Source organism: Panthera onca, chromosome B1 (assembly GCF_046562875.1).
Source record: "Panthera onca isolate mPanOnc1 chromosome B1, mPanOnc1 haplotype 2, whole genome shotgun sequence".
NCBI classification, from domain to species: Eukaryota; Metazoa; Chordata; class Mammalia; order Carnivora; family Felidae; genus Panthera; species Panthera onca.
In genome coordinates, this window is record NC_138342.1 from 170,238,297 (window position 1) to 170,381,993 (window position 143,697).

At 45.3% G+C, this 143,697-nt stretch overlaps 1 protein-coding gene and 1 pseudogene across 9 annotated transcripts; one reads left to right on the plus strand and one right to left on the minus strand.

Moving 5' to 3' along the window:
• The first annotated feature begins 2,570 nt into the window (after window positions 1-2,570).
• SLC25A37 (solute carrier family 25 member 37) lies at window positions 2,571-42,140 on the plus strand. 9 transcript variants are annotated; one of them, XM_060653245.2, is made up of 6 exons: window positions 2,804-2,912; window positions 9,381-9,501; window positions 10,940-11,078; window positions 36,546-36,774; window positions 38,820-38,876; window positions 40,955-42,140. In XM_060653245.2, the coding sequence occupies exons 4-6, from the start codon at window positions 36,552-36,554 to the stop codon at window positions 41,473-41,475; spliced, it is 801 nt and encodes a 266-aa protein (XP_060509228.1). In that variant the 5' UTR covers window positions 2,804-2,912; window positions 9,381-9,501; window positions 10,940-11,078; window positions 36,546-36,551; the 3' UTR covers window positions 41,476-42,140. The 9 variants fall into 9 exon arrangements, with proteins under 9 accessions (XP_060509225.1, XP_060509228.1, XP_060509229.1 ...); XM_060653246.2 differs by lacking the exon at window positions 10,940-11,078; XM_060653248.2 differs by lacking the exons at window positions 9,381-9,501; window positions 10,940-11,078 and adding an exon at window positions 27,493-27,618 and having other exon boundaries at window positions 2,809-2,912.
• Window positions 42,141-60,063: 17,923 nt separating this feature from the next.
• LOC132692925 (proteasome maturation protein pseudogene) lies at window positions 60,064-67,852 on the minus strand (annotated as a pseudogene).
• Between the last annotated feature and the right edge of the window lie 75,845 nt (window positions 67,853-143,697).

Here is a 143,697-nt window from a genome sequence, read left to right on the forward strand (position 1 = left end):
AATAAAAAATAGGGGCACCTGGGTGGCTCAGTCGGTTGAGCGTCCAGCTTCGGCTCAGGTCATGATCTCGCGGTCCGTGAGTTTGAGCTCAGAGCCTGGAGCCTGTTTCGGATTCTGTGTCTCCCTCTCTCTCTCTGCTCCTCCCCCGCTTGTGCTCTGTCTCTCTCTCTCTCTCTCTCTCTCTCTCTCAAAAATAAATAAAACATTTGAAAAAATTTAATAAAATAAAATAAAATTAAAAATAAAATTTAAAAAAAGTTCAAAGAAAAAAAAGTCTGGTGTCTCTGAAAACTATGGGCATGTCCACATTTGCCAAGATTCCTCTTAATCATCCAGAGGGTGGCTTCTCTCCACCAGCATCACCATTGCCAAGTTCAGAAGGCTTCTCATCCATTAGGAGACTGTCTCCTAAAAAAGAGTGATCTAGTTTCATTCTTTCCACTTTTTAAGTTATAGAGATAATAAAAAGTACTATTTAAGTCTGAAAAATACAGTAAAAATACCTATAATCCTACGTCACTATCACAATGACCACTTCACTCAGTCCATGTGCATATTTACATCTTTGTAAATGTCATCTTTATATAATTTTGTTTTGTTTCTTCACTCAACATTGTATCATAATCACTTCTCATCTTATGGTGTAATGTAACCACAATTTTTAATGGTCCCATAATAGTCCACTAAGATACAAATTATAGTTTACTCATCCATTCCTCTCTAGTGGAACATTTCAGTTGTTTCCAATTATTTAGTACTATAAATAATGTTTTGAAGGGGAGCTTACGCATATTAAAACTTCTGTGGCACATTGCCAGAAAGGACAATGGGTCAAAAATATGTATTGGTTAAAAAGTATCATTTAAAATTCTTTTAAAAAATTAATTAATTTTATTTCAGAGAGAGAACGAGAGAACATGAGCAGGGGAGAGGAGCAGAGAGAAAGAATCTTAAGCAGGCTCCACACTCAGCGCAGAGCCCGACATGGGGCTCGATCCCCGGACCCTGGGATCATGACCTGAGCGGAAATCAAGAGTCGGTCATTCAACAGACTGAGCCACCCAGGCGTCCCCAAAGTATCATTTTTAAATGAGTATCAACAGCTTTTGATTAACGTTTCTTAAAAATCACCTACAGTAAACACAATTTTTTCTCTGGCGATCACTAAACAAAGAGCTTGCTTCTTCTACCTATGACATCCTTAGCACTCATCTTGGGGACTACTACTGGCTGCTAACCAAAATGGGAAACTGGTGCCCTTGCCTTGAAGTCTTAATTGACAATGCTCAGTCTTAATTGACAATGCTCACATCGCTGTACCTAAAACCCCTGGGGGGGGGGGGGCTGGGTTGCTGTGACCTGAATCTTGGAATCAGGGTGAGGTCAGAGTCGGTGCAGATCTTCAGGATCTCCCCCACCCTTTCCTATCTCTCAAGGCACAGCTTTCCTGACCAGAAGGCTTCCCGGGATAAGGTGTCTGGTGCTTTACAAGTGCCAGGTCTTAAGCCCCAGAATGAGCACATTTAGATATGCAGATGCCATGCTTTCATGGAGGCTTCCAAAGACAGGTCATTCTCCTACTCTCTGATTCCTCCCCTTCCCCCAGACAGAGCAAGACAACATGGTTTAGGTTGAAATAAAGCAGCCTGGTTACACTTGAAGGAGTCCGTTTCGGATGAGTTTAAGAACCAGGAGAGCAGAATCTTAAAAGGCAGACGCGATGCTGCAAGATATTACTCGGGGCCACTCTGCACCCCACCCAGAGATCAGCCTCTAAAGACCTTCCAGGCCTGTCAGTCTTGAGGAAAACGTGCTGAAAGGCGTTCTGATGACTACCCATGCCTTGATCAGTCCAGGGCAAGGTGGCGTTAGCCTCTTCGTGAGAATTAAGAGGAGAACACATTTACCTCTATATTACGTGTTTCAGTGAGAGAAAAATTTTTGATTAAATGGGCGCTCTCCTCAACAAAGAAGCTTAGCACAGGCTCTTGAGTCTAAACTCTGTCACCTCCACGGTATATGCCCTCGTGTTGCACAAAAGGAGGTGGTGCTCCAGTGACACCACGCAGTGCGTCCTCCCTCATTTCTAGAACTTCACTCCACACACACACACCCGCCCCGGGTGCCCCCCTCCCCCATCCAGCCATCGTAACTGCTCCATAGATGGCATCCATAGGAACTGCCCCCACTCCAGGCCTTAGGAATGCCAACGCGTGCTGAGTAACACTGTTTGCAAAACTCCGGGCTCTGGGGGAAGATTACCCGTTGTTCCTGATCTCCCTTCAGCCCTGGGCACGTCCCTCTTGCGGTCCGGCTGACGCTGCCCAGTGACCACCCGCCCCCCTCCGCCCCGCCCGCCCCAAGGGCAGCAGCAGCAGCACCCTGGAGGTAGTACAACTTCCCGGGACACCCCCATGTCTTCTCTCGCCCCCGTCCGGTTGCTTGGAAATTTGCACTGGACAGTGACGTCACACAGGAAGGCGGGTCCCCACTATCCCGCACACCAATGGCGGGGCCGCGGCTGGCCTCTTCTTTTCCAGCGATTGGTGTCTGGGGCCCCTTTGCTCCACCCCAGCCCGCCATGGCGTCAGGCGCCGCAAAACCGGGGAGGTGGTTCCCACTTTAAGAAGTGAAGTTTTTCGCCCCCTCCCCCTCCCTGCCCACCTCCTGCAGCCTCCCGCGCCCCGCGGAGCTGGCGGATGGAGCTGCGCCGCGGCGGCGTAGGGAGCCAGGCTGTGGGGCGCAGGATGGATGGGGACAGCCGAGATGGCGGCGGCGGCGGCTGCAAGGACGGCGGGTCGGAGGACTATGAGAACCTGCCGACCAGCGCCTCCTTATCCACCCACATGACAGCCGGAGCGATGGCCGGGATCCTGGAGCACTCGGTCATGTACCCGGTAGACTCAGTGAAGGTGAGGCGCGAGAAGACTGTAGGCACGGAGGGCGCAAAGAGGGGAGCGTGCGCGCGTGCGTTTGCATCCCGCGCAAGAGCAGCCTGGGGGAGCGCCCCGAAAACACCTCTCCTCCGGGCTGTGGCGGGCGTGGGCCCGGCGCCCCGGCTCTCGCGGCGAGCGCGCCACTCCTTCCGCCTCGCGCCGGGGCCCCGGGGGGCGCCCCTCTGCCCACGGGGGTGCTCACTCCGGCGCCCCGCACCGCTGCCTCCGCCGCCTTCCCGACGCGGGCTGCTCGCGGCGCTGCGGCGGGGGGAACTGGCGAGCGCCCCTGCTCTCGGCGGCGGCGGCGGCGGCGGCGGAGTGCCCGAGGAAGCGATCGCTGCAGCTCTGCACAGTCTTACCACGTCTGCCCACGCGACCGTAGGGCTCGGTGGGTCCCAGCTCTTCGTGGCTCCCGCCGGCGCGCCCCCTGTCCGAGCCGCGGCGAGAGGTGTCCTCTGGTCCGTGCAGGGTGGCCAAGGCTGCCCACACGTGCGCAGTTTCCGAGGGAGCTCGCCGCCGGGAAGCGCTAACCACGCTGGCGCGGAGAAACGTGGCCCTGGCTCGGCCGCGCGCCCTCTGGCCCGAGTGTGCTTCTGCTCCTGCTCCTGCTCCCCGGGTTTCTGGGGAGGCGTAGGAGTGGTAGGGGTTCTCTTGGTTCTTAGCAGCTCTCTTGGAGATACCGGTTCAGCGACGCCCTTAGGTGATCCCCTTCTCACGGGGTTTCTGCACCTCTTCCCCAGGAGTTCGGGCAGCTGAGCAGCCTAGAGGCAGCGAGCCCTGCGTTGACATTTGCCTTCTCTTTTTTTGTTGCAGGGAGGCGGGCAGGCAAGGAGAGCGTGAGCTCTACCACTCTTACTGTGGGTTGTGTAATAGACACTCGGTTTGCCCGTCACTTCCCCAGGTAGTTTTACATGCATTTCTGCAAAGAGGCAGCGTTAGCCAGGAGTTTTCCTGTTAGACCGAGAGCTGCCTTCTGTCCGCCTATCCAGGACACCGAGTGGCAGGAAGGTAATGCGGGTATTGACACCTTGCACTTTTGTAAGCATAACTCCACTAATTCATCCAGCAACCCAGGGATTGACAGATGAAGAAACTGAGGCAAAGAGATAGCAAACTGATTAACCTGCCAGGCTGATACTCCACCTGCCTCCTCGGACTCCAGCCCCAGTGTGCTTTGGTGGCACTTATCTTGAAAGGCAGGGCTCACAGCGCTCCCTCACTGCAGCTGTTATCTTCTTGCTGATGCTGGCCCCACACTGGAGGTGTGAGGACCAGAATGTCTGACTTAGAGGGTTTTCCCTGCACTGGACAGCTCTCCTAGAGCTAGCCGTCAGTGGACAGATAGACACCAATCCAGTGAGAGAAAGCGTGAGCCTTTGAGGAAAGGTGAGGTCCAAGCCTGTAACTATGCCGCTGAGCCTGAGCCATCACACCTTTGGCTTGTCCAGCATGCCAGCAGGGAATGAAGGGAATGATCCTTGCTACCAGGGTTATGGAGGGCAGCGGGGAGATCTTGCCTCTTAGGCTTTCAAAGCTTCTCCAGGGAAGACCCTGGACAGATACCAGGTGGCATTTGTATAGCAAAGAATCCCTCACATGTAATAAAATTTCCCATATTTGAAGCTGTTGTCTCCAGTGCCTTTGGACAGAGTATCTAAAAAGTTAGGGGCAGGGAGGTGTTATTGGAGCAGGCACCAGACCCACAGCATCTCAGAGATGAACGTTCTATTGAGGAACTCTACCGTTTCAGAGATTTTGCAGAGTTCGCTTTAGCGCATCACTGTAGCTTATCTTTAGGATTGGAAATAATTAGTCATGCCTTTTCAACTCCCTTTTCAACACCCTAAAGAGACATTTGTCTTACATGTTTAAGTTGTGTGTTCTGTTTAGTTTTTTCCCTGCCCCTCCTCCTGCCCTGTAGACGTTGTCTGTTTGGCTACAGATGTCACTGTGTACTTAGTGTTACTTTACTTAGCAGTTTTCACCTGTGGATAGAGGTAACAGGGTGCATGCGGTAGCTGGAGCTGGTCTGGCTGTCCTAGATAAGTCACTCGCCTTACGGGGCTTGACTGTAAAATGAAGGCCTGGGTTAGCTAATCATTAAGGAGTTCTTCTGTTTTTAAGCATGCAGGTTTGCTTTTAGAGCACCTCGCTTTTCACCACCACTTTCCCAGAAGCGGGTAGCAAGGATTATTCTTTTCATATTTCAGCTGAGAAAAAAGGCACAGAGAAAGTTAAGTGGCATGGGTCATCGCATGAGCCCAGGGGGGGCTGCAGCAGAGTGCCAAGGTCTGCCAAGATCAGCAGAATTGTCCGTGCCCAGCATGACCTATCAGGGATGCGTCCATGCTTCAGTCATGGAAATGCTCCATTTGGGGAGACCTCGACTGTGTGCTTAAATGTTTTGGGTGATGGAGACTGTGAGTAATGGAGTCAGAAGCCCTAGGTCGGGTTCGCAGCCCTGCCCCTAACTTGCTTCATGACTTAGGCACTGTTCTGTGCCTTAGTTTTGTCATTGGAAAGTGGGGGCAGTGGACCAGTTCAGTATGTCTCCCCATCCTTAACCTGTTCCCCTTTGTATGTACACAGAACACTCATCGTCCTCCTTTATGATACTTGACATTCCTGATAATTATCACGGTTGAAGCCAAGTCAGTGTGAACTGTAGGTTGGAAGAAAACGTTTTCTTTAATTTTATAAGGCACACAGTTTGAACTTTGATCATGTGACGTTAAGTGAGAGTATCGAGTGGGCCTGCTTTTTCTAGTTTTTCTGTCCTAGATGGTGGGGATCATGGAAGCTGGTGCTGGCCGCTTTCACCACTGAGCCTGTCCTCCTTGCTTTTGTGGTCACAGGGGCAGAAGGCCAGCCTTACTAATGCCTTAAAGTATTATGTTCACTATGCCTTCCCATGAAGTCCCATCCCCCCACCCCCCGTGTCATTTTAATGACCTGCGTTTTTCAAACTGTGCGTTGTGACTCATTAATGGCATCAACATTTTAAGAAAGACAGATTGGTGAGAGTTCAGAATTTAAGTGCGTGTGGCATGCAGTAAGGAGAGTGTTGCTTAGTGAAATTGGTGTGTGTGTGTGTGTGTGTGTGTGTGTGTGTGTGTGTGTGTATTCCCTGGCTGGCTGTGCAAAACGCTCTTCCGACTGGGGTTTATGGCCCCAGAAAGTATGAAGAACACTGAACCTGATGGGCACTAATGCCTCTTGAGCTCCAGTCGCAACAGCCTGTGATTATTAAAGCATTATTTGGAAGACCTTCCGCAAACTTTCACTGCTTCTTCCTGTGCCTTCTTCTCTCAGTCCCCAGGGGTAGACTGTGAGTGCTTACTAACCCATGAAGGGTCCAGCCACCCTGCCCTGCCATCCGTTCTGAGCCCCTGCATCGTACCAAGGTAGGGAACACGAGGGTTCTGCAGGGCTTTTGCCAACTGGTAGCGATGACTCATTCCTTTCCAACTGGGACTTTTGCAGCAGGTTCCCCACGATTCTCTAGCCGGCGCTCCACAGTGGCAAGGGGCATGGTCACCTAGACCAGCACGTGGGGGTGGCGGTGAAAAGCCCTGGTCGGGAACGCTCGAGACCGTGGGGAGAATGCCAGGTGGGTGGAGGAGGAAATTCCATCCAGATTAGGCACACCACTCTAGACCATGCTGAGTCCCGTGGTGGTGAAAGCAGGGGCAAAAGGAAACAGGAAAGATTTGAAGCGAGGGAACTTCTGCTGACCCTTTCTCAGACCTTTGCTTGCTTTGCTAGTCAGGGAAATGCTGCCCTTCACTCTGCTGGGAGAAGGCCTCCTGCCCAGCCGGGCCCGTGGCGCTGATGGTGAGGGTGTGAGGCTCAGGCTTCTCTCTAGGAGCCTGTGGGTGCTGAGCCCGTTGGAAAGCTCAGTTGGCTTCGGGGAAGGGGGGGGGAGTGGTTGCATCGCTGGCCTTGCTGAGCTCTGAGCAGGAGTGAGCCAGGCAGGTGCCAGGAGGGCTCGGCATTCCTCACCCCGGAGTTTGCTCCACCAGGGCCTAGCTGTGCAGGCTGACTGGTAGGAAGGGTGCTCAGTCAGAGTCCCCTCCCACCCACGTCAGAGCTTTCAAAACCCAGTGCAGTTCAGTAGATGCCATTCAGCTTCAAAAGAGCGTGAAATCCCAAATTGCTCTAGTTCTTGCGAGAAAATTACAATGATTTTTCTGTCTCTCTTCTCCTGTCTTGTCTCCTTCGCGTCCCTCCCCTCCGTTCTTTTCTGTCCTTAAGTGGGAGGTGCTTTTCTAAAAGGTGCATTTGGGAGGGCCAGGGAGTCAAGAAAGGAGTGCCCTTGAACTCGGGTCCTGTTCTCTCCCTCGTGAGCACCCGTGCTGCTGCCCAGAGCCGGGATCTGCACCTTGCAGGCCTGCCGCTGGAGGAGGGGGCGGATCTGACCCAGCCCCGTCTGCCCGGAAGTGGGGGAGGGGTGGGCTGGGGCAGAGGGCTTGAGGGGGCGCCCCTGGGATTCTAGTGGGCAGAGAAGGCGCCTTCACCTCTAGAGAGGGGCAGTGGGGGCTTCATGGGGGATTTAACCGACTGGGTCCTTTAAAGCACTCAGGGGTGTGCACATGTCACAGGGGAAGAGAGGGCGTTGCTCTGTGGAGTGTTCTTCCCCTGCCTTTCCCTGGTTTTCATTTGGGCCTGTTTTCACCACCTTTGGCCATCTCATTCATGAGGACTTTTGTCCCATCTGCTCTTTGGAGCAATGACCAACTGTAGTCCCACTTTCCCTTTTTTTTTTTTAATGGGATTTTGACCCCCCCTTCCAACTCCAGTTGGGCTGCCCTTCCCCAACCCACTGGATGAACTGGCTTCTGTGTGTTGAATGAAGCCTTTGGCAGTCTCTCTTAAACTCCAGAACATTCTGGCTCTCTTCATATCTCTCCTAGTACCCAACATTTCCTTCTCAGAGAGTTTTCTTTTGCTTTTTTTAAACCTCAGTGAGCCCTCTGGCCTCATGGGTGCTGGCTGCAGACACATGGCTACAGTCATGCTGTTTTTTGCCGGGCGCTTCAGGAAGCACCGTGAGCCCTAAGCCGGCCCTTCCCCTCCCCACCTCCACCTGGGGTGTTCACGGCTGACATTTCTCATAGGGGAGAAGTATCTCATCCCTTTGTCTTTAACTATATAAGCCTTCCCTCCATCTCTTTCTGAGCCGGATGTCTCACCCTCAGAGAACTATCCTGGGGAGATTCAGAGCCCAGTCTTTGACTTACTGGTTGGGGCAGGACACTTAGCTTCTCTGAGGTGTCATTTCTTTGTAAAATGCAGACACTAACTTTCTTGCTGCTTTCTCTCTCCTGACCCAGCTGTCCATTGCTTTCTTCTTCCCTCGTTATCGGTCAGACCCTACGGAAGTGCCTTGTAACAAGCTCCCTCATAGCCTCACCCTGTGCTCCTTCTGCCTGCCTGAGCTGAGAGAAATTCAGCTCTTCTCCTGAGGCCGCTCCTTCCTGGAGGATTCCCATCAGCTCAAACCCAGGCACCGTTATCCACTAGCCTCTTATCAGCCTCTCCTCCTTTGATGCTCCTCTCCTCCCTCTTCTCTCCTGTCGCCTGCTCGCCTCCGCCTCCAGCCTGACTTACGCTGAGGGGCAGGAGGCGGACTCGTGAGGAGCAGGGACCCTTGAGCCAGACTGTGTGGACTGGGCCCTGGCTCCCCTTAGTGTGGCCTTGGGCAAGTCCCTTCTTTCTGTGCTGTGTTCCCTGTTTGTGAAAAGGAGGCAGGCGGTACTGCTGCCTGTGAGTGACTGTGAGGGTTAAGTCCCTAAAGCACCGAGGACAGTAGCTGCTGTGCAGTGAGTGCTCCCCGGGGGTCATGGGCACCAACGTGGTTTTGCAGCCCCTTCCCCCCCACCCCCGGGGCTTTGGCGTCTGGCTCACAGACTGCTCCCACCGCGAATGAATGCTGTCATCACCCGAGAATGTCCCCTCCTGGCCACTGCCCGACGAACATCCAAATCCCTGCGTTCTTTATGCCCCTCAGGCTGATGGCGTCTACCTCCATGGGGCCTTGTCCTAACCCCCACCTTTTCCACCTGGAGGTCTTGAGTCCAGATGTCTCAGCCAGGCCACACTGGGCTAGGTCTCAGCCTCTTCTCTTCCCTCTCAGCCTGTCCCTGTCGCCTTCATCCAGACTGGGGCCTATGACCCACTCCGTGCATCCACTCCCGGGGCCTCTCGTTTCCTGCCTTCGGTTCTTCCCGCACCTGCCTGCCCACACCCCGGTCTTGGATGACCCATCGACCCACGGGGCAGCCGAGCCCTTCCGGAGAAAAGCCCCATATTGCCTCCTTTGGCGCCGTGTATGCCCACGCCTCCGGGGCCCGTAGCCTGTCCTGCTGTGGGTTCTGGTCAGTCTCAACAGCCGTTCCAGACCATGCTCTTGCTTCTCAAACTCCCATCCCTCTGCTTTTTCAGCCTCTGCGCGGCATCTTGCTTGCTCTAGTTCATAGAGAAACCAGGACCCCAGTCAAGCTCACCTTCCCGTCACTGTCCTTCCAACCAGTGTGCCGTTCCCCACCTTCCTACTGTCGTTAAGGTAAGAGGGCCCTTCCTCTGTCAAAGATGAACCAGCGGGCCTAGGGAAAGGGGGTGTGTGGGGACCTCCCACATACACCTGCATTTCAATCCTGGCTCTGCACCTGGGGCACATTAGGGGCCTGTCTCAGCTCAGTCTCCTTGTTGGCAGAGTGGGGAGGTTAATGCCGAGGCCTACCCGGACAGAAGGCTGGGACAGACTTAAACGAGGCAGTGCAGATAAAGCACCAGTGCTCTCTGAACGGTCATGATGGGAGTCGTTTCGGTCATCTCCTGAGTAACTCAGTTTCGGTATCTTTTGCCCTCCCCCCGACCAGCGATTCCCTCCTAAAAGCATCGGTACAGCCCAGACTTGTCCCGTCTTAAATAACAGACAGACCCCAGACATCTCACCTTGACCCCATGTGCCCCGAGGGTTTTTCTCCGTAAAATAACAAGTGTTGTGAGAGGAACGTGGGCACTCGGCCTCTCCTTCCTCACCTGTCCACCCCTCCCCCCACCCCCCACTGGCCAGGCCTTTGGCTCTGTGCCCACCACTCTGCTGCACCCTCACGGAAGCTGCTGGTGATCTCCTTGCTAATAAATCCAGTCGTCGTTTTCCTGGCCCCTCTGATGTGGGGCAGCCGCCTGGTCTTCCTTGGAAGCCACTCTCTTTTCTTCCCTCAGGACACGTGTCTCCGTTTCTGCCTGGGTCCTGATAACTCGTAGATGGCGGACTGGTGTCTCCGGTCCCGTCTTCCCCGGAGCCGGCTGTCCTGTTGCCTCACAGCCATGTCGCACACTTGGCTGTCTCGGTGTCCATGATGGCCACGCTCCCGCCTGGGCCCCCTCCCTCAGGAACGTGGCGACTGTGGTCAGCTTTCCTCTCGCCTCTGCCCACTCTCCCCCCTCCCCCTGTATGTTTCCAAGACCCTTCCGTTTCTGCATCTGTGATAGCTCTTTGATTTGTTCTTCTCCTTCCCGTTGGGGCCGCCTTGGGGCCTTCAGGGGACTCACTGTCTCCTTTGCAGTGATGGCTTCCCTGACCACCCGAGTCACGACTGAGTATGCCCTCCCTCTCCTCGCCCCCACTTCCCCGTTGCCGGGCTCTGCTGTTTTTCTCCACCGCGTGTGTTACCTTCTAACACACAGTGCCCTTTACTTTTATTTATCGTTTGTGTTCTTTGTACGTTTATTTATATGTTATTTATGGTTCGTCTCCCCTTATTTGAATGTAAGCTCCCAGTGGGCGGGAATCTTTTAGCTCTTTTGTTCTCTCGTTTGTTCCCATTGCCGGAAACCACACCCGGCACATAGTAGGTGCTCAGTTAAGGATTTGTTGAATGAATTACTGTCAATCACTCCTGGTCATCCTCACCTCTGAGGCCTCCAGCTTCTAGGCAGGCTGCAGTTTTCTTAAGCAGGGAAGAGTCACAGTGCCCGTCCTGCCCACCTTTCAGGTCCAGTTACTGCCTCTAAGAAGAAAATGCAGCCAGATTTGCAGTGAACCGCGCTTAAACAATGAACACAATTTAAAAAGTATAAAGCTCTCTGCAGGTGCCAGGGCATGACATTATCAACCTGGGATCCTGTTAAAAGGTAAGGTTAGCTGATTGGAATGGAAAATCCAGCCTGTTCTTCAAGTGCCGCAGAGCCCACAAGGGGGGCTGAGGCCCAGCCCCATCGGCTGCCTCTCATGTCACATGGTGTCTCTCTCCGCCCACTCCCCCAGCTGTCCTAGTTGCTTTCAGAATAAAGCCTGAACCTTGGGTAGTGTGAGATACCCAGAGCCTCTCCTGCTCTGACGTGTTGGCCAGAGCAAGACAGATAAAGGTATTCTGTTCTGTGAATACCGGTTGAATGGATGCAGACACGGTTGTTTTACAGAGACGTGGGGACGAAAGTGCTTTGAAATATGCTATTAAAAAATGCTAGTTTTAATTTTATTTGTGTGTGTGTATGTGTGGTTTTTGAATCCATGTGGATCTTACCCACAGAAAGACTTTCTCAGCCCTTTTGTATTTTTTTTTTTTTTTTTTGCAGTAGAACTCGCAAGTCTCAGTGTTTCCCCCAGTGAGGCTGTTAATTCATCTGGCCACCCACTTCATTCCCCACTTACTGAGCTCCTTCCCTGCCAGGCTCGGTGCTAGACATCAGGCAACAAAAATAAGTCCCGGCCCCTGTTCCCGGGGCATTGCTCCCTATAATTAGACCTTGAGCTAAGGTGGCAGGACTGGCTCTCTCTGAAAAGAAGAATGGCCCAACTTGGTATTTGCTTTCAAATAGGCACAAGGTCTGGGGTGTCTGGACTCTGGACTCAGGCTGCCATCTTGCAGGTCTGGAGCCTGCCGGGAAGCATTGTTTTGGGCTTCTTTGCTGAGCAATCTTGAATTGGCTCCTTCCCCTGGAGGAGACAGTGGCCCTCAGTTGTACCACCCGCCCCCCGCCCCCCCCCCCCCCCCCCCCAGTCCTCTTCCTTGCTCCTGAGGTCATTAGTCATTCTGGAAGCTGAAATCGGCTCCCAGAAGGTAACTCTGAAAACATCCTCCACCCTACCAGTAATCCCAGACGGTCGGGAAGGGCCGTTGTCTGGTCACTAAGAGGTGTTATGGTTTCACATTCATGCTTTCTCTCTGAAGAGAAAACAAAACGTGTTGAAATAGAGATCCCAGCAGCAGCTTGGTTGAAGCAAGAATTGCATAACAGCTTTAGAAATGTCTGGCCCTTGTTGGGTCAAGTTGAGGGGCTGCAGCTTTGTGTCACTTGAGGGGACTTTCTCTGGGGCTTCTGGATCCATGGGACGCATCGGGCGAGAGACACAGAGCAGTGGCACCCGAGGTCTGGCTGACAAAAGCCCTGCTCTGATCTCTCATAGTGACCGCTTTTTTGTTCCCTGGTCTGGCTATAAGGGCTACATTTGAGATGCTCCTTTGGGCAGGGGTGTGTGTGTGTTCAGGCTTGTGCTGGCCTTGAGGCCCCTAGAAAGGGCACCCAATTGGGGCAGGGTAGGCCCTAGGAAGTTAAGTCCTGGTCCTGCCATTGGCCAGCTTTGAAACTTTGGCCAAGTTACTTCTCTAGGCTAGTGCCTCCTTGTCTAATAGACTAATACTAGCCTTTTCTTTTTATGTTTTATTTCATTTTATTTATCTAAGAAATTAAAAAAATTTTTTTAAATACTTATTTTTGAGAGAGAGAGAGAGACATAATGTGAACAGGGGAGGGGCAAAGAGAGAGAGAGGCACAGAATCTGAAGCAGGCTCCAGGCTCTGAGCTGTCAGCACAGAGTCCAACGTGGGGCTTGAACCCATGAACCATGAGATCATGACCTGAGCCAACATTGGATGCTTAACTGACTGAGCCACCCAGGTGCCCCTCCCCCCCCCAGTTTTTTTTAATGTTTATTTATTTTTGAGAGAGAGACAGAGTGTGAGCGGGGAAGGGGCGGAGAGAGAGGGAGACACAGAATCCAAAGCAGGCTCCAGGCTCTGAGCTATCAGCACGGAGTCGACACGGGTCTCAAACTCACGGACCATGAGATCATGACCTCAGCTGAAGTCGGATGCTTAACCAACTGAGCCACCCAGGTGCCCCTATTTTTTATTTTAAATGTTTAGTTATTTTGAGAGAGCGTGCATGTGCAAGTGGGGGAGGGGCATTGAGAGAGAGAGAGAGAGAGAGAGAGGGAAGGAGAGAGAGAGGGAATCCCAAGTAGGTTCCAAGCTCTCAGCGCAGAGCTGGACACAGGGCTCAATCTCAGGAACTGTAAGATCATGACCTGAGCCAAAATCAAGAATTGGAGGGTCAGCCAACTGACTGAGCCACCCAGACTCCCCTAATATTAGTCTTAGACTAACATTGCTGTTTCCTTATTTGACGGGGCTGGGATCAGGTGGGATCCCATTTGTGAGCAGCTTTTCTAAACCCTGACCTGCCCAGATAATGACAGATCGTATCAGAGGCAATACACTTAATGATTGAGAGCAGCTCAGGTTAACAGCGCAGGGTCTGGGGCCAGACTGCCTGGGGACAGTGCCCAGACAAACCTCTTTGTGCCTAATTTTTCTCATCTGTAATAACAGGGATAATAAGAGGACCCACCTCAGTGTTGCTATGAGAATTATGATATTGAATTATGACATACCTAGAGTGTTAAGAATAGCGTCGGTACCTGTTAAGCACTCAGTTCGTTTTAGCTCCTATATTGTTTCTAAAAGCGTTATTACTTGAAGGCCTGCCTATGCCTGTATGTCGTTTCTGCACTTGTATATTGCAGTATTTTTGTATTGTTTCGATCTGCATTCTGTCTTTTGATTCTCTTAGCTCTCCTTTGAAGGTGGGAAAGGCATGTACTGTTTCACGTTTCACAGATGAGAAAACTCAGCTTCAGAAAAATAGCATTTTCTGCTACACCAGAGCTAAGGGGGGAGAATGTGGAAGGGAGCAGGTGAGAGCAACAAGTGAGGTGGGGAGTAGACTCACATGTTAATGGCCGCAGAGCCCCTGGGCTGGGTTCTGAGAGGAGCAGATGATGCGGCCCCAGCCACGTTATTGGGAGGGAGGGATTGGAATTAAGGGAGAGCCAGCAGGGAAAGTATGGTGTGGAATGCAGGGCTCCAACATATACGTAGGAGTTCTTTGGTCAGAAAGTATGGTGTGGAATGCAGGGCTCCAACACATACATAGGAGTTCTTTGGTCAGATACTCCAGTACAGAGGGCAAGGGGATGATGACAAATGGTTGTTGCTGTAGGTAAGTCGTGGCTTCACTCTCTGGAGTGAATTGCAGAGGCACCTTCTCTTTTCAGCAGGGAGTTGAAAAGTTGGGCTCAGTATAGTGATTTGAATTTGGACTGGCCTGAGAATCGTTTTGCAAATCATGGTATAAAGATGGCCTGTTGGGATGAGCTCTACATCAGAGTTCCTTGATCTAGGGCAGCAGTTTTCTTATCTTACACGGGGAAGGGTAGCGATGCCTGACTTACCTTCCTGGTAGGTCTACTTAGTGCATCCAGGAAGAAAGGATGGCCAGGCTTGCAGCGAACGAGCCTTTCTGCTGCTGAAAAAGTATAAAGCTGTCTGCAGGTGCCAGGTCACGGTATTTACTATCAGACTGGGATCCTGTTAAAGGGGTAAGGTTTGCTCCCTGCAATGGAAAATACGGGCTCTTCTTCCAGCCGCTGTAGGATTCGCCGCAGCTGCGTGGCCGCGGGCACTTCACCTCTCTCCTTACACAGTCTCCCATCTGTTGAGGAAAGACCAGCAGGCGGGAGCCTGCTCCCGCCTCTTTCTCCGGGTAGTACTCCGAGCATGCTCAAAACAACACACCCAACACTGACTCTGTCGGGCTGGCATGGAGAGGAGCTGCGTGTGGCTCCTGAGATTGAGGCTAGTGAGTGACCAGGCCACGTGCAGGGGACGTCGGGCCCCGTTCATCTCGCGGGGGGGGGGGTTTGCATTTTATGTGCTCGCTTGTCCTTTTTTTAAGTGAGTCTGCCCCTTGCGTGCCAGGCAGATGGGGCTGGGGATTTTCCCATCTCGGTCCCTCGTGTCTCGGTTTTCCTTGTTTGTTCACGACTGCGGTCACAGGAAAGTAAGAGGGGAAGGAGGTAGGACACAGACGCCTTTGTCTCGAGGTCCTCCAGTCCTCGTCTCCTCGTGCTGCCCGCTTTGAGGGCAGTGCCGGCGCCTCGCTTGCCCGGGGCCTGGCCGTAGACACCGGCAGCCCGTGGGAAGCTTGCCAGCCAGGCCTGCTCGAGAGGGGGACGCGCCAGGCCTTGCCTCTGGCTTGCAGTGCTCCACTCCCCTGGAGCGGGGCATGTCCCAGGGATGTCCCAGGGCCGTCACGAGCCTGGACGAAAGGAGCTGACGAGCAGATCTAAGGAGTCCGACCAGAGCAGGGAAGCCTTCCCAAAGGAAAGACGTCGGTGTGTGTGTACATGTGTGGCAAACCCGGGGCGTGTCTTTAACTGAAGAACTGAGTCGGTCTCTTTCCTTAGTCACTGTCTCCACGGCTTATTTGCTAAATGTGGGCTTGCGTCAGCTCGGTTCGTAGAAACGTGGAAGAGCTGAAAGGCATTTGCAAAAATGTAACTTCGGCCCCTGGACTTCACTCGGTGACCAGATTAATTAAGGAGGGGGGCACATGGAGAGTGAGCATGGGTGCTGGGCATGAGGGAGCCAGAAGGCTCGAGACACCTCTGGGGTCTCTGCCCACGGAAGTCCCTATGTGGCCCAGAGGACAGACGTATGGATGAGTCGTTCCTGTAGGAGGTGTTGAGCCTGTACTCAGGGGCCCGGAACCTCATCCAGAAGGGTCAGGAAAGGGCCCCTTGGGGCAATGGCTCAGGATCCACATCTAGACCAAAGGAGACAGAGATACTCAAACAAAACCATGTGATTCTCTCCCCTAGGCTGTCACTTCCTGTCCCCGAGGTGCCTGGCCATAAGCAGGACACTCGCACCCCTCTGACACTCTGATCTTGGGGTTCTGTCCTGAGCCTCCTGACTGCAGAATCTGCAGAGAAAGTTTTTGTGGTTTGAGGTCACCACACTGGGGCCTCCACAGGGGACCTGCCCCCCCGCTCTGAAATTTTCTACCCCTGTTTTCTGAAATTTCTTCTTTTCCTCCCCCGTGTTCTGGGATTTTAATTCCGTTTGGCCACTCAGCGACTGCCTGGTGGCTTTTCCTCCCTGAGTAGGAACTTTTACCGCAGCGCTAAAGCCCCGAGGAGGGCGGAAACCAGGAGGAAGGGAGGAAAGCTGTCATGTCAAAGGCATTTCTGCTCATAATTGGTTCATAATTAATGGGTAGCATTAGTGGCAAATGCCAGCAGCAGCAGCAGCCAGAGAAGTGGCTAAAAATTAAATACAGTCACATGACTCGTGGAGGTTTAGGGTTTGCCTGAATGACCTTTACTGGCACAGGTCACAGTTTGTAGGGTTATGAGAGAAAGACTCGACAAACAGTGAGATTGATCTGGAGCCCCATGGCACCTGGACCTTTTCTTGAAACTCAGTTTCTCATGTCATTCCTTAGCACTTTTTAAAGGCAACTATGTAGCTGAACACTCTACCCTGTCCTCTCTTTCCTTTTTAGCCTCTCTGGCTCCGGTGGTGCTTCCTATAAAACGCAGAGTACAGTCCCTCGGCTGGTCCATCAGTCTCTGGCAGTTTTGATAAAGAGCCTGAAACTTGAGGAATGTTCCCCTGGTGTCTGTATGAAGCCAGGTTTAGACAGAAGCTCCTGGAACTCGCAGCTTCTGGAAACCGAGTCCTGTTTCTGTAAAAGGCCAGTCCGGTGACATGGACAAGAATCGGCTGACCCCGAGGCCAGCCCTCTGTTTCTGTGTCTGCGGATTCCCCTGGCACAGGAGGTCTTTGTTACCAAATCTATTTGCTGAGTGTTTTGAAGGAGGACGTGTGTGGGCCTTTTCAGTGTCGTTAGACAATGCTGAGCTGTTATCCAGAAGAAATGGTCGGGATAGAAGCCAAGATTTGATCTGGTTCAAGTTATACCATAGAAAGTGCCCGGTCGGGACAGGAGCCATCAGTGAAATGGTTAAAATCCTAAAAAGTACGTGAGACTAGAGAGCTCTCTTTTAATGTAATTGTGTTAATTTTTTTCCCCTGGAATCTTTGATAATAAACTTTTTCCTGGCTTCTCAGATAATAAACTGAATTAACGTACACATATTCACGCAGGCCAGGAAGGGTGAAGCGTTACGTGAACTTGCTTTGCAAATTACTGAATATTTATGGTTGGCACTTAGAGCTTTAAGAATATCAGCCTCAAAAGTGACTTTTCACTGTAAAAACAGTGTAATAACAACAAGGAGTATATTGACATGTTGGAAGACTCCTAGCTCCTTCGGTGCTTCTAGAAGAATCTTCCAAGTTTCCGAAGGAGGTGGAGGAGGGGCTGGAAGTGCGTGCAGTTTGTGGTGATGGCGATGTAGCCAGGATGGCCTCAGGTGGCAGCACCTTCCATTACTGTCCCTCCGCAGGCTGCTGAGCCCGCTGGTGGTGCTGCCCCTGACCCTGAGTTGGAAAGTCTCGTTTCAGACCTCCTGTGGGTGTCTCTTTCAGGGATCTTTTGTATTTTCTGATAATCCAGTCACAAGAAAGTTTCTGAAATTCTCTTGTAGACCCTAAGAACTGAAAGTCACTGCAAAGCTGGACTTTTACCAGGAACTGCTTTAAATTGAAAACAGATTTCTGATCTGTGAGCAGCCAGTTTAAGGGACAGGGAGAACTTTGTCAACTCAGGACTTGAGCTTGGAGGGCAGGGAACGAACTGAGAAAAAGGCAAGGCAAAAAAGCCTTTTCTTTGTGAACACAGGCACATGAAACATTTGTATTTTAGGGTGAATTGTAATTAGCTTAAGATAATCAGGGGCCCACCAGCTGAGTGACCTTGAGAAAAACATGTCACTTGTCCCAGTCTCAGTTTCTTCATCTGTAAAATGGCAAGATTCTAAATTTTTTCCACTCTTTTTTTTTTTTAATGTTTATTTATTTTTGAGAAAGAGAGACAGAGTGTGAGCGGGAAAGGGGCTGAGAGAGGGAGACCCAGAATCTGAAGCAGGCTCTAGGCTCTGAGCTGTTGGTACAGAGCCTGACGCAGGGCTCAAAACCACGAACTGTGAGATGATGACCTGAGCCGAAGTCGGACACTTCACCAACTGAGCCACCCAGGTGTCCCTCCACTCTTTATTTCCATGGGGCAGTATTACTTTTGGGCACCCCCTTTTGACTTGAAATGTATAGAGGGACAAGCACTTCTGTTTGTAGGAGGACACCGGAAGACCCCTGCCCTGGAATGCTAGGGGGCTGAGGAGCAGGGACCAGAGTCAGCTGCCAATATACCATTTGGGGTCCCTGCATCCTAGAGTGCCTGCCTAGAAATTATAGTCTGTTTGATTTACTTAAACCTCCAAGTACAATGCTTAAAGGCTGCAAACCATTCATTCAGGCAATTCCAGAAATGCTGAATGGTCACAGCCCCACCCTGGAATCAAGGGGAGACATGTAGCAGATGCTTCTGGAAGGCCCTGTTTATGACTCTGACTCCTTCCTGCTGGGGACCTTTTACAAGTTCACTACCAGGAAGCTGAGTCATTGAGGGGTCAGCTGGCATGGCCAAGGTCACACAGCATTGCCAGAAGCACAGATGAGTTAGCCCAGATGACCCGAGTGTTTGGGGGAAGCGTTGTGGTGAATGACAGGTTGGGGGGGGGTTCCTCACTTGGGAGGCTCTCAGGCGTGTCCCCTCCTGGTGACAGGAACACCTCTGCTCCTCATGGTTGGCATTCCTATTTGGATTTCACAATGAGAAACGTTCTCCTGTGTTCTTCACCTCCTTTCTTCCTCCTTTTCTGTTTGCAAATCCATGGCAGGAGGTCAGGACCGAACAGACTGAAGGATAAAATGATGTTTTCAGGACACCCGTGGGCTCTGTGTCCTTCTGTGCCTTTCTGGGCTCATCCCCTGGGAACTCAGCAGGCTGCCAGTGACACAGCCTTCTCAGGGCCTCTGGCCGCCCCCCACCTGCACTACCTGTGCCTCACGTAGCCCCTCTGTCCTGAGCTCCACTTGGCCTGACTCACCCAGCCTCAGTTCTTGGCTTCCAAGTCACTTCCAGGACCCCTCCCCACGTGTAAATTAGGTCTCATGCCTTTGCTGTCCTTTTGCTTTCCTTCAGGGTCCTTAGACTTTGCCATATTTTATTTGTGCGACTTTTGGTTTACTCTGCCTGTGCCTGCTAGACGACAGACTCTTTGCAGGCAAGGACCTGGTGCCCTGCACCACTCAGCCCCAGGACCCCTGTCGGCACACTGACGATGTTTATGGAGTGGGGAGAAAAACCCTGCTGTTTTACCACTTTCAGGCCATTCACTCGCGTCCCCCGTGCCAGTCTTGTGCTCTCACTTCTGGAAACCCTTCTCATCAGATGGCTTCGGCTTATATTTTTTTCATTTTTTTTAATGTTTGTTTATTTTTGAGAGAGAGAGAGAGACAGATTGAGAGTGGGGGAGGGGTAGAGAGAAAGGGAGACACCCGAAAGAGGCTCCAGGCTCCGTGCTCAAAGCACAGAGCCTGACACGGGGCTTGAACCCATGAACCGTGAGATCATGACCTGAGCCGAAGTCGGACGCTTAACCGACTGAGCCACCCAGGCGCCCCAAGATGGCTTCAGTTTAAATCGTACACCCAAGTTCTCTTTTCCAGGATGAGGGTTTAGTCGGCATGAAAGCTCACCCATGATTGTAGGTTCCTGCCCTTCCCTTCGGCATCCAGTAAAACTTAAATATGACTCCCCCAAAAGCTTATGAAACAGTTTGTACATGCAGACGTTTGTGCATGTGAGCGGGTTCCAGAGGCTGGAATATGAATCTTCAGGATGTTTCCTTCGGTGTCTTTCCCCTGAGACGCTTAGAACTTCAAGCCTGGTGTTTCTGGCGTTTGGCTTTCTTTCTCTGTTATTGGCTGGTGTGCAAGGTGTGTGAAGAGCATAGGAGACCATCGTCTCCGGCTATGACCTGACCCAACCCACCTGTAAATCAGCCAGCATTATGGAGATAATTTGATCTTAGCATTTGTGTGAAATCTGGCTTTCAGTAACATCTGGGAAGTTTCCCCTGAAGCCCTGCTGAGACCTCCAGCGTATGCTGAGGATACGCTCTGGAGCTCGGCTCTGATGGGGCTGCCCCTCTATGTGGCAGGCCCCAGAAGATGATGATGTGCATCGTGCTGCAGGACACAGCCCGGAGACAGCTGTCAGCGGGGTTTCAAGTGCCTACTTTGTATGTGCCTGCGGGTAAAAAATTTTGTGCACCTCTGAGTTCTCGACAATCGCGTATTGATTGTCTGTTGCATAAAGCACGCTGCCAGGACCCTGAGATCACAAATGCCATGAGGCTGTCCCCTCCTTCATGCCCTTAGACGTTAATGGAAGACAGGCATGCAGACACATCACCTGATGTAATTATAAGTAGTGAAATGAGCAAGAGAAGGCTGGCGACAGGGCTGCTTGGAAAAGTCTTTTCTTCCTGTGGTTAATAGGCTAATAGTGGGGCATGCTTTAGAAGGTGTGGCCTCTGTGAAGGGTGTGGAAGCTGCTGTTGCAGAAGCTGACAGGACCACACTTGACATGAGAACTGTATGCAGGGCTTCAAGGTGCCCGGCTCCCTGGGCCTGCGGGAGTGGATTCCAGGAGAGCCGTCACCCACGACGCTCAGGGGGTCCCCTGCACTCCCCGGCTCTGATGGCCTGCCATCGGTGTCGTCACCCGGTCCGTAACATACAAACACTTGGCTGGTTTTTGGCCTGAGCAGTTGGGGTACTGATTCCTGGGATACTATCTTTTGGGGTGGGCATGGGCCAGTGTCACAGGGAACCACTGCATCCTTGAGGCTGGGGGCCACCTCTGGGAAGGGATGGAGATTCAGATTCTACATCTTAACCATTTCTGCCTTCTGTCCAGGAGTCCCCGGGCTCACCTTCCGGGTGCTTCCTTCCAAGGCGGGCTCTGGAGCCGGAAATATTACTGTGTCTAGGGGATCACGCTGTGCCTTTGAGACCCCTGGTTTGCCTTTGGCAAAAACATGCAAGCAAGCAAACAAACCAAAAAACGCTATTTCAGGGGTTTAGAGGAAGGTTAAAGGTGTTAGAGGATTACGTGATTGTGACAGGATCTCAGACTGTGAACAGCATGTGGAATGAGCTATTGATTAGATTGAGGATTTCAAAGAGGTTGTGTTAAATACATATAACGTGAAATTTACATCTTAACAGTTTTTTTCTTCCTTTTCATTTTCATGAAGTTTTAAATTTTAATTCCAGTGACGTTAACGTATAGTGTTATGCTAGTTTCAGGTGTCTAATACACCCTAATGCCCTTAAGTGTGTCATTCAGTAATGTCCAATCCGTTCACACTGTTGTGCAACCAATCTCCAGAACCGTTTTGATCTTCTCAGAGTAAAACTGTCCCCTTGAAACAGCCACTCCCCATTCCCCACCCCACCGCAGCCCTTCGCAGCCCCCATCCCACTTTCTGTCTCTGGATTTGGCTATTCTAGGTGCCTCGTGTAAGTGAAATCATACAGTATTTGTCTTTTTGTGACTGGCTTGTCTCATAATGTCCTTAAGGTTCATCCATGTTGTAGCATGTGTGAGAAGTTCCTTCCTTTGTAAGGCTGAATGATAGTGTTGTACAAGATACCACATTTGTTCAGCCGTTCACCCACAGATGGACGTTTGGGTGGCTTCTACCTGTTGGCTGTTACAAATAATGTTGCTATGCACACGGGTGTGCAAATATGTCTTTGGGACCCTGCTTTAAATTTTTTTTTGTTATAAACCAGAAGTGGGATTGCTGGATCATATGGTAATTCTATTTTTAGTTTTTTTTTTTTTTTTTTGGAAACCACTGTACTGTTTCCATAGGGGCTGCACCATTTTACATTTCTACCCACAGTACACAAGGCTTGCAATTTCTCTTGCGTTTCATTTCATTTTTTGATTTCTTTTCCTTCCCTTTCCTCCCTCCCTTTTTCTTTCTTTCTTTCTTTCTTTCTTTCTTTCTTTCTCTTTCTTTTTTTCTTTCTTTCTTTCCTTTTTCTCTTTCTTTTTTCTTTCTTTCTTTCTTTCTTTCTTTCTTTCCTTTTTCTTTTTCTTTCTTTCTTTCTTTCTTTCTTTCTTTCCTTTTTCTCTCTTTCTTTTTTCTCTTTCTTTCTTTCTTTCTTTTTTTCTTTCTTTTTCTTTCTTTCCTTTTTCTCTTTCTTTTTTCTTTCTTTCATTCTTTCTTTCTCTCTTTCCTTTTTCTTTCTTTCCTTTTTCTCTTTCTTTCTTTCTTTCTTTCTTTCCCTTTCTTCCTTCCTTCCTTCCTTCCTTCCCCTTCCTTCCTTCCTTCCTTCCTTCCTTCCTTCCTTCCTTCCTTCCTTTTTCTTTCTTTCTTTCAAATACAGGTAAACGTTTTAACGCTGCAAGTAGGCCTGATGGCCAGTAAGGTAGATATATAGATTTATCTCCCTGCAAGTAAAACACACCCACACACGTTTGTTTTTCAAAGGATTCTTTTTCAGTTTCATAGATTTAGACTGTGTGAGCCAAAAAGGACATCCTTAGAGACATCACTATTAACTCCCGTTTATCCTTTTGACAGATAATTTGCAATTGGAATAGATCCGTGAACAAAACAGAGGAAATTTCTCACCGTTTCTGGTGTTTACCTTCTGGTGGAAACCTGTTTTGATACCCAGTTAGTTAGATTGCTCCCAGTTCCTCAGGGATTTGAGGGCAGGGCTGGGCAAGAGCCTAGGTCTTCTGACTCTTGGAACAGGGCTCTGTCCCTTCATGCTCACATTTAAATGCACGGTTTGGGAGGATTGCCCCTGTTTAGGAAAGTGAGACATCCTCGGTGGAGACATCTGTGCCCTGTAGCATCACGTGGATGTATCCTCCGGAATCCGGGAGACCTGAGCACCTGCCCACGCCCACGGTGGGGGCCCAAGTCCTGCAGGGTGACGGTGGACCACAGGAGAGGGGGCAGAGCCCACAGAGGGTTCTGTGGTTCCTCTTGGCCCCATCTGGCTGTTTCCCTGCAGTTCAGAGAAGAGCAAGTCCTTGAGCACAGGAGGGCCCTTTCCACAATGGTGACCTCCAGGAAATGGGCTGCAGCCAGCAGTGTCAGGGAACCTTGGGACTTAAGGCTCCTGCTCAGCCCAGCCCAGACTTTCACACTGGTTAAAGGTCTCCAGAACCGCCCTTGCTTCTGAGTAACCAGGCCAGGTGAGCGAGCCTCCCAAGGCACTGCCATCTTGGACCCTTGGCACCTCTGTAAACTGACACTGGTGATTTCCCCTCTCCCTTTCAGGCTGCCCAGGTTCCCTTTGTTACATAATCAGGATTAATGTAAGCAGCTGGGTCCCGTCTAGAAACCGAGAGCCAAGAAAGGTGAATGTGGAAGTGGGGTGGGAGGGACAGAGTCCCTTGTGCGTGCTGTGGGCAAGTCCCCTGGCTTTTCCGGGCCTCAGTTTCTCTTCAGTTAAGAGGGCAGCAGAACTGTAAGCTGCTCGGGCTGTCCGGATGATGACTCAGGTAATCTAGTCTAGTCGCAGTGTGCAGTCATTGTGGGGGGCGGGGGGTTGCTCCCGACCAGGGCCGATCTTGAGGGCACCCTGCTCCAAGGGAATGAGAATTTTAAGAAGGAATTAGAATAGAAGTTAGATCTTCCTAGGAATTTGCTGTTTCTCCAAAAACAAAACAAAACAAAACAAAACCCAAACAAAAAAACCATCCAAAAACCCAGACATGAATCAGAGCAGTAGCAGCTGTATGCCAGACCCCAGGCAAAGGGCTTTTCATTCATTCGTTACTTCCTTTAATCCTCACAGAGACGTTAGACATAGGTGCTATTATGATCTCCCATTCACAGATAAGGAAACAGGCTCAGAGAAATGAAATAATTTGCCAAAGGTGCAAAGGTACAAGGAGGAAGCAGCAGAATGGGGTTTAGACCCAGGTGGGGCCCTCGAGTCTGCGGTGCTGGCCTTGTAGGCCTGGACGCCGGTGGGAATGGGTAGCCCCCTTGCTTTTTCCAGCCTTTCTTTCTTTCTTTCTTTCTTTCTTTCTTTCTTTCTTTCTTCTTATTCATTTTATTTATTTTGAAAGAGAGAGAGAGTGAGAGAGAGAGAGAGAGAGAGAGAGAGAGGGAGAGAATTCCAAGCAGGCTGCATGCTGCCAGTACAGAGCCTGATGTGGGGCTCAAACTCATAAGCCCGTGAGATCATGACCTGAGCGGAAATGAGGAGTCAGATGCTTAACCGACTGAGCCACCCAGGCACCCCCACCCAGCCTCTTTCTGATCAGAGGGGCTGGGGGTTAGGTTTCACTCCTGTCCGTACCTTGTGTGGTCGTAGGCACTGTGGCCTAGTGTCCTCAACACCTGTGCCCTGTGGCTGGCAGCTTCCTTCTGGGACCTTGGGGTCTGTTGTGTGAGTGGTTTATAGCCTATCCTACTCTGTCATCTGATGTTCAGTTCAGACCTGCAATGAGATCCTTCATGCCAAACAGCCATTTGTCAGCAAGCAGGAGGAAGGAAAAGCCTCACACCTTCTTGGCAAGATTAGGTCAGTTTTTGGTGGTGGTTCTTATTAAGATTTCAAAGCCATTTGTGTTAACATAGGTGGTGGTTAAGGAATGTGCTGGAGCCCTTATAAAAATAATGACTAAGATGATAAACATTTATGGAGCACCTCCTGTACTGTGCTAGGTGATCTGTGCGCTGAAAAGTTTTCTCATGTATCCATTGCAGGAAGCACGTGACATCGGGGTTTTCACAGATGAGGGAACCGAAGTTCAGAGAAGTTGAGTAACTTCCTCGAAGTGCATACAGCTGAAAAATAGAATAAGACTTCGATTGTGAGGTGGTCGGGGACAGGGGACATCTTTGTGTCTTCGGGCGCTAATCACAGAGTCAGTCAGGCCTAGAGTAGAAGCCCAAAATGTCATTGTTGATTGAATGGATGAACTCCGCACCCCAAGAGACTATCCGAGCATCAGGCCGGCGGGTGGGTGAACAAGGTATTTTTGAGATTTCCACAGTTGGAATCTTCAGCAAAGTGTGGTTGCAGGGCTGGGTCTGGGAGTGTTGGCCAGTCCTGGCACAGTGCTGACCAGCTCTGGGAGCTTGGGCAAATCCCATAACTGTTTCCTAGTTAGGGAAAACTAAGTGGAGGTTGGGGGATAGGTGGGTGTTAGAACTCTGAAATCAAACAAAAGCCCACAGGGAGCCCCACCACGCAAGGCCACAATGGTGGAGCGGCCAGGGCTGAAGGAGCGAGCAGGGACCAGAATGGTCATGTGGAGAATCAGTGGCCACATCCTGTTCTTCTGCACCCAGGTCGTCCTGGTGCCATGGGGAGGCTTTGTGTTCTTCTAGGGTACTTCCATGTGGATTCTTGCATTAAATTTGTTCTTTGATGTGGCGTTAGGGTGCTTCAGCGAGTTTACCTCTATACGAGGAAAATAAAACACTTTTGAGAATGAGGCGTTCCTTCAGTTCTGCCTCTGACATCTTGTCCTTACTTGTAGGTGGGGTGTTTATAAGCCAATGACATAGACAAGGCTGCTGAGTCAGGGAGGCCCCGGGGAGGCCAGGGAATAGCAGTGAATTAAATTCTTCTCTGAAAACGGCCTGAACTTTGGAATATTCAGTCTTAGCCTTTGAATACTGAGAGAGTGCCAGGCTTTCATCCATCCAGATGCCCCTCCTGGCCACAACCTGGGCGGGCAAATGGTTCAAGCTCTTTTTGAGTGACAACAGGTTCGTATTGAACGAGCCCCTATTACCCTGTTCCCCTTGGAATCAGCGGCCAGGCTGATGGCCAGCGATGGGAAACAGGGAAGCTATGTGAACTCCATGTGATTGGGCTTGTGACTGTCTATAAGCTGGCAGGCTGGACACAGATCCCTAAGGAGCATCATGGTCTTAAGCAGTGAAGATTTAGGTGACTTTGACATAGTCAGGGTACTATTCCCTCTTCAAAGAGGTCGGACACATAAGGACTAGTATACATTTATGACTTAGCATGACAGGAGAAACAGAGCACATCAGAGACAGGAAGGTAGTTAGAGATCACCTGTGATCCCTACTGTCCACCCCCCAGGGAGAGGTCGTGTGGCCTCCTGGTTCAGAGCATGGCTTTGGAGCCAATCTGCCTGGCTTCCATTCCTGTGTGTACTCTGTGACCTTGGAGCAAGTTGCTTATCCCCTCTGTGCCTCAGTTTCCTTGTTTGTAAAATGGAGATAGTTGTTGGTATGACTTTTATTACTATAATTATCTTGTGAATAGAGGCTTGGGGGCTCAGAGAAGCCAGCTGACTTGTTGAAGGCCACCGTAGTCCTTAATATCAGGTGTAGGACTAGAACGCAGGACCCTGGGCCCCTGCTCGTCTTGCTAGGGTCACCAATCCCGTCTGTGAACTCCGAGCCCTGTTACCTGGAATCTTGGGAATTTTCCCACGTGTAGGGCAGAAATAATTTAATCCTTTGGGCTGGCCGCAAACTGGATGTTTTGAGTATTTCCTGGGTATATTGGGTCTGAGCCAGGCATGGATTCTCTCATCCCTGCCTCCATCTGCTGGAGAGTTTTCTAGAGAAGGGCAGGAGTGACCAGGGTCAGCTCCTAGGATGAAGGGATGTGGGAATGCGGTGCGCCGCTGCCAGTGGGTGTGAGGTGGCCTTGTGGTGGCCTTGCCTGTGGCCGTGGCTTTGGAGAGAGCGGAGAGAGGCCAGCCTGTGATGAGACCTGGTAGGGAGGGCTTCCGTTGCCTGGGTCTGATCCCTGCTCCGGCTGTGAGAGACCCCATCTGTACTGCTTACTGCGTGCCTCTCCGTAGCTGCCATCACGTGCAATACGTAACCGTGGAAAACACTTGACTGTAAAGTAGATTCCAAGCTCCTGAGCAAGCCGTTCCCATCGTCCAGTCCCAACCTGCCTTTCTCTCAGCAAACGTTTATTGATTGTCTAGCGCCCAGCCACCCTCCTGAGTCCAGAGCAACCTCTCCACCTGCACCTTACCTCTGCATTTACCCTTGAACATAGCCTTGGGCCATACCTTCCCGTTTCCCAGAGCCACCCGCACAGTCGCGTCCCCCGTGGGCAGAATTGTTCACTTCCTCTCCCTGCCCTGTTTGCCTTTTATTTTTCAATCAAAGTAGCACATGCACGAAGTCAAAAAGTCAAATCATAATACAAGGGATCGTAAAGACAGCTCCATTTTTTTTTTTTTTTAGCAGTTGAGGTACCGTTCTTCTCTCTAGGTACAGGTCCCATGGCCCCTCTTGGGCCACCCTTTCTGAGTTGGATGTGCTCTGGGGTCTGACTCCTCACTGTGGCCTGTTCTCAGGAGAAGTGCTGTGGCTCCTTCCCTGGAAGGCCAAGGAACTTGGTTTTGGTGGTCTTGGTGGAATTTGTATTTTCTACTGAATACTGAGTCATTTTATCCCTAGAAACAGCAGTGACCCCGAAGCACACCCCTCATGGGCCCTGAAGGTTTCAGGATTTCGTCTGGCGAGTATGAATGAGAGATGTCTCAAACGCTCCGCAGGCCAGGCTCCACACTTTAGAGGCAGTAGGTAACCAGGAACGTTGGCATGTGGCTGTTCTGAAAACGGGCCTCCTGTGGGGCATAAGCCAAAAGGAAGAGCGTCCGCCTTGCTGGTTTGTTGTCTTGTGTGTGTGTGTGTGTGTGTGTGTGAGAGAGAGAGAGAGAGAGAGAGAGAGAGAGAGAGCGCCTGCTCCCTCCCTGCCTCCCCTGAGCATCCGGGTGGCCTGGAGCTGAGGGGAGTCTGGACCTTCCCATAGGGGCGGCAGGGAAATGGATGCAGACGCGTGTTCCTACCCACTCTCATCTCTCCGCCTCGTCTTGGTACCGCTCTTCTGACCGATGGCACAATGAACTAGCCCTTTTTCTTGCTCTAAAATGCTGGTTCTCACCAGGGGCTTTTGGAAGGTATGTGCCTGGAACTCCCCATCACCACGCCACCACATGCTTCTTTCTCCTTCCCCCCTTCCCCCCTTTTATCTGGGGGGAAGGGAGAGGGAGGCAAGGACTTCTTTGAAGGAGTCATTTTTCTCCTGCTGGTTCCTAAACTTGAAGAAGATCAAGGGGACGGACGCCTGGGTGGCTCAGTCGGTTGGGCATCCGGCTTCGGCTCAGGTCATGATTTTGTGGTCCGTGGGTTCGAGCCCCGCGTGGGGCTGTGTGCTGACGGCTCAGAATCTGGAACCTGGTTCAGATGCTGTGTCTCCCTCTCTCTGTCTGCCCCTCCCCTGCTCATGCCCTGTCTCTTTCTCTCTCTCAAAAATGAAAAACGTTAAAAATTTTTTTAAGAGGATCAAGCTTTCCTTTTGATTAACAAAAGAGAGAGATAAGGTATATTCTCTTCGTGTGGACACCTTTGCCAGTTTGGGAGATTTAAAAAGACATGATTTGGAATCTTGAACTGGAGAATAAACTTCGATGTGCCTCTGCTTGTCACAAACAGCGTGGTTCTCTGTAAAGCATTTCCCACAGTGCTCTGTTCCTGGTTAGTGTGTGCGTGGGAATGGTACTGAGTGTCATCCTCATGTCTCATTTTTGTTACGATTTCGACTGTTTTTCAAAGGGCCGGGGCACAATCGTCCGTCTTCTGTGTCAAACAAGGAAGGACGACGTTCCGAGTTGGGACCCAGATTCTGAGTTGGAACGCCGGCAGTCTTGAACTCAAGAGTGCTGAAGGTTTTACTGTGTGTGCACGGTTCTCCTTGATGTGGTTTGGGTTTCTTCTCTGTTGTGCGTGCCTCCTAAGGATTCTGGCAGGTGAGGATAGGACTCTCTAGGCCCTTGATGAGGTCCGTGGCTTCATTCCGGAAGGCAGTTCTTTCCCGACAAAGCACTGTGCCAAAAAGGCCTCTCTCTCTCTCCCGGCTGCCCGCGGGGATCTGTGTGCCTGCATGGGAGGAGGCTCCTGGCCTGACACTCTCTGCCCTGTGTGGTTGTGGACGGGAAGCTGGAGTGGCATCAGCGGGCCCCAGTGCAGGGGGTACACAGTGCCATAGATGGGCAGGGGGTGCCAGTGGGAGAGATTTGGGCCTTGGGCCGGAGGGTGAGGCCGTGCACCTGTGGCAGGCTGGCTGTGCGGCTTGGAAGATAGGGAGGGGGCTGCAGTTGGGACCTGCAGTCTGGCCTAGGCATTTCCCTGTGTTCTACTTAGTGACTGTCCATGCAACTTGGGAAAAGTTGGCGCATGGGATAGAGTTAAATTTACGGGTTTGATTGCTGATTCTGCAACAGACACCGGGTGTCAGACGCTATTACTATTTGGCATTTTCCTGGCATTCAGTGGGTGCCTGAACTGAATTTCCTTTCTCTGGGAAAAGTCTGGAACAGAGACCCCTGCGTAGCCTTTTGGGGCGCAGCCCTGGTCTGGGCATTGTGCCCACCCGTTGTGCTGTGGTGTTCACACCATGAACTTGGGAGCCCCTCACATGCCCGTTGCTGCGGTGTCTCTGCACCTGCCTCAAAGTAGGAGCTTGGCAGACGCTTTTGAATGGATGATGGGTAGATTTCGCATTATCTTCTACTGATCCTGAAAGTGTATGTTTTTCGATGCAGGCGTTTTTTATATTATTACTTCTTTCTTCCTTTCTTCCTTTCTTCCTTTCTCTTTCTTCCTTCCTCCCTCCCTCCCTTCCTCTTTCTTTCTTTCTTTCTTTCTTTCTTTCTTTCTTTCTTTCTTTCTTGTTAAAGTAAGCTCTGTGCCCAGTGTGGGTCTTGAACCCAGGACCCTGAGATCAAGGGTCACATGCTCTACCACCTGAGCCCCCCAGGGGCCCCCCACTTGTTCTTTATTGTTGAGAAATACTGAGAAAGGAGGACTTGGAATCCAGGGCAGGTGGGAAGGAGGACTCGGAATCTGGGGCAGGTGGGAAGGAGGACTTGGAATCCGGGGCAGGTGGGAGGACAGTGGCCGAGTGATGCTACAGGTCCTTGGGTTGGGCCGTCCTCTGCAGGAAACCCAGGGAGGGCAGAGTTCTCCCTGCCAGGCCCAGCTTGCCCCCTTCGCTTTTCTTGCTGGGTGCCAGCTTCCTGTCTGAAAAGGCAGGTGCTGAGCTCCGTGTGCCCTCTGCCCAGGGCCCCTGCAGCTCCTGTCATATGATCCTGTGAGTTCACCTGGGGCAGAGCACACATTTTCCGCTCTCTCTCCACCTGCCTCCTCTCAAGAAGAGAACAGGCCAACAAGGCAGGCTCGTCCTGATTTGTCTTATTAGGGGGGTAGTTGGGGCAAGGGGCTTGACTCGCTCCATTCTGGCCTTTCCGGAAGCGTATGGAGCCGGTTTAATGCAAATACAGACTTTGTGTCATTGGTATGGAGTCTGATCTAGAATTGCCCTTCTAGGGCTCCGGGACGCTTGCTCAGGTCACACAGTGAGTGGCAGAACCAGGCCAGAGACCCAGGTCTCCTGATTTCTGGCTGGGGTGCTGGAGTAACAGGCCCAGAGGCTCATCGGACTCTTTTTCCTTGCTGCTCCCCTCTCAGGCCTGTCTTCCACCGTACTCCTGCCAGCCATTCTGGGCCTGGGCCCCCGGGGGTCCTGCCGACCCCCGGATCAGATCTCTGTGCTTCCTGCTTCCAGGGCCCCCGCCAGCTACAGCTGTTTTCTCAACGTGTGTTCCCCAAGATGGAACTGGTTATTCTGCGAGATAAGGTTTCTGTTGCCCAAGACAAACGTTTAAGAAGTGCCTTGCGGAACAGAATCCACTGGCCGCTTTCCTGAAGGACTTCCCAGAGCCTTTAATCTGCTCATATGCATTCTGAACTTCCAAGGGTGTGGAGAATTAAAATGCGCGGGATGGGGATTTATTATAAAGAAAGGGAGAGCCTCACAGCCAGGCCTGAGCAGGAACTGAAACCCGGGGCAGGAAAGGCAGTTGGTGAAATTCTCCGTCTCCGTCTTCTTGCTTTGTTTTGGTTGCGTTTTTTTAATCTCTGCCCTTTCTCTGTGGATCCTACAGCATTCATTTTCCTTCTCTCCACCCTCACACCCTGACTTAAGACAACATTGCGGTGAAACACATGTGACAGACAGTGAAAGTACCATCCTGACCATTTCTAAGCGTATACAGTTCACTGGCATTAAAGTACGTTCGCACAAGCGTGTACATCTTGCAAAAGTGAAACGCTGTGCCCGTTGAACAACCCCCTTCCCCTCCCCCCCCCCCCCCCCCGCCCCTGGCAACCACCATTCTACTTTCTGTTTCTATGGTTTTGACAAGTCCAGGTACCTCCTGTTATGTGGAATCATACAGTATTTTGTGTGTGTGTGTGTGTGTGTGTGTGTGTGTGTGTGTGTGTGAGAGAGAGAGAGAGAGAGAGAGAGAGAGAGAGAGAGACAGGCTTATTTCCCTCAGCATTAATGGAGCCAGTGTCAGGAATGTCCTTCCGTTTTAAGGCTGAGTCCTGTTCCGTTGTCTGTGTGGACCCCTTGTTTATCCATCCATCCATCGAGGGGCGCTTGGGTTGTCTCCACTCACCCCCAACTTCTCCTCTGGTCCCCAGGAAGCTAAAACAGTACCTGGCTCTCAGTTGTACATTTTACAAGTAGAGTCACTGAAGAAGAAAGAGAGTCTACACTGGTGGTCGCCCCCACTCTGGCCACTGCCTGGCCACCTTGGCTTCCGTCAGCCTCCCTTGTGAGGGGGCTCCGGAGACCATACTGGTGCACGCTGGCCACTCCTCCCTCTTCCCTGAGCTCCCTCGTGGCACCCGGACGGTCAGTATGGGTCATTCTCCCCTCATCTCCCACGTTCCTAGTTATTTTTTTTAAGTTTATTTTCGAGAGGGGTGGGGTGCACACGAGCGGGAGAAGGGGAGAGAGAGAGGGAGACACAGAATCCGAAGCAGGCTCCAGGCTCCGAGCTGTCAGCACAGAGCTCGACGCGGGGCTCAAACCTGCGAACCGTGAGATTGTGACCTGAGCCGAAGTCAGACGTTTAACCGACTGAGCCACCCCCAGGCGTCCCTTGCATTCTTTGTTATTGACTTCCCCGTCAGCTTTTCCTCTCTGCATCCTGGTGCCCGTCGAGGGTGGGCTCTCCCTGTGGGCAGGTTGAAGAAATGAAGGTGCCGTAGGACTGAGGTGGCCCTGGCCCGGAACTTGGCCACGGTGAGCCCAGAGAGGCCTTGACCGGGTCCCCCGCCATGCTCAGGGGCCACTTGTCTCTGTCCCAAGTATGTGTCATTAAACGTGGCCCTTTTGAGTAGACCCCTGGGCCCCGGGGACAGAGAAGTCTACTGCTTGAGCAGACATACCCAGTTGCCCTTTTCTTTTCCACAGGGGGTGGTGCATTTTGGTTCAGTACTGCTTCCTCAGCTGCCTCGCCCCCTTAAAAAGGGAGAGGGGAGAAATCAACCTCGAATTTCCCTTGTAAGTCTACGAGGGCTGGCCTCTGTGAGTGGCTTTGTAAGGAAGGAACCTTCCCGACATCATCGTGTATGGAAAGGGTGGATGGGAGAAGGGACGGTCACGGTTGCCTGCCAACCTGTCTTTCCCACAGTTACCTCACCCCGTCTGCCAACAGCTCCCTGGAGGATTATCCCACGCCCCAACATTAAGGAACCCGCTTGAGGTCCCAGAGCTGGAGTTCAGACCAACAACGTCACATTGGCTGGCCCTGAAGCTTCCTGCCTCTGCTCCCCTCTGTACACACTGCCTCCCCAGCCCCCCCCTCCTCACTTAACCCAAGTGCCTGCCTTTCCACCGAGGCGGGACACAGAATGTTTCTAGAAAGTGCTGGGGTTGAGCGGGCCCTTTATTTAGTGGTTCTCCAAACTGAGTGATGATCAGAATCATCTGGGGAGTTAAAAAAAAAAAAGTTTTGCATCAGTGTATTGGAGTGGTGCCCGGAAAGACATTTTAAAACATTTCCTGGTGATTCTGGTAATCAGTCACTATTCTGACCCTGTCCTGCATTTTCCAGTTGAGGACACTGAGGACCAGAAGATGAGATGCCATAGCCAAGGCCACTTGGCCCCATTGGAGCCCGTGTCAAACCCAGAATCCAGCCTCTCAGCTCCTCCCTCTGGGTCCTGTGTGTTTCTCACACTGCCACCCCCGCTTATAAGGAAGGGGCTACCCACTAGGATCCAAGGAGCTTCACCATAGGCTAGCCTTGCTGCCCAAGGCCAGAAATTAGGAGTGGTGGTGGGGGAAGGGGGAGAATGGACTTCTAGAGTCCATGCCCAAGGACCTCTCCTCTGGGTGTGGGAGTGACAGGAGCCACCCTTTATTGACAGGCCCCTGGGACTGGCTGCTTCTGGTCTGCCTGTGGCTCAACAGATCACACCTGGGCTTGAGAAATGCAGCAAAATGAGGGCTTGTTATCAATAGGGAAAGGATGGGAGCACCTGGGTGGCTCAGTCGGTTGAGTGTCTGACTCTTGATTTTGACTCAATTCAGGATTTCAGGGTTCATGGGATCGAGCCATGTGTTGGGCTCCACGCTGAGTGTGGCGCTTGCTTGGGATTCATTCTCTCTTTCTCTTTCTCTCTGTCCTCCCTCTGCCCCTCTCCCCAACTTGTGCTGCCCGCCCCCCCCCCATCTAAAATTAAAAAAGGAAAAAAAAAAAAACAACAGGGAATAGGGAACGGATGATAGGAGGAAAAGGTAACTCCAGGAAAGCTACTCATGTTTTAGGGGGAAGTGAAATAAGCAACATATCCCGTTGCCCCAGTTGGTACCCTTACTTGCACACATTTGTTTGTTCATCCATTTGTTCAACAAATATTTATTGGGCCCCCAGTGTGAGTTAGACACCAGAATAGGTGTTGTAGTTATCCTGTAAGACAGATGCAGCACCCCCCTCCATGGAGCTTAGACGTCTGCAGGTTATATACTAGAATCGTATTACGTAGCCTCTTGGTGCCTCCTTTGTTATTAACAGTAATGATGGTCCTAGATCTCTAATTTTCTTAACCATTCTGTCAGAAGAGGAAACTAAAGCTTGGAGAGGTTAACCATCTTGCCCAGGGTCACACGGAAGTGATAGAATCTGAATTCCATCCCTGTTCTCTCTATACCACCTCCTGCATTGTACTCCAGCTTTTTATCAGGGGCAGTGATAAGGAAAAGCCAGGGAGAATGCAAAGCTTTCTTTGCTCTAGAACGTGAGCGATTTCAAGTGTCTTTTAGAATTTAAAAGATAACCTGTGTTGTCCTTGGAGAAGCAGTGCTGCCCCCTCCGGAGTAAACGCTTTGCATATTCCGAGCCAGGTGGAGTATTCACCCCTGCGAGTCAGGTGCCCTCTTGGTTGACAAGTGTGTGTTTCTTCCCCTGCTCTTGTTTGCTTATCATGTATCCTCCATCATTAAGCCTCTTCAGATACTTTTGGGAACATGTCAGAATAGGAAACAAACAGAAAGGCACAGGGACACTGACCCCGTCCATTCCCACCCGGCACTCCCCTGGAGTGTGGGCCCCAGTGTCCAGCAGCGGCTCTGGCTGGGCCAGGGGGTATTTTCACTGGGCTAAAGTGGTGCATTTTTGATAAAGCTAAATTTAATTTAAAGAACAGTTTTATGATGAGAGGTAGTCTTTGTTTTTGTTTCTGTTTTCTTTAAGCATTAAAAATGTCTTTTCTGGTGGAGAATAATCCTAATAGAGGGCAGTGGTGATTGCCACTCACATCATTACTGTTTGATGTCCTTTCTTGGCAAAATGAAAAGTTGCCCACGATGTGCCCATTTTCTTTGTGGTTTTTACTAAGCTGGTGAAATCTGAAAATTACTATGAATTTGAAAAATTTTTCTATTTTTAAGTTTTAAAATAAAAATTTTATTGATTTATGTTTTAAAATCCAAGTGTAATTAACACAGTGTTATGTTAGTTTCAGGTGTACCGTATAATGAGTCACCCCTTCCACACATTACTCAATGCCCAGCACGATAAGCGCACCACTTAATCCCCATCACTTACTTCGCCCATCCCTCCGCCCACCTGCCCTCTGGTGAACACACCAGCTTGTTCTTTATAGTTAAGAGCCTGTTTTTTTGTTTCTCTGGTTTTCTTTTCTTTGTTCCTTCGTTTGTTTCTTAAATACTACATATGAGTGTTAATTTAGATCATTGGTTTTCACGCTGTTCCTCTGAGCCCTTGAGTTGCTGGGTGGGGAGGTAGGGGTGTCTCTGCCTCGGAGTTGAGACATGGGCCCAGGGCCCTTCACCCCATTCTCAGTTAGAGAAATTCTTCAGTTTTACGTGTTAGGTTTGGGCACGATTTTGCTTGGTGTGGTAGAAGGATATCCATGCTAATGACTGGAGACCCTTTCCTCTAGGCTGTGTGTGTGTTGAGGGGAGTGGAGGAAGGCGTGCTGTTTGTTGCTTTTGCAGGACTCAGGCAGGGTGGGTCTTTCACCTGGGAGATACTGGGTTCTCCAGAGAGACCAAGCCATAAGAGCGATGGTGGGGAGAGTGTGTGTGTATGTGGAAAGAATTGGCTCATGTGATTATGGAGGCTTGGGGAATCGAAATCTGCAAGGCAGGCCAGCTGGAGATTCAGGGAAGAGCTCCAGTCCAGAGACTTTCTGGAGGCAGAATTCTTTCTTCCTTGGGGGACAACAGGTTGTTTTTTCTTCTTCGGGCTTTCAACTGATTAGATGAGGCCCACCATATTACAGAGGGTAATCTGTTTTGCTCAGTCTGATTTAATGGTTTCAATGTTAATCACACCTAAGAAATGCCTCCATAGCGTCATCTAGAGTACTGTTTGCTATAGTTGGAGCCAGTGTGGGTACTGTGGTCTTGCTACATGGACGTGTAGATTAATTGTCACACCTACGCAAGTGCCCAGGAAATCTGAAGGGATAACAAAGATGGGGGAAAGCCGAGCTTCTGCCTCAAGGAGGCAAGGCTATACACAGGAAGAGATTATGAACAAGACCATTTATATTTAAGTGCTAACTTCAGAAGACAAAATGTGAAGTGCATTTAGAGGAGATGTGGGATGAAGCCCAGAGGGCCCCTGGGAGATTCCTGTTTGGGGCTGAACAGCAGGAACATTCAGACCATGGAGGTCCCAGATAAGTGAGGACACAGGCTTTAGGACCAGAGTGGGAACCACAGGATAATAATACTTCCATTTGACTAGGTCTCTGAGTTAAGGGTTTCATATACATGATTTCATTTGACGTTAGCCAGAATCCTGTTTTTTGTTTTTTGTTTTTTGTTTTAATTGGGGGTCCCGAGGACCAGAGAGGTTAAGGGATTCCTCAGGGGTCACACAGCTTGCCATCTGCCTCTTCCCAATCCTGCCCCCCCAACCATTTCCCCCCTTTGCTGGGCATAACGAAATCCACGTGTGTATGTGAAGGCGGAAGGAGGGAATAAGTGTGTTCTTCGCCGAGAAATCCTGTGGAACTCTGAAAATGGGCCGTTTTCTCTCACTCTCCCCACCCCGGGTCTTCTTTTTCCTCTTCACCGTCCTTGTTAACTTCCACCGTTTTGTTTTCTCGCCCTCCGCTAGACACGAATGCAGAGTTTGAATCCAGATCCCAAAGCACAGTACACGAGCGTCTACGGAGCCCTCAAGAAAATCATTCGGACTGAAGGCTTCTGGAGGCCCCTGCGAGGCCTCAACGTGATGGTGATGGGTGCGGGGCCGGCCCACGCCATGTATTTTGCCTGCTACGAAAACATGAAAAGGACTTTAAATGCCGCTTTCCACCACCAAGGAAACAGCCACCTAGCCAACGGTATTTTGAAAGCGTTTGTCTGGAAGTTAGAGAGCTCTCTCCTTCAACAGACCCTTCCCCAGGGCTCTCCTCCCTGTGACCCAGCAGCCTGACGCCTCATCTCCGCCATGCTTGCTTATGAATAAAGAACTCTAGAGTCGTGTGTGCGCACACACCCAAACACATGCACACACGCACACACACATGCACACGCTTTTTCTGTTCCCCTCCTTCGCTTTCTAAAGCCTGGGGGCAGTCGGTGACAGAGGTGTTTCAGTTTTCATTGTTGTGTGGGTTTTTCCATTTTGTTTTGTTTTTTTTTTTGTTTGTTTTGGTTTTTTTTTTTTTTTGTTTTTTTTAAACACGCAAAAGCACTTAATGATCAGATCTAGGAAAAAAAAACCCTGACTAGAAACAAAACTTTTCAATACTGGATTCCAAAAAAAAAAAAAAAAAAAAAAGTTATCTGGACAGCTTCTTTGAGACTATTTAAAAAACTGGTTCAACAGGTCTCTACAACGTCAAGATCTAACTAAGCTTTAAAAGGTCAAGAAGTTTTATGGCTGACAAAGGATTTGCGGCAGCACAGGCGACCTTTCCCACCTTAAGCTTCTGGGGATTTGGGAATTTCACCCCCATTCTCTTCCGTTGGTCTCAGTGGCATCTCTGTGGAGGAGGAGTTTTCTTTTTGTTGTTTTGAGGGCAAGAGGCGGGCGGGGGCTCGAGTTGGCACGGGGCTCCTACACAGCCGTGTTTTCCCGGGCCCAGCTCAGCGGCTCTTTTCACCTCTCCTGTGGGTTTGGCTTTTGTCGGGTTTCGTTTGGGTGGGGAAGGGGACTGCGGAGAGCAGCCTAAGGTGTACTTTAACAGAATTCGTGTTTCGACAGTGGACAGGTAGAGTGACCAGCGGCCAACCTTTCCCCTTCTCGTTTTGTTCTACTGAGAGTGCCCCATCAGCAAACCCTGGTAATAACAACCCCCCCCCCCCCCCCCCGGCTGGTTTGCAGACATTCGTTTCGCTTTTTAAAAATGGGCCCCTGGTTGCATTTATTAAGACAGGCACTGAGGGCCCCACACTGATGTCGTCCCTGGGTCCGTGGCCTTGGGGTTCGACTTCTGCTGCAACTGCCTTGTGTAATGTTTAGTCCCTTGGTCACTGAGCCCCGTGGCGGTGGTTTGATGCAACACAGTTCTGCCCAGCGCTGTTACGGCTTCGCTGCGACGTATGCCGTGGTTGCATTTTGACCTTTCTGGTGGTGATTGTAAGTGTGGGCGGAGGGGGAAGGGGGCTGTGTATGCATTTCTGAAGCGTTATCCCGCTATTTCTCATTCCTCCCACCTTTGGGTGCTCGTCTTAATTGGCTGGGCAGTGGCACCTGCCTGGGGAGGAAACCCAGAGCCAAAAGCAAAGTTCCAGGCCCCAATCAGACTTGGGAAGTGCCTGGTTCTTGAAGCCAGGCCAGGTGAGAGCCTCGGATGGGGTCTGTCGTCCCTGAGGCAAGTCCTCGCTTTGCCAACTAACCCTGGAAATCTGCCGCATGCAGATCTTCCTGATGCCTGCTTCCCCTGCCTGTTTTCTTGAAAACACCTGGATTTGATTAAGGATTTTTTTTAAAAAATGTCTTTTCTGACTTCTTCTCCCCTCTTAGCTGTGTACATAATACCATTCCCTTTGATGGCTCCGGCTCAAGGGCAGAGGGAGTTAGTCTGTAGACAAAGGTGAGGGACAGGGGAGAATTAAAATCTGGACAGTTTTCCGCTGGAGAAAGCCACGAAGTGTGGTTTCCGGGTACCATCCAACATCAGCGGGTCTAGCCTTTCCGAGCATTGACTACAGATCTGCAAGATGAAAATGTGGGTACCTGTGCCTGTGTTACCTTCTCCCCATTTCCCCCAACAGTTCGATCGTTACTTTATGTCTTTAAGAGTCTGTGCTCACCTGGGTGGAGCTGGTTGTAGATTTTGCTTCTTAGAAAGCGGTGCAGGGTTCCATCTGATTGTAGGTTCCAGGAACTTCCTCAGAACACCCGGTCCCTGAGGGTAATTTTCTGGAGTTTGTTTTGCAGGGATAGCTGGGAGTATGGCCACCCTGCTCCACGATGCGGTAATGAATCCAGCAGAAGGTAATGCTTCATGGTCCCAGGGAATGGCAGAAGGGGATGTGCAAAGGGGCAGGAAAAAAAGGTGGTGGTGGGGACAGAAGGTCGGGCAAGGGGACTTCCAGCCTCCAGTCAGAATAAGTAGGAGAATTCTTTACCATGTTAGCAAAGGCCTTGAAAAGAGGCAAGCATTTGAGCCTATGGTGTTCCTCTTAAACAGAGCTACTGGGACTGTGATCCGTGGACCATGTTAGGAATGCCAATTCTAGTCCCATCCCAGACCTGCTAAATCAGAATCTTTAGGGGTATAGACAGAGTCTGTTTTTTTAATTTTTTAAGTTAAAAAATTTTGTTTGAGAGAGAGCGACAGAGCATGAGGTGGGGAGGAGGAGAGAGGGGGAGACACAGAATCTGAAGCAGGCTCCAGGCTGCTGCTCTGAGCTGTCAGCACGGAGCCCGACATGGGGCCCAAACCCACAAACCGTGAGATCATGACCTGAGCTGAAGTCAGGCCCTCAACTGACTGAGCCACCCAGGCGCCCCAGAGAATCTGTCTTAACAAGCTCCCTGGGCGATCCTTTTGCACTCCTCTAAAACCTGTGTGTACGTGTATGTGTGCACATGCGCACAGGTGCATGCGGGCGCGCGCGCACACACACACACACACACACACACACACACCCCCTCTGGCCCTTGTTAACCTTTATTAACCCTAGGCAAATTTAAGGGGAACCCATCAAAGGTCATCATGCGGGCTTTGGTTCAATTTACTTTTTTAAAAGAGATTTGGAATTATTATGGACACTTTGAAACGTAACACAAGTGTAGAGAGAAGAGTGTTAGGAACGACCACGTGCACATCACTCGTGAATTAACCTTTGGCCATCTTAGCCAACTCCTCCCACATTATCTTTTTTTTTTATTTTGAATTTTGGGAGCACTATAAAACTATGAAACAGTTGTCAGCTGTGGAGACTTGAGCCCTTACCGACTCGGGTCCGCACAGCGAGGAGATTTGGGACCTGGTATTGGGCCACTTCTCAGCTGGGCTGTTCTCTGTGTGGCATGTATGAGTCTCTCCACCTTTCCCCCCATCTGAAAATGGTCCCTTGCCAGAAGGGAAAAATCAGAGGTAAAATGTCAGCCTTTCATGTCTTGTGTTCCGAGTTTGTCTGTTTTTGTCTCTTAAGGTTGAAATTTCTTATTTGCTCTCTGCTGCCTCCCATGCCCGGGGCAGACAGGGACTCCTTGTTCTGACCTTCAGGGACTTGATGGGTCAGACTGGGAGGTGGGCTTCTGTTTTTATGTGTTTAAGGCAGTGTGGACAGGGACCTGGTCAGTGACCGGTTAACTAGACCATGTCATCCCGGCAAGAGTTTTCTTTCTACTTTTAAAGGGGGAACAAGTGAGGTTCAGCACCCTCTCTCCTCTTTGACATAATGGTTTAAGGACTTCATTTCTTTCAAAGTAAAGCCAGCACACTGTATGTGTGCATTTGGTGGTGCGTGGGGGGCTATTCAGACCCTTAGGCCTGAGGGACCACAGCTGGCCCTCATTGGCCTCATCCTTTGAACCAGCAGCTGCCCGGGTCTTCACTGGACTTTGTCATTGAATTTGGGCTGACATAATTCCAGTGTGTCTTCCAAGAGCGCTGTGACACACAGAAGCTAGAAACGCTGAGTCCGGACCACATACAGAGAATAAAGGACAGGACGCGGGAGCAGCCGGGAGGGAGGAGGGCGGAGAGGCCGGGGGGCAGGGTTCGGTTTTGTGGTGGGTGTGATGCTGGAGGCCCGCGGGCTCTGGGGGGATCAGATCAGTGAATCTAGTCTGAAGTGGCTGCCTCGCTTGGGGACCACCCTGAACAGGATTCAGGCGGGAGAAACCAGGCGCTGGGGCCTGGGGCCACCTTTGGAAACGGGGAGTGCCTGGAGCTGGCTCTGGGTCCTCAGGCTGGGGGCCGCGTGTGTGCTAGCTCTCCGGGACCTGTTACCAGTGTGTCTAAACTTGCTTGTTTCTCTTTATGGCCTGGCTTCCCATTTCACTGCGACCTGGGGTGGGGCCGATCCCAACCCATTGCCTGCCCGCGGCCCCGACCACAGTCGTGAAGCAGCGCATGCAGATGTACAACTCGCCACACCGGTCGGCCCTCAGCTGCGTCTGGACGGTGTGGAGGACCGAGGGCGTGGGGGCCTTCTACCGGAGCTACACCACTCAGCTGACCATGAACATTCCCTTCCAGTCCATCCACTTCATCACCTACGAGTTCCTGCAGGAGCAGGTCAACCCTCACCGGGGCTACAACCCGCAGTCCCACATCATCTCAGGCGGGCTGGCCGGGGCCCTCGCCGCAGCCGCCACCACCCCCCTGGACGTCTGCAAGACCCTCCTCAACACGCAGGAGAACATGGCCCTCAACCTGGCCAACATCAGCGGCCGGCTGTCGGGCATGGCCAACGCCTTCCGGATGGTGTACCAGCTCAATGGCCTGCCCGGCTACTTCAAGGGCATGCAGGCCCGCGTCATCTACCAGATGCCCTCCACTGCCATTTCCTGGTCCGTCTATGAGTTCTTCAAGTACTTCCTCACCAAGCACAAGCTGGAGAATCGAACTCCATACTAAAGGAATGGGCTGTGGGCAGTGGTTCCAGAATCTTTTATTTTTAAAAGGCTTTCCCTGCCTGCCTCCGTTCCCTTGTCCTCGCACCGAGCTGATTTTGGCGGGGTGTTTGCAGGATGGGCCCTCCGCTCCCCTGATGCCTTAGAGGGAGGGGACAGCCGCTTACCGGAAGGCCGTCCGCAGGGACATCCGAGGTGGTAGGTGGGGAAAGACTGGAAGGGAAGCGAGAAATGGCTTTTTGTCTCCCTTCCTCTGGCAAGAATGTAGCTTTTCTGCCTCACTGTAGCAGTCTCCTGCCCTAGGCTCGCAGTTCGCAGGAGAGGGGAGAAAATGTGCAGTGACTGAAAACATTAAAGAAAAAAAAGAGAGAGAGAGTTCTGTATATAAAAGTTCCAGCACACAGTATAAAATAGGTGGATAATGTTTATCCTTTATTTTTCTACGTAGACGTTTTTGGATTTGTGTGTGTGCCTGTGCGTGTGTACAGATAGGTGTTACAGCTGGGACTATGAAGCTGTTTTTAAAAAAAATAGAGGGCTGAAGGCTTCCATCGGGTTAAGTTAAAAAGGCACCAAAGTGGTAAATTGCTGAATGTGGCCTAAAATTGTGCGGAGCCCCCCAGATGGAAGTTTCACTTGAATGTAAAATAATAAAGTTTATATTTTGAATTTCTCTTTTCATGGGGGAAAAAGGTACGTGGAAAATGAAATCATGAGCTATTCCTTCCAGCTACTTTTTTTTTTCTCCTTTTGTTCAGTCAGTCACCTTTGTGCTAAAAATTCCAGGACCAAAGATCTGGCCCTGGGGCACTTTGTCTTGCTGTATGCACGCACGCATGCGTATATAATGGTGGCACATATATAATGTGGCACGGTCACACTGGAGGTCCGTGGTCCCCAGTAGGGTTAGGATGACTAGTCTTAACACCTACTGCGACCATTCCCTTCCTTGTGGTGAGTGATGGGAACGCCTCTCTGGGCCAGCACTCGGTAGCTCTTGAAATGCCAACGTTTTACTTGTTGGGCGGGCAGCTGGGATAAATCCTACCCCCTATTCCTGGGACTTCTTTCTGCTTCAGCCTTTAACTGGCACTTCAGATACTCTTGTCTGTGTGTGTGTTGGCTAAATCTGCTTCCTGGTGCCATTTTAGGGATTTTTAAAAACATTGCAAGTATGTCTATGGTATTTGTTCATCCCTCCGCCACCCTTAGTTCACCTGTCACAGAGCCTCTCACCTCACAGTGACAGAGGCCAGGCGCTCGGGCTGAGCCCAGCTGCTGAAGTGAGGCCCGGAATCTAATGCACAAGTCAAGATGCCTCTCTAGAACTATCTTCAGCCTCATTTAGTCTGCATCAGCTGAGAACTCGAGGCCTCACTGCCTTGTTTTCTGAAATGGCGCATCTGAGCCAGATTATCACTAAGAAAGTGCAACCTTGTTTCCTGCACCCACGCCCTTTGCCAGCCCTCTCCAAGGGAAGACTGCAATAGCCTTGTAGAGCCCTTTAAAAATGAGCAGGAGGCACGTGTATGTTCAGCCTTCACCCTGTTGCCCCTCACCTTCGTAGTGCATCTCGCTGAGGCTCAGACCGAGGCCCCTTTGGAGGCTCTTATTCCTGCCGAGAAGTCAGGGACAGTTTTCCTCTGGAGACGCTGCACACTGCCTCCAGGGGTAATTTTGAGGTCAGGGACAGGGGAGTGCCCTGTCAGGGAGCTCCCACTTGTGCCCCATGAACAGGACTGTGTTCCCAGCCTGGGAGGGCCCCGCTGCTGACCTGTCCACTTTGGAGTTAGCCCCCCCACCCCCCACACCAGTTGGAAACCAGCTGCAGCAAGCCTGTGCCCCACCTGTGGGTGCAAAAAGCCCACGAAGACCACGGTGCTGTGGGAAGTGTTCACATCCTCTACTAAACATGCTGTGCATTACTGTTAAGTTCTGCAAAAGGAAGAAAACTAGAGAGAATTCTAAATTATCCAACCACTTTTTGTCCACGTAAGATATGCTGCAAAATATTCTTTAATCTCTTGCAGGATTTTGTTTTCGATGTTATTCAGAAAAGAAACTGTTCCCCTCACTAGGAGATCTCCTTGGGATGCAAGGAGAGGCAGGAAGGGAGTTTGAGCGCTCTGGGGGCTGAGCTGGAAAGTCGGCCCGTGGCTGTCCTCTCACCGTACACGTGGATTGGCTGGGAAATGGTGCCTTCCCCACTGCGTCTTTGTGAGGCTGGATAAGCCATGTTTCTGAGTTTTGAAGGTTGTGAAGCACTAAACAAATATAAGTGGGCTGCATTTTGCGGGAACTGACTTTCCTCCTTGCCCTGGGCTCCAGAGTTTGTATTGTTGCCCCGTGCAGACTGTGACTTTGACATTGAGAAGTAAATAGGAAAATGTTCTCGCTGCACCCCAGTGACGACCACCTTCAGGTGATCACAGCCTGTGCTTGGACATTGTACTCAGGCAATGCCACTTGAGTACAGTGCTCGATAACTGTGCGTGCACACGGGTGTGAACGCTAAAGCCCAGACCGTGACTTGAGATGCAATCATTTGTAGACCAGAGCGTTTATCTTAGAATTAAAAAGTTGATTTTTTTCAGATGCTATAAAGCTTCAATCCAGGACTACGTCTTCTTACCTTTGGATCGAATCTAGCGACTGACTAGCCTACATCCTTCTGTGTGTTTTCTGTTTCTGTTTTTTTTTTTTTTTTTTAACGATGATGCCTTCCTCCAAGCCCTGTCCTCCAACGTCCCCCTAATGCTGCATCTCCAACCCATTGTTACGCTAGGAAGGTTTTATTTAACTTCACTTAAGGATGGTAGTGTCTGTTGCAGGCGAAGGTACTGCTGCTTCTGACCTGTGAGATGCACCATGTGTGAGAGTGAGCAGGTGTCGTTTCCTAAATGCCTGAAGGAAATAGCAGAGTTTCTGCTGCACGTGTTGCCAGCTCCTCGGAGCAGGGACAAATGTACGTTCATGCATGGGGATATTTCGGGCTTGCTGCTACGGTGGTGACACTGGAGCTAGAGAAAATAAAAGTCTTGACCTTTGAAGTGTTGTGGGCTCTGTGGTGGGAATATTGAAAAAAGAGGAGAATGGATGGAGAGAAGGAGCCTAATCCATGGGGCTGGTGCCTCGTCCAGCCCCGCTCATTAAAAACTGGACCCATGGCTGTGAGAGAAAGTGCCATTTCCGCTCGCTTAGAAATGGAGGCAGATCAGGGTTGCTGGGTGGCTCAGTCGGTTAAACGTCCAACTTCAGCTCAGGTCATCACCTCGCTGCTCGTGGGTTCGAGCCCCACGTCAAGCTCTGTGCTGACAGCTCAGATCCTGAAGCCTGCTTTGGATCTTGGGTTTCTTTCTCAAAAATAAACATTGCAATAGAAGAGAAATGGAAACAGATTACCACGTTGGCTGGCCCAGGGACGGTCACATTATGATGTTGAGGCCAGGGCAAAGAGCTGCCTCTGGCTTTGCTCTCCATGCTGGAGAGGGTGGCAGTTTTCTTTCCTGGTGTGGGAGTGTGAGGGTGACAGGCTGCAAGAACATGGTGTGCACCACCTTGGTACCTGGCGTGTGCCTGTTTCTCTCTCTGCCCTTGTACCTGGTATGTGTGTGTCTCTCTTTGTCTCTCTCTCTCAGCCCGGGTACCTGATACATGCACCTCCCCACCTCCCGTCTTCCTGGAAGACCCAAAAGTGACCAGAATCCACACGTAGTTCCTACCCATCGTAGGTTAAGCCGGAGAACTAACCCTTTCTGGAGGTAGGAGAGGGTGGAGAGAGGTCTCAGACCCCTTTGAAAAGCCAGGGACGCGTCTTGACTGTTCACACGGTTTCAAGGTCAGGGAACCTACTCGCAGCCTCACCACCAAAGAGGCATTGGCGAGGGAGGAGAGTCCCAACTGAGGGCAGGCCTGAGAACCAACCATGGCCAAGGGTGCAGGAGCTGGGAAGAGGGGCCACAGGGCACAGAAGGCGTGAGATAAACTTGCAGCTGTGTAATCTTACGGAAGGCCAACTCGAAGTTCACCCGTGGCTGGTGGGTGATTGCACTCCGCTGGGATAGGGGGCAGGTACAGCCGGTATGCGTTTGCAGCTCATGCGGATCCATTTGGCAGACAATCCTCTCCCTGCCCCACGACGTCCATCTGCCGCCCAGTCTGCAGTGTGTCCCTCGAGCAGGGCACCGTGCCTAGTGCTGTGGGGAAAATAGCCAAGCGTGAGATGCGGCTTCCGCCCTCTCCGGCCTGAGCTCATAGAGTAGAAGGGAAGACGTGGAAGTAAAACAGAAACGAGATGCCGTTAGACCAGACTCCACGACCGCGGCTTACTTGAGCCTCTTACTCACGGCTGTGTCCCCACCAGTGACGTACAGTGCGTTTCTTCCCAGCTTCGCCTTCGGTACTGTCACGTTGCTAGCTTGAAATCGGCAATGGTAGGAATGTTTGGCCACAGAAATAGGCAAATGCTATGAATCAGGGCTTTTTCTTCCCAGCCCACCACGGCTGGCACGCAGCTCTTGGCACGTGGCAGGTGTTTTAGTAAACGTGTGCCAAGAGAAGGGAAAGAGATAAACTTGTCATGCTCAGCCTGCGTGCCTTCTAGTGCTGGCCCCCTCGGTTCCTCCTGTGGCAGAGGCCGTCTTCACCACTCAGGAGTCCTCTCCAGCACCTCCACGCTCCTCACACCCCAGCCCAAGAAAAGCCATGAAGGGAAGGGGGTTCCCTTTCCTGCTGGGCCTACGTCTCCTTTCCGTCTGAGTTCCCGTGGCCTCCAGTTGGTCAGCTGCCCCTTCCAGGAGAGACGCCAGTACTACCCACAAGAGGGACCTTAATGAACAAACAGAGAAGAATGTCGCAAGCCCAGAGTTGTACAAGAGAGAGACACGACCTCCGGGAGCAGGGAGTGCTAGTACTGCTCACAGGGAAATGAAGAGTTGTCTTCGGTCGATTGCAGAATGCGGTGAGTGGCTTAAGAATCATGAGGACAAGTAGGGAAAACAGCTGAGTTTGCAGCCATCTGAGCATTGTGCAGGGTGCCCTAGTGGTAAATTGCAAATAGGAGCTTTGACTGCCGTCAGCTTTGACCTTTCGTCAGTAGGTAACGGGGAGCCACGAAGGGTCTTGGAGCAGAGGACACCATGAGCTCGGCTTTAGGAAGAGTCATCTGGAGGAAGTGGAGAGGATGGAGTGGAGAAGGAATACTGGGGAGGCCAGGAGACGGTCGCCTTGGTGCCACCGTGAAATTGCCCAGAAGAGGGATAGTGAAGGGAAAAGGCAAGGGCGACTGGGACAGAGTGTGCGCAGCTGATGGGAGGGTAAGTGTGGAATCAGCGGGGCTTGGGAGGTGAATGACTGTAGGGCAAGATGAGAACGAGGACTTGCTGTCTGAGAGCAGGGGTGGTGTCGAGAGGGAGAACTGGCTGGGAGAAATATCAGGTGTTGGCCGAGCTGGTGCCTTGTCTCGACATCCATCCGGCCCTCCTAGTCCTGGTTCTCCTTGGGCATGCGCGACACAGGAGCTCCGAGCTCTTGGCTAACAGCTGCTTCTTTAGCTTCCCTCTCTTGGCTTCTGTTTCCCTGCCTTCCTCCCGGCCACCCACCTTTACTACCATCTCTGGCTCCCTTACCAGCTTCAGTTCCTTTCTGGGCCACCTAGGGATGGCTACTCGGGAAGCTTCTGCCTTTGGGCCTCCTGTCTCTCCATCCCTGTTTGGTGCTGGCCTGCTTTCATGGCTTCAGCTGGGCCCTCTGGAAAGATGACTCCCAGATATGGGATATAGCACCCCGACTTCTCTCCTGAACTCCAGATCCCAATGTCCAGGTGCCTACTGGAGATCTCTCAGATCTTAGTACTTGTTCCCCAGCCCCAAGAGACTCCTTTCTCCTGCTGCCAGAGGCTTACCATGCTACTCACTTGCTCAAAACCTTTGAGGGTTCCCTGTTGCCTGTTGAACTTAAGAATAGGCTCCCCAACATATGCCAGGGTCCGATTTAGCTTCCTGTGTAAAGGAATAAAGAGAAACGGGATAGGAGAGCAGGATGGATGTTTGAGATCCTAGGTCTCAATCTCCTGAACAGGTCAGTGTTTCCAGAACTTTGTTCTCATTGGAGTGTCCTCCTCCCTCTCCTGCTTCTTCCCCACTTCCCTTCTCTGCCCATCCAAGTGGCACTTACTACCCCATTGCGGTCCATCCTGATTCTTGTATCAAGTGTGATCTCTCTCTTTCTCATCAGCACCTGGCCTAGAGCGCTGGGGCCTACCTCACTTTGCACTTTTGTTACCGTCTGTCCGGAATGGGTGCCCCATGAGAACTGAGACTGCTGTTCATTCACTCTTGTCTCCGTAGCCCCCCAAACTAACATTTCCCCCATTCTGCATAAGAGCAGCCGTCATTGTTAATTGTATTTAGCAAGCTTCTGAAGTCCTGTTGAGTTTGGAAGGCCTGTGGGACATCAGAGGTGGAGATACCTACCAGAGGTGGAGAATTAATTACAGTGCTCAGGAGAAAAACTGGAACCAGGGCTAAGGATTCGACCATTACCTGAAGGGGTATGATGGCTGAAGAAGCCATGCACACAGATGAGAGCCCGGAGAGAGAACAAGAACATTGTGGAATGCTCATATTTAATGATGAGAGAAATAGGGGCACCTGGGTGGCTCCATTGGTTGAGCGTCCGACTTTGGTTCAGGTCATGATCTCACGGTTTGGGAGTTCGAGCCCCACATCACGCTCACTGCTGTCAGCACGGAGCCCACTTTAGATCCTCTGTCCCTCCCCCGTCTCTGCCCCTCCCCGGCTTGCACTCTTTTTCTCAAAAATAAAACATTAAAAAAAATAAATGTAATCATGAGAGAAATAGGAACTGGGAGACACTGGAGTGGTCAGAACATGATGAAGGTTGCCAAGAGGTGAGGCTTCCAAGAAGGGGGAGGGGTCATCGGTTCTACCTGCTTCTTTGTAATGTGAAAATAGCTAAAACCATTTTTAAAAATTCCCAGATTTTTCTCCTTGCTCTTGTTCTCTTTGTCCTTGGTTTGTTTTCCCCTCCTTACTTTTGCCTTTTCTGGTTCCCTTCTAAACCCCACCTTTGCAGTTCAGCTGCTTTCCCTCCCACCGCCGTTCCTAATGTATCTGCCATAATATTCCAGTAGCCATGGGGCACCTGGGTGGCTCAGTCAGCTGAGCATCCGACTTCAGCTCCAGTCATGATCTCATATCATGAGTTCGAGCCTCGAGTCAGTTCTGTACTGACAGCTCAGAGCCTGGAGGCTGCATCGGATTCTGTGTCTCCCTCTCTTTCTGCCCCTCCCCAACTCATGCTTTGTCTCCGTCTCTCAAAAATGAGTAAATGTAAAAAAAAAAAAATTCCAGTAGCCTCCCAAGGTGATAAGCAGAGAAGGACACTAAAATGCACTTCCCAGGATTATTCATGAAAGTCAAAAGCTGGAAACAAATTGGATATCTATCAAGAAGTTAAATGATTTGCAGAACATTCGGGCTATCCTAGTAGTTTAGTGGGAAGGAAGGAAAATTCATGAAGGGTCTCCAGCCAGACACTTAAAATTCGGACCCCCCAGTATGTGTATACAATTTGAGAATAATTCCAAGCTTACTTTTCTAGCCTTGCCTCCTAAAAGTAATATTATTTGGGAGAACATGTGTGCTTTCTTTGGTGAACATGTGGATATGAGGTGACACTTGAGAATTCCAGGTTTCTGTTGACAAAGCTTCGTAAGGAAGCTCTTTGCTTATGTTCTTATTTACCCGTGGCAGTCATGACCTTGCGTTTTCCATTGTTGGTGGGGAACCTGGGGGGAACCACGGGCTAAGAGAACACATGTGCCATGGTAGGAGGGACAGCCCAGCCTGTGTTCACTGTTTACTGAAACTCCTCTATGAGAAGAAAAAATATAAATCCAGATGATACTGGCAGTGTTTTTTGTCCTTGACCCATGGCCATTGAAGCCTGTCATTGCTTTCGAGTCCTCATTAATTTCTCTTGTTGTGAAGGACTCACTGCTGAAAGCTCTTCCTGAATGAAGCAGAACGTAGCTGAAGCTTCATGAGGCCCAGAGCCACAGAGGGAGGCACCGTGGATATGTGGGTTCCTCATTATTGTCATACTGGCCCTTGTGGTGGCTGCCTTTAGGGAAGAGGTAGCTTAAGAAGAAGAAATGAAGAGTAATACTGTGAACATATGCTCTCATCTGTCTATGGATTTGTGGAAGTGGATTCCGGCTTTCTGCTGAATAGTGAGAATATTTTCTTGGTGGATGCCTTTAGCTTAGGTTGACAGGGGACAAATATTATCCCAAGATTCATATTCTGAGCTTAATGTAACCACATGAGTGAAATATTTCAGCAAATTCTCTCCCTTTCCCTAATTGTAATATTACAAATGTAATATTTGTAATAAAATAATGTACAAACTTTACTGAAAAACCCATAATGCCCTAATTTTGTGTAGCACTGGGCTTCACGAGGTTTTAAGGAGTACCGCTTTATGGTACGTACTTCCAATCATGAGAGTCCCAGGCAACAAAAATACCCAAGGATTGAAGGCAATGTCCTTTTTGTTCAGTTGCCTTGGGCCCAAGACTGAAAAAACATCACCAGCCTAGAAGCTGGTAAGACCCAAGTGCCAACAGCTTCCTTTGGTTCTTGCTTATTTTCTAGCATTTCCAATGATCCTATTCATGGTTTAGTTTACGTCCATAATAGTGAAACTTTATGGTCAATTCACAATCTTCAGGCACTTGTATGTGTATGACCTCATCTCTTAATCTGGTTAAATTATACATTAAGGGGTTCATGGTTCATGGTATTGAAACAGCAATCATACTGAGAGGAGCAGCCAGGAAAAAAGAATGTTCTAGATGGAAAGACTATACCAGACCCTGAGCCCATTATTCGCATGGGAGAAAAACTTCCTTCACACAGAATGGAACCTGAGGTTCTAAGCCTCATGGTGGTGTTCCAATGAGGGAGGGTTGCCAAGAGCACTCATATGCAAATGTTCTTAGAGTCTTACCGTCATGCTTCATCTGATCCAGCTTCCTATTTTGAAGACATTACTTTTTGCTGGTATGACTTAGATCAAAACCTTTGTGTTTATGAAGCTGTCTTGAGTTTCCACCTTGGCCTCTAGAACTCTTTTGTTTTTAAGATCAGCAAGTTAAAAAAAACATATGTGAAAAGCATACAATTATCTTCTAGTGAATGCTAATACGCGGTTAATTTTATTTGTTGCTATAATGAAGTAATTTATTTGGTCTGGTGCATTTTAACCATTGCGCACACAGTAGATGGGTCAGCATGTGTAAAGGCCTGGACACCAGTCCTGCAGGTCGCTGACTGGTTGGGCAATCTTGAGGGGCTTTGGGCAAATCATTCAATCTCTCCGGTCTACAGTTTCCTTATCTGCAAAATGAAAGGGTTGGGCCAGATGTCCTGTAATAGTTCCTTAAGCTGCAACAGCTTATATTCATATAATATAGGCTCTAAGCAGTCTCTAAGTCTGTAATTAAAGTATGATTACATGCTTTTTATATGAGATTGGAAAGAGGATCTTCACCGACCTTTTAGCACACCTGCCATAAAGAATCATTCATTATCATTTTTCTTTACCACCATTTGCTTCTCATTTCCTGTACAAATAAAATACAGAAATCCAGGAACTTGGTGTCGGAAAAGGATGGATGTCAGTGTACTTCGCATCCTTCTCTTTCATATGCTTTCAATGGCTACATCTCTGGACAACTGGAATTAAATAATTTAATTGCGTATATGTCTACCTAAATTCTGAGGACTGTTGCTGTGTGTTGAACTCTAGGCTCAGCACAATGCTTGAAACAAAATAGGTTATAATGTATCAAGTGCCTGCAGCTTGGGGAATGTGATAGTAGTCATACCCTTGTTTTCTCCTAGTGTATGACTAGGAAGGCACCATGTGGGTTTTCTGTGGCTTCTTTTTTATTGCAGAGGCTATACGTTTAAACTTACAATTTTATGTATCTATATACTTAATTTTTTAGAATAGTTTTAGGTTCACAGTAAAATTGTGAGGAAGGGACAGAGTTTCATCTACCACCTGCCCCTGCCCATGCACAGCCTCCCTCATTATTAACATCCCACCAGAGTGGTGCATTTGTTACAACTGATGAACCTACACTGACACATCAATATCTCCCAAAGACTTCAGTTTATTTACATCAGGGTTCGTGTTTGGTGTTGCGCATGGGTTTGGACAGACATAATGACGTGTGTCCATTGTTATAGTATCATGTGGGGTAGTTTTGTTGGTCTAAAATCTGGTGTGCTCTGCCTGTTTATCCCTCCCTTCCCCTAACCCCTGGCAACTACTGATCTATTTACTGTTCCCATAGTTTGCCGTTTTTTACAATGTCCTATACTTGGAATCAAGTGTGTAGTCTTTTCAGAGAGGCTTCTTTCACTTAGTTCATATATATGTAAGTTTCCTCCATTTATTTGCATGGCTTTGATGTCTCATTCTTTTTAATGCTGAGTAATACTCCATTGTCTGGAGTGCCCCAGTTTATGTATCCATTCACCAACTGAAAGACATCTTGGCTGATTCAAATAAAGCCGCTATAAACATCGTGTGCAGTTTTCTGTGTAGAAATAACTTCACGGGCACCTGATTGGCTCAGTCAGTTAAGCGTCTGATTCTTGGTTTCAGCTCAGGTCATGATCTCACTGTGCTGGCACCATGGAGCCAGCTTGGGATTCTCTCTCCCCCCTCTCTCTGCCCCTCCCCCACTCACGCTTTCTCTCTCAAAATAAATAAATAAACTGAAAAAATAAAAGAAATAGTTTTTCACTCTTTTGGTTTGAAAAGAACGTGACTGCTGGATTGTTTGGTAAGAGTATGTTTCGTTTTGTGAGGAACCGCCCAGCTGTCCTCCAAAGCAGCTGTACCATTTTGCATTCCCACCACTGAAGGAGACTTGCTGTTGCTTTACATCCTTGTCAGTGTTCTGGATCTTGGCCATTTTAATGGGTGTGTATTTGTACCTCTTCTTAATTTGCACTTCTCTGATGGCATGATCTGGAGCGTCTCTTCATACACTTGTTTGCTATCTGTATATCTTTTTTTTTTGGTGAGCTGTTAAGGTCTGAGGGCTATTTCTTAACTGGGCTGTTTATTTTCTCATTGTTGAATTGTGTGGGCTCTTTGTATATTTTGAAAAACAGTCATTTGTCAGATATGTCTTTTGAAATATTTTCTCCCAGTCAATGACTAGTCTTTTCATTCTCTTCAAAGCATCCTTCTCAGAGCAGAAATTTTTAATTTTAATAAAGTCCAGTTTATTGACTGTTTCATGGATTGTGCCTTTGGTGTCACATCTGAAAAGTCATCATCAAACCCAGTGTCATCTAGGTTTTCTCCTATGTAACCTTGGAGGAGTTTTCCAAGTTTTGCATTTTATATTTAGGCCTATGATCCATTTTGAGTTAATTTTTGTGAAGGGTGGGGTGTATAGTCTGTGTCTAGATAACTTTTGGGGCATATGGATGTCCAGTTGTTCTAGTACCATTTTGAACAGACTGTCTTTTTTTTTTTCCATTGTACTGCCTTTGTGCTTTTGCCAAAGATCAGTTGACTATATTTAAATGGTTTTGTTTCTGGGCTCCCTATTCCATTTCATTGATCTACTTGCGTATTCTTTCATCAATACTACATTGTCTTGATTACTGTAGCTTTATAGTAAATCTTGTCATGTCAATCATTTGGCTTTGTTCTTTCTTCTTCAATACTGAATTGGCTATTCTGGGGTTTTGCCTGTCTCTATGAACTTCAGAATTAGTATGTTGATATCACAAAATAACTTCTTGGGATTTTGATTGAAATTGCATTGAATCTATAGATCACATTGGGAAAAGCTGACATCTTAACAGTATTGAATCCTCCTATCCATGAATATAGAATATCCTTCCACTTATTCAATTCTCTGATTTCTTTCATCAGAGTTTTGTAGTTTAACTCAGATAGGTCTTGTACATATTTTGTTAGATTTAGGCCTAAGTATTTCATTTTGGGGGTTGCTAATGTAAATGATATTGTGTTTTGAATTTCAGATTCCTTTTTTTTCATTGCTGGTATATAGGGAGGTGATGGACTTTTGTATATTAACCATGTATCCCTGCAACCTTTCTCTCACTTATTAGTTCCAGGAGTTTTAAAAAATCAATTCTTTCAGATTTTTTGCACAAGCAGTAACATCATCTGTGAACATAGACACTTTTATTCCTTCCTTCCCAATCAGCGTAGCTTTTATTTCTTTTTCTTCTCTTATTGCATTAGCTAGGACTTCCAGCACAATATTATAAAGGAGTGGTGGTAGGAGACATCTTTGCCTTGATCCTGATCTTATTGGGAAAGCTTCAGGTTTCTCACCATTAATTATGAGATTAGCTGGAGGTTTTTTGTAGATATTCTTCATTAAGTGGAGGAAGTTCCCCTCTATTCCTTGTTGACTGAGAGTTTTTATTACAAATGAATGTTGGATTTTGTCAAATGCTTTTTCTGCATCTATTGATATGATCAGTGGGATTTTTCTTTTTTAGCCTGGTAATATGATATATTACATTAATTGATTTTCACATGTTGAACCAGCTTGGTCATGGTTTATAATTATTTTTATACATTGTTGGATTTTATTTTCTAAACTTTTGTTGAGGATTTTTGCATCTATGTTCATGAGAGACATTAATCTGTAGTTTCCTTTCTTGTGATATCTTTGTCTGGTTTTAGTATTAGGGTACTATTGGCATCATAGAATGAATTAGGAAGAATTCCCTCTGCTTCTTTTTTTTTTTTTTTTTTAATTTTTTTTTTAACGTTTTTTATTTATTTTTGAGACAGGGAGAGACAGAGCATGAACAGGGGAGGGTCAGAGAGAGAGGGAGACACAGAATCTGAAACAGGCTCCAGGCTCTGAGCTGTCAGCACAGAGCCCGACGCGGGGCTCGAACTCACGGACAGTGAGATCGTGACCTGAGCCGAAGTCGGATGCTTAACCCACTGAGCCACCCAGGCGCCCCAAATTCCCTCTGCTTCTATCTTCTAGGAGAGATGGTAGAGAACTGGTTTAATTTATTCCTTAAATGTTTGGTTAAATTCACTAGCAATCCCACTTGGATCTGGTATTTTTTGTTTTGGAAAGCTATTAATTATTGATTTAATTTCTTTGGTAGATTTGGTCTATTCAAATAGTCTATTTCTTCTTGTGTGGGTTTTGGTAGATTGTGTCTTTCAAGGAAATGGCCCATTTTATCTAGGTTATCAAATTTATGGAGATGCAGTTTTTCATAGTAATGCTTTATTATTCTTTTAATGTCCATGGGATCTGTAGTGATGTTCCTCTTTCTTTTACGATATTAGTAATCTATGCCCTCTCTCTTTTTCTTAGTTGACGTGGTTAGAGACTTAATTTCCAAAGAACTAGCTTTTAGTTTCATCTATTCTTATTTATTGATTTGTTTATTTCATTGAATTATGCTTTAATTTTTATTATTTCTTTTCTTCTGCTTACTTTGGATTTAATTTGCTCTTATTTTTTTAGTTTCCTAAGGTAGAAACTTAGATGATTGTTTTTAGAAGTTTCTTTATTTCTAATAGATGCATCCAGTGCTATAAATTTCCCCCTAGACACTGCTTTTGCTGCATCCCATTACTTTTTTTCACCTTAAATATATACAATTTTTATTTGCTGAACATACCTCAATAAAGCTGGGGAAAAGGGAGGAAAATGTGATGCAATGGGAAATTAGGAGTTTCAAGTTTGGAATACTTCTTAAGCACTCAGTAATGATTTAGTGTTATCAGAGGCTCAGTGGTTGTGATGAGAACTTTTGCATCATAGGTAGTGAGTAGTGCCTGACTGGGGTGTGGTGGTCATTGTAGAAGTCTTTGGGAAGCACATTGCCTTTGTGGAGTTTCTGTCCTGCATCAGAGAGGTCCATGGTGTGGTGTGTCCTGTTTCTATCTGTTCTATTCCCACTCTCTGGTCTGCAGAGCCCCTTGGAAAAGCCCCAGCATCATCCTGCTCATGATGCCCTTTGTGAGAATCAGCCACCTTGTGAAGGGTGCCCACTCCTGCTATAGCTAAGATCTGGCAGGCAGGGCCTCCCAGAGCCATGAGGAAGAGAAGTTTCTTCTAACTTTCTTTCAGCTCTATCTGAATGGAGACTTTTATCAGATGTTGTATAATAAGATCTCTTGTAACTCCATCTCACAAATTTTGATAAATTGTTTTAATTAATCTTCATTTAGTTCAAAATATTTTAAAATTTCTCTTGCATTTCTTCTTTGGCCCATGTGTTATTTAGAAATGTGTTGTCTAACCTCCAAGTATTTTCCAGCTATCTTTCTGTCATTGATTTCTAAGGTAATTCCACTATGGTCTGAGAACAGACATTGTGTGATTTCTGTTCTTACAGTTCTGTGAAAATGTGCTTTATGGCCCAGGATGTGTTCTACTTTAGGTAAATGTTCTATGTGAGCTTGAGAAGAATGTGCATTCTGTTGTTGTTGGCTGAACTAGTCTATAGATGTACATTATATCCAGTTGATGGTGTTGTTGAGTTCAACTATGTCCTTACTGATTTTCTGCTTGCTAGATCTATTTCTGGTAGAGGGGTACTGAAGCCGCGAACTGTAGTAGGGGATTTATCTATCTCTCCTGTCGTTTTCAGTTTTTGCCTTATTGTACTTTGATGCTCTGTTGTTAGGTACATATACATTAAGGATTGTTTTCTCTTCTTGGAAGACTGATCCTTTAATCATTTTGTAATGCCCCTTTTTATGACTGATAACTTTCCTTGCTCTGAAGTCCTGTCTGCCTGAAATTAATATAGCTATTTCTTTATTCTTTTGATTAATTTTGCACAGTATATCTTTCTCCATCTGTTTGCTTTTAATCTATATGTGTATATGTAAAGTGGGTTGCTTGTAGACAACATACAATTGAGTCTTGTTTTTGATCTTGTTTTGATCTACTCTGACAGTCTAATTGGTGCATTATTGGGACAGTGTAATTGGTGCATTTCTTTTTCAATTTTTTAAATGTTTCTTTATTTTTGAGAGAGAGAGACAGACAGAGAAACAGAGACACAGTGTGAGTGGGAAAGGGGCAGAGGGAGAGGGAGACACAGAATCCGAAGCGGGCTCCAGGCTCTGAGCTGTTAGCACTGAGCCCAACATGAGGCTCAAACTCACGAACTAGGAGCTCATGACCTGAGGTGAAGTTGGTCACTTAACTGACTGAGCCACTCAGTCACCCTGTAATTGACACATTTCTAAACTTAAAAAAGTCATCCAAATGATATTTGCAACAAGGCATGATTATTTTATATTGATTTTTTCTATAGAATAATTCTTAGTTTAGAGAAATTCTGAACTTTGCAATGCTGTCACAATCGGTCACTTATAGATGGCTAAAGACCATCACAAACGATCAATTTTACAAAAGAAAAATAATTTAAAATAATGTCACAAAATGTACATATTTAATTTATAAAGCATCACAAAAAATAAATATTATAAATGATAAAACATTTAAAAATTGCTTCCTATGTAGACAACTTTTAGCAAAGCGTTCGTTCCCTTGTTACTGAAATTATATTTGCTCACAAAATTGTCTTTCACCTAATATCCTTGAAAATATCTTCTGTGTCATCTTTACTCCTCAGATCCCAGAATTTCCCTGAGAGTTTTTCAGGGGTTAATCAACACTGGAGTTTGGGTGAGGTGACAGCCAGCTCGATTAAAAAAATAATGATAATAATAGAAAATAAATAACAGCCCAGCAGGAGGGCTTTAGGAGGCTTGCAGTTGTCAGATGTGTATGGTTAAGCACTGTGGCTGTAAGACATCATAGATTAGAGCAAAGAAGTGCTTTGAGGGTTAATGTGGGAACACACTAGCCCTACTGGGACAGAGCAGATTTCTTGGAGAATGCAATTCTGTATTTGATTCCCAGAGCAATCGGTTCTTTTGCCCAACGGAATTCTTGAATTTTTATTTCTGGCCACAAGGTGGCATCTGATTTTCATTAATGCAGGAATCCCACATCTCCTCTCACCCCTCACACTGGAAACCCGCCTCTGGCTCAGCTTCTGGAAGCTTATTGTACCAGAACATTTTTCAAATGGCAGCATCTCTAAAGGAAATTGCATTAACTTATGTTTGTCTAGGGGCCTCGAAGCAAACCTTTTTTTATCTGGTAAGTCGTATCTGAATCAAGGTGTGCTCGTGTTTTTAAGAGTTTTGCAATTGATCATTGGGTTGAGTACCTATTGTAGATTGGGAACTTTCCCCATGTCTTTCTGTGCCTTTCAGCCAAGAGAGGAGGCACGAAGTATTTTGACCTATGTGCCACACACATACCGTTTTGCTTATGAGAAGGAGGGTACGAAAAAGGCCTACTCAAATCTACCTTTCAAGCTGGGTCTATACAAGGTACATGCAAGAAATAACTGTAAAGGAAAAACTCACAAGACCAACTGTCTACGTTCCAGACCATTATTATGACTAAGGTCTCTAGATCCACGAGGGGAGGGATCAAGCCTGATAGGTTCACCATTGCTCCCCCTTTACCTCTCACAGTACTAACGCCTAGTAGGTGCTCAAAACCAACCAACCAACCAAAACAACAACAAAACTTATGGAATGCTTGGGTGAAGAAGCCCGAAAAGTGTTTCATGGAAGAGTTGGAGTGAAGCTGACTCTAAACTATGAGCATAGGTCGGATGGAGAAAGTCAAGGTGGGGATGTGTGTTGCGACTTGGGGAGTCAGCACGACAACTGGGGCCCTGCTGAGGGCTGTGCCTTCTCCAGGGGGATGTTGAGAACCATTTTTAATGGACTATCAAAATGCAAAGTACACGGCAGGACATGGAGAGGACACCGAGAAAGACCCCTGGTGCCTATGTACATAACAATACCAGGCAATATGGGACACCTGGCCTTACTTAGGTGGTATAGAGCCTGACTGGGTCTTTCAGAGCAGGAAGCCACCCACCTGGCTGATCACACCAGGGTCCCTTAGTAAGGCCTGCTCCAATCATGCCCGATATTTGAATAGCCTTTTCCAGTTTACCAAGCATCTTTTCAAACACCAGCACGTTTAATACTGACAATATCCCTGTGATGTCAGCGCAGTTAGTATCTCTGCTTTACAGATGGGGAAGTTGAGGCTCAGAGAGGTGAAATGACTTGCCCAAGGTCACTTGGCCCTCTGCTCTGACCCTGCGTATTGAAGGAGGGGCAAAGTGAGAGTTAGCAAGAATCTGATAGACCAAAGTAAGATTTCCCCACTTCTCTTTCTGTCTTATTACAGCCCAAAGGCAGTAATAGGCACATGCATGATGTTTTTGCCCTGATGTTTTTGCCATACATGGTCCAAGGGTTTTATTTTTTCAATGAGAGCATAGGCGTAAAAAACTGGTAAAATGCCATCAAGTTAAAACAACAAAGAGGAAACGATCTCAAAGTTTTTTAGTCAAGATCATGTTAATTTACAGTCAGAACCATTTACATCATTTTTATTCGCCTTTTAGGATCTTTGCACTCAAGGAGCTTGCAGTCTAGTTGCATAGGGAAAGCACACTCATGCTCATTGTGGCAGATCTCATGACCTGGGATGCATGGTACCAAAAAAGAGGCAACCCTTAGCTACCTCGGGGCTTTCTCTGAAGCTGAAGACGCTCACTCGGCTGTGACAGGTATGGCCTGGAGGACCAAGGTGGGGGAGTTGAAGCCTCCAAGGAGACAGGACTCCTTGGCCACAGGCCCCAGCCTCTCCTCTTTATCAGGACAACGCTCGGCACGCACTCCATGGTTCCTCAGAGGGTCCCCGTGGGTGTGAGGTTTATAATGCGTCCTTGGCTGCTTTTCTTTCTTCCACTGTCCACTGGGGGGCACACTGGCTTTGAGGGGGGCGGGTCAAGGGAAGGCCATTCTAGGAGACCTGGGACCATGGTGAGCTGGAGCTGCAGGTTTGGAAAAGAGCCAAAAGAGGGCTGCTTGGCTGGAGTAGAAGGTAGACTAGGGCAAGGAGATGGGTTTTATTTATTTTATTTATATATTTTTCAGGTTTTTTTAATGTTTACTTATTTTTGAGAGAGACAGAGACAGAACGCGAGTGAGCTAGGGGCAGAGAGAGAGGGAGACACAGAATCCAAAGCAGGCTCCAGGCTCCAAACCGTCAGCACAGAGTCCGACGTGGGGCTTGAACCCACAGAGCTGTGAGATCATGACCCGAGCCGAAGTCAGACGCTCAACAGACTGAGCCACCCAGGTGCCCCAAAGAGATGGGTTTTAGACTGGGGGGCAGACTGGGGTGTGGCTGTGTTGGGCCTTGAGCCCAGGTGGCTTTCTTTGCTCGTGATTCTATTACAGGTGGTGACAATGCTTTTATTTGGAGTCAGGCTGCGGAGGGACTTCTTTTTCCATTGCAAACATTTTCCCGGTGAATTTTTTTTTTTCTCGTGTGTCAGTACTTTTAATGTTGTGTGCATCAAATCATAGTACCAAGATGACTATAAACAAGGTGCCGTCCCTCTATTTTCATGCACAGCCCAACAGGTTACAGTAAACCCAGTTTAGATTCCACCATCAAGTGTGGCTCTCCCATTAGTTCACCTTGTGACGGGTCATGAAGAATATCTTCAAATCCGATAGTCTCATCATTACCCCTCAAAATATACAGTGAAAGGTGTGAGCTTGGAGGAAATGGAAGACGCTGAACCTGCTGCATTGCCTGGAATTCCGTTTGTAATTCGAGCAGAGCAAACAGACCCTGGATGATCCTCAGGGTGGAAAAATTCATTTTATCTTGGTTGAGCTGGAAATTTCTTTTCCTGATCACTCAAGAGGATGACGAGGCAAAAGTTCACTTTTCACACAAGGAAGACCTTTTCGAAGATGATCATGACTTTCCAAAGGTCCACTTGCTGAGAGTTCAGTGACTGGAATACTGTCCTTTAGCAGAGATCCAAGTCCTCTGGCATTTATCTTCAACTTGCTCTGTGAACAGCCTCTCAGCCCGGCCCCACTGCTCACTTTTTCCTGGTGAATTGTTAAGCCCAGATTTACTAGTTGGAGAATCTGATTTTTCCCTTCCTGTCCCTTCCTTCTGGCCAAGGAGCCTCCTTCCCTGTCAGGTCCCCTGTCTCAATTTCCTCCAATTTTCATCGTGCGTTAGTCCTTTCTTCATTCAGACAATGTGGGGCTTTCAGAAAGGATTCGGCAAAATGCCCTCTTAGTGTATTGGCATCTGTGTTTGCACCTGTGATGCCTTCTTAAGGTAAGCGCTGAGGGCAAGGTGCCTGAGTGTTGGCAATACCTCTCAGAACATTCTAGGTGCTTGGCAATCAGACAGTACCATTCAGGGGTTGAGTTCCAATCTCATTTCTTGAGAGGGCCAGGAGGCTCACAAGGGTCTCACAAGGGTGCAACCGCCTGACATTTTTTCCTTGCTCTCCTGGGACCCAATTACTGACCTGGCTGTTGCATCATAGCTGACTCACCTGCTGTGATCTTGGGAAGCCCAGCACAGTAGTAGTCAAATTGTTACAGTCTATGAACTTTCTCAGTTTGGCAAACGACCCCAGGAACCTGCTTTTCCTATTAGTGTCAGTCAGCAATACTTTTGGCTAATCACCCACCCTGCATGCGTGCATAGTACTTTCTAGATTGCAAAGCACTTACATATGCATCGGCTTGCTTTCTCATCTTTAGCTAAGCAGGGTAACTATTGTTTCCGTGTTATAAATAGACTTGGAAGTTGGGTGACTTTCCCAAGGTGACATAACTGGTTAGCTTTGCAGAGGGAATTGGAAACCAGGGCTAACTTACCACTAGACCCCCTGCTAAGGGAGACAGCAAGAAACATAAGACCCCTGGGGTCCAAGTGACAAATGAGTTCAACAGATGGTGTGTGATGTAAGCATCCAGTGGAGAAATTCCTCATAAGAGGTAAGGCTGAGAGACAGAAGAGAAGGTGATTGGAATCCAGCCCCTTAAAACAAAACAAAACAAAACAAAACAAAACAAAACAAAAACAAACAACACTTGTATTAGGAGTACCTTTTAGAGCGTAACAAAGTCATTTTGGACAAAAAGATAAAGACAGGAAAAAGATGAATGACTTAGCTTTTAAACAATGTAAGCAGACCTCCGAAGGACAGAGTATTAAGTACTCATTAAAATTGGCAACACTTCTCTAACTTTAAATGTCAGGAAGGACAAGCTGTGACTTTCTGCAGGAGATGGGACTCAGTTAGAAACTGGATTTGGGGGCCATGCGCCCTGGGTTCAAAAGTCTGCTCTGTGGCCTTGGGACCTTGGACAAGTCACTAAGGACTTTTGGGCTTTATTTTCCCTCTCTTTACAGGAGGATGATAATTCTAAACACAAAAGAGTGTTGTGAAAAACGGAATAGATCATATAAATTAAACTGACGGCCAGTAGGTGTTAGAAATCTGATGTCTTCCTCATTTCAAACATTTTGGCCCATGGTTGGTGAAGACATCTTGAGCTGGACATACCACATATTTGGCCCAGCACTGCCATTTCTGTGTTCCTCTGTGCAAGGCCATTGTCTGCATTAAACACACTGCGTTCAGAGGACCAGCTTTGTAGGGCACAGTGGGAATGTTTGGAACCCAAAAAGAAATGTGTTCGTTTCAAACTGTGAACAGAAAAACACCAACTCAAAAGTGGCTGCTTCATTAAATGTCTATAAAACATTATATCAATGAGTTAACTGCTTCTAGCTCTTGTGTGACCATGTGGAAGTCCTATATAGTGTGGGACGTGGGTAAATTTAAAATGTTCGATTTGATGTAGGATGAGGACACAGGAAGTCCGGCCTATAAAGGTGTTCAAGCCGGTCTGCTCCTACTGCTGGTGCAGTCACGGGGTCTTTAAGGATGAGCCTGGCTCGGCAGCCAGATGAAGCAGGGTCTGCGGATGTTAATGAGCCCTCCTGACCTGTTACCCCCCTTCAATGGGTAGATCAGATAGCATAGGGTGAGCCCGGAACAAGATGAGGAATGGGTTGGACCTTCCTTTGTAGCGGATACTCTTTGGCTTGTCAATGATAAGGTGATTAACGAATTAAATTGGACTTACACTGGACTTTATTTTAACATTTTAGCTGTGTTCACTTACCCCTTCCAGTTGGAGTGAGAGCCCCAGAAAAAAGAAAATAAACTCTAGTTGTGTTTTGGTTCCACGAGAGGGCATTTATATTACAATCGGTGTCTTCTTATTTACTAACTGCACGCTTTACTTAGTGTGCCCTCCTTCGTTATGCCACTACCTTCTTCTGTGGAAGTGGGTGCTGCTGGACGGGGCCAGGAGACCAGCAGCAGCAGCTGTGTGCTGCAGAGAGAAGAAGAAATACTTCTGCCAGGAGCTTGGAACTCCCGGGAGTGGTTTTCATATCCAGCAGTTCAGTTCAGGCTTATGCCTCCCAGAATCACTGTATTAAATCATAGGTAAGTTTAAGAAGCCAGGAGAGTGACCATGAGACTCCCCACCAGATAAAAACCCCACTTGGTGCCAGTAAGGATTTAGTAGCTAGAGAAATTGGTGTGTGTGTGTGTGTGTGTGTGTGTGTGTGTGTGTAGAGGGGTGGATTCGCTCCTTTACAAAAGGAGACTTCAATTTGTAGAAGGAGCCACACTGGGCTTGCTCTATAGGGAACTCCCCTAGGCATTTCTCGTGCTCCATGATTGGTAACAATGAGATTTGCATCCATTGTTTTTTCAGGAAGTTGTTGAGCCAAGTGAGGAACACTTTCCAAGTGGGGGCAAAGGCAGAGTTGTCCGAGTTTTTTGAAAGACCACTGAACCTGAAACACAGCTTGGGAAAGTGAGACCCGAGCAAATGTGACCAGGATGTGCAATGGGAGGGCAGAGCACCTGAGCTAACTGTGAGGCTCGAAGGCAGCCAGAACAAGGCGCGCAAAGTTTACCTGGTTTGTTGAACAGGTGTCATCTCTGACATACATCACTAACCACCAAGCTGAGACAAAGGGGACTTCCTCCTTCTCATGGTGTTGCTGTTTGCACTTGATATCTGGGCGTTCTGAAGCTGGCACAGTGAGAGCAGGGATGTGGCCGTGATCCGGCTCAATGGGGCTCAGGCCCCAGTGACCTTTGGCTGCAAGCACCGTTTGACAAAGGACGAGTCCTGGCCCCCTGGGCCCCCCGGGCCCCTCCTTCTGGTGTCCTCTTTCGTAAGTTAGACAGCATGGGTTTCTCCAGTGGCAGGTCCTGGGGGAATATGAACTGCCTGAGTGCGCTCTGACTCTTTCTTCCAGTCGTGACATTGGGAAAGGCTATGAGAATAACTCACCCAACCCACTCTTGGTCAGAACTATAGAGAAAGAAAGAAGATCCTGAAAAATATTGGTGTTACATATTTCTTAAAAACTTATTTATTTTTTTAATTTACATCCAAGTTAGTTAGCATATAGTGCAACAATGATTTCAGGAGTAGATTCCTTAGTGCCCCTTACCCATTTAGCCCATCCCCCCTCCCACAACTCTCCAGCCACCCTCAGTTTGTTCTCCATATTTATGAGGCTCTTCTGTTTTGTCCCCCTCCCTGCTTTTGTATTATTTTTGCTTCCCTTCCCTTATGTTCATCCGTATTGTATCTTAAAGTCCTCATATGACTGAAGTCATAGGATATTTGTCTTTCTCTGACTAATTTTGCTTAGCAGAATACCCTCCAGTTCCATCCATGTAGTTGCAAATGGCAAGATTTCATTCTTTTTGATTGCTGAGTAATACTCCATTGGATGTATATACCACATCTTCTTTATCCATTCATCTGTTGATGGACTTGGTGTTACACACTTACCTCCCTTTAATCAGATGATGAAACTCAGAACTTTGGTTCCCATAGATAATACTGAGTATCAGATTACCAAGTTTACTTTGCAGAAGATTTCACACTAAGATTCTTATTGAAAGGGAGCTCCCTTAGTTAATTTTTAAATATTTAAATTTACAAGAGTCCAATCTGCATTCAGCTTTTAGAAATATGTATGTTGACTTAAGGGAGAGACATTAGAAATAGAAGGCATTAACAGACTGCTAAATTTTTTTTTAATGTATTTACAACTTTACATAAAGGATGATGAAATGTCTTGGTGTTCCGTTCCGAGTTTTGAGAAATGCATAGAGTCCTGTAATCACCATCATGATCAAGCTACAGAAGAGTTCCATCGCTCCCCCAAATTCCCTTGTGCTGCCCTTTTGTCATTCGACTTCTCCCTCCACCCCTAACCCTTGACACACTTCTTCATCTCTCCAGTTTTGCGTTTTCCAGAATGTCATATAAATTGTAGACTATTGTCTACCGTACGGCTGTACGGTGCTTCCTGTATCCACTTGCCAATTGAAGGACATTTGGATTGCTTTTAGTTTTTGGTGATTAGAAATAAAACCACTCAACACATTATTTTTACATACTCAACAGTTTTCATTTCCCTAGGGTAAATATTTTGGAACAGGATTGCTGGGGTTTGTGGTACACATATGGTTGGCTTTCGAAGAAACTGTTGGATGGTTCTCTCAAAGAGCTGCATCATTTCTCCAGTTGCACTAAACAATATGAAATGGTTTTTGCTGTCAGTGATCATACATATTTTTAAGAACTGAAGACAAGAAAAATAGTCTGTTTATCTAGATTTTTAGAATTTCTGTGGCTCTTCATCTTTTTTTCATTTCCAAAGTTCTAGGTTTCCCTTTAATATCATTTCCCTTCACAGTCATTTTTTTCTATGTTTATTTATGTTTTGAAAGAGAGAGACAGAGAAGACAGAGTGCGAGTGGGGGACGGGCAGAGAGAGAGGGAGACACAGAACCCGAAACAGGCTCCAGGGTCCGAGCTGTCAGCACAGAGCCCGACGTGGGGCTCGAACTCACGGACCGCAAGATTATGACCTGAGCCAAAGTCGGAAGCTCAAATGACGGAGCCACCCAAGTGCCCCACTATCATTTCCCTTCAGTTGGAAGAACTTCCTTTAGCATTTCTTGTGGAGCAGATCCTCTGGTGACAAATTCTTAGTTTTCCTTCATTTGAAAATGTCTCTATTTTGCTTTGAGGGATATATTCAATGTACATAAAGCCTGGTTGACAATTCTTCTCTTTGAACATTTCTCTGTTCCCTTGTCTTCTGGCCTCCGTGGTTCCTAGTGAGATATCTGCAGTCATTGACTCGTGTCTCATATACACAATATGCCATTTTCTCTGGCTGTTTTCAAGATTTTTTTTTTTTTTTTTTTTTGGTATTTTGTTTTTGTCCATTTGATTATGATTTGTTGGTTTTCATCGAGTTCGTCTTCGTCTTGCTTGGGATTCACTGATTTTTTTTTTTTAAGAAATTTTTTAATGTTTATTTTTGAGAGAGAGAGAGAGAGAGAGAGAGACAGATCATGAGTTGGGGAGGGGCAGAGAGAGGGAGACACAGAATCCAAAGCAGGCTCCAGGCCCTGAGCTGTCAGCACAGAGCCCGACGCGGGGCTCGAACTCACAAACTGTGAGATCATGACCTGAGCCGAAGTCGGATGCTTAACCGACTGAGCCACCCAGGCACCCCCACTGATGTTTTTGAATGTGTAAATATATATCTTTCACAAAATCTAGAAAATTTTCACCCTTATTTCTTCAAATACTGTTTCTGCATTGATCTCCCCTCATTCTGAGATTCCAGTGATTTACATGTAGAACTTTTAATATCCCATAAGTACCTAAAGCTCAATTTGTTTGTTTTAAAATGTTTTCTGTCAAGATCAGAAAATTACTATTGATTTATTTTCATGTTTACTCACTTTTTCCTTTGTCATCTTTATTCTGCTATTGAGCCCATCCAGTGAATTCTTTGTTTCAGATATTATTTTCTTTTAGTCCTACACTAAAACTTTCCGGCTTTTAAAAAAGTGGGTTTTTTCCTCTGACAGAATGTCTATCTTATGTTCTTTTCAAACCTGTATACCTGTATCTCATGAAGTATAGTTATGAGACTGCTTTCAAGTTTTTGTCTGATCATTCTAACATTTCAATCATTTGAGGATTGACATCCGTTAATTATATTTTCTTAAGAATTTGCCATATTTTCCTGATTGTTGGCATGTTGGGTAATTTCAGATTGTATTCTGAACACTTTAAATATTACATTGTGAGACTCTGAGTCCTATTAAAATCCCCTGAAGAACATTTATTTTGTTTCAACGGGTAACCAACCTGATTATGTTCAGACCGTAAGTTCACTTTCAACTACTTCAGGTGATGGGTCCAACGTTAGTTTGCTATTCAAAGCCTTTGCTGTGCTGTGTGACTCTTCCCCATGCATATGCTCCTCAGAGTTTAGTCTGGTACTTAGTGTCTATGTCATAGTTCAGTTCTAAAAGCTTTTTCATTTCTTTTGGTCTGTTCCAGACATGTGTATCTCAGAAATATAGGTGTCTCTAAGAGTTTTAGTATACCCCTTCCCAATGCGTCTGTGCTGGCTCACAGTTCTATGTCATGGGGCCACCGTAAGGGAAACGTGGCAAGAGAAAAGAGAGGAGATAATAGTAGGGATTGTTCCTACTTTTTTTGGTCCCAATCTTAGGATCAGAAAAGCTTCTTTCTCCAGTTTTCTTGTCCATACCAGTCCTGTCTCTGCAATGAGGGTAGGAAAGAGAGGGAAAGAAGAAAGTGAAAGCAATGAGAGTTTCTTCCACCCTTTCTGGGCCACGGGGCCCTTTTACCTGGTCTGATGGCCAGAAAAAGGGGATTTCTCTCAGAACTTCTGCTAACTGTACCTGCTGTGCAGCTTAAGCAACTCTGACCACCCTCAGGTCAAAGCCAGGGGACGAAGGAGAAAACAAAACAGAGCAAACAAAAACCCGGTAAAGTCACTGTCATTTAAGTCTGGACTTCCCTCCCCAATCTGCCCGATACGATTTCCTTTTCAGAGCCCTCAGGTATTTGCTTTTTCTATTTTGTCTAGAATTTTTGTTGTAATCAGTAGAGTAGAAAGACTTTAGTGAGCACACTGCATTTTGGCCAGCCCTGGAAGTCCTTGGGTTGCTGAATTTTAACACACAAAGAGGGACTTATCGCTTGCGAGCCTCCTGGATGGGGACCCCCTTAGAAGAATAACCAATTCCTGTTGCGGCAACCCCTCTCCAGCTCCACAATTGCCTGTACACCTTGGGACTCTGACCTTGCTCCTTTTGGAAACTTTGCACCAACTAACATGTCCATGTCTCATAGCCCTGTCATCCTTGGCCGGGTCCCAGTTGGAGACTTCCCTGACCACTTACCCTCTCCGATGCTCTCATGCCCATAGTGGTGGGAGCCTCTTTTCCATGCCCCAAACTTCTACGGCATCTCTCACTCCTAAAGATTTCTACAGTGCCCGTTTAGAACACATGCTCTTATGTCCCGTCTCTTCTCACATCGTTGCTTCTATCATGTCATCTTTAACTAAAACCTGGCTCTTAACCTGAGAACACTTATGCCCCTGCCATCCTCCCCAGAACGTTCAATCATCCTCTTCCTTTACCTCACCGTCCACACTCTCTAAGAAGACAGTCTTGCCTCCCACTCCACAGAGATATGAACCATCATAGGAGAAGGGCTTCAACTCCCTGCTTTCTCATTTGCTACTTCTCTGAACCTATTTGTCCTTCCTTGTTGCCCCCAAGGAAAGGGGCCTTCTTTCCTTCTGAGGTGAAGCCCCGGTGTTTGTACACTTGATTCCATGTTTTTTCTACCTTCTCATTTCTGGCCAATGGAATAAAACAAAGGATGAAAGTAAGAGCAATAAATACTCTTTCTTTTTTTTTTTTTTTAACGTTTATTTATTTTTGAGACAGAGAGAGAGTATGAATGGGGGAAGGTCAGAGAGAGAGGGAGACACAGAATCCGTAACAGGCTCCAGGCTCTTGAGCGGTTAGCACAGAGCCCGACGCAGGGCTCGAACTCACGGACCGCGAGATCATGACCTGAGCTGAAGTCGGATGCCCAACCGACTGAGCCACCCAGGCGCCCCTCTTTCTTTCTTTTTAAATATTTTATTTTTTTAAGTAATCTCTACACCCAACATGGGGCTCAAACTTACAGCCCCAAGATCAAGAGTTGCATGGTCCACTGACTGAGCCAGCCAGGCACCACAACAAATATTCTTTAAAAAGGAGACAAAATTACCACTATTAAGAAACACAAAGCAAACATAATGGCTTCCCTAGGAACCCAAGAATATCAGCTAAAAACACCAATAAAAAAAATTGTTAATTAAAGTATCAAATTGTCCCCAAAGTACCAATGCTAAAAAGCAGATCAGTGTAACAGAATAGAAAGTCCACAAATAAACTCAAGTATGAATAAACATTTCACATATAATAAAAGCGGAATTGCATACCAAGATTAAGGGAAGAATTAGCCAATGAAAGATGCTAGGATATTTGGAAATACTCATAAAAAAGGAAAAATTAAATTCTTAAATAGTGAGGTATCACTCTCCATATCTTATACCAAAATAAATTCAGATGAATTAAAGAATTCAGTGTAAAAGAGGCAACTGAAAAATAAGTCAACAAGATAGTTTTTTTTTTCCTGCAAAAGTTGGTACAACAAGCCAAAGATGGATAGAGTTGATACATAAAAAATTTTCAATGTCTGTATGTAAAAAATATGGAGTATTGTTAGGAACAGGGGAACTCTGTTATCTTTGTAACTTCTCTAGAAATCTAAAGTGATTCCAAAATAAAAAGTCGCCACAGACACACAATATCCATCAGAATTACAAATTTACTTCTGAGAATTTGCTTTTCAGATTTACATGCAGAATGACCATTGTGACAAGCTTCTCCTGGACTCATTCTTGCCCAGTTATTATTTTTTAATTTTTTTAAGTTTATTTATTTATTTTGAGAGAGATGGGATGTGAACAGGGGAGGGGCAGAAAGAGAGGGAGAGAGAGAACCCCAAGCAGGCTCCACACTGACAGCACAGAGCCCGATGCGGGGCTTGAACTCACGAACTGTGAGATCATGACCTGAGCTGAGATCAAGAGTTGGTTGCTTAACCGACTGTACCGCCCAGGTGCCCTGCAAGTTATTTGTAACAGCAAGATATTTTATACAACCTAAATGACAATTATAGGAAACTGTTTTAAAAATCGTGGTACATTCATACAATGGAATATCATCTAGCTGTTTGATAATAGGGAAACTTCTAATACGGAAGTGGGTCAGACACCCATTTTTAAGAAAAAAGGTGTTTTAATTTAAAAAACCACACTGATAAACAAAAATAAAAGAAAACAAAGTGCTACAATATGTTACTTTTGAGTATAGGAGGGAGGTGAGAATGCACATTTATATCGCTTGTTTGTGTGAAAAGAGAAGGTAGAAGGATACACAGAATATGAGGGACAACGGTGGCATGAACCAACAACAACTGGGGTGGGGTGCGGAGTCGGGGGAGGGAGGGAGACTTTCATGTGTATCAATTAAGAGGTTACATCTATAGTCTCCCAGCCATGCGGATGCAATACCTATTAGAAACAACCTCCACCCAGAAAAATACTCTAAAATGTCACAAACAGCATTGAAGACCCATAAAGCATGGCTGTAACGGCAGGATTTCAGACCCCAGATACCTCTGTCAGGGGCATACATGAAAGAAATGTTTCTAAATCCTGGGATGCTCCCTTAGAACTCGGAACCTCCGATCACGTCAACACCCATTTACTCTGCCTTCCTGAAGGTTCTCATTTCACTTCTGCATCAAGCTGGGTATTCTTCTGGATGTCATCAGGACCAGAACCCCCAGGATGTGAAACTTCCTCCATCGGTAAAACTTCTCTCCAAATGTAGCTGATGAGTGTTCCCATGATGAGCAAGCTGTCTACGTCTCTCTCCACTGTCTAAAAAACACTCAAGATGTAAGCAGTCAGGAGTGAGATTTCCAGCTGTCCAGATGTGAATGTGTCCTCCTTATAAACTCAGTAAATCCAGTCATATACACACACACCAGTGTTTCCCAAGAATGACCAGCTGGTGTTGGGGGTGTCCAGCAGAGGCATCATATTTGCAACAAACCAATATTTCTTTAACTTAATCTCCTCCTCAAAACTTTGGGTATTCTCTTTTTAATTTTTTTTAACATGTATTTATTTTTGAGACACAGAGAGAGACAGAGCATAAGTGGGGGAGGAGCAGAGAGAGAGGGAAACACGGAATCCGAAGCAGGCTCCAGGGTCTGCACTGTCAGCACAGAGCCCGATGTGGGGCTCGAACCCATGAACTGTAAGATCATGACCTGAGCCAAAGTTGGACGCTTAACCGACTGAGCCACCCAGGCGCCCCAAAACTTTGGGTATTCTAACCCCTCACGCCTTCCTTTGGTCCTTCAGAATTCCTAGGATTTTAAATGGTTCAAGAATGGCCATCTGGATTTGCTCATCTTATCCTCCTTGTCAGTAGCCCTGACCTCATAGAGCAGCTTTCATCCTCTCTGCCAGAATACCTACCCCAAAGTCCTGTGGTGATGCTGGGTCCCCAGATCTCGAGGGGCTACCAACGGTCTCTGCATTCTCGTGGCCTTGCTGCACTTTCATTCAGTGCCCCAACAGGTGAATGCAAGCGTGGAACCCACCTTCTACCGTTACAACCTTGAGCTTGATGGGACTGCGAAGCTCTCTGCTCCATGTGAATACCAAGACTGATGACCCTAGGCCCCCAGCGTCAACCCCTAGAGACTGGTCAAGAGAACAGTTCCAACACATGCCCTGCTGTACTTAAAGTTGTCCTTTCCCCAGAACCAGCCACTTCCCCCAGAGAGTGCTGTGATCCTTGCCTCACCATGCCGCTGCCCTGATGATTTTCTTCTTTATCCATTGCCTTCCAGGTGAGTCAAAGGGCAGTTCTTGTTACAGGAGGTTTAAGAATCTTTGTCCGGAGGGCTGCAATCAGACTCAGGACAAAGACTGGAGATCACTGGACTTACAGTGGCAGCAAGACTTTGGCCTTCCCACTGTGTGTCTAACACACGTGCATGCAGGTGCGCGCGCGCACACACACACACACACACACACAAGAATTCAACAGTTATACACTCACTTATGTATTCACAAAAGTGCAGTTTCCAATAGTGCTTATATGCATTAATGCATGACATATCACTAACATCTAAAATAACTTTCTCATTTTTTCCTCCTTTTCTTTTTCCTGCTTATCTTTAGATTTAGCACTGGATTGAGACATGTGGGCATCCAAAGCAGGCCAGTAAATGGACATCCCTTTAAACCATTATTCATTAAGTGTTTAGCATGTAGTTAGAGTCTGAAATTCACATTCGGAAACCTCACATGTGCTCTGTCTTCAGCAGATCAGGAAAGCCTCATGTTAAGTCTAGGATGCACTGGGAATTAAGTATATTTTCTGCAGTGGAATATCTTAGTATTATACCTATTATCATTATAATAATCTTCAAAATGTGTCTACTCTCTGCCTTGTCCAATCACATTCATCCCTTGAGTCCCAAAAAAGTTGCACTTAAAATAAATAATACCGGGTATCTCCTATGTGGCACTGGCTGGGCCCTGGGGAAGGGCAACCTGGAGAGAGGTGCCATTCCTGACCTTGAACCTAGGGATAGGGAGGGAAAGGACATATATACGTAGGTAAATAGTTAGAATACAAAGTTTTAGAATATAAGAATTATATGTGTGGAGTGACCACACCATGTAGTGTCCTAATCTGGGCATTTTTGAGAACAAAAAGAGAGGATTATTAACAAATAATGAGGAACATCAGACATAACCCAGGAATGTCCCAAGCCAACTGGAATGTAGGGTCATCCTTGTCATTCACGAAGTGACACATGAACTTGGAAAACAACTTACAAATTCAGATTGAGAAGATGGCAGAAAACCTAACTAAAGAACTGCAGCTTTTCGGCTGGAATTGGAATAGACATGCTCATGGCAGCAAGTGTGGGCCTTTCCTGGGAAGCGGACACAGCAGGGACATTTAGGGTGAATCCCAGGAATACATAGATGGAATATTCCAAAAAGACCTGAATGCAAGGTGTGAGGTAGGGATGGGACAGGTGGCTCAGGAGAGCCGGGTCAGATTCTGGTGGTGTAGTGTCCTGAAGGTCTTACGAGGTGTTTGGATTTAAAACTTTCAAGAGAGGGGACCTGCCAGAGACTAGTGAGCATGAGCGGGAATGGATCAATAAGGCTGGGGAGGGAATAAATTAGACAAGTTGAAGGCTGCCGTCCGTGAAGCCGGTTGGACTAGAGGTCCAAGCAGGGAATGCAAAGAGTACAGAGTTCTGGCCTAGAAGTCTTGGCTCAGTTGACTATGAGGAAAGAGGGGAGAGATCTCTGGCCTGGTGGATGACCTTAGCGCTGCCGTTGGTTGAAGCGATGAGCATTGGAGGATCGGGTCGTTTCGGCTGACGGAGGGGGGAGCTAGCACTCCGTGTTAGGTATGCTGAACTTGGTGGTGCCAGTGGTGTCTTCTGTGCAGAGACAGAGACGAGCCGCCCCACTGCCATCCCGGGGTTTGGGGGGGTGAGGGTGGGAGGGGCCCTTTGGGAGCTACCCTCTGGTGGCATGCTAAGAGAGAGCAGTGCAGCCCAGTCCCGGGGCCTTCGGTGGTTCTAGAAACCACTGGCATGAGGATGCATGGAAGGACCATCGGGAGAACGCGCCCTGTCACTAGGAGTTGCTGCTGGCCCCGGGCACTGCGTCTGCGCACAGCGTCACAGGGAGGTGGCCGAACACCTGGGAAGGGCTGCAGCTGACAGAGCTCCGTGCGGAACAGCCACCAGGGACTACTGAGGAACGTCACCCTCCATCCACCCAGTCTGGGCTCCCTTTGTCACCATGACACAGCCACCAAGGTCTTCATCGTCAAGGGCGGATTGTTGCACTTCCCTTATGCTCTATGCCGAGGAGCAAGTGGATCTGGTGGGTTGGAGGCCTGGGCGCTATGTAGGTCTGAGCCTGGCCTGATAGCCCAGAGATGCCCTGGCCACCTAGATGCCTAGCTGGGGAGCTAGTCCCTAAAATGATCAAAGGTGAGACCTCTGTGTTCCCAAGGGCAGAGCAGAGGCCTCGGTGTTTATTGTTTAGACTGGCTGCCACTGGCCTGGTCCAAGGGCTACCGGGCAGGCTAAAGTAACATAACCAGTGTCAAGGGCACAGTCCAGAGGTGGTACAGGGGGTGCCTTATTCCCTGAGATACAGAGCCAGGCCGGTCCCCGTCCTTCTGAGAGAGACAGCACATTCCTAGCCTGTTTGCTCCAGATGCTGACGTCTCCTTCGCATCTACAAGAAAGGGAATTGTGGTCCCCGGAAAACTACCAACTGAGAACCCAAACCTGGTGTGGAGACCTTGCGTCTTAGTTCAGGCTGCCATAACCAAATGCCATCAGCCGGGTGGCTTAAACAGTAAACATCTATTTTCCCACAGTTCTGGAGGGTGGGAAGTCCAAGATGAAGGTGGTGGCAAATTCAGTTCCTGGTGTGGCCCACTTCCTGGCTTGCAGATGGCTGCCTTCCCTCTGTGTCCTCATGGTGCAGAGAGAGAGAGAGAGAGAGAGAGCGAGCGAGAGCGCACATGTGCACACAGAAGAGCGCACTGGCATAGGATTGCCTGCGGGCCCCTTCCGCTTCTTACAAGGGCACTAATCCCATCATGGAGGCCCCACCCTCATGACCTCATCTAACCCTCATTACTTCCCTTGGGTCCCGCTTCCAAACACCATCACATTGGCGGCTAGGGCTTCAGCATATGACTTTCGGGGGACACAAACATTCAGTCCGTAACACTGTGACCTCCTTTTAAGCCTTATATTGTCACTTCCTCCAAGAACAAGGCGGCAGGGGCGATGGTGCTGGGGAGTGTCACAGTTCCTCCTGTGTACTCTCTCTTTAAAAAAGAACCCTAAACAGTACCATCAAGATTAATCCCTATCTTAAGTGTGTCTCTTAATTGCACCAGAACAAGCTTTAAAATGGGCAAGTCTTATCCCTGGAATGTACGTTTAGGATTAGGATCAATTTTAGACATGTCATTTCTTTAGCTAAAGTAAAGGGAAAACAAATTTTACTTGATCTTCCATAAGATCTTTCCTCGGCGTCTTTTACTTCTTCTCCTGCCATCAAATTCTTACCTTGATTGAAAAGCCATGTTCAATGCAAGGCAAACTCTTTACCTCTTTGCACAGAGATTAGCGATCTCTGGGCGATGGGAGCGTTAGGTGATCTATGGGCTCACTGGAGGTGAGACCCTAGAAAAGTTGCTACACTTTCTGTTCCTTCACCTCTACAATTACAGGTCATCTCCGTTACTGATGGCTACAGAGTCTACTTGAAAAGTTCCCAATCAAAGAGTGGCAGGAACTAGGTCGCTAAGCATCAAACTAAAACTCTTAAAAATAAGTTTATCTTGTTTTGTTTCTTTTTTTTTCTTTTTATAATTTTTAAAATGTTTATTTATGTTTGAGAGAGAGAGAGAGAGACACAGAGAGTGAGCAGGGGAGGGGCAGAGAGAGAGGGAGACACAGAATCCAAAGCAGGCTCCAGGCTCTGAGCTGTGGGCTCAGAGCCCGATGTGGGGCTCGAACTCACGGAATGTGAGGTCATGACCCGAGCCGAAGTCGGACGCTCAACTGACCGAGCCACCCAGGCGCCCCAAGTTCATCTTATTTTGTACATAAAACATGTATTTAAATGAAAACAGTGTTTTATTCTTAGCATGAACAAAGAATGACAGAGTATTCATTCTCTCTTGGAGTGAGTTTTTCTGAAAGATGGGTATGCTGGCAGAATTCAATGGCCTCCACTTCCTGTTTGAGTCTCATCCTACAATTATGAAGAGGAACGCTTTTGAGAAAATATTCAAGAATGTTATTAATTTTCTCAGGATCTTCTCTCAATTCAAGGATACTCAGACCGTTCTTTTTCGGAGTAGCTTTTGTCATCATTCTATTTTCTCTTCTTCCATTAACCATTGTATTTCTAGCAGCACTTCATTGATCGACAGCTTTGGGTGTGGTTCAGCAGTGCTCCAACATAAACTTGATTTATTTTATGAATTCTTTCGGGAAGAGATCCAATTTTATTTTGCAACCAATTGGCATTGTGTTGGTCAGTCAGACAAAGACTGACCAACAAAAATGGTAACCCAAAGGATGAAGGTAAACACTGTGCTGAGTGAGAAGGGATGTTTGAGTGGGCACTAATTTTTAAGTGGAAATTCATTTAGTGAACATTTTCTTTTTTTTTTCTAAAGTTTATTTATTTTTGAGAGAGAGAGAGAGAGAGAGAGAGAGAGAGAGAGAGAGAATCCCAAGCAGGCTCCACACTGTCAGCGCAGAACCTGCCGCAGGGTTCGAACCCATGAGCTGTGAGATCGTGACCTGAGCTGAAAACAAGAATTGGATGCTTGACCGACTGAGCCACCCAAGTGCCCCCCAAACTTCCTTTTAAAGCCTCTTTTGCTTCCTTATGCAGCATCAGAGCTCAGACACCTGGATAATTCACATTGGGATAATGAGGATCCTCTTTAGTTCCTAGGATCTGAGGTGCATTACTGCCATCCTCCATAAGCTAAGATGGTTAAGAAAGATCTTTTTTTTTTAAACCAAAGAAAAGTATTAAATATAAATATTTTTCTAAGATCCAACTATAAGCAATCTTGAAGGTACATGTGAATGTAAACTCCTTAAGAATTGTTTCCATCTCGATAAATCCAGAGGCAAGAACATGCAAGTTCTTAGCATAGACAAGACATTCAACAAAGTTTCATCGAATGTTCACTAAGGTAGAAGCCTGCATGGGGATTCTTCCACTAATTAGCTATGACTTTTTCTTGATAATCTTCTGATCTCTCAAAATCTCCACTGTAAAATGAAGAAATGGGACTTTATAATCCCCAGTACTTATGTAGAGCTCTAATATTCTATGATTCTATTCTCTCCAAGGTAATAGTTAGAGAAAATCACTTTTTACCAAATTTTCTGGGATCCCAGGGTAAGTCATAACTTTTGTTATTTGAAATCTTAGAAATATTAGCAGGCCAATGAATTAGTAGCATTAGAGTGAACATTTATTAATGCGTTTATTGTTTTTTAAACTTGATTTGAGAGAAGCAAATAATATTTAAACTGCATGGAATTTTATTTTCTTTTAAAAAAAAATGTATGTATATATTTTTCTTTTAGAGAGAGAGTGTGGGTCGGGGAAAGAGGCAGAGGGAGAGAGAGAGAATCCCAAGCAGGCTCCGTGTTCAGTGCTGTGCCCAGTGTGGAGCTCGATCCCACAACCCTTAGATCGTGACCTGAGCCAAAGTCAAGAGTCAGATCCTCAACGGACTGAGCCACCAAGGTGTCCTGGAATTTGATTTTTAAAACCAGAAACTGCAGGTACAAATTGGAGGATCCTAACTAATTGCAAATTCTTGTGCCTGGAGTGAAAACAGATCTCACACCAGTTCTTGAAAAGAGAATGCTGCCCAACATCAAGGTGGCTGTGCTTTTCACTGAGTAGGAAAATTTGGCACATATCCTGCACATATAAATGCACGTTGTTTTTTTTTTTTTCTTTTTAGAGAGAGAGAGGGAGGGAGGGAGAATCCCAAGCAGGCTCCACGCTCAGCGCAGACCCTGATGTGGGGCTCCATCCATGACCTGAGATGAAATCAAGAGCCAGATGCTCAACCAACTGAGCCACCCAGGTGCCCCTATAAGTGCACATTTTAAGAATTTTCCAGCAGAGGATGTGGAGAAACGGGAACCCTCTTGCACTGTCGGTGGGAATGCAAACTGGTGCAGCCGCTCTGGAAAACAGTGTGGAGGTTCCTCAAAAAAATTAAAAATAGGCCTACCCTATGACCCAGCAATAGCACTGCTAGGAATTGACCCAAGGGATACAGGAGTGCTGATGCATAGGGGCACTTGTACCCCAATGTTTGTAGCAACACTTACAACGATAGCCAAATTATGGAAAGAGTCTAAATGTCCATCAACTGATGAACGGATAAAGAAATGGTGGTTTATATACACAATGGAATACTAAGTGGCAATGAGAAAGAATGAAATGTGGCCTTTTGTAGCAACGTAGATGGAACTGGAGAGTGTTACGCTAAGTGAAATAAGTCATACAGAGAAAGACAGATACCATATGTTTTCACTCTTGTGTGGATCCTGAGAAACTTAACAGAAGACCATGGGGGAGGGGAAGGGGAAAAAAAAGTTAGAGAGGGAGGGAGGCAAATCGGAAGAGACTCTTAAAAACTGAGAACAAATTGAGGGTTGATGGGGGGTGGGAGGGAGGGGAGGGTGGGTGCTTGGCATTGCGGAGGGCACCTGTTGGGATGAGCACTGGGTGTTGTATGGAAACCAATTTGACAATAAATTTCATATTAAAAAAAAAGAATTTTTCAGCATAAATACGCATGACTGCTTGCTTATCTCTGGCTGTCGTTTGTTCTGGGAGAATGGCAGATTTAACATCCTCCAGCTGCAGTGTGTTTTAGTATCTGCCCAAATGTTCAGGCCTAACTTTGAGTTTGTTTCAGCCGTGACTCTACAGAGGTGTTAAGCTATATCCAAGCAAGGATGTAATAGGAACAAAGCTTTGAAAAATCTCTCATAACCCCACTTATTTGGTGGTGTGGTTGTGTCACAGTGGATGGGCTAAGAATCCTTATCTCCCACCTGCTTGGTGGGTGTTATTGGTGCCAGGAACATTCCCTCAATGCTTGTTATTCAACCAGTGGGTCCCTGGAAGAGACGGTTTTGGGTTTTGGATATTTTCTCATACTTTGGGTACCTTGAAGCACTTTTGGAGGGAAGAATTCTATAGGCCCTATTTTTTGTTCCTTGGCAAATACTCCATTTAGTACTTGGAAACTACACATGGTTTCACCTCGTTTGAAACTCCATCAACTGGGTAGCTCTTGTCTCTTACCACCGAGATCTACAACTCCTCCAGGGCAAGAAATGGGTTTTCTACATAGGTACTGTACTCACAGCATTTCTAAAGTTGATACACATAGTCTTGTATGAGGTATTTTTTTCTTGCATTTGTCAAGGTTAAAATGTGTTTTATTGTCACATGTATACAAAGACAAATATATGAAATACCCAAGTTGGATTATTCTGTCGGGTTCTATCACTTTGGTATCCTCTCCCTCACACAGCCCTACATTAGCTTTATAAGAGACACACAACAGACTTGTTGACCTGTTCCAGAATTTTACAGAAGAGTCAATCATAAATTAATACTCTTTTTTGATTCTAAAATATTTTGTTTTCAGAAAGCATCCAATGAAAATATTGTTTTGGAGGTGCTTGGATCCTCGACCCCCTAATTCCTATTTCTTAAGCAATTTTTAAGCACCTAATTGGCTACAGGAAACTGTAAAAAGTCATTACAAAGGTATGTTTCAACAGGACACTAAAAACATGTAATATAAGACAACCATATGATGGGAACATAGAAAGAGAAAAGAGAAAATAAAATATAGATCTTAAACCCAATCTATAAACTATTCCCATCAAATATGAGTCAGAGATCAGAGAAATTCTGAGTTTTTTCCCCAGAGCAAGGACATTTTGAGAAGAGCATAGGATCAAAGGCCATGGGAGTTTGTGATCCACTCCTCATGGGATTGAAGAGAAACCATCAGACCTTTTCAGGAAAATCTTTGGAAATTTGTGGGATTTCAGATATTATTTGTGTAGGGAAGATTGGTAAATTTTTTAGAGACAAAGGATGGCACTCCCGGGCATGTAATGCAGCTTTGAAGAAAGCACAGGGATCCCTAAATCAATAGTAATTCAAGTACTTCTGGAACCACACCACACACTAACGTCATTCATTCCGCCAACATTAATCGAAGACCAGCTATGTGCCAGGCTCTGTCTAGACATTTGGGTCCCTCCCCTAAATGACACCCATGTGAAGGTGGTGTCACTGGTCTCACCATATAGATGAAGATGATTGTATGGGAGGCACAGAGACATATATGACCTGGTCTTCCCCTCAGGTAGCTTTGGTAAAGTTAAGAACACAACATTTACACGTATGAAGCAGCTGCTAAATAAAATATACTATAGTAAACATCAACTTTCCAAAACTGTCCAAGGTTGAGTCATTCTGGAGAAATCCATCCAGTTTTCTGGACATGTGGGAGGTTGTCTCTTAAAACATAAGACAGTAGCATTAATGAGATTAGCAATCATACTTCGCTCCAAAATACCAGTAGTTCCCTGGGGACCTATTGGAAGTATGTGTGGGACGGTTTACTTTCTACAATAAAATCCTTTGTATTTTATTGTACCTGTATTTTATGGTTTTTCTACCCCTTCCCTTGTAATTGGCTTGTCAGTACCTTTTAATTTGCTGATGATTATCTAGCATGGGCTTGAGAACAAATTAATCAATCTTACTAGGTTTGGATATAAAGTACCCGATGAGTTAACCCTAAGTAAACATTTGGATTTCTTCTTTTAGAAAAATTCTCCAGTCTTTGAATAGACTGATCAGAGCCCCTGTCCGTCTCCCTATTTCAGAGCTTTTTATCTGATCCTTGATTTTATTCTGGAGAATTGAGAAATAGAGAGCTCTGAGTGCTAGATGGATGAGGTATTATTGTATATTAAGGCTACTAAACTGAGTATAATTGAGCATTAAAATATTACAGACATGATTTTTGAAGTGATGAATAGAAGGCAGATGACCAGTTCTAAGTAAAGGTGTAAAAAGGGGTAGTAAATGTGTAGAAGTCTTGCCTCTGGAAAGTAATGACTCAGATTTTACTGGAAACACTTTAAGAATTATCAATCTTTACTTTTTTGAAGGATGATATTACAGTCAATGATGGTAAGCAATTTGTTCCCTTCTTCAAGCTCACACAGAACCAGTTCTAAAATCTGGTCATTTGACTCCTAAGTCCAGTCCTTGACATATTTAATGTCATTGGATAAATGAATGCTTCCAATTGAACCAAAGAGAGTCTATCAAGAGTTCCAGCCTCAAGCCTTCACTCACTTGACAGAAGAAGGAGAGGAAAGAAAAGCCTGGAAGTCCATGCTTTGCCTTTTCTTGGACACTCTCCATTGAGAGAACCCATGACTGCCATTTCTGGTGGTGGCAGGGCATTGGGACCAACCATTCAGAGCTGACGTGTGCTAAGGTATTACTAGGGCTAAACAAGGAAGGGAAAGAGGAGACCTGGAGAAATGAGATGGTCATAGAAGCTGATCTGGGCCAAAAAAAAAATGCTTATATCAGCTTTTTTGAGGTATAATTTACATTAAATGAAACCCCTCCATTAAAATTTTTTTAACATTTGATTATTATTGAGAGACAGAGCATGAGCATGGGAGGGGCAGAGAGAGGAGGAGACACAGAATCCAAAGCAGGGTCCAGGCTCTGAGCTGTCAGCACGGAGCCCGACGCAGGGCTCAAACCCACAAACTGCGAGATCATGACCTGAGTCAAAGCGGACTCCTACCTGACTGAGCCACCCAGGTGTCCCGAACCCCCTCCATTCTAAATGTACAGTTTGAAGAATTTGGCAATGTCACATAATGACTTCCATTATTAAGGAATTTCACATTTCTCCCATCACTATTTTGTACGCCAGCAACTAATATAACGTTAAGTGTTAATTATACTTCAATTAAAAAAAAAAGAAATGTAACATTTCCATTATACCCCCTTGTGCCCCTTTGCAGTCCATCCCCTCCTTCCATCGCAATCCCAGACAATCACTGATCTGCTTCCTGCCATTCCAATTTTGTGTTTTCTAGAATTTCATATAAATGGAATCATATGGTACAGAATCTTACATTAATGTGTTAATGTGGTGAATTATATGGATTGATTTTTCAAATATTAAACTGACATCACATTCCTGGGATAAACAATACTTGCTTATCATTTATTATTATCCTTACTGACTGATGGATTTGACTTGTTAATATTTTGCTGAGCATTTTGTATCTCTGTTCATAAGGGATATTGGTCTACAGTGTCCTTGTCATGTCATGTAATGTAATGTAATATAATGTAATGTAATGTGATGTAATGTCTTGTAATGTTCTTGCCTTATCTTGATAGCAGAGTGATGTTGGCCTCGTAGCATTTTGAATTCTATTTTTTATTTTTTTATTTTATTAAAAAAAAATTTTTTTTTTTTTAACGTTTATTTATTTTTGAGACAGGGAGAGACAGAGCATGAACGGGGGAGGGTCAGAGAGAGAGGGAGACACAGAATCTGAAACAGGCTCCAGGCTCTGAGCTGTCAGCACAGAGCCCGATGCGGGGCTCAAACTCATGGACCGCGAGATCATGACCTGAGCCGAAGTCGGACGCTTAACCGACTGAGCCACCCAGGCGCCCCTTGAATTCTATTTTTTAGAACAGTCTGTATAGACTTGGTTTTATTTCCTCCTTAACTGTTTCATAGAATTCAGTGAAATCCTTTGGGCCTGGAGTTTTCTTTGTGAAAGTGCTTTTGATAATGAATTAAATTTATTTAATGGATGTAGGCTATTCATATTATTATGAATGTTATGTTAAGAGCTGGATTTTGTTTTAATACTTTCAAAAGTGTCTGACCTTAACTGAGGTTACATTAATGTGAAGTTACTTGTAGGTCTGCTTGATCCTTTTGAGGTTTGCCTGTTTTTGTTTTTGTTTTTGTTTTTGTTTTTGTTTTTGTTTTTGTCTTTGTTTCTTCCTAGGGTAGATTTTTCCTAGGACAAATTTACTAAACTACTAAAGCACGGTTCTTTCTAAAGACCCTACTCCGGGCTCAGTGATGTGCTGGTGAATATTTACCAACTGGTTCTCTAAGAAAAATAAAAACCCAATTGACGGTGTTTGTTTACTTCCTATTACAGCCAGCTTCAATCTGCCAATGTGACACCAAACAGCTCTCAAAATCCCTGAGATGTAACAATCAGCTGTCTCAAGTTTGTACAAGCCCAGGGTAGCACAGCACTGCTGATGCTCGCGTATTAGGAGGTCTCTCCCCGCCCCCGACTGGTCAAAGCAGGGACGATCTCTAGCTTTGCCTACGCTCTAGAAATTGTTTCTGTCAGCTGCTTTCTGGCGATTCTTTTCCCATCCACGTGGCATCACGGTTCACTCACGTGCAGCTAGGTATTCAGCCAACGACTCAGGGAAACTCCTCTGGGTATCCCAGAGCTTTCTTCACTCTCTCTCTTTGTTCAGCTCCCTTCCAGTTATTGGAGATGCAGATATGACTAGTAGACGGTTCCTACAATTTAGATTCAAACGTAGACCTATAAACAGATAGTATTGGTATGATGTGGCAAGTGATATGATAGAAGAACGCAGAGGCTGTCTTGGGAACTCAGACAGTGAACAAAGAGACAGACACCTGGCTCAGCTCGGGGGGGGGGGCGGACAGGAAAGCATTCTGGTCTTCAATGATGAGGACACTGTCTGCACCTTCAATGCTGCATCCAAAATGCAAAGATATTGGTGCTTTGCAGTTTGCCTTTATCATCCTGAGGAAGTTTCTCCTTGTCTTCGGGAAAAACCTGAATCTAGGGGAGATTCCTCCCAGATTTTAGTATTAGAGTGTTACTAAGTGTCCATTTTCATTTTTAGTTTTCTGAATCTCTTTGCATATGTTAATGGGAAATTGACAGAATTAGATACTGTGTCCGATTACTAAGTCACTATCATTGTACTAGGATTATGCTTCTAAGGACTGGGTTTTCTGATTTTATGATTTTGGATGCTGTGTCAACACAATGTAAACAAAATAGTCTTTAAAAAAAAAAACCCAAGGGTTGCTGGAGGGGTTGTGGGAGGGGGTATGGGCTAAATGGGTAAGGGGCATTAAGGAATCTACTCCTGAAATCATTGTTTCACTATATGCTAATTTGGATGTAAATTAAAAAAAAAAAAACAAACCTAAACACAGTGATTTCCAATATTTTTTTTACCACCAATGACCCCTTTTATTTTTTCTCCCTTGTATAAACCAGGTGTTAAGAGACATCTCAGAAATAAGGGGTGCCTGAGTGGCTCAGTCGGTTAGGCGTCCAACTTCGGCTCAGGTCATGATCTCACGGTCTGTGAGTTCGAGCCCCACGTCGGGCTCTGTACTGACAGCTCCGAGCCTGGAGCCTGCTTCCGATTCTGTGTCTCCGTCTCTCTCTGCCCCTCCCCTGCTCATGCTCTGTCTCTCTCTGTCTCTCAATAATAAATAAACATTTAAAAAAAAAGACATCTTAGAAATAAACTAATAATGACTAAAAATTAGGTTGAGACACATACCATTGCCAAGTAGAATTTCCGATTAGTGTAAAATATTTTATTGGACTTCATATAATTTAGCTAAAAGCAAGAAATCATAAGAAGCACTCACTGAGCGTTTACCGTATGCCAGACCCTGCCCTAAAGGCCTACCCTGCAGCAACTCGGGTAAGCCTCACAGCAGTCCTAGGAGGTACGTACTGCTGTCATCCTTATTTTACTGATGAAGAAACCGAGGTTCAGGAAGGTTGAATAAATTGGACAAGGTTTCAGAGCAAGCATGCCGAATTGCAGGCAGTCTGGCTCCAGACTATAAAATCTTAATCTTCAGGATGCATAGGTGATGCTTGAATTAGACCATTGGTTGCTTGAGTTTAAACGGATGATTTCTGTTAGATTTTATGAAACCAGGCAAGCAGCACATAGACATCTATTACTAACTCTGGGGACATGGAAGCAAAAGCCGCTGCTCTAAGCTTAGAACACTGGTCAGTATCCTGAACTTTGCATTAAATAAATGTTGCCCAGTCCACCTCACCCTTAGAGAGCCCAAAGGATGCCAAGACGTGGTCAGACACAACCACGATAGGTAACCCGGTAACACACAGAAATGAGGGCAGCCTTCCCCAGTGTGCTTGTAACCTAACCAGAGTCTCCTTTTTAAAAACTGGGCTTATTTAAAAGAGGAACATCTCATCCAATGGTCTGTTCTCCTGCAAATATGTATTCAGGGACATTTGAAGTTATTCTATTTACCGAGTCGTTACTAATGGCTACTTTGGACCTATGACAGCTGCACGTGTAAATATGGCTCTTAGATCTTTCTCAAGGTAGGATACTGGTCCAGCAGACCGTAGCAGCTTCTTCAGAGAACAGGATTTCCTTGAAGCAAAATCTGTTGAGTACCAGACCGTGCTCCGAGTGCTTTAGGGCTTTCTTATTGCGGCTCTCATGCTGCTTTCCTTAGAGCTGAATGTCAAGATTTATCAGGAAATTTGGGTACCGCTAAGATCTGCGTATCAATCAACATGAAAGCCAAACACTGATTTTTTAAAAATGAAAACAGGGTCAGCGTGACTCTTCATGGACAATAAATAGATAAAGGGCAAGGAGAAGTATTTAAAAGAGGGTTTGTGCAGCCAAGCCCAATACATTGGGTAGCAAAGTTCTGATAATACGGATTACTAGATAGTAAAATAGAACTTGCTGATCTTATCCAGGCGGAACACAGATAGTATTCCAGTATATGACAGCATGTTGAGAAATGATTAACTTGACCGGTAAACACTCCTCTGTGATCCGATGTCATACAAAGAATCTCCTGCTCGTCTGCTTTGCCTGTGGCAATTCAGCACAGCTTACGAGACCCTGTTCAGCTCCTGTTTTAGTTTCCAAGGGCTGCTTGAACAAAGCGCCCACACTGGGTGGATTAAGACAATAGAAATTGGCCTCACGGTTCCGGAGGCCAGAGCTCTAAGATTAAGGTGTCGGATGGCTATGCTCCCTGTGAAATCTGTGGGGGAAGACCCTTCCTTGCCTCTTCCTAGCTTCATGGTTGCCAGCAGTCTTCCTCATCTCATGGTATTTCTGTTCGTGTGTGTGTGTGTGTGTGTGTGTGTGTGTGTGTGTGTGTGTTGTCTTCAAGTAGCATTCTCCCTGTGTTTCTCTCTGCCCTTCTTTGTAAAAAAAAATTTTTTAAGTTTATTTATTTATTTTGAGAGAGAGAGAGAGAGACAGAGCACAAGTGGGATAGGGGCAGAGACAGAAGGAGGAAGAATTCCAGGCAGGCTCCACACTCTCAGTGCAGAACCTACCTGGGGCTCAAACTCATGAACCGTGAGATCATGACCTGAGCTGAGACCAAGAGTTGGCCACTGAGCCACCCAGGCGCCCCTCTCTCTGCCCTCCTTATGAGGATAGTGATCACGGTGGATTAAAAGGGCCCACCCTTACCCAGTGTGACCTTATTTTAACTAATTACCTCTGCAAAGGCTCTCTTTCCAGATCAGATCACATGTGATGTCTTGGGGGTAGGACTTCAATGTATCTTTTTGGGGGACAGAATTCAACCCCTAATAGCTCCCGTCTCTTCAAGGAGACTTCCTAAGTCACTCTTTGATCTGTGTTTTTGTTTTTGTTTCTTTTTACAACTTGTAGGTTTCTAGCTACTCATTTGTACTGTACCAAATCTCTGTTCCTTACTCCATGCTGTCTTGTATTATCAGCTTTTATTGACTGCTCTATATCTTACCTCCCTGATTGTATTTGTAAACTCTTTGACTGGTAAAAAATTCATCCCCAACCTTATATCCACAGAGCACCGAAGCGGTGAGTTGAGGTTAACAGCTCCTTCTACTCCTCGAGCAATTTTATACTTCTCAAAATTCTTTCACACACATAGAAAATATCCCTGTGCAACGGATTGGATCACTGGCATTATCTTAATTTTATGTCCAATAGAATTCAGGGTCAGAGAGGTGAAGCAACAGATCCAATTAATGAGATCTGTGGCTTGGAATGTCTCCTCTGTCTCCTCATTCCCCATAACGTGATTGTCAGTGAGTTGAGACTCCTCTGGAAAAACGCCCTCCTTGCTGGGAAGGCCAAGCAAGTGAGAGGAGAGAGAGAAGAAAACGCATATGAGTCTAAATCCTCCTCTTCACCAGCACCAGCAGGCTGTAAGAAAGTCACGGGGCCACCCAAGCATCCTTCTGTGTCCTCGATCGGTGGTCACACAAAAATGTAAAGTCTCCACTTTCCTTACACTTCTGACCCCACCCCCTATTCTCTCAGGCCAAGACCACTGCTCCTTCCCTGGCTTTTGTCCTAATAGAAAGTATCGGGTAGAAACTCCTTCCCCGTCTTTCTGCCCACCTGACAAACGGCTAGAAGTGGGGAGGGAAGGAAGGGCGGTCTGTGAGCAGGGACAGAAATCAATGGCTTCCTGAGCAAGGAGGCGCAGCTGCTGGAGAGACGGCAGCCTCTGTGTGCCCAGGTGTCAGGGTCCCCGGGCTCCAGCCCCTGGAACAGAGGGACGGAGGGGTGTAGATGGAGGAACCCCTGATTGGGAATGGGCTCTCACACTGGGAAAGCCTGCTGTGGACACCTGTTTCCACTGTCTTCCTTTCTTTCCCGGGACTCACAAAGGAGAGCTTGGGAAGTCATAATCGGCTTACAGAAAATGAAAGAGGTCCCCTCTGGTGGGAAGGGGAGGGGAGAGAAAGAGAGGGAAAGGAGAGAGTGGGCAGGGGAGAAGGGAGAGGAGAAAGAGGTCAGAAAGGGATAATGAGAAAACCTAAGGAGAAAAACAGAACAGCTTTTCTCTGAGAAGCGGCTAGCAGACAGGTTAACCGTGAGACGATGCTTGCTACTTCAAATGGATGCATTATAACCAGAATTTTACAGATGCATTGATTTTTACAGCACATCTGAATTAAAAAAAAAAAAAATTCTGAATCCCTCCTCAATACTTCTGGCTCAAGACTTCCTCTCTGTTCCTGGAGGCTAGACGTCACCTCGAAGTACTAGTAAGGTGACTTAATCTGAGAGAGAGGGAAAGAGAGAAATAGAAAGTAATTGAGAGAAATGATACCAACGATAACGGAACAGCTTCAGTTGAAAGACCTTCCATGGTACAATCTGTCTGCAGGGACCAGGAGTGCAAAGAACAGTTAAGTTCTTGGGGACTGTGTGACAGGCCAGGTGGGTGGCCGAGGCCCTTAGAAGAGTACTAAAACCCTAAGTAAAAAGATAAGTAAAGGAGCACCTGGGTGGCTCGGCTGAGTGTCTGACTTCAGCTCAGATCATGATCTCGCGGTTTGTAAGTTCGAGCCCTGCGTTAGGCTCACTGCTATCAGCCTGTCAGCGCAGAGCCCGCTTCGGATCCTCTGTCCCTGTCTTTCCGCCCCTAGCCCTGCTTGTGCTCTCCTAAAGTAATAATAATAATAATAATAATAAGACAAGTAAAGAAAAAAGTCTAGTAGAAGAGCACGATGTACGTGCATGCCGTGTGACTCTGTCTGCCCTGGAGACACCCCCCCCCGTCCTCACGCTCTCAGACCTGGGTGCCAGCTACAATCCAGGAAGGATCTCTCAGCAGGACCAGGGCCGGAGCCTCCACTGCTCTGGGTCAGATATCATCTGAGGATCCCCATTCCCAAGTGAACAGGGAGTCTTGGAAAAAAAAAAAAAAAAGATGTTGCAAGTCTTGAGGATTCCGGGAGGCTTAGAACTCTAAAAGTAATGAGGGACTCAGGTCATGTGTCCCTGTGCTGTGCTACGATGATCAAACAGATCAGAGTTAATAAAAGGTTACTGGAAAAGCCAGTAGAGGGCTGGAGCTCAGGAGGCCTGAGTGCGACCCCGCCTCTTCTCTAAACACAACACTTTCCTGTGTATCTGTTTCCCCTGCTGCAAAGTGAAACATGTTCTCTTGTGCTTTAAAGGCAGTGCTTCTCAGACTAACGAGTCAACCTGGAATTTCGTTAATGGGAAGGTTCTGATCGAGTGGTTGGGGTGGGGCGAGGGCTTGAGATTCTGCATTTATAATAAGATCTCAGGCTGCCAGGGGACTTTGTGACAACCTCTGCCTGAATTAGGAAAAGGTGCTCTCAGATGCAGCCCTGAAGTTGCCTTTGCAAAAAGAATCCTTTCCTGCACCCAGTAGTGATAGGCAGGCTGGATTTCAGCCTGTGCACTCTTTCAGATGGTGCCTTTGAGGAATGCACAAGCTGTCCAGCTGTACAGGGCACTCCTGACCGGGCAGGCAGTTTTCTCCTGGTCGGCCCTGCGTGTGATCCATCAGAGACGGTCTGCTACTCTCTCTCCCTCATGGCACAACTCAGCCCAGCCAATTCTCTCATTCTCACCTAGGAATCCCTGTTTTTCTTCAGAGACTGCCAGAATGACATGTGGGCATGAACTGATTTCTGCTCTACTTAAGAAGAGAGCTTGGCGTCTGGTTCCTCATCCTCCAACGTATCCTTACTGAGCCTGGAGCTCTAAGTAGGGGCTGTCTTGTTCCCTAGCCACTGTTTCTGCTGGAATCCTTACATTTGGACTTTTATTAATCCAGGATCTAAACAATGAAGCTCCTGTATCTACTCTCAGTACGTGATTATTACCTGGTTTGCTCAAATCTTTTGTTTCTCGTCAAATATTACATCCTTTTATAGGGGATCAGACATAAAGGCAAAGAGCCAAGGGCCTGAAATTTCACTCGGCTGTATGTTTACCTTGGATCACGGGGTACAGCGCAGTGCTGGCTCTGAGGTTTTCCTGGCCACACCTCCCCCCGGGCTGCCTTGTTCTGTGTTTCTATCACCGAAGGGAAACCCAAAAGATGTGTTTGTCTACCCAGAGTTGCTGAACTCTTTCCTTTACAGAAGCTTAAGGTCAAGGTTGGGAGAGCCGGGGAAGCAGTTAGGAGACTTGCCCCAGCAAAATCGAGCTCAGCTGTCCCGGGCTTTCTTCAAAGGGTTTGGAGCTGGCTAGTCACATATCTTTTGAAAAGAAACTTTCAGCCAAGGACAGAAAATTCTGGTTTCTCTAAATAGCAGATTAAAGAGGAGCAACAAAATAGAATACAAAGATCCCTGGACTAGTAATCTGGAGGTTTTTCTGTTAACTAATTCTATTAACTAAGGCTGCTTGCCTTGATTTCTCTCAGTTAAACCTATACAAAGAACCAATAGAGCTAAATAATGTGCAAGATTCTTTCTAGTCTTCACGTGATGAGTTTAGTGGCTTTAGCAGTGTATTTTCTTGTCTGCTGAGCTAAATTTATGAAGTTAAAAAAATGCTGTAAACGGTGGAGTTGACTTGTCCTCTAAATACAATTACATTGTATTTTAATTCAGAGATAGTGACCTGTGGGCTTTTACCAGTTTTGATTCCATTGTTTTTCAGCCCCCACCCCCAATTTAGATATTGCCTCCTTATCTGTAATAAAAGACAAACAGTCCAATGGGGGGGGGGCGGACAGGAAAGGATACAAACGGGCTGCTGACAGAAAGGAAAATACAAAAGTCTCTTAAATACATGAAAAGATGTTTGATTTCACTCACAATGAGATAATTGCACCTAAAACTACTCTGAGTTATCATTTATCACCTATCCGATTGGCAGAGATCAGGAAGTTTGACCATACAACCTAAATTATCTATCATCAGGGACCGTGTAAATAAATTATGGTACATCAGCACTATGCGAAGTGAGGGAGGCGGTGTTCACAGTGTGGAACGCTCTGGTGTGCTGCATAAGGTGTCCGTGCCTCTCCAAAGGAGCCCCCTCTCCTTCCACTTTCCCTCCGCGTCTGCCACGGTGGTATAGACTGGAGCCCTTTTAAACACGCACCTGCTGCATGTTCTTTAGTCTCTCCCAGTCACACTGAGAAGCCACCAGGGCAGCTAATGTAGCTTGCTGTGTTAAGACTGCCCCTATATCTTGAGTGAGTGTGGGGATAGGAAAAACTTAAGTGGTCCTGTTATTCCAGAAAGAGCTCCAGAGCTCAATTTGTTAACCAGAGGGGAGCAGAGATTTAATAAGAAGAATACATCTCATTGATAGAAATGCTGGGAACTGGGGGAGCCCGGGTGGCTCAGTCTGTTACTTCGGCTCAGGTCATGATCTCACGGTTCGTTGGTTTGAGCCCCGCGTCGGGCTCTGTGCTGATAGCTTACGGCCTGGAGCCTACTTTGGATTCTGTGTGTGTGTGTGTGTGTGTGTGTGTGTGTGTGTCTCCCCCTCTCCTGTTTCGTGCTTTCTCTTTCTGTGTCTCAAAAATAAATAAACATGACAGAAAGAAAGAAAGGAAGGAAGGAAGGAAGGAAAGAAAGAAAGAAGGAAGGAAGAAAGAAAGAAAAAGAAAGAAAGAAAGAAAGAAAGAGAAAGAAAGAAAGAAAGAAAGAAAGAAAGAAAGAAAGAAAGACTGGGCATATATTACAAGGAAACTGTGAGCCAGAATGTAGAACTTTTTGGGTCAGCCGAAATGGAGAAGAGAGTTAATTCCCTTTCATTATGAACCCCGATAAGTGCCCATGGCTGGCCATTGCTCTGCCCAGGTGCCCCAAGCCTGATGGTTCTCTGAGATGCTCTTGGAACGGCTTGCTTTTGCTTCCAGAGGTTTGGCCTGCGACTTCTTTGCTTTGCTTTTTCTGATCACACAATCTCATTTAAAACAAAATTATTTCCAGCGCTATTATTTCTATTCAATAGTCTCCCCCCTGCTCACCAATTTTTCTGACCTTTCAAAGAGCTGTGGGAGGGAAGAGGGTTATCACTGAAAGAAGTTTTTCCGGCATAATTGTGCATCTTCGGAGTTCACCATACAGGTGGCCAGAGGGACAGGACGCTGAGGTGCTGCCTTTCCCGGCTCCCTCTCTGCCAGGAGGCTGCATCCCTCTCTGGAAGGCATCGCCCTGTTTGCAGACCTCTCCATTAAGCTGCCAGCACCCACTCCCTCCACTTTCCCTTTAGGCGCTGCCTAGTGAGGGCCACCCTCTGGGCTCCTGCTCCCTGCGGGTGAGTCCTTCTGGCTTTCCTGAATCCCCCTCACTCCCTAGTAAACAGTTCTTTACCAAACTCTCAAATTACCCCTCTTGAGAGTGCCTCATGCTTCCTGCCAAGCCCCCCGCTTGATACAGACTCTACGTAGAAGGCAAAGAATTATAAGATTGAAACATTCGTAAGATTTTTGGTGCAAACGGTTTTCTTTAAAGCAAAGTCAATTATATTACCCAGACTGCACAGGGTTGGAGGAAATATTTTATTTCTGTCTGGAAACCACGAGGTAGAGGTTAAAGAGATTCAAGGCCATTCGTTCACACATTTGTTGTGCAAAGCACTTCCTTGGCCCCTGTCATGCTATGAGCTCTGATTAGATCTCTGGGTATATAAAAGGAGTAACATGCAAGGTGTCTGCCCACCATGTGTTTCCAAACTATTGGTGTAATCAAGGCAGAAAGAAAGAAAACAAGGCAATGTATGAGCTCATCTACAGATGAGATCCCCGTGGTGAACTAGTCCAGGCTGTGTATTATGCCATGAGGTTTATCTAAGGCAGGGCTATGGCTGATTGAAACTTTTCATAAATATACAAGAACTCATCGGCATTTGAATCATAAAAGCTTTCTGTGTTATTTTAACAAAACAGCAGCTACAGTTACTCTGTAATCACAGGTGTGATGTACAACGTAACAGGAGGGTCGGGAGCCACAAAGAGGGGGTTGACCTCCCACACGCTGGAGAATCCCCCTGCAGTAGCTCCTGGCGTGGGGCAGCTCTTTTTCTGGCTCCAGTGGGGCACCTGGTGGCACGGCCTCTTAGAACTACACCTCCCTGTGGGGATGCATCACTGAGGGGACCTTCCTGTCCCCCCTCGGGGCTTCAGAAATATATGTGTCTCTCGAGACCAGTCTAAGAGCTAGAGAGCAGAAGCAAGGACAAATGCCTTCCTGAAGGTCACAGTCGTGGCCAAACGCCCACGCTCCTTTGTGGCGGTCTTTCTAATTAGAATCCCGCTTATGGATGCCTGGGTGGCTCGGTCAGTTAAGTGTCTGACTTCGGCTCAAGTCATGATCTCGTGGTTTGTGAGTTTGAGCCCGGCGGCCGCCTCACCGCTGTCAGCACAGAGCCCGCTTCAGATCCTCTGTCTTCCCTCTCTCTCTGCCCCTCCATCGCTTGCAGTCTCTCTCTTTCAAAACTAAACAAATTAATTAAAACATTAAAATTAAAAAAAGAAGAATCCTGTTTGTTTTCTTCTGAGAGCTCTTCTCAAGACTGCAGAGAACTCCTGTCATTTCCTCAGAGACTTTCTGAAGACTGTTGGCCTTTCAGATGTAACAACAACAGCCAGGAGGAAAGTGGCATTCAGAGAGCCCACAAATGGCTCCAGATGTGACTGACGCCAGCCGAGCGGATGACAGTCAGTTCTTAGAGAACCTTCTCTGCCCGTACGTATGTCCCTGAATCCATGTGTGACAGCTTTGGGCATTCTCCATGACCTCAACAGGGCCCCTCACAGCTTGGCTCACAAGATCTAATTGGGAGACAGAGTATCAAAAAATATTTACTGGGTGCCTCTGAAAGAGGGGTTATGTCTTCCTCCCATACATAAAATTGTAGGGTTTTAGAGCAATACCATTATACAGGGACTGAAACTTCATTTCGCAGAAAGTTTAGGCTCAGAGAGGCTAAGTCAGTGCTGACCAATTTTTTTTTTAATGTTTATTTATTTTTGAAGGAGAGAGGGAGACAGAGTGTGAGCAGGGGAGGGGCAGAGAGAGAGAGGGAGACACAGAATCCGAAGCAGGCTCCAGGCTCCGAGCCGACAGCACAGAGCCCGACGCGGGGCTTGAACTCACCAACCCCGAGATCACGACCTGAGCCGAAGTCAAACGCTTAACCGACTGAGCCACCCAGGGGCCCCAGTGCTGACCAAATTTTAATGTGCACACCACTCACCTGCAGATTTGTTAAAATGCAGGATCTGATTCATTGAGTCTGTGTCAATGCCTGAGATTCTTCATTTCTAACAAGTCCCCAGATAACGGCCAGGCTGATGGTCAAGAGCCACGGTTGGATTAGCAAGGGTTGCATTTCCTGCCTAAGGGAAAGAAGTGGACAGAAGTAGGACCACATTTCCTGACTCTCACTCTACATGGTCTTTCCCTCAAGGGGCAAGAGCTGGAGTTCTCCCCCTCACCCCCCACAAACAGGACCATGAACATTAAAATGGGGGGTGGGTGGAAAGAAAGAGAAGGTACAGCTGCCTTCGCAGTAACAGGCATGGCAGATAAGAACTCTCTAGAAAAGAGATCTGAATAGGGAGGGAGAAGAGAATATGAAGAGATGAGTATGGAATTATTGAGGCTATTCTGGATTCAGCACCCACCCAGCCCATTTAGCTTACTTTTGTTATGGCCCAGAAAATGATGCCTCCAAGTTAGCTGGTTGACATTGTACAATGCTGTCCTCAAACAGGAGGATAAAAATAAATTCCCATCTCATTTTTTGAAAAAAGAAATTGCTGCTTTAAAATTTAAAATATTGGAGCATCAGTAAAGCATCCGACTTTGGCTTAGGTCATGATCTCACAGTTCATGGGTTCGAGCCCCGCATCAGTATCTATGCTGACAGCTCAGAGCCTGGAGTCTGCTTCGGGTTCTGTCTCTCCTTCTGCCACTTCCCCACTCGTGCTCTGTCTCTGTCTCTCAAAAATAAATAAACGTTAAAATTTTTTAACTTAGAATATGTATCTTATTTTTTTTAAATTATTTTTAAGTAATCTCCACGTCCAAAGTGGGGCTTGAATTCATGACCCTGAGATCAAGAGTCATGTGCTCTATGACTGAGCTGGTCAGGTACCCCTAGAATATGTATCTTATAGGAGTAAACCTTACAATTAGCTGTTTCTCTATTGGTCACAAATATGCACTATAAAGTCCCACAAAAATATACATAAAATAGAAACTGATGTAGGGGCGCCTGGGTGGCTCAGTTGGTTAAGCATCTGACTTTGGCTCAGGTCATGATCTTGTGGTTCATGAATTCGAGCCCCATATCTGGCTCTCTGCTGTCAGTGCAGTGCCCGCTTCAGATCCTCTGTCTCCTTCTCTCTCAGCCCCTCGCCCTGCCTCTCTCTCTCTCAAAAATAAATAACAAACATTTAAAAAAAAGAAATTGTTGTAAAAACTTTTATGTCAAGTAGAATCTTTGCAGTATCACTAATTAAATCATGATGCATACCAATAAAATAAGGGCATAGAATGTGCCACGAAAAATGAAAAAATTGGAAAAAGAACATGCTCTTGGGACCTAAAAAAATGTGGTTTCAGAAATTAAAATATCAGTGGACAGAGATGGGAAAAAAGGGGATCAAGTAAGAATGTTCAACATCAGATTAATAGGAATTTAGTCGAAGTATTTAAAGAAGAAAAATTTCCAGAGGAGAAATGAAGTATGAGCCTTCCAAATGCAAGAGTGTGCCCAGAGCTGAATAAGACATATGACTAGAGACCTCACTTGATGCATCACTGGGCAATTTCACAGCACAAAGATGGTAATGAACCGCTATTGAGAAAAAAAAAAAAGCTGAAAAATCAGATCAGTATCAGAATTTTTATCTGCAACTTCTTGCTAGCAGTAATCAATGTTAGAAAACAGTGGGTCCAAGTATCCAAAGCTCAGGGGGAAAATATATTTGTTGTTAGAATTTTATACCTAGTCAAACTATCAGTAAATGCAGGAGCAAAATTAAAATCGCTTTCAGACAGAAGAGGAGTTTCTGAGATAATTTCTGTCCAGAAGACAATATGGAATCCAAGAAATGGTGTCTCTCACTCAGGAGCTCAATAAAGAGATCCGAGGATGATTTTTGTGCAGCAGTATAAAATTAAACCTGTCAAATTAGAATCAAAGTCAGTGAGCTTTAAAAAGAAAGTCTTCAGGAAGAATGGAATCCAAGCAATAGATAAGAGCAGAGGTCAGCAAACTTCCTCTGTAAGGACCAGATTGTAAGTACTTTAGGTGGAACTGGGACTAGGGTGAGGCAGGCACCTTCTTTGGGTACAAAATTTGCCAAAAATCTCAGTCATCTAGATAAGTAATATTTATGCAATATTTTGTAAAAATCTGCATTAATGCAAAAAAAACTATGATGAGCAAAATATTAAGATTTTATTTTTATTTTTTTATTTTTAGAGAGAGAGAGAGAGAGAGAGAGAGAGAGAGTGGAAGAAAGGCAGAGGGAAAGAGAGAGAGACTCTTAACCAGGACCCATGCTCAGTGCAAAGCCTGAGGTGTGGCTCAATCCCATGACCCAGGATCATGACCTGAGCTGAAATTAAGAGTCAGACGCTCAACTAGGTGCCCTAAAATATTAAAATTTTAAATAAAGACAGGATCCAACCCTGCCTTTGCATGAGCCTGTCTCATTCTAATCCTGACCCTGGTTCCAATAAAACTTTACAAAAACATGCCATAATTTGCCAATTTTATTTTTTATGTATTGTGTTAAAAAAAATAGCACAGAGCTTTTTCGCATCTTTAAATTTTGTACCCCAAATGAGTACCTCATCTGTTTCATCCTGTATAGCCTCTACCCCTTTCCCTCCTCCTTCTACAACCCTTTAAAAATGTAAAAGCCACCATTAGCTCTTAGGTGCTGCAAAAAAACGAGTTACAGGCTGAAGTTGGACTGTGGGTTGACCCCTGGGTAAGCGTATGAAACTGGAAAATGCTAGAGACGTAGTGACAAAGGTGTGAGTTTGCTCTCCCAACCAAGAAACAGAAAGAGATTTTAAAACATTAGAAAAACAAGACAAAACCCAAAACAAAACTATCCAAAGTGGTTGTGGTCTACCTGTGAAACAGACTAAACTGAGGCATGACTTTGAACCTTTGGTGAGTGTAAAAGAGCACAACCCATGTAAACAGGCCACCAGGAAGAGTCTTGTGTGTAACACAGGGATAGTATAGGATGCTTTAAAGATAGTAGAGGGAACCACGGCATCCTGTCTGCACTTACTATTTTACATAAGAAGTAGTGATAAGGATTTTACAGAATTACGAAAAACATGTCTACTTAGACCCAGGAGATATAATGAGTCTTGAGAGGGATAAAATAAATCCTCACAAAAACATACTATAGTAAAGACACGGATCAAGGCTGATAGAGATAACATCTTAAAAGCATCAAGAGAAAAAGACATGTCTTGATCTCGGGGTCGTGAGTTTGAGACCAATGTTGGGTGTAGAGATTACTTAAATAAAAATTTTCAGGATGCCTGGGGGGCTCAGTTAATTAAGCATCCAACTCTTGATTTCGGCTCAGGTCATGATCTCATGGCTCACAAGTTTGAGCCCCACATCAGGCTCTGCACTGACAGTGGTGGGCCTGCTTAGGATTCTCTGTCTTCTCTAAAGAGTTCTCTCTCTGTCTCTCTCTCTCTCAAAAATAAATAAATAAACTTTTAAAACATATTAAGCGTTAAAAAACTTTTTTTAAAGTTAAAAAAAAGACATATCCTTTATGAAGAAGTGAGAATTAGACCAACCGTAGACTTTTCAACAATAAAGGGTGAAGATGAATAATAAGTCAACAAAGGAAAATACGCGTGAGCACAGAATTCTACACTCAAACTACCATCCAAGGTTCAGAGTAAATGAAGATGTTTCCAGAAAAATAAAGTGAGAGTGTTTACCCCTCCCAGAACCCTCTGAAAGAATTACTAAAGAGTGAACTCAGGAGAGAATTATATATAATTGGGAGATAAAAACTGTAGAAGAAATGGTGAAAAATGATAAGCCATAATCATTTAAGAATCATATAAGATTATGTATCATATAAGAACACATAAGCATTGACTTCTTTAGAATAAATGAATTGACACCACGGCTATAAAAACAATCAAACTAGAACATTAGACAACAATAACGTGAATGTGTAAGGTGGGGAATGAAAGCATTCTAAAGTCCACGATCCTGCAATATATTACAACAACAGCCTTGGTTTTCCAGCCGGTGCACCCCGTTGCCTTGACTAATCAGAAGGCAGAAGGCAGGGAACCCCAACGATGTAGCCCACACAGGTGAGGTCTTTGCTCACCACCACACCTGGCAGCGACATTGAATGAGAATAAAAAGGATGACAAAGGAAACAGACAGCATGATACCATGGAAATCTCAACCTGGCTGGGTGATCTAGGACGTCTCAATCACACATCTGGTGGTTGGTGCCGGCTGTTGGCGGGCTGATCGGGGTGGGGGTGGGGGCTCACTGGGGGACGGTCTCTGCTCTGCCCCATCTGCTATCCTCGAGCAGGCAGACCAGCCTTCTTTGTGTGGCGGTCTCAGGGCAGCTTTCCAAGGGAGTGGGAGAAAGAAGCAGCAAGGGCCCCTGAGTCTAGGCTTAGGAGTCACATGGTGTCACCTCTGCCACACTCTCTTGGTCACAAAGTCATTCTGGAGTCACGGGGTGGAGAAGTGGCCTTCACCCCTTGATAACAGGAGGGGCAGAGTCACAGTGCCAGGGGACGTTGTGTAATAAGGATGTGTCTATTTTTTGTAGTCTCCCTCAATGTACACACTCAATGGATCTTCCCCCTAAAAATATACCCAGTCCGTGGTCTTCTCCACCTAAATTGGTGATGATTTGAGCTCTCTGGTTGCTCAGGAGAAAAAAACGTGTATTCATCCTTGACTTCGCCCTTTCTTTCATATCCCACGTCCTATCCATTATGAGATAACGTTGGCACTATATTAGAAATACACTCAGTATCTGACCCCCACCCCACCCGCCTCCCCAAGCCACCCGATGCGAGCCACCATCAACTCTCAACTGGATGATGAGGATAACTTCCCAATTGTTTACATTTGCTCTTGCCAAGCCCCTTTAAAAAATTATTCAGTCATGTCTCTCGTGGTCTCTTTGTCTCCCCAGACATGTCCACATCCAAATCCCTGGGACCTGTGAATGTATCACCTTCTATGGCGGAAGAGACTTTGCAGACCTGATTAAGACTGTCACGAAGAGGAGACTCTCAGGGTGGGCCCAGGGCAATTAGAAGCATCCTTAGAAGAGGGAGGCAGGAGAAGTGGAGTCCGAGAACGCAATTTGGTGGTGGAAGCTTGGAAGGTGTTAAACCATCGGCTTTGGAGACGGAGGAAGGAGCCGAGGACTGAGGACGGCCTCTAGGAGCTGAAAGCCTCCAGCCTCCAAAACAATGAACCCGGACAGCTGGACTCTATCCCAGAGGAACTAGAGAGCCGTAAGGTAATAAATTTGAGGTGTTCAGAGCCACGAAATATGTGGTCGTCTGTGAGAGCAGCAATAGGAAAGTAACGTGTCTCAAATCCCTGCCTAAGCTGAAGCCATCCTCCGCCTCTGGCCTCCACCCTCTCCAGCACCTCCCTGATCACCTGCTCTGCTATCTCCCCTCTACGCACACCGCACTTCAGCCACAGGGGCCTCCTAGCCATTCTTCAAATTGCTAGCCATTTTCCTGCCTTCGAGCCTTCATGCGGTCCTTCCTTTTACTTAGATTGCTCTTCCCCAAGATAGTTTCTTGACAAAACTTCCCATCCACACCCTTTCCCATTTATCTTGCTCAACCCCCCCTTTTTTTTTTTTTCCATAAATGTCTCATCTTGGAACGTGCCACACGGTTTGCTTATTTGGAACATTTATTGTTTGTGATTTGTGCTACCATCGCGGTGCCTTGGCTACTAGGTGAGCAGTGAGGGATGGTTCATTCACTGATGTATCCCGAGCACCCGGAACGGTGCCTGAGACACGGTAGTGATTCAATAGATATTTGTTGAATGAGTGCTTATTTTCAAAATTCTGGTAATTGAACATAAAGTAGATGCAAAACAATACATAAATATAATAAATATGACCCCACAATCCGGTGTAATAAACATTACATTACCATTCCCTTTGAAGTTCCCCTATTACACATCCCTGAACCACATCCTATTTCCTTACACTCAGAAGGGAATCCTGCCTTTTTATTTTATTATCCCTTAACTTGTCTTCACAGTTTCACCAAACACATTAGCATCCCTAAACAACACGTTGTTCAGATTTATCTTTATTTGAAGAATATGTAATCGTTACATGATACTGCATACCCTTACATGAGACTGTGGGCACTCTTTTTTTGACTTGTTTTTATTTTTATCTTTCATCTATGTTTATTACACTATTTCTTTTTTTTTTTAATTGTGGTAAGAACATTTAACATACCATCTGCCCTTTCGCCAGATTTTTTTTTTTATTAAGTTTTATGTATTTTTGAGAGACAGAGCGAGAGAGACAGAGCATGAGCAGGGGAGGGGCAGAGAGCGAGGGAGACACAGAATCCAAAGCAGGCTCCAGGCTCGGAGCTGTCAGGACAGAGCCCAGCACAGGGCTCAAACCCACAAACGGCGAGATCGTGACCTGAGCCGAAGTCGGTCGCTTAACTGACTGAGCCACCCAGGCGCCCCTCACCAGAGGTGTTCAGTGCAGTATTGTTAGCTACAGGTGCAGTGTCTTCCAGCAGATCTCTAGAACTTACTCACCTCACATAACTGAAACTTTATGCCTATGGATCAGCAGCTCCCCACTTCCTCCACCCCTAAGCCCTAGCAACCGCGATTTGACTCCTGATTGGCTTTCCTGCTTAACATCACGTTCTTAAAGTTCGATCTTGTTGCAGCATGTAAACGGTAGTTCATTTACTTCTCTGCTCTATAGTAGGTCACTATAAGAAAATGCCCTAATGTTTTAATAATGATGCTTAATGAAGACTTGAGTTATTTGTGCTTTGCTGTTCTTCAAGACACCTACGAGCCATTCTTTCCCCTCTCTCCCCTGGGCTTGCCGGAGTCTTCTCTAGGGTGCAGATCTAGGAGCGGAACTGCTGAGTCACAAGGTTTGTGCATCTGTGGCGTCACTGAGGATGTCAATTCGTCTTTCAAAGAATTTGTATCTGTTTGCCCGCCTCCCAGTGTTCCAGTTGCTCACATCCTTGCAGGAACCTGATGTTGAAAGAATTTTAAATCTTTGCCAGTCTTGTAGGTGGGGAATCTCTCTCGCTGCAGTTCAGATTTTCATTTCTCTGATTACTAACGAGGTGGATTATCTGGTTTCTTGCCTTTACTGGCTCTCTGGCTTTTCTCTTCATGAGGCGCCTGCTTGAGTCTTTTGCCGCCCCCTCCGCCACTTTTTTGGATTATTTTTACTTTTCTTTTTAACGGTTAGCGATTCTTTAAATATTCATGACGTAGATATTGAAACTGACATATGTGTTCAGTTTAGGTTTGCTTTTTTACTCTTTTAATGATGTTTTTGATTAATAGAAGTGCTTCATTTTACCGTCGTCCTTTATAATTCACACTTTTGTTTTGGGGTTAGAAATCCTCTCCACCCCTAGGTATTAAATATATTCTCCTACATGGACTTCTGGAAGTGTTCTAGTTTTGTTCTTCACATTTAAGTCTTTAATCGGCCTGGAGTTGATTCTTGAGAATGCTGTGAGATAGGGTCCAATTTCAATGTTTCTATACGGATATCCAATTTTCCCATCACCGTCCATTCCCCGCTGATCTGTAAGGCCAGTTCTGTCATGAATCAGGCTTCCATAATTCTGTTCTCTTAGTCAGTTTGTGTATCCATTGCCTTAACTATTAGAGCTTTATATTAATTCTTGATATTCAGAAGCAGGTCCTTCCAGTTTGTTCTTCAAGACTGCCCTGGCTATCACAGGTCCTTTGATCTTCCATTTACATTTTAGGATCATTTTGTCAAACTTGACAACACTTTTAATGTATGAATTCTTTCTCTCCATGAATATAGTATGACTTTCTATGAAATGTAGATATCCTTTAATGTCTGTCAATAAGATTTTTATATTTGCTCTACAAAGGGATGGGCATCTCTTGTAGATTTATTCTTAGGTACATCTTTAAATTTTTTAGGGTATTGTACTTGTCGCCTCTTAAAAATTTTTATTTTCTGTCTGATGGCTGCTGATGTCTAGAATGACAATTTGTTTCTTGGAGTCCCAATTCAGATCCAAGATTTTGGAGTTATAATGGATTTTTTTAAATCAACTATTTTTTAGAGCAGTTTTAGGTTCACAGCAAAATTTAATGGAATGTCCAGAGTTCCCATACATCCCCTGGCCCCACACATGCACAGCCTCCCTCACTGTCAATATCCCCCACCAGAATGGTACATTTGTTACAGTTGATGAACCTACATCGGCACATAATAACCACCAGGGTCCACGGTTTACATTAGGGTTTACTCTTGGTGTTGTCCAGTCTATGGATTTTGACCAATGAAAAATGACACTGCTCATCATTCTAGTATCATACAGGGTAGTTTCACTGCCCTTCTCTTTCTCTTTCTCTCCAACTACTTTCGGGGGGAGTGCTTTTCCTGTATTTACCACCCCCCCCTACATCTCTGTTCTCTCTCTGCAGAAACCGCTCCATACCCTCCACAGCTTCTCTCTCCCCCAGTTCACCTCTCCCTGCCGTGTAGCTGCCGAGTTCTGCGGCTCGAGTTATGCAGACTGTTGTGTTAGTCCTCAGATCAATTTTCTAGGTGTGCAAAATGGTTTGGTGCTGATCTAGCTGCATTTCAGGGATGAGAGAAGCAGAGAACTTCCATGCTCCTCTGCCATCTTGTTCTTACTGCCCTGAAAATCCATTTTGGTCTGCCTATTCATCTCCCCTCCTACCCCCACTGCTGCACATCCAAATCTCTGGAGACCACTGACCATTTTCTTATCTCCATGGTTTCGCCTTTTCCAGAATGTCATAGAGTTGGAATCCTACCATATATAGCCTTTTGAGATTGACTTGTTTAAATCAGTAATATGCATTTAAATTTCCTCTATGTCTTTTCATGACTTGATAGCTCATTTCTTTTTAGCCCTGAATACTATTCCATTTTCTGGGCGTACCAGTTTATCCATTCACCTACTGAAGGACATCTTGGTTGCTTCCAAGTTTTGGCAGTTATGAAATTGTACATTATCACCTACATGCAGGTTTTCATGTGGATGGGATAATTGAGTAAGTATAATCTGTTGATAACTCATAATTAATTTGTTAATAATATTCCCTTAATATCTCTTTAGATTTTTGTTGTTTCTATAGTTACATCTCTCTCTCTCTTTTTTTCTTTCTTTCTCTCTTTTTTGGTGATTATATCCTGCCAGTGGTTTGCCCACTTTATTAGTTTTTCCAGGGAAACACCTTCTGGCACTGTTGGTCTTCTCTATTTTATGTTTATATTTGTTAATTTTTGTCATTATTATGTCTTTCTTCTACTTCCTTTGGGTGTATATTGTTTTACTTTTTCTATATTCTAGAGATGGCTTCTTAGATTCTCGTTTTCAACCTTTTCTCCTCCCTCGTATTTACTTTTAAAGCTCTACATAATTATCAGTCAATAGCTACACTCATAAATTTTGATATTTAATATTTTTTATTGTTCAGTTCTTGCTATAGACTGAATCGTGCATGCCCAAAGTGACTGTGTTTTGAGACAAGGCCTATACGGAGGCAATTAAGGTTAAATGAAGTCATAAAAGTGGGGCCCTGATCTGATAGCATTAGTGTCCTTATAAGTAGAGACACCAGACCAAGCTCCCCTCCCCTCCACCCCCCAGCCATGTGAGGACACAGCAAGAAGGCGGCCATCAGCAAGCCGGGAAGAGAGCTCTCATCAGAAACCTAATACTGCCACACCTTGATCTTAGACTTTCCAGTCTAAGAGAATTGGAAGGGAATATATTTCTGTTGTTTAAGCCATGTAGTTCATGGCATTTTGTTATGACACCCCACAGCTGATTAATACAGTTCCAATATTTTCTAATTTCTATTCTCTTCTTGGATCCATGAAATATTTGGAAGTATATCTTCTAATTTTCAAGCCTGTCAAATGTTTCTACTGTTCCTCTGTAATTTTTTCCCACTGAATTACACTATTGTCAAAGACGCAAATCTTTTGAAATTTGCTGAGACTTACCTTTATTTACATCTGCACCTATATCTATGTTGAGAGAGAGATTGTGATTTATTATAAGCAACAGCTCATGCAGTTATGAAGGCTGGCAAGTCCGCGGCTCTGTAGGGTGAGTTGGTGAGCTGGAGACCCAGGGGAGCCAAGGCTTTAGTTCCAGTGTGAGCATGAAGACCTGAGAACCAAGAGAGGTCATGATGTGGTTTCAGTTCAAAGACCAACAAGCCTGAGATCCAGGGAGAGTCAATATTTCAGTTTAAATCCAAAGACAGGAAAAAAAAGTCAGTGTTTTAGTTCAAAGACTATTAGGCAGGAAGAATTATCTCTAGGGGGAGGATCAGCTTTTGTGTTCTATTTGGGTCTTCAACTGATTGGATGAGGCCCACCCACACTAGGGAGGGCAATTGGCTTTACTCAGTCTATCAACTTAAAGGTTAACCTATCCAAAAACACCCTCACAGAAATATCCAGAATAATGTTTAACAATGTTGAGGCATCCTGTGGACCAATCAAATTGACACATAAAATTGACATCACTATCTATATGTGGTCAATTTTCATAAATACTCTATAGGTGCTTGAAATGAATGTGTCTTCTGCAGTGTTTTATTTTTATCCAGTAGATCAAGTTGATTAATTTTGTTATTCAGGAGTTCAATATCCTTTCTGATTATTTTTTGTCTGCTTGATCTGTCTACTGATGTATATTAATTTACCCACTATTGTAATTGCTTGGAAATTATGTGCCATTTCTATTCTTTTAGATGTTACTCTATAAAATTAATATGTATAGGAGTGCCTGGATGGCTCAGTCAGTTGAGCATCTGATTTCAGCTCAGGTCATAATCTCATGGTTTGAGTTAGAGCCCTGCATCGGACTCACTGCTGTCAGTGCAGTGACACTTCAGATCCACTGTCCCCCCCCGCCCCTCCCCCACTCCCGCTTTCACTCTCAAAATTGAATAAACATTTTAAAAAATTAAGATGTATAATTTAACTCGCAAATCTAAAGTTAATCAATATTTACCATCTCCCAAATCTGTATAAAAACCTTAGAACACAAATGTAGTAAACTTCTCTCCTGACTAACAAGCTATTATTTTTGTTTAAAACACACTGACATGATTATTGTTATTTTAATCAATATTAAGATTTACTCACATATTGCTTTCTTTGCTTGTCATTCTTTTGGTATCTCAAAGCTTCTGTTTGGGATTTCTTTTTTCTGAATTACGTGGGGGAGGGAGAAAGGCAGAGAGAGACACACACACACACACACAGAGAGAGAGAGAGAGAGAGAGAGAGAGAATTTTAAGTAGTTTCCATGCTTAGCTGGAAGCCCCATGCAGGGCTCAATCTCATGACCTTAGGATCATGATCTGACCCGAAATCAAAAGTCAAAAGCTCAACCAAGCGACCCAGATGCCCTTTTAAAATTTTCTAAGTGTTGCCTTCCCTTTGGCATTTTAAAGATATTACTTTATTGGCTTTTTGGCTTATTTTAAGAAATTGGCTGTCAACTTTATTATTATCCCTTTGAAGTTAATCTTCCTGAATTCTTTGGACTAGGGTCTTAATCTGTTCAAGCTGCTGTAACAAAATACCCTGGACAGGGGGGCTTACGCAACAGAAATTTACGCCTCACACCTCTGGAGGCTGGAGGTCCAAGATCAAGGTGCTGGCAGATTCAGTGTCTGGTGAGAACCCACTTTCTAGTGCATAGATGGTGTCTTCTCACTATGTCCTCACATGGTAGAAAGAACAAGAGAGTTGTCTAGTCTTTAACAAGGGCCTCTAATCCCATTCATAAGGGTTCTGTCCTTATTACCTAATCACTTTTAAGACCTCACCTCCCACCATCACACTGGGCAATAGGTTTCAACACAGGAGTCTAGGGGGACGGAAACATTCAGAACATAGCAATCTGCTTTCTATTTTCTTTTAGTTTTTTAAAATTAAATGTTATTTTCTTTCTGGAGTTGTAATGATCTTGTCTTTCGTATTCTGCAATTTCCTTGTGATGCACCGGGGGGTGGGAGGGTGTAGATTTCTTTTTGGTTTTTTATGCATTTTTCTTTTTTTCTTCCTGAAGATTCCGGGCTACTGTCTTTTTATAAGTTCTGAAAAATTCTGCGAATTTATCCCTTCAGATACTGTCTCCTCTTCTTTTGGAACTCTGATTACACATGTGTTAAATCTTCACACCTCGTCTTCCATGTCTCTTAATCTCTCCTTTGTACGTCATGTCCCTTTATCCGTTTGTGATGCATTTGGAGAATTTTTAAGATCTAAGTTCACCAAATCTTTCTCCAGTGGCTTTTGATATGCTACAAGTTTCTTCATTAAATTTTCATTTTAAACCTTTAAATGTTTTCATTCCTCAAAGTTGTATTTGGTTCTTTATCAAAAGTGGTTAAAGCTTTTGGGTCTGATTTAGCTGTGCCTTGTTTGTGCTTGGTCTCGCTCATGGTGCCTTGTTTTCTCGTGTATTTTGAGATTTTCTTTTTTTTTTTTTTGTCTGAGTCATACCCCCTGGAAGTTTAGCTTAGGGAATTCTGTGAAGATTGGGCTGAAGGTAAATTCCTTAAAGGAGGAAATTCAAATTTGTTTCGTCCAAGCATTTGGAAGATTCTACCAGGTCAAAAACATTCTAAAGAAACGTTTGGCTTGAGATATATTGGTCTGTCCCAAGAGTGTGCTTTCTGGCTGCAAAACAAACAAGCAAGCAAACAAACAAACACTTTCCTGAGGCTATTAATTCCCAAGGGGAATTTTCTTTTTCTTCTCCACTGAGCATCAAGTTTTGAGACAAACAACTTTTCAAGTAGTTCCCTGTGGGAGCACTGGGAAAAGCAGGTATCTTTCTTTTCTTTTTTTTTTTTTTTTTTTTAATTTTTAAAATGTTTGTTTTTGAGAGAGACAGAGAGAGAGAGCGAGCAGGGAAGGGACAAAGAGAGGGAGACACAGGATCCAAAGCAGGCTCTAGGCTCTGAGCCGTCAGCACAGAGCCCTATGTGGGGCTCAAACCCACAAACCATGAGACCCCGGCCTGAGCCGAAGTCAGGCACTTAACTGACTAGCCACCCAGGTGCCCCTGAAAGCAGGTTTATTTCTAATTCACCCTTAAGTGAAGGTGAAACCCATCAGGGTCCTATTTTATACAAGAATTATGCTTTTAGAGTTTCCAAATTGGGCTTTCTTTTCTGCCTTCCGTCAGCCTCAGGGCCACATCAACCAAAAGTCAACTAAACCAGGATCAGAAAATGGCAGAGTCCAGGTTCCGCTTGTCTCTTACCTCCCCAGATCCCCACTCTCATTTAGCTTTTGGTACCTGACCATCCTTACTCATCTGACAATTCATCCATACACTTAGGAAAAAGGGATTTTTAGGCTTAGTTTTTATTTTCAATTGAGGTATAATTTATGTGTAGTAAAATCTACCTCTTATTGGCGTGCGGTTCTGGGTTTTGACAAATAGATAAATTGAGAATCTACCGCAGTGAGTCTAAAGAAGAGTTCTAGCACCCTCCAGAATTCCCTCATGTTGCCCCTTTGTAGTCAACCCCTCCCCTGGTGAACTTTTTACTGTCCCTGTAGTTTTGCTATTTCCAGAATGTCATATAAATGGAATCAGATAAGATGCAGCCTTGTGAGTCTGGCTTCTTTCACTTAACATGATACACTAGAGATTTACAGGAAAATATTTTAAAATATTTCTTAAATTTTATTTTATGTTAAGTTTTGAGAGAGCAAGTGGGGGAGGGGCAGAGAGAGAGGGAGACAGAATCTGAAGCAGGCTCCAGGCTCTGAACTGTCAGCACGGACCCCACCTCAGGGCTCGAACTCACAGACCGACCAAGAGATCATGACCTGAGCTCAAGTCAGATGCTTAACCGACTGAGCCATCCAGGCGCCCCATTTGTTTATTTTTAATTGAAGTATAATTCACATACAATGTTTTATTCGTTTCAGGGTTAGGTTTTAAAATATTTTATCAAGCCCTTTTATTTATGTTCAGAGGGAGGATCTGTGAGGGTAGGAAGGTCCAGTGAGAAGGGCCAGGTGAGTGAGGTTTAACTGCCAGGTGAAGGCCCACTGTAGACTCTAGAAGTTTCTTTCTCACTTGAACGTCTATTATACTTAACATCTCCAGCATATATATTGGGTGCTAATTGCTTTTCACATCAGTCTTATCTTACTAACTAGTAAGTTAGTCGAAGTCAGAGTCAGTGTCTTTTGCCAGTGTATTCTCAAAGCACTGCTTTGCTGAGTCAGTTCTCTGCTGAATATTTGTCAGTGGATATAAATTGCCCACATGGGAAAACTTTGTGTTGACTAATGTGATGGATGATTAGGTTATTAAATTTCAGTGTATTTTTTTTCCATTGCTGTGATGGTCCTAATAAGTAGAAACTATTCAGGAGCCCTGTAATTTGAAAGTTGCCTCATTTTCCTTCTTTAATATTCCTTTCTGACTTGACTTTCAGATGTTTATAATTAGGGCACAAATCAAATGGCTTTGTGTTGAGTTAAAAACCTGGTAGAGATAACACATAAAGCCATTATCAGTCTTTTATATATGATAGTAAATGAGTTTATCATTTCATGATCTTTTATTATCTTTATTCATTATCTTTTCACGAAGGAGAGTTTTGCTCAAAGGATTATGAGGGAACAACTGGGCATATGACGCTGAAAAAGCACCCGACCCCCCCCCCCCCCAACAATTGGATCAAAAGCATGAACCTGAGGGAATTTGGGAGAAAAGCCATGACGGGGAGATGAAGAAAAGCACATTTTCCCCACCTCATAATTTTGCTAAGCTTGGCTTGGGTTTTGTTTAAGATACCTAAGCTTGTTGTCTTCTAGGTCATGCTTTCCTGCCTCAGTTTACTCACAGAAGAAGAACAAGGTTTAGAACAGAAACCATGAGCCCAGTTCATCAGCAGAACCAGTCTGAGGGAGTGGGAGGGAAGTACCTCTGTATTTGGGGGGAGGAGGTTGACTGTTTCAAAAGAGCACTGGGCTGGACTGGGGAAGTTAAGTAAGTTCGCTGAGGAAGTGGCTGAGAGGATAAATGGAGAGGATCAAGAGGACCTTCCTTCAGTGGGTCCAACCCTCTTTCTTGGACGTGCGTTCTTAGCAAAAGAAGGTGTGCTGGTGCTCAGCTTGGGAGGAGGCCCTCGCCAGGTGTTGGAGGGCTCTGCCTCTCCGCACCCTTTCCGTCTCGTCTGCCCTTGCCAGTCTCCCACGCCTTGTGCTGGGGCAAACAAGCCCACTTCACCTCTGTTACTTCCTTGGTAGTCACCAGTCAGCCAGCTTGCTTGCGTTGAAAGACTATGAGTTTGGAGTTCTGAGGCCGACTTCGCCATTTGCCCATCTGCGGAGCAATATGGAAAAAATGGAAGAACTCTCTGAGTGAGTTTCTCACTCTACAAAAATATGAGTAATAACAGTACGAGGGTACTCTGTCTGTGTAAGGGCGCTGGGACAAGTGAATGAGTCTTCCCAAGCGTTAAGCACATGCTTAGAACATCGAATGTATCTTGTAAATGTTGGTTAAGAGTATTTCTTTCCTCTGCAGGCTTCTCTATTCCCATGTGTCTAGGTACAGGACCCCGAGACTCTACCTCTGGCTCCAGTCTTCCTACAGAGAACTAGAATCCCTAACTGCCCACTAGACATCTAGGACGTTCTGATACCACGTCCAGCTCATTACACAGTAGTCCTGCCTCTCTGTGGGGGATGCATTCCAAAACCCCCAGTGGATTCCTGAAACCATGGATACTAGGCTTTTTCCTATACGTACATACCTAGAATAAAGTTTAATTTATACATTAATTGCAGTAAGAGATTAACAACGATTAATAATAAAATAGAACAATATACTCTAATAAAAGTTACGTGAATGTGGGCTCTGTCTCTCTTTCTCAAAAATATCTTCTTGACTGGACTCACCCTTCTTCTTGTGATGATGTGAGATGATAAAATGCCTCCCTGATGAGATGAAGTAGGGATGACACAGACACGGTGACGTAGCGTTAAGCTATTATTGGCCTTCTGATGATACGCGACAGGGAGGGTCATCTGCCTCCAGACCACGGTTGACCACAGACAACTAAAGCCAGGGCACCAGCACTGTGGATAAGGGGGGGCTCTGTCTCCCAAATCAAACTTCCAAATCTTCCCAACTTTATTTCGGGAGAAACCCCGGTGCTACTTTTTAGTCTAGAGCCTTTGGCCCTGTTGCTCACAACCAACAAGCCACTTTTGTTCGGTGCTTTTTCCCTGGCGTTCTGCCTTCCTTCTTTTATCCCCTCCCCTGCTCCTGCCTTCACTGTGTCCAGCAGAGATCATTGCCTAGCCTCCCAACAGACTTATTTTTAGTTCTTCTCTCCTTTTATCGGCTTATAATCCAGCCCTAGAATGTCTCCCCGAAGACTTTCCAAAATGCTCCAGCTTCAAGAGATTGGTGTTGCTTTTGGACCCTTATGGTGTTTATTTTCGCACCCTCCCCCAAAATGCTAGTGCCTACTATGTGCCACCTTTCCTTCTAGTTACCACTTTGCGTGTAGGTGTCAGTCCTTAGCCAAGCTGCCAACACGGACTGAGTCTTAGGTTTGTTCCATCCCTCCCAGTACCTACATATTAGTTGCCTGATAAACATGTGTTGATTTGTCAAAAGTGAGTTCTGTCAGGGTTCTTACCCTTGAGACTTAGAGAGAAGACTGTTCTGAGTGTAGGGGCTATGTATAGAGCTCTATTTGACCTGCAGATATGGGAAATGAGTTAATTTCCTTTTAGTTGAAGCATTAATATCAACTCAGAATTTTCAGTATTAAAAACACTGATTTTCTTCGGTATTAAGGGCACTCACCTACAACTTAGCCTGGACAATGGTCGTTACAACAAACATCTCAGCACAGATTTATATTCTGTCCTTGGAATCAAGAGCTCCTTGGAGTGGAGAGAGAATAGTGGAAACAGTAAAGACCTTCAAACACTGGTCTTGACTACATGACTCATCAGTTTCTCTTTTTTTTTTTTCTGTTTGGTAGGTGACTTTGGGCAAGTTACTTGACCTTTATGAATGTAAAATTTCAATTAGAATGCCTATTGCTAATTAAGCTAAGTAGGATATTGCAAAGTGCCATTACTGTGTCTAGCACACAGTAGGCGTTCAATAAACAGAGTTTGAATTTGAGCTGAACAGCAGCAGTCTGGGAGGCTATCAATTTATCTCCGCGATAAGCACCAAGAGTGACTTACAGGACTCAGGGAAAGCTCATCCTTACTTTTGTCCTCTGAGTATCTCCTCCATCAATGCCTGAAATTCCACGTTGAATATTCATTCTTTTGGCCTAGCATGCTTTCGTCAAGCTGCTGTTTTTAAAAACTTTTCCTAAAGTGCTTTAAAAATGTGCAGACTTACGTATTAAGTCCTGATGCCATAATGTTATTCATTTACAGGGAAACAAAAGCAAATCACTGACAGGGAAACAAAAAGCATGATCTTAGGCCCTGGGCAGCTGCGAGAATTGGATATGGGGGGCACAAAAAGGCGGAGAGAGGAGTATGGGGTTGGAGGAGGCAATCCAGGCTACCTATACAAAATTTCCCTTCTCACCATTTAAAAAAAATAGACTTTTTTTTTTTTTTGTAGCAGTTTTAGATCCACAGCGAAATTGAGCAATTTCCAATATACCACCCCACCTCCCACACAAGTCGTTGCCTTCCTGACTATCCACACCCCCACCAGAGGGGCACATTGGTTACGACTGATGAACCTACCCTGACACATTGCGGTCACTCCAAGTCCAGTTTACATTAGGGTTTTATTCTCGGTGCTGTGTGTTCTATAGGTTTGGACAAATGGCTAATGACATGCATCCGCCGGTATAGTATCATGCAGAGTAGTTTTTCACTGATCTAAAAATCCTGTGTGTTCTACTTATTTATGCCTCCCTCCCCCCCTCAACGCTGGCAACCACTGATCTTTTTACTGCCTCCAAAGTTTTGTCTTTTCTGAGATGTCATATTGTTGGAAGCATACAGTATGTAGTGGTGAGACTGTGATTTATAATCAGAAATATATATTGGGTCTTTGCCCCATTTCTGTCACAGAGCTCCTAAAATCCTTGGAATTTTCTAAGCGTTGAGAGCAGTAAAGGTGCCTTTTGTGATGTTAATGAGGCAACTTTTGGAAAAGTACCTAATGGAGGGGTCCGGTTCCCAGGCAACCAACCTTGAATGGAGGGCTGGAACTTTTAGTTTCACTCCCTTGACTTCCGGGGAGGAGAGAGGGGCTGGAAGGTGAATTAATCACCAATGGCCATAGATTTAATCAATCGGGCCTGTGTAATAAAGCCTCCATAAAAACCCCAAAGGCAGGGATTCCAAGAGCTTCCAGGTTGGCGATCCAGAACAATTCCACATGCCACTGTGGCCGGTTCCGAGCTCCACGGGGACAGAAGCTCCTTTGTTCAGAGACTCACCCTGCGTATCTCTTCCTCTGGCTGTTGATTTGTGTCTTTTAATACTATCCTTTGTAATAAATAGGTAATCTAGTCAGTAGACTGGTTTCCTGAGTCGTGTGAGCTACTCTAACAAATGAATCAACCCGAAGGAAGGTGGAAACCTCCATGTCCGATGTGTAGCCTGCCAGAAGTACAGGTAACAACCTGGCATGTGAAACAGAGGGCCATCTTGTGGGACTGAGCCCTCCATCTGTGGAATCTGATGCTATCTTCAGCCAGATAGTAGTGTCAGAATTGAGCTGAATTGTGAAACACCCCGCTGGTATTAGAGAATTGCTTGGATCCTGTGGAGAAAAATCCCCACACACTGGGACTCTTGGTAGCTTCTTCAGACTGGCTTCTTTCGTTTAGAAATATGCATTTAAAGGGTGGCTTGGTGGCTCGGTCGGTTGAGCGTCAGACTCGAGCATCAGATTCTTGATCTCAGCTCAGATCTTGATCTCACGGTCGTGAGTTGAGACTCCGTGTTGGGCTCCGTGTTGGACTCCACGTTGGGCGTGAAGCCTACTTAAAAAAAAAAAAAAAAAAAGTATGCGTTTAAGGTTTCTCTGTGTCTTTTCGTGGCTTGAGAGCTCATTTGTTTTAAGTGCTGAATAATACCCCATTGTCTGGACGCACCAGTTTATTCATTCACCTGTCGAAGGACACCCTGGTTGCTTCCAAGTTTGGGCACTTATGAATAATCACCATTTTTAAAGATGGTTCTCAAAAGAGGTCAGTTCGGTACACAGACAGGAAACTGGAATGGAATGGAGAAAGCACTGACGAGTCTGGATCTGTCCATCGGTATGAATCACGGCCAATCATGTGACCTTGTTTCTGCCCCAGGAGCTTCATGAGAAATGTGGATAGAAACCTTGAGCTCATGCAGCAGAGTGAAAAAAGCAGTTCAAACCCCATGTGACCCTTTCACTGAACATACACAGCATTAATACCTGCCACCCTGATTCATGTGTGAACTTCCCACCTCCAGAATAGCACTCTTCAGTGTGGGATGAATCGTTTTATGTTGGGAACCGCTTTTGAGAATCCCCATGCCGTGGTGGGTAGGCGTGGGCTTTTGATGAACAAGGATGTTTGATAAAATTCATCATTGAGCCATCTTCCCGGTGCTTTTGAAGGGGGCAGCGGTAGAACTGCTCTTCAGAAATCAACAGCACAGTCTTGCTTGGACTTGGCTTGGGACAGGATGCCAGCACGGGAAAGGGTTAGTCTTCGTGTGCCTGGCGCCCAACTTCCACTCAGTTCTGCCACAGCCAATGGGGTGACTTGGGGAGTCCCCCCGCCGCCCCAGTCACTGAGGCCCCCAACCACACCACCTGTAATATAAGTTGGGGGGTGGTTCTGTATTTTCCAAAGGCTTTCTCAGCTTTAACAGCCAGCTTCTCCCTCTAACGAAATGAAAGCCGTCGGGCACCTGATTAAATGAAGTAGATTTACGTGAAAGTACCTACCACAGCACCTGCGCCCAGTGTGCCCTTGAGAGACACTGGTTACCATTTTCCCTCTCCAGGATAACTTTTGGTTTGAGCAGCTTAGGCAGTCCATTATGTAATACGATTCTGAAGGGCCTTGAAGGTTGAGTGTCCCCAAATATCTCCCCAAAGCTTTGGCCTAGTGGGAGTTCCCTGCCTTGAGATCCCCACCCTGCCCTCCAGTTGTGGAGGTGAAATCTTCAGGGCATCTTGGAGACATTTCACACTAAACCTTTCTCTCACTAGTAATTGCTGAGCAAGTGAGCGTCACCCAGAGCCCTGGGGACAGGCGATGCTTAATAAAAACAGTGGCATTAGGAGACAAAGGCTGAGAGCACCTATATCAGGAAGGCCAATTTGGGGAGTTCTTTAGAGGTTAAAGATACCCAAAATAAGAGAAGGGAGCCCAAGGTTAAATTGGCCCCCCTGACCATTTTGATTCTGCATTGTCTTAGGTTTGCACAAATTCTTTTTTATTGTAAGCATTTTAACATTTGTTGTAATGTTTTCTTAATTTCTTTTTGAGAGAGAGAGAGAGACAGAGACAGAGATGTTTTCACCCCATTTGTCAACTACCCTCCAAAACCCAGGTGACATGGGCAGGACACACAGTGGGAGACTGAATCCGGTGGGCTAGGTCTCCTGACTCTGGGCCAAGGCAACTTCCGCTTTACCCCGCTGACTCTCTTTAAATAAGATGCACCCCAGAGAGTGTCCCAACTGAGGGTGAACTGGAGGGAGCCATTAAGCCTGACCTGATTTTGATCCCCACAGGACTTTAGCCAAAAAGCCTGCCACAGGAAGCCTCTTAAATGAGCAAGTTCATACAGCGTTTCGAGCATGGCCTTCTTGAACACCTGCGCTTCAGCGTGTTGGAAGAAAGTCAAGGAGATGGTAATGATTTATGCGCAGTGATCTTTCATTGGCGTGTCTCATGCCTCCTACGGAGCCCAGCTTGCCGTTAACAGGAGGGCGGTGAGGCTTTCTTCAGATGATTGGCCCGTCTGGTGGGGTTTCCAAGGGCCACAGACCATCCCATTCTCCTGTCTTATCGGAAATGAAGCTCTCGGGGAGAGGTGTATCCCTAACGAAATAGCAAGAGCATTTTCTGTGCAGTTTATGGGTTCAAACTCACGGGTTAGCCAACAACCTACTATTCAATGTAATCTCTCCACTTGGACTTGGCTTCGTTCTACCGAAAGCCTTCCTTTCCTGTGTGTCTTTGAAAAGGGGCTTATATGTACAGTGGCTTCTGCTTTCAGTGCCCAGGGGCTGGCATGCAAATAAGACACTCCATCCCAGTATGTTCACCTGGAGAGAGATTTTATTAGGTAAACAGCAGTGAGGTCACCTTTTCATCAGAGTAGACACAAGGATGTTTGACCTTTTGTCATTTTTCCTCTTTTGCCAATGGAAACGATCTACTCCCCTCACTGAATTCTTCCTCCTGCAGCTTCACAGGACGCAAGACGTTCTGAGCCTGGGGCAGGGGGGTGGGGTGGAAACGTGTCATTTGCTTACAAGGAAAACTCGTGGTGGAGGTTTTTGGTTTTAACTTTGTTGGCTGGAGCAGGTAGCACTTCTCGGACTGTAAAACTAGGTAAATTTACAGACATGCTCCTCCGGGAATGAAAAACTGAATCAGTGCCCTCAGGCCTGATGTGGAGAGGTGGCCACTGAAGTGAGAAAGGCACCATCAGAAACCAAAGGAAAAAAAGATCTCAGACTCCGATGTAGGTAATGAACTTGTAACCACCTGAATACATCAGAGGTAAAGTGAATCGTCCTCTCAGGCTGTGTGTTTTGATTATTTTTCCCCTTTAAGCTTCTCTGGAAGCTCATTTAACATGTTTCCCTTAAGTAAACATATTGTGGAGGTGAAGAATCAGATAGCGGCATGACGTAATTTGCTTCTGACCCTTGCAGCCTCTTGGGGCAGCTTGGGCCCTAGGGACATGGGACAAGGTGGAATGGGGAAGAAGGCAAATCCCTGCTCTTGCTACCTGCCCGTGGGGACAGGAGAGGGGACGGGAAAAATGGAGTCTCTTCTGGTGGTAGTTGCTGACACAGAAGACCTGTATTAAGACGATTTGTGGCTGATCATGTTTCCGAAGTGCTCTAATCGTCGAAAGAACGGTGGTCTAAGAGAAAAGGAACAATCGACCAATTCTGTGGCCCTTGTCCCTTCCCAGTCCCAGCCAGCTGAGCGCCCATTGGGCTGACTTTGCAGTCAGGGGTAAGAAGAATGTTTTGTCCATGGAACTGAACTCAAAACCTGACCGCCATTTCTCACAAAGGCGAAAGAACTCCAAGGAACACCTACAATTTCTAATAGCCAAGCCTTTGGCAGATAAATGTCATTACTGGTTTGCCTGGTTTTATTTTTTTCTTTCACTAAATGTTGCCGCTTTTTTGTTACAAAAGTGCCTACATAAGCAATCCTTGCTCTTGGTAGCCTGCAAAGGGATGGTATTATTGGGAGGAACTCTTTGAGGAACCTCCATACTGTTTCCCAGAGTGGCTATGCCAATTTGCATTCCCACCAACAGTGCACAAGGGTTCCCCTTTCTCTGTGTCCTGGCCAACTGTCTGTCGCTTCCTGTGTTGTTCATGTTAGCCATCCTGACAGGTGTGAGGTCCTATCTCATCATAGCTTTGATTTGCATTTCCCTGATGATGAGTGATGTTGGACATCTTTTCATGTGTCCGTTAACTATCTGGATGTCTTCTCTGGAGAATGTCTATTCATGTCTTCTGCCCATTTTTTAACTGGGTGATTTGTTTTTTGGGTGTTGAGTTCGAGAAGCTCTTTATAGATTTTGGATACTAACCCTTTATCAGATATGTCATTTGCAAATATCTTCTCCCATTCTAAAGGTTGCATTTTAGTTCTGTCAGTTGTTTGCCTCATTGTGAAGAAGCTTTTTATCTTGATGAAGTCCCAATAGTTCATTTTTGCTTTTGTTTCCCTTGCCTCAGGAGACATGTGTAGTAAGAGGTTGCTACAGCCAGTGTCAAAGAGGTTACTGCTTGTGTTTTTTCCTAGGATTTTGATGGTTTTCTGTCTCACATTTTGAATTTATCTTTGTGTATGATGTAAGATATTTTTGTGTATAAGAGAATTTTGCATGTTGCTGTCCAGTTTTCCCAACACCACTTGTTGAAGAGACTGTCTTTTTTCCATTGGATATTCTCTCCTGCTCTGTTGCAGATTAGTTGACCATATAGTTGTGGGTCCATTTCTGGGTTTTCTATTCTGTTCCATTGATCTATGTGTCTATTTTTGTGCCCATACCATACTGTTTTGATGATTACAGCTTTGTAATACAGCTTGAAATCTGAAATTGTGATGCGCGAGGTTTTGTTTTTCTTTTTCAGGACTGCTTTAACTCTTTAGGGTCTTTTGTGGTTCTATACAGATTTTAGGATCCTTTGTTCTAGCTCTGTGAAAAACGCTAATGGTATTTTTGATAGGGTTTTCATTACATGTGTAGATTGTTTTGGGTAGTGTAGACATTTTAACAATATTTGTTCTTCCAATCCATGGAAAGCCAACATTCTTGAGTAAGAAAGACACTTTAAAAGTCAACTGTATTGAGATATATTTAATATACCATCAAATGTACACATTAAACACATCTTTAGAGCAGTTTTAAGTTTACAGCAAAACTGTGTAGAAAGTACAGAGATTGCTCAATTACCCCTGCACAACCTCCCCCACTCTCAGCATCCCCCACCAGACGGGCACATTTGTTACAACTAATGACCCTACACTGACACAAAGTCCACAGTTTATATTAGGGTTCACTCTTGGTGTTGTGCCTTCTGTGGGTTTGGGCAAACATGTGACACCATGTGTCCTCCATGATACTATCACACAGCATTGTTTCACTGCCTTAAACTCCCCTGTGCTCCACATGTTCTTCTCTCCCTCCCTCTAAATGTACCCATTTTAAAGGTACAGTTTGGGGCTCATGGATGGCCCGGTCAGTTGAGCGTCCGACTTCGGCTCAGCTCATGATCTCGCAGCTCGTGAGTTCGAGCCCTGCATCGGGCTCTGAGCTGATAGGATAGCTCAGAGCCTGGAACCTGCTTCAGATTCTGGTCTCCCTCTCTCTGTCCCTCCCCTGCTTGCACTCTGTCTCTCTCTCTCTCTCTCTGTCTCTCTCAAAAATAAATAAACATAAAAAAATTTAAAGGTATGGTTCAATAAGTACTGGCAGTTAGTAAACTTACGTAACTACTGCCACAATGAAAAAACAGAATATTTCCATCACCCTGTAAAGTTCCCTTCTCAGTCAGCCCCACCCCCACCCCCAGATTCAGACAAGAAATGACCTGACTTTTGGCACTTAATAGATTAGACTTCTCTTCCTTTTGTTTTTCCCTGTTATGAATAAAGCTGCTATGAGTTTTCATGTATACGTCTTTGTGTGAACATATGTCTTCATGTCTTGAGTCAATGCCTAACTGTGAAATTGCTGCATCGTCTGCTAAGTGTATATTTGACTTTAAGAAACTGCCAACTTTTCCAAAGCGGTTGTACCGTTTTCTATTCTCACCAGCAATGTGCGGGTTCTGGTTGTGTCTCGCCCTCGCAAAAGCACCAGTGGGTATGTGGTCGTATCTTATTGTGGTCTTACTTCACATTTTTCTATGACTAGTAATGTGCATCTTTCCCTGAGTAATTTGTCCATTAGCATAGATTTTCTGTGAACTGTCTATTCACATTTTTGTCCATTTTTTTTCCATCGGGTTGTTTGTTGTCTTGTATTGAGTTCTAAGAGTTCTTTATATTTTTTTGTATGGAAGTCCTTTGCTGGATACGTGTATGGCAAATATTGTCTCCCAGTCAATAGCTTGCCTTTTTATTTTCTCAATAGGGTTTTTTGATGTGCAGATATTTTGAATTTGATAAAATTCAATTTGCCATTTTTTATTGTATGACTTATATGAAAAAAAATCCTTCTAACATTGAAAAATCTCATGGATCCTTGTACAATGGTAGGTATACTTTAGAATCTATCAGTTCAGAAAAGCCCTAACACAAAGACCACTCTTGTTTCTTCTTTTTTACACAGCTTTATGAAGATATAATTTACATACTATACAATCCACTGATTTAAAGTATACAAATTCAATGTTTTTTACTATATTCACAGATATGTGCAACTATCACCATGGTCAACTTTAGGATATTTTCACCATCTCCAAAAGAAACCCCATACATTTTGGCTATCACCCTCCCATTTTTTTATTCTCTTCCCCCAGGCTTATGCAACAACGAACCTATTTTCTGTCTCTATAGATTGCCCTATTCTCATCATTTCACATGGATGGGATAATATACTAGGTCTTTTACATATAGTGGAAGCCAATGTATCTTTTAATATAATAGAAACCAATAGACTGGTTTCTTTCAATTAGCATAATGTTTTTATAAGGCTCATCCATGTTGTAGCGTGTATCAGAACTTCATTCCATTTTTATGATGGAATTATGTTGATGGACATCCACATTTTGTGTATGCATTCATCAACTGATGAATATTTGGATTGTCTCCATCTTTTGGCTATTATTAACAATGCTGATCTAAATATTCATGTACAAGCTTTTGTGTGGACACATATTTTTATTTTTCTTGGGTACATGCCTAGGCGAAGAATTGTTGGGTTACATGGCAACTCTGTGTTTAATCATTTGACGAACTGTCAGACTGCTTTCGAAAGTGTCTGCACCTGTTATTTTCCATCAGCGGTGTTCTGATTTCTCCACGTTTTTGCCAACGCTTATTATGATCTGACCTTTTAATTTTGGCCATTCTAGGGGATGTGAAGAGGTATCACATTGTGGCTTTGATTTGTATTTCCCTGAGGCCTAAAGATGTCAGGCCCATTTCTTTATATGCTTCTTGGCCATTTGTATCTCTATCTTGGAGAAATGTCTATTCAGATTGTCTATTTTTTACAATGGGTTTTTTTATTAATGAGTTGTAAGGGTGTTTTAGTAGTATAGATGAAAATCGTTTATATATAGGATTTGCAAGTGTTTTCTCCCATGTTGTGGGTTGTCTTTTCACTTTCTTGATGGTGTCCTTTGAAGAACAACAGCTTTTATTTGTGATGAGGTCCAATGTGTTTACTTATTTCTTTGTTTCTCATGCTTTCCGTGTTCTATCTGAGAATCCCATGCCAAATTCAAGGTCATGAAGATTTACCCCTGTATTTTCTTCTTAGAGTTTTATAGCTTTAGTTCTTACATTTAGAATTTTACTCCAATTTGAATCATTTTTGTTTATGGTGTTAAGTAAGGGTCTGATTTTGTTCTTCTGCATGTGGCTATTCAGTTGTCCCAGCACCAATTGTTGAAAAGACTATTCTTTTCCCATTGAATGGCCTTGGCACCCTTGTTGAAAATCAGTTGAACAGAGATGTATGGGCTTATTTCTGGACTCTCAGTTTTGTTCTATTAGTCTGTATGTCTATTTTCATGTTAGTACCGTACGGTCTTAGTTACTGTTGCTTTGTAGTGAGTTTTTAAATTAGGAAGTGTGAGTCTTTTTCTATTTTGTTCTTTTTTTCAAGATTGTTTTGGCTGTAGATGATCTCTTGCAATTCCGTATAAATTTTGGAATCAGCCTGTCAACTTCAACAAAGAAGTCAGCCAGGTTCTGGTAGGGATTGCATTAAATCTGCAAATTAATTTGGAAAGTATGGCCATCTTAACAATGTTAAGTCTTCTGATGCATGAACACGGGATATTTTTCCATTTATTTAGAACTCCTTTCATCACTTTCAACAATGTTTTAAATTTTTTTTTTTAACGTTTATTTATTTTTGAGACAGAGAGAGACAGAGCATGAATGGGGGAGGGTCAGAGAGAGGGAGACACAGAATCTGAAACAGGCTCCAGGCTCCAAGCTGTCAGCACAGAGCCCGACGCGGGGCTCGAACTCACAGACCGCGAGATCATGACCTGAGCCGAAGTCGGCCGCCCAACCAACTGAGCCACCCAGGCGCCCCCTTTCAACAATGTTTTATAGTTTTACACTTGTTTTATTAAATTGATTTCTAGGCATTTCATTCTTTTTTACAGAATGTAAATGGAATTGTTTTTAGATTTTTATTCTCAGATTATTCATCTCAAGTATCTAGAAACACAATTGATTTTTGTTCACTGATCTTGTATCCTGCAACTTTGTTAAACTTGTTTATTAGCTCTAATAGTTTTTAGTGGATTCTTTAGAGTTTTTAATATATAAGATAAGAGCATCTGCAAATATAGATAGTTGTACTTCTTTTCCAGTCTGGATGACTTTTATTTCTTTTTCTTACCTGATTGCCCTGTATGGAACCCACGGTGCAATGTTGAATAGAAGTGGTGAGAACCAATATTCTTGTCTTATTCCTGATCTTAGGGGAAAAGCATTCAGTGTTTCACAAGTAAGTATGGCCTTAGCCGTGTGGTTTTTTGTACATGCACTTTATTAGGTTGAAGAAATGCCATTGTATTCCTTGTTGTTCAGTGTTTTTGTTGTAAAAAAGTGTTGAATTTTGTCAAATGCCTTTCCTACATATGTTTTCAGATGATCATGTGCTGTTTGTTTTTCACTCTGAAACTTTTGGTAAATTTCTGTTGGTAATTACAAGGACATCTCCCTGTTCAAGAAACATTATCTCCTCGGTGTGCAGACTATTTGGTTCACAGTGGGATTCTCAGTTAGTTTGAAATCGTGATGCAAACCCCAAGTATCTGTAACTACAAGTTCAGAGCCATTGATCAAACAACCGGCTGTCTGCATGATAACGTGGAGTGCTCACTCTTTTATTTTGTGAACCGGGCACTATGTCAGCTTACAGGGTGTTACAGAAACCTAGAGTTGGAAGACCCTTAAATGTTCAAGTTATCCCATCTTCTGTCTGTTGCAGAAACCTCCTCCATGGTATCCCAACAGGTGGTCATCAGCTTAGAACCCACTCTTGGGAATTAAAGCAGACCTTCTGGAAAAGCCTCTGGGCCACTCTGTTATAAACTGTTTTCCACAAAGACACAGGCTTGGTTTTCTGTATTTCCTTACTTGCTAGACTGAGTCAGGACTCAGCTTCCGTCTTGGCCTCAAACCTGACTTACTATGTAATCCTAGCCGAGTTCCAGCTCCGCTGAACCTCAGGTTCCCCCTCTGTTAAATAGCAATAGCAATAATAATAATAATAATAATGATAGTTACAATATGTTATGTTGATGATGTCAGTTATATCTGTCCCAGCTTCTTTACAGATACTGGAAGGGGGGCTCTAAAATAATTTATATGAAGACAATTAAAGAATATAAAATTACATTATACATTCCAAACACTAATAGCAGGCTACTTTGGTGCGATCTGGAGTACAAGGAACAGGAATTAATGCCTGAACGGGGTAGGCGCTCACTATTTATATTAGTTCCTTAAAAGTTCAGAAAAGCAGAGCACAGGGATTTCGTTTCCCTTGGCATACATGAAAAGCTCAGCAGATACCCGGGCTGGAGTTGAAACCGACCTGAGGCAGTGTTTGCTGCAGAGTGGAAGAGAAGAATGGTCTGGAGCAGAACGGAGTCCCCCGACTCCCTTCCAGGGCAGAGCTCTTCTCTGAAATTCAGATTCTGCAGGCTCGGCTCCCAGTGTGTGGCCGTATCAGTACAAAGAAACCATCTCCACAAAACACTCATACTGGCAACATTACTTTGGCTGCCGCATTTAAAGTCTTGAAGGAGGATTTTAAATAACAATCTGGCACTAACAGAGAGTGGTTTTGAAGACTAGCTTTGTAGCTACTTACTTTAGAGATTATTTATTTCTGTACTGACCTTCCCAAGAAGACTCCTAGAGCCAGAGGCTTTGGGTTTCTCCTGCTCTTGTAGATCTGAGGGCTTCAAATGTTGACATTTGCTCTGAAGGAAAAATGAGAGCTCTTGGCATATGTGTATTTCAGCAAAGAGGACTATAAACCTCCAGGACATTTGCGTCTCCAATTTTCCCTTTTCCCTTCTATTCAAAAGACTCCCAAATCTAAGGATTCATATGCTCCCATCCAATTTAGACCTTAGGCATTTCTCTGAGGAGCCATGGAAATCCGTGAGCTAAAATCTTCCAGGTAGATCAATATCACCATCAGAACTCACTTGGTTTCCCCTTTCAGGTACTGATAGCAGAGGAAGACAGATTTGAAAAGCCAGAAACCACTGTTCTTTCCCAGAGTTCCAGGATGTTTTATGGCAACCTTTCCCTGTCCTGGCAAATTACTTTTTGGGGGGAGAAGAGGGCAGCGGAGAGCCCTGCTTCTTGACCCACAGCAGCAGGCTCTGGTTTGAAAATAGCAAGTCGGTAGCACTTGCTGGGATGGTCATGTCAGCTGGAACCCTTGCTCCCCTGAGGGGCTGAGGTTAGCAGTTTTGTTTGTTACTCTGTTGCTGTCCAGCTAGCTGGAGAACAGTCCAGTATTATAAGGACCCTGGCACGTGGGAGCTGAGAGCTCTCGATAGGCACTGTAATTAAAAGGGAGCACAAGTGGGTTGAAAGCAGAACACATCCCTGCCAGGGTCCTTTGCCAGGGATGAGAGATTGTATTGTCTGCACTTTGCTACTTCACTCTGATGGGAGAGTTGGCCTTCTCTGGGTCAGTAGGAGGCGTGGAGCCTTGCAAATGTAACCAGCCCAAGCCCCTGGGTCCTATTTCTGCATTGTCTTGGTTTAGGGACCAAACTGGAGTTGATCGCTTGGTTTCCTTTTCCAAACATTCAGGGTCCCATGAAGAGTTTTCAAGTTGTGCCTGCATTCCAAGTGGTTCCAGAATGTCCTGTCTCTGCCTGGGTAGCTCAGCTGGTTGGAGGCATTCATTTAAAGAGGCAGAGTGTGGGTCCTTGTCCTTGTAGGCCAGTCAGCTTTGTTCTGTTTTGTGGCTGTAGGCTGCACCTCTAACTCAAATCTGGTAGAATGTCATGGATAAATTAATGCAAGTTAAATGCCGAACATCATATACAACTTATAGAAGATATTTAATCTATGATTGGTCAGTGAGTGAACTCAGACCCATCAGAGAATCAGAGAACGATAACGATAAACGTGACTTTAGAGACCACCTGTTCCATCCTTTTACAATATTATTTGTCAAAGGAAAACACAACTTGCCGTCAATGTTGGACTTCTCATTTAGAGGGCAGGGATGGCCTCTTCTCAGCCCCAGGTGCCTGGCCTGGCAGCTAACTAGAACTCGAGTGGTGGTATTTAGTGACCTTCAGCCCTGAATGGCCCTTTCTAATGGCTTCCCCGTGCAAACACCGCACTGGGTACAAAGGCTATCAAGATTACAGGGTATTGAGTAGAGAAGCCTATAATCTAAGAAAGAATTCACCCAGAGCAGTCCTTCCTCTCCCGGGAAGAGAGCTCCCAGCGAGCATTGTGGCCATTTTGGAGCTCAGAGGAGGCTGGGCCTATAGGGTTGCTGCTTGAGAAGGTCCCTGCAGGTGAGGGTCTTGGGACCACCGGGGTGACGTGAGAGCAATGATCTTTCCAACATCTTGGGGACCCATATAGCAAATTGTTCCTTTTGAAAAGAGCCAGAGTCCCAGTGGCACCCTCCGCGCAGAGGGGCAAACTTGGTGGCTCTAACACAGTAGAGAAAGAGGCAAGTTCTAGGGGGGCTGGGGATTGAGGACACAAACTTACAGAAGGGCAGGACTGACTCTAATCACCCAGGCTGGGAGGGAGTCTCCCTACTTAGCAGACACCCTACTCAGGAAGCCCCAGCCAGGGCCAAAAGCTCTGTTAACAATTCCAGTTGTGGTGTGTGTGTGTGTGTGTGTGTGTGTGTGTGTGTGTGTTTAATCTTGATTTCTTGGAAGTATTTGTGGGTTTGCTGGTATGAGGCATATATTTCCACGTTGGTGCGTTTGTGTGATAGGAACATGTAGGCCTTACTCCTAAAGCAGCTGGATATATTCGTGGCAGAAGCCGCCCAGGTCTAGACTGGATGATACCTAGCAGCGTTGAGGAGAGGCGCATTATACGGGAGGCCAAAGATGAGGCCAGACTCAGCGCTCTGGAGGCCTTGGCCGTATCAGCCTGCTTTTACTCACAGATGTCTCTCTGCTTTAAATGATCTCCTTTCCTCCTTACTTATTTCAGCTCAGATCCCTATGCTGCCGTGTAAACCGCCTGGCTGTGGGGAGACATCTTCTAACCTTCTATACTGCTCCTCGCTGCACAAAGTAACTAAATATTCAACTTGGTCATCAGAATGGGTGAGTTCATATCCCGGCTCTGCCATTACCTGTATGACTTGACAAATTAGTTAAGCCCTCTGAGACTCAGCTTCCTTATGTATAAAACAGAAATATAACGGCAATAATAATAGCACCTCCGGATGAGGTTATTGTGAGCATGAAATGAGACAATACAAGTAAACTATTATTAACATTTTTTTAATGTTTATTTTATCTTTGAGAGAGCGACACAGAGTGCCAGCTGGAAAGAGATAGAGAGAGAGAAGGACACACAGAATCCGAAGCAGGCTCCAGGCTCTGAGCTGTCAGCACAGAGCCCAAAGCGGGGCTCGAACTCACAGACAGCGAGATCGTGACCTGAGCCGAAGTCGGACGCTTAACAGACCGAGCCAATCAGGTGCCTGTAGACTTTAATTTTTGAAACAGTTTTCTTCTTCAAGAAAACCGAGAAGCTAGTAGAGTTCATATATACCTCACTTCCAGTTCCCTCTATTATCAACATCTTATATTACTGTAGTACATTTGTTACAGTTAGTGAACGAACATTGACACGGAAGTCTCTATATTCTTTCGGGTTGCCTTAGTATTTTCCTAATGTCTTTTTTCTGTTCCAGATCCATCCAGGATACTACATTACATTGAGTCCTCATGTCTCCTTAGACTCCTCTTGGCTGTGAGTTTCTCAGACTTCTCCCCCGTTTATGATGACCTTGACAGTTTTGAGAGTTTCTGACCAGGTATATTGTCGGATGCCCCTCTGTTGAAATTTGTCTGATATTTTTCTCATAAGATTGGAATGTTGGGTTTTAGGGAAGTAGTAAAGTACCATTTTTTCACATCATATCCAGGATACATACAGTCAACACAGCTTATGACTATTGATGTTGACCTAGATCGTGTGCATGCAGTAGTGTTTGTTACTTTTCTCCAGTGCAGAATAACCCCTTTCCAAACCGTACTTCTTGAAAGAAGTCATTATTCATAGCTCATACTTAAGGAGTGGGGAGGTATGCTGCTCCCTCCTTGAGGGCCAAGTATCTACATGGAATTCTCCTACACAGGAGATTTTTCTCTTCTCCCAATTTACTATTTTTATAATTTATTTTTATTTTTATAATTTATTTTTCAGAGAGAGAGAGAGAGAGAGCGAGAGAGAGAGAGCAAGGGAGGCGCAGAGAGAGAAGGGACAGAGGATCTGAAGCAGGCTCCATGCTGACAGCAGAGAGCCCAATGCAGGGCTCGACCTCACCAACCATGAGATCATGATCTGAGCCAGAGTCGGATGCTTAACCCACGGAGCCACCTAGGTGCCCCTACGACCCCAATTTATTTATTTATTAAATCATTCACTGTTATCAGTATGAACTCCTACATACTTATTGCATACTTTACTAATACAACCTATTAAAATACCTTATCTATTTCATTGCTTAAATTGGTCCAGCTTTGGCCATCGAGAGCTCTTTCAGTTGGGTCCTGTGTCCTTTTGATGTACCCCCATCATCGTGGGGTTTTTTTGTTTGTTTGCTTTTGTTTTTATTTTAGTGCTTCCTTACTTTCTGGTACTACAAAATGCTCCGGGCTCATCTTGTGTACTTCCTGTTCCGGTCCTAGAATTAGTCATTTCTCCAAGGGGCCCTGGTCTCTTGTAGTGAAGAATGGCATTAGAAACCAAGATCTGAACGCTAGGTGTGCACATTGCTAGGTGTGCACGGTCATTTCTTCAGGCCCTCTAAGGCAACACAGCAAAAAAAAAAAAAAAATTGTGTATATGCTAACCCATGGGTATACATATCTAGGAATATTTCCATATATAACCTTGCATATGCACAGTAAGCTAAACGTGGGTCTTACTGAGGTTTCTGACTCCCGTAGGGTTGCACATAAAACATCTCAGCCTCCTCCCTGCGCTTATCTCTGTCAGTGGGGAATTCTTAACTCCTAGAGGGAGAGACCTGGCTCTCAGTAGCTGCCATTCATTTACCTAATTGTTCGGTTCCAGCACACTTGTACAGCAATATCAGAATTTTTTAACTGTACCCCCATGGAAACATTATCAATGGGAATGTAGTATCGGGGCGCCTGGGTGGCTCGGTCAGCTAAGCATAGGACTTCGGCTCAGGTCATGATCTCACAGTTCCTGAGTTCGAGCCCCACATTGGGCTCTGTGCTGACAGCTCAGAGCCCGGAGCCGGCTTCAGATTCTGTGTCTCCCTCTCTCTCTGCCCCTCCCCCACTCGTGCTCTGTCTCTGTCTCAAAAATAAATAAACATGAAAAAATTGAAAAAATAAAAGAATATAGTATCTATGTGTAGTTCATTACCTTTAGTATTTTTTCAACTTTTTTATTGTGGTAAAATACACATAACAAATTTGCCACCTTAAGAATCTTGAAGCATACAGTTCAGTGGTATTGCGTATATTCATTCTGTTGGGCAGCGATCACTACCATTCATCTCCATAGCTCTTTTCATCCAATAAAACTGAAACTCTATATCCTTAAGCAAGAACTCCCCACTCCTCCCTCCCCCTTTCTTCCTTTTTAAAGCAGAATAATATTACATTGTATGCATATCCTACATTTTGCTTATTCCTTCGTCTGTTGTCAGACCCTTGGGTAGCTTCCACATTTTAGCTATTATGAATAAAGCTGTTATGAAGATGGGTGTACAAATATCTATTCAAGACCCCGCTTTTAATTCTTTTTGGTATTGGCCCATAGAATTGCTGGATCATATGGTAATTCTCCTTTTAATTTTTTGAGGAAATCTCCTACTATTTTCCACAAAGGCCGTATACTTTACATCCCCATCAACGGTGCACAAGGATTCCAATTTCTCCACATCCTTACCAACACTCGTTGTTTTCTGTTGTTGTTGTTTTTTTTAAATAGTAGCCATTCTAATGGGTGGTACTCATTGTGGTTTTGATTTATATTTCCATAATAATTAGTGATATTGGGCATCTTTTCATGTGTTTGTTGGCCATTTGTGTATCTTATTTGGAAACATGTTTATTCAAGTCTTTTGCCCATGTTTAAATGGGTTGTTTGAATTTTTTGTTGTTGAGTTTTAGGAGTTTTTTAAAATTGTAGATTCTAGGGGTGCCTGGGTGGCTTGGTCGGTTAAGCGTCCGACTTCGGCTCAGGTCATGATCTCACGGTCCGTGAGTTTGAGCCCCGCGTCCGGCTCTGTGCTGACAGCTCAGAGCCTGGAGCCTGTTTCAGATTCTGTGTCTCCCTCTCTCTCTGCCCCTCCCCTGTTCATGCTCTGTCTCTCTCTGTCTCAAGAATAAATAAATGTTAAAAAAAAAAATTTAAAATTGTAGATTCTAGATATTAATTCCTTATCAGCTATGTCATCTAAAAATATTTTCTTCCATTCTGTGAATTGCCTTTTTACTCTGCCTTCGATGCCCTAATTTTCATGAAGTCAAATTTGTCTTTTTTTTCTTTTGTTGCCCAATCTTAAATGTTGATATGCAAGCAATCATTTCGAAGTCGAGTGTCATGAAGATTTTGTTTTCTGTCTCCTTCCTAGAGTTTTATGGTTTTAGCTCTTCTGTTTAAGTCTTTGATCCATTTTGAGTTGATTTTGTATTTGGTGTTAGGTACGGGCCAGCTTCCTTATTTTGCATGTGGATATTTAGTTCTCTCAACACCATTTGTTGAAAAGACTGCCATTGAATAGTCTTGGTACCTTTGTAAAAGATAATTTGACCTTGGGGCGCCTGGGTGGCTCAGTCGGTTAAGCGTCCGACTTCGATCTCGCGGTCCGTGAGTTCGAGCCCACGTCGGGCTCTGGGTTGATGGCTCAGAGCCTGGAGCCTGCTTCCGATTCTGTGTCTCCCTCTCTCTCTGCCCCTCCCCCGTTCATGCTCTGTCTCTCTCTGTCTCAAAAATAAATAAACGTTAAAAAAAAAATTAAAAAAAAAATAATAATTTGACCTTAGATGCAAGGGTTCATTTCTGAGCTCTTTTGTATTCCATTGTTCTATGTGTCTGTCTTTATGGCAATATCACACTGCTTTGATTACTGTAATTTTGTGTTAAGTTTTTATTTTATTTAAAAAATTTTTTTAAATGTTTATTTATTTTTGAGACAATGTGAGAGACAGAGTGCAAGCGGTGGAGGGGCAGACAGAGGGAGACACAGGATCTGAAGCAGGCTCCAGACTCTGAGCTGTCAGCACAGAGCCTGATGCGGGGCTCAAACTCACGAACTGTGAGATCGTGACCTGAGCCGAAGTTGGATGCTTAACCGACTAAGCCCCTCACGCGCCCCTGTGCTGTTTTTAAATAAGGACGTGTGTGCTCTCAAACTTTACTCTTCTTTTTCAAGATCACTGTGGCTGTGGGTCCCTTGAGATTCTGCAGGGATTTTAGGATTAATTTTTTTTAAAGAAATCTTTGTTTGGGTTTTGATTGGGATTGCATTGAATCTGTAGATCACTTTGGGTAGTATTAAATACATTTTAACAATATTAAGTGTTCCAATCCATAACATAGGACACCTTTCCATTTATTTATGTCTTCTTTAATTTCTTGTAACATTTTGTAGTTTTCATTGTAGAAGTCTTTTACTCCCTTAAGTTAGTTCCTGAGTATTGTATTCTTTTTGATGCTATTGTAAATGGAATAATTTTCTTACTGTCTCTTTCAGGTTATTTGTTGTCAGTGTATAGAGATATAACTTTTGGCACCTGGGTGGCTCAGTCGGTTAAGTGTCTGACTCTGGCTTCAGCTCAGGTCATGATCTCACAGTTAGTGGGATTGAGCCCAGTGCTGACAGCATGAAGCCTGCTTGGGATTCTCTCTCTCCCTCTTTATCTGCCCCTCACCTGCTCATGTGCTCTCTCTCTCTTTCTCAAAATAAATAAATAAACATTAAAAAAAGAAATATAACTCTTTTCTGTGTGTGTTGATTTTGTATCTTGTTTCTGTGTGTGTGTGTGTGTGTGTAATCTTTTAGAGTTTTCTACATGTAAGAACATGTCATCTGTGAACAGAGATAATTTTACTTCTTTTCCAATTTGGATGTTTTTCTTTTTCTTTCTTTTTTCTGAATTGCTCTGGCTCAGACTTCCATTGTTATGTTGAATAGAATTGGTAAAAGCAGGCATCCCTGCTTTGTTTCTGGTATTAGAGGGAAAGTTTTCAGTCTTTCACCACCGAGTATAATGTTCCCTATAAAATTTCACATATGGCTTTCATTATGTTGAGATTGCTTCTCTATTCCTGGTTTTTTGAGGGTATTGATCATGAAAGGGTATTGAATCTTGTAAGATGCTTTTTCTGCATTAATTGAGATGATCACGTGTTCTTTCTCCTTTAATTCTGTAATAATTGGTTGATTTCAGTATGTTGCATTCCAGGAATAAATCGTACGTGGCCATAATGTGTAATCCTTTTAATACATTGCTGAATTCAGTTTGCTAATATTTTGTGAGGGTTTTTGCATCAGTGTTCATGAGGGATATTGGTCTTCAGTTTTCTTATAATGTCTTTGGCTTTGGTATCAATGCAATGATGGCCTCACAGAATGATGTTAGGAAGTGTCCCTCCTCTTCAATTTTGGGGAAATTTTTGTAAAGGATTAGTGTTAATCCTTACTGAAATGTTTGATGGAATTCACCAGTGAAGTAGTCAGCTCCAGGGCTATTCTTTGTCAGGAGATTTTTGTTTGCTGATTCAGTCTCCTTGCTAGTTATAAGTCTGTTCAGATTTCCTACTGCATGATTTGTCTTGGTAAGTTTTGCGTTTCTATGCATTTGTCCATTTCATCTAGGTTATCTGATTTGTTAGTGCACAGTTCTTATAGTAGTCATAATCCTTTTTATTTCTGTAGAATCAGTAGTGATGTTCCTATTCTCATTTGTGACATTAGTAATTTAGGTCTTCTCTCTTTCTGGTCAATTTAGATTAGGTTTTGTCAATTTTGTTGATCTTTTCAAGGGACCAACTTTTGATTTCATTGATTTTTACAATTGTTCTTCTCTTTTTATTTATTTCTCCTCTGCTTTTTATTATTTTCTTTCTTCTGCTAACTTTGAGTTTAGTTTGTTCTTCTTTTTCTAGCTCTTTAAGGTTGCTGATTTGCAATCTTCACATTAAAAAATATAAGCATTTATAGCTACAGTTCCCCCTTTGCGCTGCTTTCACTGCATCTGGTAAGTTTTGATCTTTTGCATTTTGTTTTCATTTGTCTAATTTTTCTTATAATTTCTTCTTTGATCTACTGGTTGTTTAAGAATGTGTTGTTTAATTCCCCCAAATTTGTAGATTTTCCAGTTTTTTTTTTCTTATTGATTTCTAACTTCATTCAGTTGTGGTTAGAGAATACACATTGTGTAATATCTATCTTTTAAAATCTGTTGAGACTTAATCTGTGGTCCACAGATGGCCTATTCTGGAGAATGCCTCATGCGCATTTGAGAAGACTGTCTGTGTGTTCTGTTGTTGAATGGACAACTCTGTATGTGTCTGTAAATCTATTTGGTTTATTGTATTATTTGAGTCCTCTATTTCCTCACTTATCTTCTGTCTGGTTGTTCTATCCATTCTTGAGTGGGGAGTACAAAGTCTCCAATTATTGTTGAACTGCATATTTCTGCCTTCAATTCTGTCCATTTTTGTTTCGTATATTTCTATGGTCTGTCATTAGGTGTGTAAATCTTTAAAATTGTTATGCCTTCTCTTCTTGCTGTATTGAAACCTATATTAATATCTAACGTCCTTTGACTCTTGTTTGCTCTTTGGATTTACAGTCTATTGTGTCTGATATCGGTATAGCCACCTCTTTTCTCTTGGTTACTATTTGCATGGACTACCTTGTACTTTTACTTTTTGTAAAAAAAGTTTGTACCTTTTACTTTTACCTTTTACTTTTAATCTATATGTGCTTTCGGATATAAAGTGAATTTCTTATAGAGGGCATATACTTGGATTATGTCTTTTATTTTTTTTTTATTTAAAAAATTTTTTTTAACATTAATTCATTTTTGAGAAACAGAGAGAGACAGAGCATGAGCGGGAAAGGGTCAGAGAGAGAGGGAGACCCAGAATCCGAAGCAGGCTCCAGGCTCTGAGCTGTCAGCACAGAGCCCGACACGGGGCTCGAACTCACGAACCGCGAGATCATGACCTGAGCCGAAGTCGGACGCCCAGCCGACTGAGCCACCCAGGCCCCCCATTGGATTATCTCTTTTAATCCATTCTGCCAACCTCTGATTGGAGAATTTAATTATTTAATTTAATATAATTACTGAAAGGGACTCACTCTTGTCATTTTCCTGTTTCCTTTCTATGTGCCTTGCAGCTCTCGGTCTCTGGTTTCCTGCATTACTCTCTTTTTTTGAGGATAGTCGATTTTTGTGTGTATGTGGTGAAATAACGCTTCCCTTATTTTCTTTTGTGCATATTCTGTAAATGTTTTCTTTGTGGCTTACCATAGGAATTACAGTTAACACTCTAAAGTTATAACATTCCCATTTGAATTGACACCATCTTAAATAACATACAAAAACTCTGGTCCTTTACAACTTTGTCCACACCCTGTCTTTAACATCACGGTCTCCACTCATTTCCAAGCTACTTAGCACCTCGCCTACCCCCTCCTCCTTTGGTGAATTGTTTCATACACTCGTGACAGAGTTAGAATCTCTCACCACCCTCTGCATTCCTTCCTGGGGTCCCCTGACCTCCTAAGTACTTTCTGTTTTTAACTTACATCCATTAAGGATCTGTCCTTAGTAATGTGCGGTTCTGTGGGTTTTGATAAAACCATGTCATAATCCACTATTACGGTATCATATGGAACGTTCACTACCCTAAAAATTCCCCATGCTCCACCTAGTCACTCTTTTGGTAATTAAATAAAATCCCGTTGTATTGTATGAATTTTCTACACTCTACTTATTTACCTACTGGTCACTTCCACTCTTTGGCAATTATGAACCAAACTTCTGTAAGCATTCATATGCAGGTTTTTGTGTGAACATGTATTTTCAAATCAATTGGGTAAATGCAGAGGAGCACAATTACTGGATCACATGGTAAGACAACGTTTAGCTTTGCAAGAAACTACCATATTGTTTCCCAAAGTAACTGTACCATTCTGCATTGTCACCAACAGTGATGGGAGGTCCTACTGCTTCTAATCCTTGTCAGCATTTGGTATTGTCGATTTTTTGGATTTTAGCAATTCTAATAGGTATGTAGTGGTACTTGGTTTTAATGTGAAATTCCTTAATGACAAATTATGTTTAACACCTTTTATGTGTTTATTCGCCATCTATATACCTTTGGTGAGGTGCCTGTTCAAGTATTTTGCTCATTTTTAAATTAAGTTGTTTCCTTATTGTTAAGTTTTAAGGATTCTTTGCGTATTTTGGATACAAGTCCTTTATCAAATATATGATTGCAACTATTTTCCCCAAGTCTGTAGCTTGTCTTTTCTTTCTCTTAACAGTATTTTTCACAGAGCACACTTTTTAAATTTTTTTTTTAACGTTTATTTATTTTTGAGACAGAGAGAGACAGAGCATGAACAGGGGAGGGGCAGAGAGAGGGAGACACAGAATCTGAAACAGGCTCCAGGCTCTGAGCTGTCAGCACAGAGCCTGACGTGGGGCTCGAACTCACGGACTGCGAGATCATGACATGAGTCAAAGTCGGCCGCTTAACCGACTGAGCCACCCAGGCGCCCCCAGAGCACACTTTTAAAAAAAAAAATTTAAATGTTTATTTTTGAGAGAGAGAAAGAGAGAGAGAATGAGCAGGGGAGGGGAAGAGAGAGAGGGAGACAGAATCCAAAGCAGGCTCCGGGGTCCAGGCTGTCAGCACAGAGCCCAACAAAGGCTCAACCTCACGAGCTGTGAGATCATGACCTGAGCTGAAGTCAGATGGCCAACCAACTGAGCCACCCAGGCACCCCTACAGTAAGTCTTGAGGTCAGATAGTGTCAGTCTGTCCACTTTGTTCTTGTCAGTATTTTATTGGCTATCCTGGGTCTTTTGCCTTTATATTGTGTTTCAAACTTTTTTGACTCAAAAGGCCTAGCTTAGAGTCTTATGTAATTGAAGGTTCTAAATTAATTGTTCACTGCCTACCACTGGGTACAACTAAAGCCATTGAAGACACTTGAAAAGATTCTTCTTTTTAATTTTTTAATGTTTATTTTTGAGACAGAGAGAGAGAGAGAACACAAGTGGGAGAGGGGCAGAGAGAGAGGGAGACAAAGAATCTGAAGCAGGCTCTGGGCTCTAAGCTGTCAGCACAGAGCCCGATGCTGGGCTGAAACCCACAAACCGCAAGATCATGACCTGAGCCAAAGTTGGACACTTAACCAACTGAGCCACCCAGGCACCCCAAAAAGATTCTTCTTTTAAGTGGCCTAAACTTTTCTATCTGAAACTTTCCCAACATTTTGAATATTATATGTAATGCAAATGGACAGTTATCATTATTAGGCACCAGAATTATTCTTAGGGAAAAATATGCCATTTTTTGGAAAAATGCATGAAGGCATGAGACACAACATAAATTGTGGCTATATGCCCTGGTTGAGACAAGGAGAAGACTCTTCCAGTTTCCAAGAGGGAGGGTCAAAGAAAGAGGAAAGGAAAGAGAAAGAAAGGAGGAATTAACAGATGGAATGAGGTCACGGTCCACATTTGCTAAAGCAACCCCTAGAAATTCCACAATTTAAGATCAGGGATTTCTGATGTTTAATTTGGAAATCTTCATGTTGAAGACACAAAGTAATGGAAAAACATTCCATGCTCATGGATTGGAAGAATAAATAATGTTAAAATGTCAATACCATCCAAAGCAATCTACACATTCCTTGCAATCCCAATCAAAGTTGCACGAGCATTCTTCTCAGAGCTAGAACAAAGAATCCTAAAATTTGTATGGAAGCACAAAAGACCCCAAATAGCCAAAGTAATATGGAAGAAGAAAACCAAAGTGGGAGGCATCACAATCCCAGAATTTAGCCTCTGCTACAAAGCTGTAATCATGAAGACAGTATGGTACTGGCACAAAAACAGACACATAGACCAACGGAATAGAATAGAGATTCCAGAATTGGACCCACAAATGTATGGCCAACTAATCTTTGACAAAGCAGGAAAGAGTATCCAATGGAAAAAAGACAGTCTTTTTTACAAATGGTGCTGGGAGAACTGGACAGCAACATGCAAAAGAATGAAACTAGACCATTTTCTTACACCATACACAAAAATAAACTCAAAATGGATGAAGGACATGAATGTGAGACAGGAAACCATCAAAACCCTAGAGGAGAAAGCAAGAAAAGAACTCTTTGACCTCAGCCGCTGCAATTTCATACTCGACACATCTCCAAAGGCAAGGGAATTAAAAGCAAAAATGAACTATTGGGACCTCATCAAGATAAAAATCTTCTGCACTGCAAAGGAAACCATCAACAAAACTAAAAGGCGACCGACGGAATGAGAAAAGATATTTGCAAATGACATATCGGATAAAGGGCTAGTATCTAAAATCTATAAAGAAGTCACCAAACTCCACACCCAAAAAACAAATAATCCAGTGAAGAAATGGGCAGAAGACATGAATAGACACTTTTCTAAAGAAGACATCCAGATGGCCAACAGGCACATGAAAAGATGCTCAACATCACTCCTCACCAGGGAAATACAAATCAAAACCACACTGAGATACCACATCATGCCAGTCAGAGTGGCTAAAATGAACAAATCAGGAGACTATAGATGCTGGTGAGGATGTGGGGAAATGGAACCCTCTTGCACTGTTGGTGGGAATGCAAACTGGTGCAGCCACTCTGGAAAACAGTGTGGAGGTTCCTCAAAAAATTAAAAATAGATCTACCCTATGACCCAGCAATAGCACTGCTAGGAATTGACCCAAGGGATACAGGAGCACTGATGCATAGGGGCACTTGTACCCCAGTATTTATAGCAGCACTTTCAACAATAGCCAAATTATGGAAAGAGCCTAAATGTCCATCAACTGACGAATGGATTAAGAAGATGTTGTTTATATACACGATGGAGTACTACGTGGCAATGAGAAAGAATATGCTAAGGGAAATAAGTCAGTCAGAGGAAGACAGATACCATATGTTTTCACTCATATGTGGATCCTAAGAAACTTAACAGAAGACCGTGGGGGAGGGGAAGGGGAAAAAAATTTACAGAGAGGGAGGGAGGCAAACCATAAGAGACTCTTAAACACTGAGAACAAACTGAAGGTTGTTGGGGGGTGGAGGAGAGGGGAAAGTGGGTGATGGGCATTGAGGAGGGCACCTGTTTGGATGAGCACTGGGTGTTGCATGGAAACCAATTTGATAATAAATTATATTCTTAAAAAAAGAAAACAATTAAACCATGATTTTATTGGTGATTTTATTAGGAAAAAAAGAGAAAATCTTCATGTTGCTGTGGAATAACATTCACTTTCGATCCCTCACCACCTCAACTATTTTCTCTGCAGCCTAGCACACTTACAAATGCTTTGTGTGAAAGTTGTGTTTTGTTTTAGGAATTCAAGGACGAACTTGAGTTTCACTTCTGCAGAGAAGAGCAGACATAGCACCTGCGGAAACTGAGAATGAAATGAGCCCACTAGGAATTAGCAACCACGTTGTTGAAGGTTTGGGTTTTGACAGGGCATGAATGGGAGTTTGAGCTCAGCTTATCTGGCTCTCAAGGAGCCAGGAGATCCCAGCTCAGCCGGCATCTGCATTACACATATTACAGGAAGGATTCCTTTAGAGTTCTCGGATTACCCTAGCAGCGTTCTTTTTTTCTTTTTTAATTTTTTTACATGTTTTTATTTTTTAAAATTTACATCCAAATGAATTAGCATATAGTGCCACAATGATTTCAGGGGTAGATTCCTTGATGCCCCTTACCCATTTAGCCCACCCCCCTTCCCACAATCCCTCTAGTAACCCTCAGTTTGTTCTCCATATTTAGGAGTCTCTTCTGTTCTGTCCCCCTCCCTGTTTTTATATTATTTTTGTTTCCCTTCCCTTATGTTCATCTGTTTTGTCTCTTAAAGTCCTCATATGAGTGAAGTCATATGATTTTTGTCTTTCTCTGACTGACTAATTTCACTTAGCATAATACCCTCCAGTTCCATCCACGTAGTTGCAAATGGCAAGATTTCATTCTTTTTGATTGCCGAATAATACTCCATTGCATATATATATACCACATTTTCTTTATCCATTCATCCATTGATGGACATTTGGGCTCTTTCCATACTTTGGCTATTGTCGATAGTGCTGCTATAAACATGGGGGTGCATGTGTCCCTTCGAAACAGCACACCTGTATCCCGTGGATAAATGCCTAGTAGTGCAATTGCTGGGTTGTAGAGTAGTTCTATGTTTAGATTTTTGAGGAACCTCCAAACTTAGCAGCATTATTTTCTTTGATTCTATCAACAGTCATGTGATATATACGTTATATATATATATATATTATATATATATATATGTATATATATAATATATATATAGTAGATTGTACAAATTTAACACAACCTACAATGGGCTGGGCATTGTGACATATTGCTGGGAATATGCTTGGATGACATCTTATATGCAAACTTCACTTTGACAATTTAATTTATTCAAACTGATGGTGATGGAAAGGGTTTGGCATCTTCAAAAATGGAAGAGAAATCATTAAAAATAGACTGTCCTTAAAGACTATGGCATAGGTGAGGATTTCAAGGTAAAGGGAGGTGAATAACTTTCCTAAGGATACACAACCTTTGAGCAGTAGATTCATTCACTGGATCAATTCAAAGAGGAAGTCTTATTTTCCTAGTTAGTGGAGTTCTTACCTCTCAGTACTCAGAGATCTACCTTGGCCATGTAAGAAAACTTGGCTAGCTCTTTTCTCTCTTTTTCAAAAGAAATGAAAAGAAATGGGGGGGGGGGAACCACATCTCCATGGTCATAACACACTGAATTTTGGCTAGCTCAGAGTCTCTCTCCCTTGTCCAAATCTTGGAAGGCTTTAGTGAACGAGGCACTGGCAGAGAGCAAAGTGGCTAGGGGTAGGCTTTTTCCCACTCCATGCTCCTCCCAAGACTGGGGATAGTCAACTGAAAACCAATCAATAGAAGTTTCTTTTTTTTTTTTTTTTTCTGTATAAATAGTTGTCTTATCTGAAATGACCTTTTCCAAGAGCTAATAGCCATAAATTTTTGCAGCTGGACATGTTTAGAAATGCCTCTTAGCTATTTTTGTTGATTTATTTGCTTTGTCTGTATTTGTGCAATCCAGCTTTGGACGTGGAAGTGAGCAGTCCTGGTCTCTAGTCCTCCACCTCTAATGACATAAATTCAGGGAACATAGTTCTTCCCTGTGGGAAAACCTCCATATGGAATGGAATCCCATGGAACCATAACAGCTCCGTGTAGGAGGAATTACTACATCTTGGAGAATCGTCGTCAGTTCCTTTTGTGGTAACGTCAGTGAGTGTGCATTTTCCCTGGCCTGTTTTGAAATCTGTCTGCTTATCTGTCTATCTATCAACCGTCTATCTATCTATCTATCATCTATCTATCTACCTACCTACCCTCCAATGCTCAATAATAAGGTGCTAATATAATATGGAGTAGTAACTCACTGGCATAGCAAAGGCCACAAAAATGCAAATGACTTGCTTAAGGTCATACAGCTAACAAAAGGATATATCCAGTGTTACAGGTCAGTCCTAAAGCCAAAATGCTATGTTTATTATACCTTGCTGCATTTATAGTTATGACATTTTTGGTTAAAAGTAAAAATAAAAATAAAAATAAAAATAAATGTGGAGATGTTTTCGTTTCCCTCTGTATTCATTGGATCACTGATTTCTGGAGGGAAGGAAACATGAATGGCACAATAGAGAGAACTGGTCATTCCTCTGTCCTTTTGCTTTTAGAACAATGTTACCTCTTTCTGGACATCCATTTCCCAGGCAACAATATATATACCCTGAGGTCTAAAGTCAGAAGGCTTCCATGAAAAGAATGCAATGCTTTGAGCCTTAGATGTAGAGCAGAGCAATAAAGCAATCAGTGTGGGCAGGGCTAAACTTAGATGAAATTTAGAAATAGAAATTTTTTTTTTCTCTTCAAGCTTCCAGCGTTCTTTCTTGGGCTTTCCCCTCTGTTTTATAATGGCCCCTTTTCAGTATCACAAGTTGGTCTCTGTTGACATTAATAAACCTCTTCAGATGCAGGGATAAAGGGTTCACCAATTTTAAACTAATTCACTAGTTTTTCTCGGGAAGATGCATAGTTTAGCTGGAGATGGGTTCTTAAGCTTCAAGAATGAATCTTGAAGGGTGGGATTTCAGATATCAGTTACAAGTATCAATCAGTTAACCTCCAATCTATCATCAATCAATTGATCTTCATTGGCCCTGAAGTCCCACCATTGTTTGTTTCCCTTATGAATCAGAGATGGACCTACAGAGCTGATTTGATTGAATTTACCACCACGAGGACTAATTTCTCCATTCAATAGCTGAAACCAGAAGAGCTGGGAGACCTGCCCCTCACCTCACAGTTAGTAAGTGGTAGACAGTCTACAATCAATACTTCTTCCTAGGATTGTAGAACCAGAGGGCTGGCATGGATCTTGAAGTTGCACCATGCATGTCCAACCTCCTCATAACCTTGTTGCCAAACACCTGTCACCTCCCCAGTGGCAGACAACCCACATCAGCCCAGTGATTTTTCAGAAATTACTGATCTGAGCTCTGTGTCACTTTGATGATTCAACCTAGGACAACACAGAAGTCTGTTCCTTCTCTCCTCTTCTCGCCTCACCCTGGCCCTGACTTTCCTCTTCCGGACTAAACATTCTTAGTTTCCTCAACTCTCTTCATGCGATGTTTCAAATCCCTGCGTCCTCTGAATTATGCTTTTCTGAACTTGCTATAGTTTTCCTCCAAGTATGGGGCTCAGGACCAAGTGCAGTGCTCACGGTGAGGTCTGGGCTGATTCATTCGTTCATCCACTCAGCAGACATATGTATTTGATTGATATCAGACTTCTCTCCGTTCAGTGCAGGGGAGGGAGGGATGCTTAGCTCCATTGCCTGGGACACAATGTATTTTTGGTTGCTGCCCCAAATCAAATTAGTTCTGATTTTTAGGGGCTTACGGTCAGCTATCTCCTTAAGTCCTTTCCCATGGCCTCCTGTTGTAGCACGTACCTCATTCTCTACCAACCTACTTCTCTGTGTGGGAAGCCCATCCCGTTCCTCTGGGGTGTGTGCCTACACAAGCTTTTATAAAACGTACTTGGGTTGTAATGAGAACCTTTCCTTAGATCTAGGTCCAGGTATGTTCCTTCCTGATGCCAAAGTTGACATGCTCCCAGTCTGTCTCTGCAATAAAACCTCATCAGTAGGACACAGAGCCATCTCCCTGCTCTGGGGTCAATCAGGAGCCACCGAGAGGGGTGGTGAGCTCACATGTGCAGGAAGATGCTTCCATGGGTCATGGAAAACTACCCATCCGGTGCCTCCCCACCGCTTCCTCCGTGCAGTTGAGCTGACTCAGAAGGGAAAAAAGGCAACAGCTCCGTAACGGGGCACACAATTGAAGTCAAGGTCTCAGAGGCATTTATCTGGAGTCGGGATTCTGGAAATGAGGGGCTGTAGCACTTTGACATCTGTACCACTGGCGTCTCTCAGGTCTCTTTCCGCACCCACACCATCCCGCCTCACCCCTTCCTATTCCCTTCTCGACCCGAAGAGTTCCTTCCAGGGGAATTTCTTGATGCAATTTAAACATTGACAATAGGTCTCAACTACCTATTAATAAGGTAAGGAAAATTTAAACCCAGGGACATCACTTGTGTGAGTCACACTGAGGGGGACCTTCGTCCTAAGCCTCCATCATCAATTTAACCCCGTCAATTTGTACATTTCACAAAGGGAACAACAAAGGAAAAGTCTGCAGCCTCTGTGAGTGTCTTGCTTCTTTAATTGCATTCAGACGTCTCTCCTGCTGCCATGTCCTTTATGCTGGGCTTTGTGGCAGGAAAATGTGGTCCTTCCAACCAGAGTTCTGCTACCGGCAAATAAGCACCTCCCCTTTGCCCATGGCCGTCCTCAGGACCCACTCCACACCTCACTTTGCAGGGTGCAGGACCTGCGCGTATGAGCCTTTGATGAGTCAGATCTTCCTTGAAGGGGAAAAAAAAATCATCAAGGATCTAAGTATAAACAAACTCTCGGCATGGAGTGAAGGAGAGATTCCAAACTTTTCCATGCGAGAATGACTTCTTCTCCCCATCCCCCAAGTTCATGTTATGAATATTCCCTGCATTCTTCTCCATAAAAGAGCTCTACAGAGTGACCTCGTGTCCAAACTCCCATTTTCAGATGTTGTTTAGGGCCAGTTTAAGCTGTCCTGGCTTTGAGCACGAGTTCTGACGCCAGCTCTGTGTTTACTGTATGCAAATTTTAGTCAGAAACTGCGTTGCCACCAGGCATGTTCCCTCCCTCACCCTTGAACCATCCTCTTGCCTTATGCACTTTGCACACACACTTAAAAAAAAAAAAAAAAGCTTTATATTACCAATTTGGCAGAAGGAAGTGTAAATGTTATGTCAGTGTTAAGACATGACTTAATCCTGATAGATGCGTTGTCAGGGAAGCGTGACGCTCATTGACAGATTTAAAGGACGCCCCTAAAAAAATAAATAAAAGACACCCCTGTCCCCGGCGGTGCACAAATAAGGCTCTGTCCTTCCAGGACAGGTGAGATCTCCTTGGCAAGAGGCGAGGATGGAATTTTCTTTCCTGTCTTCCGTGGACAGCTGGAGTATGTTGTCAGTCTGGGTGGACCTGGGTTGGAGCCGGGTAATAAGTGCTTCTGGATTACCAGGTTAGCCAAACCCCCGGCATTTTGGGTCCCTGCAGCTTTGAGTGAGGGATTAACCGGAATGAGCTGAGCTCTCCTGGATTGTGGAGGGCCTTTTGATGATGTCAGACATTCCAAGAGGAGGAGGTTTCAGAAGAAAGTAAGAAAAAAAGCTAAACATCTGTTCCCTGTAAAGAGAGAGATCAAGAAAACAAAACAAAACAAAAACCCCAAGCCACTCTTCCCTTCCCGGCACCTAGGAGGCTGAGGAGGCAAACCAGCTGGAAAGAAGTTTAGCAAGTGGTTTATAACCTTGGGCATCAGTGTTCCAAAATATTGATGGCCAAGCCCTACTTCCAGAGATTATAGTGCAGCTGGCGTCGGGCTGGGCCGTTGACGTTTTTGTGAAGATTCCCGGGGTGTTCCAGCACGCAGCCAATGCTGGCAACCACGGGCCCAAGGAGCAAATACAACTGAGGCCACGAGGACGCCCGTACTTGAGGGAGTCTCCCTCTCACTCCAGGGAGAATATGGGACTCTCCTCTGTGTCACCCCTCCTCTGTACCCCATTATCTCCCCAGTAAGGGTTATGCCTGCCCCTGGATTGGCCGGGAACAGGTGATGACGACCCAGGTAGAAGAGGCCACACGGGGACCTATCTTAGACCTCTCCTAAACCCCATCTCAGGCCCAAAACAAGCTCAGGGAATAAGCGAAGGTGGCCTTTGCAGAGGTGAGAGGAGGGCACGGTATGGAAGCTGAGAGATTCCCTCACAGACTTTTGACGGGGTAGTCTGTCTGGGAAAGTTTGCACGAAGGCCAAGTCTATGACTAAACTAGGAGCTCTTCATATCCCGGGACTATCAGCCCTGCCCCTTTTCTTGGGCAGTAAATAACTCTTGACCTTGAAAAACAAGCCCCGGTGACACATTCGTGATGGCTGTGGGAGAAGCAGAGTCTGCATGTCTCAGTGCAGAACTCAGCGCTTCTAAACCTTGTCTGACCCTTTTGACTTGGCTTTCCTCATTGCAAAAAATGGCAGTGAGTACGGCCCTGAGAGCCACCAAGGAAAGGGTCCCATGTCTCACGGTGAGTTCTGCAGTGCTCCATCAAGCCCCCAATACTGGGAAACGCACCCTCCCAGCTGCTGGGGATGTTGACGCTGACGACCCACACTGTGTCTCTAGGGGGCCACCACCTTACCCAGAAAGGAACTGCATTGCCCAAGGTTACTCCACTTTCAGGAAGTCGCTGATGCTGCGATACAAGTGCCCATCCCCTTTCCTCAACCCGGGACACATCAGCTTTGGAGCCTCTTGAAGTATCGTGTGGGGCCTCAGTTGCACCTGCATTATGGGTCAGCTTCCTCAATGTGCCGATCTCACTTCCTCTTGGGTGGATTTTCGGAGTGCACTCTCAGTAAACCTGCACGCCACTCTCTATCCCAGGGCACCTGAGCTAAGTGACTTTCCCTTCATGGCCCCCGGTCCCTCCGAGGTCAGCTTGAAGATGTGTGGCATGAACAGCACCCTGGAAAGACGACTTCCTTTGTTAGGAACGCGTTTTGTCAGGTGTAGCTCTGGGCCGTTCATTTCCCCTTCTGGCGGCTCCGGCCTTCCTAACGAGGCCTGGGGAGGACAAACGGGGCCACTGGTGACAAAGCTGGTGACGCTAGCAATTTGCACCTGAAGTAACTTGAGAGATAGATTGCAAAGGAATTCCAGATACCAGAAGCATGTGGTATGCTCAGGAGAGCTGCTGGAAGTGGATGGGTGTGAGATTAGCAGAGATATTGAGGGAAAGTTGAAACGCGACGAAGAAGAGAAGGCAGAGAACCTTCTCTAGAAAGGAGAGATTTTTAATTTCCTGGATTACTTTTAATGGTTAAAAAAAAATCCACATCTGTTAATTTACTGTGAGAGCCTTTGTAATTTGAGAGCTGATGGCCTTCTCGGGGAGGGGAGGATGGCTATGGATTTGTGCAAAGAGTTAAGTCTCATGATGCGAACATGCTACGGGAGGCCCCACCTGTGTGTACAATGTACTTAAGGGATTAGAGCAAACTTTGAAATTATGATAGGTTTTACCTGGAGTAAGCACCTTACTCTTTAAGCTTCTATTTCCTTGAAGGAGGGAGGGGGGGAAAAACCATCACTTTTCTCTGGTAATCAGGTGCATGAGACACTCTGC

Excerpts from the sequence above, each read along its gene's own strand:
- SLC25A37 (XM_060653242.2), top strand. The coding sequence starts at position 2,700 with ATGGAGCTGCGCCGCGGCGGCGTAGGGAGCCAGGCTGTGGGGCGCAGG. Across the intron at positions 36,775-38,819 it reads AAACAGCCACCTAGCCAACG|GGATAGCTGGGAGTATGGCC; the intron begins GTATTTTGAAAG and ends TTTGTTTTGCAG. Across the intron at positions 38,877-40,954 it reads GGTAATGAATCCAGCAGAAG|TCGTGAAGCAGCGCATGCAG; the intron begins GTAATGCTTCAT and ends CCCCGACCACAG.